General features: G+C 38.8%; 1 protein-coding gene across 1 annotated transcript; it reads right to left on the bottom strand.

The window, feature by feature from the left end:
- Positions 1–35,200: 35,200 nt before the first annotated feature.
- TDRD15 (tudor domain containing 15) lies at positions 35,201–140,813 on the bottom strand. Its single transcript, XM_043917184.1, has 5 exons — positions 140,728–140,813; positions 140,455–140,610; positions 133,359–133,462; positions 124,170–130,428; positions 35,201–35,283 (listed from the first exon to the last, which is right to left on the bottom strand). The coding sequence occupies exons 4-5, from the start codon at positions 130,423–130,425 to the stop codon at positions 35,201–35,203; spliced, it is 6,339 nt and encodes a 2,112-aa protein (XP_043773119.1). The 5' UTR covers positions 130,426–130,428; positions 133,359–133,462; positions 140,455–140,610; positions 140,728–140,813.
- Between the last annotated feature and the right edge of the window lie 3,366 nt (positions 140,814–144,179).

The raw sequence follows: 144,179 nt of genomic DNA, 5'->3' as shown, positions 1-144,179 counted from the left end.
AGTTTGGGGGACAGAAGAGAATGGAGGTGCGGTTGTAGAAATAAATGGGTAAACAGAAAGCATGAAGTAGGAGCTACAGGAAAGAGTGAAGAAGAATTGGTCTGTTAGGGACACTGCCACTCTGTTTTATTGCAAATATCCTTGAGAAAATGTGCTTTTAAATGTTATCAGTCATTTACTGTCATGAGGAAAACTTGCATATTGATTTTTGATAGCAAGTCTGGGAAGAATACTGATAAACAAGGGTAAGGGGTGGGCTCTGAAATTTGAGGTGCAAAGGGAGAGCTAGGGCAAGGAGGTTGACTAGAGAGAACCTGAAGTGATACCTTTCACCAGAGTACATAAGGAAGGGAGACAGGACTGAGCAGACAGGATATATTTGAAGGTCATGACCCAGGAGGGAACCAACAGGGAGACAGGCATCTTCCTTGAGTCTCTGTGTATTCTGTAACACTTATAGGGAAATGGGAGAATTGGTTTCCTGAACTTAGCATGTCACATAAGAGTCAATTGCTGGCCTACAGATGCTCCATAATGGAGGCAGAGCCTGAAACAAATGGCACAGCATGAAATGTAAAATGACTCACTTTGTTGAGCATCCAGACATGACCAGCAGCCAGGAACCACTGCTATATACGGACCAGTGACAGAGTGCTTCTCCATAACTATGTTACTCACCTCAAGGAAAAAACCAAAATGGCAGGCTGGTCATTGGGCACCACTCTCCTTCCAATAACTAAGTGAGATTTGAATTGTCACAGACTTTTTGAGCAGCCTGTGGTGCCTTTAGTGGACAATCCATCTTCCTCAGCCAGCATGCCTCACAGCCCACTGTCGGCTGCTGCTGCCCATGCCCAGACTGTCTGACAAGCTATCCAGTCCCAAACAATGACAATCCCTAATTCAGAGCCTCATTCTAATCTGTAGTCTATTGTTGCTCTCAGAGTTAATGCATGTCGGGACTTCCCCACCTAAAACATCCACTTCTGACTTGTTTTCCTCAAATACAAGTAGATTTTTTCCCAATCGTGATCCTTTCATACAAGTGACTGGCCTGAGATGACAGAACTCTCCAGTCATCTCCTCTGGCTTTATCAGTGCAGCCAGCAATAGAGAGAACTGGGGAGAGACTGGACCCTGTAGAAACCCCTAGCTTATCACCTGAGTTTGTATCTACTCTCACTGCTCAGTGAAAGTCTTTTGTTTATTTTTTGATCCATTTCAACTCAACTCTGGCTAATTTCTCCAAAGGAACTTCTCTGAGGCTTTACAAAGCAAAATGGCTGCTCAAGCCTACATGTTGGGAGACATTCTCAGTCGTGCCTTTATCAATTCAAAGGTATTTAGCAGCATGTTTCCGAAAAAACCATTTGCCTTTCTCCCATTCTGCCAGTTTTCCCTCTGCTTCTTCACTTTCTTTCCTATTAATATGGGTCCTATTATTGAGTCAAAACATGCCTCTTCCCCTGATAGGAGGGGAAGAGAGGAGAATGTAGCACACTGAAGTTTCTAAAGGATTTGAGTTCAGGGCATTACCTAATTTCTCCTTGAGGCTTCAATGTTTTCAAAGTAGACCCCTATTTAGCAACATAAAACACTGAATAATCAGGTATATTTGGATAAATAAATGGTGAACCTGTGGGTTCCCAGCAGGTAATGATGAAAAATACATAGCTTTCTCTGGTGGCAGGTATAAAAGTTTCATTGCTACCAGCACCTAAAATTGGACATGAATGCAAGTATTGAGTATTAAAGACAGCAAAGCTGAATGTTTTGAGTGACAAATAATAATAGGGACAAACTCTAATAATATTACTATATGCTTTACTTATATAATTCTTAAACAACAATTCCATAAGTAGATATGTTAATTTATTTCATTTTCCAGATGAGGAAACAGGCCCAAAGGACTATTTTTTTGCAACTTCGCACAGCAGCCTGGAAGTCCATTCCATGTTGGAACCCATAGCTCTGATGTCCAGAGCCAGCCCTGCTCCCATGACACCATCCTGTCTCTTATTTGGTGTTCCTTGACCAACGATCAAATCATCCGGCCAAATAGCCCCCAGAATGGCTCGGGTTCTTGGCAGCTGGTGTAGGCTGCTCTTTGGAAGATCAGAGTAGTTTTGAAGGCAAGTGTATGGCCATTCATAGGTTTTCATGTTTGAACAATCCTGACAGTATCACTGATTTGACTACAAATTTAACTTGTGTTCTACGTAGAGGCCAGAAACATACTCTCATGCCCGGGAGATGTTTAATGATGGAGTCAAATTCCTTGTTTCAATAACTTATAGGATATCTCTGAATGCAGGAGCAACCAAATGACCTCTTGGAGAAATGTCAGTCATCAGTGTTTGCCAACCTAACGAAGCTGGAGCTCAATGGAGGCGTCCATGGAACACAGCAGAGCTCGGGTGACTGAGCACCTGCTTTATAGTAAAGCAGGCCCACACCCAAAAATGAATCTCAGCTCCACCTCTGATAAGCTACACGGATCTAGTTATGTCACGTAAACTCCTCTGCACCTTAGTTTCCTTTTCTATAAAATGAAATGATAATAATACCTTCCTTTCAGGATGACCCTAAGGATTAAGTAAGATAACTTGTATAATATAGTGGGCACATATAAGACCTCAATAAATATTAATACCCTTTATTATTGCTCCCTTTTCAAAATAAACTAAAAGAAAATGACTGATTTTTATTACATTACTATAACAAAGTTCACTTCAAATAGCTTGTGTTTGATTCAATCTATTATGCTGAAGCAAAATGATCCATCAAATATTTTTAAATGGACTTCGTTTTTACAGTATCTGTCTGATGTCTCTCAAATGCATAGGAACTGATACATTAGGCTGTCCTCTTCCAGTCCTGCATACAGATCAACAATCTTGAGGATATGGTACCAAGGTACCCATTTTCTACCTTACATCTGGTTCTAGATCAGTATTAGAGAAGTTAAATTAATTTAGAGATTCATAATCAATTATCTGCCATGGAATGAAATGGAAAAGAATGAAAAATATCAGTTCATCACACATAGTGAAATGAAGTACTATTCTAAAAAATGTTTATTTCTATATTATGCATATATTATATATATGTATAGATGTACTAGTTGGCACCATCATATATAGTTTTTAGCATGGGTCCCAATCGAACAAGTTTGAATGCTATCACTTTGGACTGTATTCAGAGGTCCCAATAACTAGAAGGTTAGAGCTCTGAGGATGGTCTGAGATAGAGCATCCTGGCAGCACTTTGTGTAGATTTGTTTTAGGCACAAGAATTAGGTTCAGCTTGTTACCCATGATGGTATGATGTCATCTTTAACTCTGACCACACAGCTGGCCAACTCAGAGACAAAGATCAATGATTAAAGAATGCACAAATGAAGTGGTCAGAGCATCAAGTGTATAATTCTGTTTGCAAACAGCTGCAGTGTGGGTATAGCCTTTGTTACCTGTTCAAGCACTTCTGTTCATTCTATTTTGGGGGACTCTGTCACGAATTCAAACAAATACATGTCTCTCCCTGGATTCCCAGACACAGCTGGGGAAAGCCGGAGATGAGTAGGAGGTTTACTTTTTGGAGTAAATGTTGCTTCATTTGATCTCTTGGGATTTCTTGCTTCACTAAATCAAATAACGGTCTACTATCTTTCTTTTATTTCCTACTTGTGCCATAGAGAAAATAGGTCAAATTGCATTTTACTCTCAGATACTCATCAATGATCACATTTTCTTCTAACTGTTCTTGTTTCTTTTCAATTCCTGTTTGTCATCTTCTACTACTTCTCGCCTCAAAACTCTAGTGCTGAACCATGATATCTGCAATTTATCTTTAAATTTAGTTCCAGAAATAATATGTATGCCTACATGCTTCCCTACAGGATGTATTTATTTCTTGATCTCAATATAACTTGAATGGTTTTGGTTACAGTTGTAAGAAGAATATTTCTAAGAGAAGACAATCAGATCAGACAGAGAAGGTGTTAATATAATCAGGGCTTCTAAGAAAAAAGCAATTTTGACAGATTAGAAATTGTATCTTCATGTGGATACTGCCCAAGCTGTCAAGCCCTCTTCCCATGGTGACAGCAGCTCCCTCAAACTTCTGGGACACCCTGTCTTCTCATCACATTATGGAAAGCCAGCCCAGAGCTATATTTGGACCCTTCTGTCAAAGAAGACTATGAAACAGGAAGTAAAGCTCCCTACTGAAGTTTCCAATAACTGTTGCTGATGCTTTCTAGATGGTACCGTGTAAGTTTCATGTGGAAGCTGGGGTGTACAGAGGATAAGTAACTTAACCTACCCTTCTGAAGAAGGGGTCTCTCATCTTCCTATGAAATCTGGCAATGTCCCTGTGCACCAACTTTGTCTCAATTCGGAAAACCCACAAGCAACAAACAGAATGTTTATATTAGCTTGGAAGTTGCCAGTGAGTAAACCTATCAGAGCAGACCCGGAGCCTGGCTTACAGCTGAGGCAGATGTGGGAAGGCAGATACATTTAGCCTTTCCCTGTCTCTACACAGCCACTGGGGACTCTTGTGAGAAGCTAGCCACTAGCCCAGGGAGAAAGGGCAGAGCAGTGCTGAGTGAACAAAGCAGATATTTAGTGCTTATAGATAATATCCAACTCTGGCATCTGTGGAGAGCATGGTGAGTGAGGGCATCTCCTAGGAAACCAGCAGATAACATGAGAGAGACAGGCTTTAACATAAAAAGAGCTGCAGGGGAAACAATGCATGTGAGCTAGAAATGAGCCACATTTAATAATGCAGCAGCCTTTTCCTGTACAACAAATAGGCCTGCACTGCTCATGGGGATGCATCAGGGCTAGGTGCAGGGAATCCTGAGCTCTGACTCTCTGGAGGTCAGGATCTCACATGTGAGGTGGGAGAAGCAGAGTCTAACACATTAGAAGACTAACAACCCACCTTCCCCAGCAGCTCCAGGCACTGTGGGAATCCGCAGTGACCATGCAGACTGAAGAGAAGGCACGATGCTGGGGTGGAGACTCGCTAGGCTTTTGGCCTGCAGGGTGACCTGCCTGGAGGCAGAGGTGGTTGACAGGATGGTGACTGCCAAGAGAAGCCACAAGTCCTCAAACTTTTCTCTTTCTCCACTTCCCAAGACTTTATCTTTCTCATCCCTCGCTTCCTTCACACACACACAGACATGTTCCTTTCAAAAGTCTACTCCACTCTTTCCCTTTTAAAAGCCACTTCCAAAATTCACTGGAAGATTAGCATTAAAAAAAAAAAGTATGATGATTTTAGAATATCGTCATTCACCTGACTGTTTGGTCATGAAGGCATGTGTTTATGTGTCTACTATTTGCCAAGCAACTCTCTGGGACAAGGCAGAGGCCAACTGAGGATCTCCTGTCCAGTACTAAAGCCCACCCTGATGCCAGTCGAGCCAGACAGAGGACCTAAAATGTTGGGCCTCTCACTGATGACTGTTCAAACTCCTGGTTGCCAAGCAACAGGTGTTGCTAGCACAACAATAAACATACTTTATAATAATCTTCTGAGTCTTGGCATTTAGCCATTAAAGAAAAAATCCTCCTTGGAGAATTGCTAGAATTAAGAGGACATATTATTGTTTCCATGCTGCAGTTGTTTCCTGGCTGAAAGCATTGTTCCTGTCTGGTGAGGGACATGTTTCTATCCAAATGCTTCTCTTGCCCAAAAGCTGTCCACTGAGATTGTCAGGATACACACCAAAACTATTCCAGGTAGAACGCACTGGTTACCGAAGACATTAAGCTTTCATAGAACCAACCAACCAACACAGGTGCTTTGATTCAGAGTTTCAGCTCTGATCTGATGAAGAAACCTCCCTGAAACTTATTTGAGCCTCTTTCAGGACACACATGGTGTGCTAAATTAAGCAACAGTATAAACAAAATCGCCAGAGAATTAAAAGGACAAATCATGGTCATATCCTTTAAAAGAAGGTAAAAAATGGGACTTCTATGCAGGAAGAGGTTAGCACCATAGACCAGCATTCTGGTAGGAGGGGTTTCAAAGTATTCACATTCATTTATTACAGGAGTGGAAAAAGCATTTCATAATCAGACAAATCTAGCCCAATCCTAGACTAGTCACTTTAAAGTCTGCAAGTTGAGCCTCACCTTGATCCATTAATTTAAAAAAGAAAAGTCTCCTGAAAGCTATCACACCCAACTATTGTAAAATGAAATGAGCTAAGTAATGACGCGTGCAAATTCCAGTCCTGGCTCATAATAGGTGCTTAATAAGTACCCCCTCCACAGCCTTGCCTTCCACTGAACAGAAATGTCATTGGGCCCATTTCAGCTGCAGCAGCGCTGATGCTTAAGCCGCCTAGTGCCGCACTAAAAGAGAGCTCTAATTCAGTCTCCTCACAAATGCAAGCTGACCGTGCCCATTAGCACACATTAGTAACGCTCCTGGTCCTAATTGGGAAAGACTCACACACTACATTTTTACAAACTCCTTAAAAGCCTCTCTTCTCTCTCCATCTGTGCCAGCGACTCGCCTTGAGGGCCCTCCCCTCACTCACTCTTCTCTTTCTCACTGCCCCTGCTTGTCCACTGTCTCTTTTATCCTGTGTCCACCTTCAGCCCTCACCCTGGACATGCTGACCTCCCCTTACCCTCCTCCTGCTAAATTTAGAGGCTGAGCTGTCTCCCTGGTGTGAGAGGTTGGAGAGCCGTGGCAGCGGGCTACAGAGCCCATCTTGAGTTGGCTGTCGGCAGTGAGGGAAGGACAAATGTCAGGGAGCCCTACTCCCCGCTGCCCTCCCCTAGCCCCAGCATTCACTCCTCCTCAGCCTCTCTTGACAGGCAGGGTAAAAGGAGGAGGGCACCGAGGCCTTTGAAGTCTGGCTGCCTGTCACCAGAGCTCAAAGAGACCAAGGGCTTGTCAGAGCACAAGTCACTGGGGCTCTCTCCCTTTCCCAATTAATTCAGTTGGCTCTGGAAGGAAGGGGACTGAGATATGCCCAGAATGGAGTTGCAAGCACAGCTTACTGGCACAAAACTGCAGCATCAAAAAGCTTTCCTAAGCACCTGCTCTCGACCATGGTGTGTGTGTTAGTCACTAAATCATATCCAACTCTTTGCCACCCCATGGACTGTAGCCCACCAGGCTCCTCTGTCCATGGGACTCTCCAGGCAAGAATACTGGAGTGGGTTGCCATCCCATCTCCAGGGGATCTTCCCAACCCAGGGATCGAACCCAGGTTTCCTGCATTGCAGGCAGATTCTTTACCATCTGAGCCACCTGAAAAGCACCCCTGGACACTGGAGGAGAACTTCATTCCCTCTTCCAAGAGTAGCAGCCCCTACACAACCGATGCACAGGTGGGAATCCAAACACTCTTTCCCTCAGACTCCTGTTTGTCCCCACAAGCTGGTCAATGTTAAGAATCCTGCCACCAGAACTTTCTTTATTTCAGCTTTATTTCTTCCCACCCTCCAACTCTACCTGAAAATCAGCCCCAGTCACCGATAAGAATCAATGAATCTCTGTTCTTTTTTGAGAATACACTTGGAAAAGGAAAAGCACAAATCCTGTGAAAGTGAGACAGCAGCACTGGGGGTGTCGCCAGAAGAGAGAGACTGCTGCTGCTAAGTCTCTTCAGTCGTGTCTGACTCTGTGCGACTCCGTAGGCGGCAGCCCACCTGTCTCCCCGATCCCTGGGATTCTCCAGGCATGAACACTGGAGTGGGTAAGAGACAGACAAGAGACAAGAGACCCCAAAGACAAATGCCTTTGTAGCCACTGTTCACCTTATGGCATTGTTTCGATTCTAAAGTTTTCATTGAACTAATGTTATTTAGTCCTTGCTGTGTTCATTCATGTTCTGTCTTATAGATGCGTTCACTCGTGTTTTGTCTCATAATCCCCTCTCCAAAGAGAAGCCAGACAGGACACTCACTGCCTAGGCCTGGATGTGTACCAGCTCCTCTCCGAGGACGCAGGGGTGGGGTGAGAACCAAGGTCACTGTTGGACAGGGAAGTGCTGTGTCACCTGCAGTGCTGGAGTTTCAGTCAGGCAGCAGGTATCAACACTGACAACAGAAGAGGGCACAGAAGATGTGGGAGGACAAGTGATCCCTTAAGTTGTATGTCGAGACAGAAAGTGATGCTGAGGAGCTTTGATGGCTGTAATATGACTCTTCGCGTTTCACGGGAAATGCCTGCATGTGGGGTGACTTCATCCCTGACTCTCATTCTAGGTCATTTTGTTACAATGAAACCCCACAGCAGTGCTGTGATGAGAAGAATTTGTCTGTCCAGTGTCCAGATCTTACAAAGAAACAAAATGCCTGTGAAATGCTGGGATGGACAGGTGTTATATCATCATGTCTAATAATGATACATTTCAACATTCTATAGCCCCAAATCAGAGCCTCCTTTCTCATTCAACTACTTCTTCTAATTTGACTTCAGGTGACCTGTGCAAGGATATTATCCTAGTAAAATTAAATGTAGAGACATAAAAGGATTGAGTGTTTATTGTAGGATATGGTGGGTGCTGCCCCAGGTCCCAACTCCCTGACCACTCTACAACTGACACCCCTCACAGGGACAGTGATTGGGTACATACTGAAAATGATTCAACTTGACTGGCAATTTCAACAATGTGTCCAAGTACCAAGAAACTGAAGAATATAGGAATGCTCCCTAGGAGGAAAAAACTGAGTATGTCACTCTGCTATAAATTACAAGCAGTTTCAGCAGCAAAGTAATTCTCTTCAGTCAAAAGATTCACTGCCAGCTGAGGACCACACACTGAAGAGGATCTGTAAGTATGACTGAAGGTGGATCACCCACCTGCTCCTGGCCTGGCTGGTGCTGTGGGGAGACTGGGTGCCATGGGCCCTAATGACAGGCCTCACCTCCAGCAAGCAAGTTCAGCTCTGGACTGCAACGTGGGCAAGAAGTGGATGAGTAGCTTTGTCACGTCACTATTACTCGGTCTTTCCGTAGCATATTTTATTTACAGTACAGTGTTAACTCACTTGTGAAAGCCAGTCAGTGAAGAAGTAGCTCTTAGATGGCAGAACCCTTCATTAGTTTGGCAAATGGGTGTTGACCACCAGTAAGTTTCAGGAGCTGTGGCAGGCCCCCAGCTAAAGCGAGAGGTGAGGACAACCTCCCCTGTGTGTTACCCACAGACACACATGGGTAATGCAATAACCAGGTCTGACACCAGAAAAAGAGAGAGAGGGGAGGAAACAGGTGGGCAGAGGACATCGGGAACACTGACTGCGTCAGCTCTTCCAGCCTCCATCAGTCAGGAGGGAGGCGGCTCTCCTCTCCCAGGGAAGTCAGTCTCAGGACTGTAGAGATCGGCCCCCACCAGGACTCGTGGAGGCACAATCTGACTTTATATCCTCGTGGAGAGAGATGGAAATGAATATTTAAAGGTATGGGATCATAAAACTATGGGACGTGAGAAAACATCCGCCGTTGAGGCCTGCTGGTGACACACTGCTCCATAACATGCACAAGTTTATGGCTCCCCAACTGCTTCTTGCTCATTCGCAGAAATGTCGCACCTGAAGACTGGCATCCTGCCCTTCACCCTGGAAGTTTAAAAGTCACCAAGAGCAGTTCCTTTGACCGGAGAACCCAGGTGAGCAAAGGCACAGCTACCACGCCCTGAACCTGAGGGAGCCCCGCCCAGAGCCAGCCCTCTCTATTCTGTTGTATCCGTGGCTCCACCCACATGATTGATGGTGTGACAGAACAGGCAGGAAGCAGGTTTTTGCATCAAGTCAAAGCATTGGTCAAAGGAAAACTTATTTGATTTTACGACTTACTGTCCTGTTTAAATTACTTTGTCATTAGGTTAGTTAAGAAAATATTTTCAACTGTAGTTGTACAAGCCATAGCTCAGTGTTTTCTTCTAGATTTATATGTTAACACATTAATCCCCGAGCCACATTGTTTTGTATGTTTTAATACAGATGCATACATGCATGGTTCTTGTACACACATGCACATATATATGCACATTTCTTTCCAGAACACTGGCGCATGCCACATTCTTTTCATAGATATGTTAAAATAAAGCTTTAGTTTCATCCTAAATTCTCCATGTTGCCTGGATCATTGTACCCCTGACATTTCAATATGATAAAACTCTGCAGAGGAGAAGCTTCTGTCCACTTGAGGCTTGCCAGGGCCGTGGCTTCATCAGGAATACCAGTGATACCTGCTGTTCCAGCGGCAGCGACCACAAGACTTCCTCTGGGCACAGACACCACGGAGCTGAGTCAAAAGGACTCCAGCAGAGTCTGCATTTGGACCAAAGTATAAAAATTCCAGAAGGACAGGCTGGAGCTGAGAACTTCATTTCCAAGAGACATCATTTCCTCTCTGGAGCACTCAGGCTGAAAATAAAGCTCCTGCAGCAGGAAGACCATCCTCCTGAAGTGCAAAGGATTAATGCCAGAGCCCATGCAGAACACAGGACTCCCAGAAGAAAATGTAGGCACTGTTTGTGCCGAGGAGAGAGAATCAACCAGGTCCAAAGGCAGGGATAAAAAGGCATGGAGGGTATTACAGACTACATGCTTGTCTGCCTCCAAAATCCATATGTTGAAGCCCTAATCTTCAATGTGATGGTATGGTATTCCAAAGGTGGGGTTTGGGGAGATAATTAGGTCATGAGGGTAGAGATCGCTTGATGGGATTAGTGTCCTTAAAAGATACACAGAGAGCTCTCGGTCTTCCCACTATAGCAGGGCACAGCAAGAAGACTGCAGACTGCAGATCATGAAGAGTGTCCTCATCAGGAACTGAAATGGCTGGCACCTTGATCTTAAGACTTATGGAACTACAATAATAAATGTCTGTTGTTTAAGCCACACTGTCATGGTGTTTTGTTTGGCACCCTGGACTGACTAAGACAAAAAAGGAAGGCGAAAGCTGCTAGCCACAAAAATTCTACTCAGGTGCCCATGAACACCAGCGGCTGCTAATTTCAAGCTGCCTGGTGGAGAGAGAGGAAATCCCTCTGACCTAAGTTCTGTGTCTTTTGTTTAATTCAGCCAAGGTGGACTGGGACCTGCTGGGTACTCAAATTGCACTCTCTGCAGAAGGTTTCTGAACTCCACGACCCTGCATTCCAGCAGGCCAGGCACCAGCCTTCAAGATTAAAGGAGGACATGGAAACATGTTCAAGTTCTCAAATGAACAGTCTGGGTGGAGCCGTGACACCATATTCAAAACTGCCAATTCTACATGCACATTGCTCTAAGCTCTGTGGAGTGCTCAGAACAAAATTATTTCAGCAGAATAAAAGTGAGTGCACTTTCCCCCTGCTCTTGAGTGCTCTGTCCTTTCCCATTTGGATCACAGCCCAGAGCTGACTCTGTGGACAGGAGCACAAGACCACAGTGTCACCAGCAGCTAGGGGGAGTTCTAGGCAGCGCCAGTCTCCTCCTTAAGGAGAAGGTTGCAGATTTCCTAAATCATACAAGGCTACTGTAACAGTAGTCATAGCAATAATAATAATCATGAGCACTGGCCAGAGAATGATTCTTGAGGACAGACACTGAGTCTTTTGCTTCACCGTGTCCTTGACAGAGCCTGAACCCAAAATACTGTTCAACAAACGTCTAAATGCATAAAAGGCTGAATGGAGGAATACACAGGTAAATGCAAGAATCCATATTTTCCCATCATCCAGGGTCACCAATGCCTTTTCTGTTTAAATAAGAATAGTCCAATTCCTCTCCTGTGGCTGCAGAAAGACCATGTCTCTAAGCAGGTCCCCTGTCTTAGTAGTGCTGTGAAGCCCAGGAAGAGTGGGCAGCCGGCTGCCCCCAGGATGGGCGCTGCTCCTGACTGTTTGGTCCACAGATGCTCTGAGCTCTTCCCTGCTGACTTCTGTTCTCGGGGCCCGTCCCTCTGCTTCCTGATCTGCTTCCCCTACACATGGGCACCCTCTCTCCTGTCAGTCCCCAAACCATGGCTGACACTCAGCTGTGGAATTTCAGAACTCAGTGCAGTCTGAGAGTGTGCCGGTGCTGAGAAGAAAAGCCTCAAAGTTTAATATCAGAAGCCACAGCTTCTAGTGCTTGTCAACACAATGCAAGTCTCTTGTGGAAGGTGGATCCCTCTTTGGGCAACAAAGGCCCTCAGAGTCGTCATACATCCACCCACACACTCTACCGGCTGCTGGGGACACTCCCAGGTAGCAGTCCCCTGGGGTTCTCTTTTTCTCTCCAAATCAGGAGTCCTGCATCCCGCTTTCCTCAACTCCAAACAAAACAGTTCACCCAGAGCCCCTGCCCGGACCACAGCAAGGGCACAGACCTACACCATCAAGCAGAGCGGCTGCAGGGCCTCCTTTGTCTTTGTCCCTCTCTTCCTCTGAGGTGAGGCTCTGGACTAAGTTTTACATAACCAATGGGCTCACTAAAAAGTTCCCCAGGCCAGAGAACACCACTTCTTCAAAGACAGATTCTGCAGATTACAGATTAGTTGTGCCAAAGTGTACTTTTTAGCCACGTAAGTGTCTGGGATCTGTCCCACGAAGTGGGAGAAGATACCCTGAAGGGCCTCAGCATGGGTGGCCGGGGCCACCCACCGAGCATCTCAGGGCCTGGCCTGAGCAGCGTCACCCACCACTATTCAGTGTCCCTTGTCCTTTCTCTGGCCTGTTCTGTGGGAAGGAGTGAGGAGGAGGACTGTCAGAGTAGACAAGGCTGGGCGGCAGGAAGGCAGCAGCAAACTCTCTTCTACCACTGACATCTTAATAATCACCAAGTTTTCAAAGAAACTTCCAACCACAGGGAAACTTCCCAATGAAATTGACTTCCAGTGAAATGCATTTACCTCTCAGCTCTTCTCCACATGTACTTTATGACAGCATCACGAGTCTCCTGCTTCGGGATGAAATCTTGTCAGCCTGTAAGAGCAAGGCAGGATGGAAGTGAGTTAGTGTTGAGGGGAAAAAAAAAAAAAATGTCAGTCAGGCTCCTAATTGCCTCAGAAGCTGCTAAGGAGGTGTGGGGCCTCCAGCCCGCACCCACGGGGCCCACAGTGAGCCTACTGACCTGTAGGAATGGCCAAGGCAGCAGCCTGTCTGTGGCTGGAGGTGACAGGCTGCAACAGGGAAGTGGGCAGGTGGATGGCAGTGCTGACCCCCTGCACGGGGCCCGCCCAACTCTATGACTCCCCTCCCCAGGACCAGGAGTATTCTCTGCAGGGGACTCCCATCAGCTCCCTCTTTCAGGGAAAGGTCTGAAGTCATTTGCACTCTCCTGTCCTCTTCCCTAGGGGACCAGCCTTCTCAGCCTGAGTTCTCAATGGCAGCAGCAAGAAGATGGGAGAGGGATGTGAGAGAGAGAGAACCACTCTTCCCTGCCTCTGAAACTCTTCTTCATGGCAGCTTCCTTCTCCCAAGTATCCTAGGAGTCTGTCTTCTGCAAAAAATACTGTTTTTCAAAAATTCTACTCATTCCTTTCCTCACCCAGAAAATTATCCTTGATTGTTCCAGGCAACGAAAACTTCTCCCTTCCCCGAATTGAATTCTGTCACTCAGATTCAGTCTCAGATCTGGGCCTGGGAAGGCCTCTGGCTTCCCCTTCAGTATAACTGAGCAGAGGACTAACTGCTCACACACACCAGGCAGGGCATCTAATCCAGACCCACAAAGTACAGAAGATTCGGAATGTCATTCCTTTGTCTGTCTGAGAAAGACCTCCGCACATGGAGAAAAATGCCCTCCCACTGAGGTAAAAACCCAAGGCCTCACTCGCTCCAGCTACTGATGGGGGCTGGTGGCCTGTCAGTGCTGGTTTTGACAACCCTACTTTCTGACCTGCTCTTGTTCTTAAAGTTCAAGGCTTTTCTGGAAGCCACAGGGGACAGGACCATGGTATTTGTCAAGAAAATCACATTTGTACCAGAGGGCTGAAAGAAGGCTGAGCGAAATGTGCCACCATGTGGTACCAGAGGCTTCAGAATGACAACTGCCAACACTCATCCCTCCATCACTGAAGTGACCGAACACAGGAACTCAGAGGAGGGCCTGAGAGTCACTGTGGGGCCAGAGGTTGGGCTGGAGGTGGAGGAGCTGAGCAGATGAGATTTAGCTGAGCCTGGGCCTTGGTAAGTAATGGAAAACATGGAGTTACACAGGAAAAGGCCTGGTCCTGGGAATCATAAAACATGGCTTCCAGTCATAATTTGGACACAATACCTGTAGATCCTCCAGGAAGTCAGTGAACATATCAGAACCTTTGTTTTCTCAATTTCACTGTTAAATGAGGTAACAGCTAGACACTCATGAGCTTTAACATATAATGAGAAAACAGAGCAATGCCCAGACTAGGGGTTAGGAGTGGAGGTGCTCTGGTGAACCTGGAGACCATTAGCCAGACTCAGAAAGCATCACCGAAGAGAAAAGGTGAGGAAAGATCTTGCCTTAGGAGGTAGAAATGAAGGAGCAGACTGGCAGGACAGTCTGCAAATGAAGGGCAGGACAACTGCAAAGGCAGAAGCAGAGGAAGGTGTCTTCTGGGTTGGTTATGTGGGCCAGGATCTGGGGAGAGACATCCAGGCTGGAATATACATTGGGATTCTTTGCATGAACGTGGTAGTCTGGGAAGAGAGAGCAGTAACTGAGGTGGGGAGTGAGTGTACAGAAGCAGTTAGGACCCTGAGGATCACCACATGGTACTGAAGCTGGCTACAGCAACTATGTATATCTTTCCAACTCTTGCTCAGTGACTTCAGGTTGAAAAGTAGTTTAAAATTGGTGGTGAGGTGGGAGGCGGGGGTGGGACAGTATATACACCACAGAAAAGGAAACTAACTGGAGCTTGTTTTCTAAGAGCTGGTTGTTAAACATTTACCACTGACCAAGGGCATCTAATTTTAAGGGCGGAGATAAAAGGCCAGTAAAAGAAAGGACAAAACAGCTTCAAAGATGTAGGAACAGAACCAGAAGGGAATGGTGCTCTGAATCCAAGGCAGGAGAGACAGGCCAGAGGAAAGGGTCTTCATGAGATGAAGCCAGTCCGGCTGAGCCACCCACACTCTGGCTAGCATGTCCTGAGGCTTTGGTCACATGCCGCTGGTCCCATGCTGGAAGGGGAGGCGACCCTAGTGTGGGCTTCTGTGCCTATACCACCTGACCAGGCATCACCCATGGCCTCACCAGACTACAGACAGCTCGGACTTCTTTCTGACATTTCCTCTACACCCTTGGCACTTCACAAAATGAAGGCATCATCAGGAAGCTATTTCACAACATCTGAATCCTTCTCTGACAGACAACATTTAGCCAGAGATGATAGAAAAACTTCATCCTTCCCCAGACTGTAGACATGAGGGTAACATGGAGGAAGTAACAGCCTCATTTCACAGCTAGATTGCACTCAGACGCTGCCTATGTACCCACCAGCCCCAGACTCACGACTCTCCAGGTTCTGGGAGCTTCTTGATTGTTCCTTGACTGTGAGGCCCATTCTCTGCAGAATGCTGGCAGGCAGCAGTTATATTATGTATCTGCTCTGTGCTCAGGCAAGAAACCATTATGTTCACGGATCATTATTGACATCCTGACATTTGTCACCTTCTTTCATAGCAGTTAAATCTTGCTTTATCTGTAAATGTCACCATGTCATTTATTCATGAAAGGGGTCACATTCCTGAAATAGCATGCTTCAGTTTAAAAGGGGAGCTTGCCTTTCTTCGCAGTAGGTAATCCTCAAACAAACTTTACTGCTGATAAGTGCTTTTTTATTGGAGTTTCTTGGCCTTAAATGACATCCTCAAATGTAGAATGCAGTTCTGTGTTTGTGGAAATAAAATCTGAATGTTGAACAAGAGAAGATTGTTGAGATTAGAAAAAAAAAAATGAAGGTTTTTCTGTTGCTACCATATGTAGTAAGTTGGATGTAAACAGATTTGAATTTTTTTGAGAGTAAGCCATGATTTGAATAAGATTGTTATGCTTCTGGAAGCACGCCTGTGGCCTGTTTGAATCGTTTATGCCTCAGATGCCTCAGTGAGATCAGGGGCTTTCGAACGTTCCTGGGCTGATCCCTCAGCTGGGACGCTGGAGGAAAGAGCCTAGCACATGCGATGTGCTCATTCCTCCCACCCCCAGATCCCAAGAACACCGGCTCAGAGATGATTAGCTCTGGAACTTATGATGGCAGGAAGAAATTTCTTCTTGACAAAGTTCACTTTAAGGAAACTATATAATTTATCGCCCAAACCCAGACACTTTTTTGAGAGGGAGAAGAGGCAGTAAAAATAATTAACAGGTATTAATTGATCTACAACTACCGTGAAATCAGACAAAACAGGGCATATGGCCAGCCAAACTTTAAGGCTTTATCAACTGTCTCGTTTAAGAGGTTTACATCCACCAGCTGCTAATTAACCATTATCCAGGAGAAGCTGTTCTCCCTGCACGTGAGGTCCTGAAGCTATCTGCCTCCAACTCATTTTTCTAGCCCAATGGTTCTAAAAGTGTGGTCCACGAATGGAAATGGCCTGAAAAGGTTGTTCAAAAAATGGATGTCCAGCCTCTACTTCAGGGCTACTAAATCAGAATTTCCAAGAATGTGGATCATGCACCTGTATGTTAACAACACCTCCCCGGTCCTGGAGGTGAAATGCGCACTGAACTTGGAGAACCAATCGCTCTGATCCAAATCTTTTGTTCTCCCCACCCACTCTGTGTTCTGGTCACACTGTGGTAATAGGAAGTGGGTGGGTAAATTCTGCTCTTTTTGCCTAGAAAAGTAACTTTCAGATGGGGTGGGAGCCGAAAATAGATTCTCCATTGTGCACAAATACAGAGGCTGTGGCACTTCCCGCATAACACCATTAAACATCAATATACTCCCCCATGCAGAATCATGTGTGTAGCCATCTCACACCCACTAGGTGCAGACAACATGCACAAATACTGTCTCGTAGGAGCTGGGAGGTAAGAAAAGGATTAGATGACATCAGGATCATCAAAAAAAGGTGATCGAATGCAATTAAAATTGCTCACTGTTAGAAGAAGAAAGGGCGAGGGAGGAAGACTTTCCCAGGCGCTAAATGAGAGCCTTTCTGAGTGTGATAGAGACTGTGGCAACAAGTGTCACAGACCACAGCTGAACCTGAGTTCCCATCAGTAAGCCCAGGCCAGGGTCATGGTCAAACAGATATCATTGCCTCAGACAACGTCCTCATTAGTTCACTACAGTCATTACTGCCGTGGCAACAGCAGAACGTCTTCATCCTGCTGATGGCCCTGAGAGGGACCAGGTGGGTGGCTGGCAACTCAAAGCAGCAAGGCAGACAGAGAATTAGAGCACAGACTATTCGTGTGGTGCTTTCAGATACATTTTCTCACCTCCCTCAATTCAATCATAGATGGAGCTGAGCCCAAAGCCCAAACATGACCTACAGTCCCAGGTAAAGCTTCTCCCCCTGCTCCCCTCTGCCTCTGGGAGGAGTACTTGACACCAGCACTACAGAGAACATGTGTTAGGGCAGTATCTTCTGAAGTTCCCCAGGCCCTTATAAAGTTAAAACCTTCCCACCATGACTGAGCATGGGCATTGGCCATCCTGTTGAACTCCAGCCTAGGCCAGTAGTCACTGTGAGACCAATGGTGAGAGTCCAAGAAAGTAATTGTCATGGGACCCGGAGGTGGTGATTGAGTGTCTGCTTCAAGTCCATCTCAAAATCCAGACCTTTCCATTTATAATTTTGTACCCCATCAAAGGAGTCCCTTGTCTAACCTTCAAATGCCTCTGTTCTCAATGTTCCATTCTCATTTAACTAGACAAATTCACCCTCAAGTTCTCCCCATCTACCCCAAAACTGGCTTTTCACTGAACTTCATATTAAAGACAGAGTTCTAGTTAAAGCTCTAGACTACTTTCAAAGAATATTAGGCCAGGTCTACTCAGCACCCCAGAACTCTCCTTATGGGTTCCGACCAGCTCACCTCCCCTCAACCACCTCAAAAGCCCTGCCTGGAGCTGGATACTGAGTGGGCAGGGGGTTGGGACACAGTTCCTGGTCCAGTGGAAGTTTCAGACCAGCTGAGAAGGGGGCAAACCTATACCAGTCAGACCATCTGACACCAGTTCTTCTGCACTTCGGGCCTCTTAAGGACTAAGTGAATTATTTGGAGGAAGTTGCTTGTCTCCTTGAGCCTTAGTTTCCTAACAGACGGAGAGCATATCGATCTATGAGATTCACTGTAAAACTGACTGAGGAGATGTGTTTCTAGACCTTTACCCAGGGACACCCAGTAGGGATACACATTAATACCCTTCCTTCTGGCCTAGAAGTTAAATATAAATGTGGTCATCAGCTCTGAGTTGGGAGTAATATTTTACTAACTGCAAACAGGCTCATCCTCTGACTTGTTCAGTGCCTGTGAGAGAGTAGATTAACCTGCAAATGCCTCAGGTTCCTCATCTGTGGACTATAATTGCTGTCCCTCCAGCTACCTAGCTCCAGTTATCATGGAAAGAAAAGCACAAGGCACGTTTTAGAATGGCTGGGAGCTGGCTGGGAGATGGTTTTCAGAGAGGTGCAGGGTGGGGCTCTATTATGACCACTGGGATTGAAAAGACAGCTCTATTTTCTACTCTGTCTTTCTGTTAAATTGAACTTCAGCCCTGGAAATTAATATCCCCACTGCATTTTAGTGAGGTGGCTCTATTTTTACAAGCGCCGCAGAATCAAGCCCTGATCTGTTATGCTGTGACCTTTCTCCAGGCTCTGCATCAGGGAATCATAATTCAGGGCCGGCCTTGGCTTTGGAAACCTCCATAGGCCTTTTATGACATGAGTGCTATTGAATATTCTATAAAATCTCCTTGGAAAACTGGCCCACATTTCTTTATAATCTCCCCAGACTGTTTCTGAAGTCCCTCTATAGATTTTTTACTCTAAAAATCCATAGTGTTTCTTAATAAGGATCTCGGCCTCTCCTAAGGGATTGTGGAGAGGATAAGGCTGGATCGGGTCCCCGGGGGAGGCCAAGGCGGAGCAACAGAAGCAATTCTGATACTGTTAAGCCCCTGGATGAGGATTCTGAGCTTAAGAGCCTGTCAGCAGGATACAGCCACTTCCAGTACATGGACATGAAGGGAGGAATTGAGAAGTTGAGCCATATCCACCTCCCATCTCCACTGGATCCCATGTCCTCCTAACCTTGAGAAGGAGAGGTCCGTGTATAGGAATCAAAGCCCCTACACCTTTTCAGATGCCCTCAACTGTCTCTTTCTTTCTCTTAATCAAACTCCACCTGTGCCAAGCTATCCCCTTGCTTCTGCATTTGTATGAAATACAATGTCATGGGGCACGACATCTGGCTTTATGAGCATTTTCTAGGGAACAGATCATACAACCTGAAAGTGCAATTTTGTCAGCTCCCTCTGGATGTAACCTTGACTAAAGAGAAGTAAAAATGGAAGGAAACTGGGCAAACACATGCCCTTTTCCTCTTCAATGTTAATTGTTTTAAAAAAGTGGATTTTTTTTTTCTTTGCAAACCTTTGCAAGAAGTCCAGGATGCCAAGGAAACGTGCCTGTGAGGACCCATTGCATCTCTAACACACTCAGCGGAAGCCTCCACCAGCACAGGAACACACAGCATAGCACTGCTTTGCATCTTTCCTTGCCTCACTTCCCCCTTTCTGCCTGCATTCTCAATACCTCCATCTTGCAACTCCCAAACAAATGGTTAGTACCTTAATTCCTGCCACTGACACTGCTTTCACAAGGACCTGGGCTAAAGTACATGGTTTTACCAAGTATGAAGGTCAAGTAAGTTGTGATAGGTCCCATCAGAGCCAGAATGTGATCCTGGGGGACAGAACTTCTATATGACTTATCTCTATGCCACATTACACCACTTTTGCTTAGCACAGGATTTGGCACATGGTAGGTATTCCACAAGGACCTGAAATATATGGCATCAAATTGAGTGTATTAGAACCAGAAAAAAGGCTGAACACCACTGCCCCCCCCAAAAAAAAATGTTTTCTTCCAAGATGAATGAGTTATGAGACTCTGAGCTCCTGCCAGCAGCGCCTGATAGAATAGGGGCACTTCCAAGAAGTCTTGAAAAGGGTCAAGCATCATATACTACCCTGGATTAGTCAGGGCTTTCCAGAGAAACAGAACCAAAAGGAATTCAGAGTGAGAGAGGATAGAGAAAGAGAGAGAGAGAGAGACTGATTTACTATGAGGAATTGCCTCACATGAGGAGGCTAAGTCCCATAGTCTGCCATGTGCAAGCAGGAGACCCAGGAAAGTCAGCTGTGTAAGGCAGTCTGCATGTGAGGGTCTGAAAACCAGGGAAGCTGACAGCATAAACCCCAGTGTGAGGGGAGGGAAGGACTGATGCCCCAGTTCCTGCAGTCAGAGAGGAGGGGCTGAATCCTCCCTTCCTCCACAGTGTCTTTTGCTGACTCACTGAAATTCTAAAAACCACTCCACTTGGAGCACAGATGGAAACTCAGCAACATTAAAAAGGCCTCTGGATCTAAAAACAAGGAATTCAAAAGCCTGGACTCTAAAGAAGAGGTAGTACCACCTCACTAATTCCCTGTGGACTAACAATCAGGTTTAAAGATAATTATCTTTAAATTATGTCTCATGCAGTTTTCCTGGTCCCAGGGTTCAAGAGGGCAGTGACAGTGATTATCACCAAAAGGAACAGCACTTAGAAATTAGACCCAACAGAGACACTTTAGGACAGAAGCTGAAAATGGGTGCAGCTTCAGCCAGAATGTGTCACTATGTTACATCCCTAGATGAATATGGATATTACTAAAGACCAAGATAATTTAGAGGTAAGGAGGGACTAAGCCATGAAACAGCTTCATTTTACAGATAAGAAAACTGTGGCTCAGGGAGGCTGGAAAATTGGGAATCGAGCCAAAGTATTCTCATACAAAGCCCACCATGCCTACTTCTTCCTCCAGATTAGCCACCCAAGCGGAAATGCTGACTACAGCTTTAAGGAGGAAAAGCAGATGACAATTTATCTCTTCCAGAAAGTTTCAGAAAATATAGGCATCTAAGCAAGGAGACTTGAGAGATCTGGAGATCACTTTTGTAGGGCAGCTCCTTCCCCAAGGACACAAGCGAAGCAGGGGTCTTGATACCTGTGGGAGAGAGGGGCAGAGCTCCAGCTGTGCAAAAGCCAGAGAGCTGCCCCAGTGCTGCTAGTGAACTCAGCCGGCAGCAGCAGGTCTGTCTGCCTGAGATCTGGCCTCCCATCTCTGGAGACCAAAAGAACTAAAACTCGCGTATGGCCAGAGGCAGGGAAATCACCCAGCAAGCCTTGGGCACACTACTGGATTTGGGCAGCTCCTCTGCTGAATTTTAATGAAGTAATTAAGAGCTAGATAATAGAGCTGGGGCTCTGCAGAGCAACACTCATGGCCCTAACCTCTTTGATATGTTCCTGCATCAGGAAGCAACTCTATCACTAAACGGCTTCATTAATATTCCAGCCAGCTCTCTGGCTCTTAAAGTGATCTACGCCAAAGTTTGTTAGTCTTTTAAATTACCTGGTGAAGTCCCTTGGAAAAAAAAAAAAAGAATGAATACTTTCTGGGGAAAGAACATCATCACAGGGGGTGCTAGGAGAAGCAGACCAGTTAGACTTGTTCATATTTTCTCTAGTCTGGGTTATGAAGAGAAATAATGATGGGACCACTTCATCCATACTGATGGGGGGCATGGCTTAGGGCATGGCAGCCAGGGGAGCTGGAAGCCTGTCTTTGCCTGGGATGCATCTGCCACTTGGCAGATACCTGGACTCCTGGACAACACAGCTGTTAACTCCTTGACCCAAAATAAAGAAGCTGAATGCTTGGGCTCCACATGGCCAGAGGGCTTTCTTCAGAGAAACCTGCTCCTCTGCCCCAGAGGTTTATCCTGGTCACCCACGGCGTGGGAACAGAGAAAAGCTGGGTCTCGCCTGTGCGCTCTCCTTTCTGCCTTCTTGGTCCTCAAGGCCCATCTGACCCCTCACGTCCCTGAGTCCTTTCCTGTATAACCCTAGAGGCTCAGAGTTGGGACCTCAGAGTTCAATTCACACCAGTCCCTCTCTTGTATTACCACTTTAAAGAATCCCTGATAAAGAAGATCCAGATTCTGTTGGAATGATTCCAAGGACAAGGAGCTTGCTATTTCACAAGTTCAGTGTCAAGCATTTCTTGTCGTAAAAATATACTTCCACTGAGAAGAAATCTGTTTCCTGATGACTTCAATGACTTAGAAATGGGTGTTTGCTGTGGCCAAAAGGGGCTTCCCTGATGGCTCAGTTGGTAAAGAATCGCCTGCAATGCAGGAGGCCCCGGTTCAATTCCTGGGTTGGGAAGATCCGCTGGAGAAGGGCTAGGCTACCGACTCCAGTATTCTTGGGCTTCCCTTGTGGCATAGCTGGTAAAGAATCCACCTGCAATGTGGTCAAAAGGAGGTAGCAAAAGGGGACTTATGGTGACTGTACAGTTCTGTACCGGTGGTAGTTACATGAAACTATGCATGGACCTACACACACACACAAGTGAATGTAAAACTGCTAAAATCTGGAGACTTACCTGACAGTCCAGTGGTTAGGACTCCATGCTTTAACTGCCAAGGGTGTGGGTTCAGAACTTGACCAGGTTGGCACCCTGATCTCAGACTTTCCAGGCTTTAGAACTGTGAGAAATAAATACCTATTGCTTATGCTACCCAGTTTATGATATTCTACTATAGCAGCTAGGACTAAGACAGAAAACAATACATTTCTAAGTGTATTCTTTAGCAAGTTTCAGGGAACAAAAGCTACCAACCAACAGTCTTCACAGCCTCAGGGCATTCCTAAATTTTCTCCTGGAGTTGGCCTTGCCCTGGGTGGGCTAGGTCTGCCCTTCTCATGGCCTTTTCTCTGATTTGCATCTTGGATGCTCTTTCAGAAAGCCTTGTTTTCAGAAATAAGCCCTCTCTAGCCTGGCTATGCTTCAATTTATTCCAATAAGATCTAACACATCAACCCTTTACTCTGAAGAGGGCACAAAGTTAAGTATTAGGAGCAGAATATGGACAAACCATGCCCATCATGTGCTCTCTTCAGTCTCCTCCAGGAGAAAAGATAATCGATCATTCTAGTTCAGAAAATTTCAAGTCTTTCTCCAAAGAGCTTACATTAACCAGTCTGTAGCCATTAGATTCTCCTGCTGATCCTTCTTTACTAGAGACTCCATGTGTCAGTGCATTAATTAACTATTGTTTCAAGACAATGATGCATAACAAACAATCCCAAATCTCATTGGCTTATAACAACAAACATTAACTTGTCTCCTTCATTGGTTTACCAGTAGGCTGGGATTCAACTGATCTTAACTAGGTTGTGTTAGGCTTGGATTTGGACTAAGGATAGAGTTCAGGTATGTTCTAAGTATCACATCATTCTCTGTGGACCAGACCTATCCAGAGCATTTATTCCATGGCAGAAATACAAGAAGCTAAGCCAAACAACCCAAGCATATTCATAGCCTCTGCTTATGTCATATACACTAATTCTATTGGTTAAAGCCATGCTTAATATCAATGGGGCTTATATTCTTGCTCTAATGGAAAGTGCACCAAAGTTAGAGGCAAAACTCATGAAGATATCTCTATTACAGGGGAGGAAAAAAAGAGTAAAGATCAATAATCCATCTACCATTCAGTAATAACTAATTTACTGTTTGAGACAACTTCCCCAAACCTCAGATGCCCCTGCAGAGCAGGGTCTCTGGAGCCCAAGACATGAGACAGAATCAATTGGCCAATCAGTTACACTTCCCTTCCACTGCGGCTTAGCACAACAATGGCCCATTGTAACCAGTAAGCAGCTGTAGACACAAAGGGAAACATCCTTCATTGTGTCTCCCTGGCTTTGTTCCAGGCCCCAGGAGAACACAAACCAGAATCCCAAGCAGCCTTGGCACTGGACAAAGGTGAATCATCTCTGCAGCAAGCCTGCCAATCTCAGAGAATAAAGTATTAGAGTCAAATATCCTGAGACCAGACCTCCCTGTCCATGTCCACCACTATCCTCACAGCTTGTGGTATCCTGGTCCTCAGGAACAACTGTAATCACCCAGTCATGATGATCAAAGTTTTATTAATCGCCTTTTTCAGAGGGGCTTACTACATGCCATATACTGTGCAAAATGTTCTATTTTGATAAACTCTTCCAAAGACCCTGTGTGATGGGCATTAATCACCCCTCTTTATAGATGAGGTTCAAAACGGTATGATAATTTTCTCAAGGCTATATAACACAAGGTCTGGCAGCTGGTGGAAGTATAAATATAAATGAGACAGAGGCCATATGATAGACCCTAGCTCTTCTGCTAAACAACATCCAAATGGTTAATTCCAATTCTAGAGTCTCAGTTCTACCATTCATAAGTTAATACCATGAAACAATGAGAAGGCTGCAGTGAATTAGCATTTGTTGTTTTAGTAGCTAGGTTGTGTCTGACTCCTTTGCAAACCTATGGACTATAGCCCGCCAGGCTCCTCTGTCCACAGTATTTCCCAGGCAAGAACACTGGAATGGGTTACCATTTCCTTCAGGGAATCTTTCCAACCCAGGGATCAAACTCACATCTCTTGCATTGCAGCGGATTGCCTACCACTGCACCACCTGGGAAGCCAGTGAATTGGGGAAAAGCTTTGTGCAGAACTCTGTGTCCCTAGGAGAACAGACCCAGGAATCTTTGGCCTGTGACTTCAAATCCTACCTTATTTCTTATGGTCTATCTTCAGAACAGCATCTCTGAGCTACAACAAAGCTCAATGACAAGTCTAGGGAGGAAAGCCTGGAGCAGAAGGGGAGAAAAGTTCCCTAGTGTCAGACTATAAGTTTCCTTATCCTTAGCAGCTCAGTACAGCTTCCCTAGACTCCATCCCACCAGGCTATTCTATGGCAGACTCAGAGAAAGAAGACTGCCTGCCCTATGCTAACTGATCTATAACTGCCTCTGGCCCACATGACTACTGCAGCAGGAGCTGCCTCAGTCACACTGCCACTGAGGGAGAAATATGCGGCCATTTCCCCAGTTATACCTAACAGCTCCCCAGCCAAGCTGTCTCTGTCCCTCAGAGCTTGGGGAGTCAACTCCAATAAGAAAAGGGGGCTTAGAAGAGAGAGGGGGTTGACTGGCTAGAATGGCTAGAGCCCTGATCCTCTCTGAGGGTCTCCCTTCCAGTCCTGTTGGATTACTCAGATGGAGGTCCCACATCCATCATGTTCGGAATCCCTGTGTTCCTCTAGTAGTCAACCTCCAGGGGTACCTGGAGCAATGAAGCTATCATGAAGCCACTCTCTCTGTCCTCTGATGTTAGTCCTATGACACCACGTTTTAAGCCAATGCTGGGGAAGGAGGCTGGTTGTTGATGAAGGTGAGATAACAAACCTTCCTGAGAAGGAGGACCCAGAAGGTCCTCAGCAGACAAGGAAAACAAAAAGGCGAGTCAGATCCCAGACCATGTCAGGCCTGCATCCAGACAATGGCTCTCTCGTCTAAGCTCATTCCATATTCTGTTACCATCTAGGAAGACAGACATGTGTAAGAGGAAGAAAGGGAACTGTGAGCCCAGCCAGGAGGGGTTCTCCTGGACAAAAGGCTGCAACCACAACTGCCCAGGACCCATGTAACTGAGGAAGATGTTGGGGGAAACCGAGGCTCCTGTGTAACTCCTCCTTTGGTGTGTTTTCTGTGAAAAAATGTGATTTAGGCCAGAAAAAGCCCCTGAAGATTCCTTCTTCACAAAGTCATCATAATAGGTTATCTGACTTTGGAAAACAAACACAAAATAAAAAGAGACAAGAACACTTGACCCAAACTTTCTGGACCAGTGAACAGTTCTTTCTATCGGCATTCTGGCTGATATTCTTCTTAATAAATTTGAAAAAGAAAGGCATTTTGGCGGTCTTTTTCATGCCATCTGCTTCTTCAGCTCCAGAAAACCTTGGCTGGTGAAGTACCCCTGCCCGGGGCTCCCACAGCTCAGGCTCTCCACAGCACAGCTCACGTCGTGCCATGCTGTTATTGCCCTTTGCTCCCTGCCCCTCAAGGAAAGAACATTTTCAACTTTGTACACTCTGACTGATGGGAGTTCATTAGGTTTATTGAATAATAAATACATAGAGTTCCACTTTCTCTGATGTTCCTACATGTCTCCCTACCCTGCTACTTGCGCTCAGAGATTTCCTCTTCTTTCAATTTTGGGACTCAGAAGCTATGTAGCCTGGCACTGGGCTCAGATCTAGTCCTCCCAGATGGAGGGTTCAGCAACTCAAATCAGGGGCTAGACTGAAAATGTCTCTGTGCCCCAAACCCTAGCACCTCCAACAGAGGAGGACTCACGGGTGTGTAGCTGGTGGTGGTGGTGTAGTTTCACGCCCACCAGCTCTCCAGCTCACCTGAGAATGCTGAGCACCAAGGTCAAGATCACAAATATTGTCTCCTGCTCTGAGTCAAAAGGACACAAGGTCCCTACCAATGCTCTAATTCTACCCTTTCCATCTCTCTGCTGGTGACTCCTGGGGAAGGCCACAATGTCCATGGTGTATGGAGGGCAGGGAGAAGGAATGGTGAGTATTAGTGATAGAGTCAATCCCTGCTCTCCAGGAAAGGAAGCTGCAGTGCCTGGGAGACCAGTGAGCTGGCATGAACCATAAGGTACAGTGGCGCCCACTATCCCCCACCTCTACCTCCCGGATCACAGGGTACCTCAAGCTGCTGTGCACAAGCTTCTGAGTCAGATAAGCTCACTGACTTCTCCCCGGAAGGCACAAAGCCCTAGAGGGAACTGGAGGGAAAGTAATGCCTCATAATATTATCTAACATTCTAAGGGTCCAAATGTCAGGAACCCAGAAAAGTACCTACCCTTGCATACTCATACAAAGCTTCCTCTTTTTGGAATCGGTTCATCAGCAGGTGTTCTCTGTCAACTAAATAAAGCAGATGGAGCCCTTGAGCAACAGTCCCAGCCTTCACAGAGTACCCTATTTGGATGGGGTGGCAGGACTCACACAGAAGCAGCTGAGGACACCATACTGTGGACAAATAGACTCCACAGGTAACACAGGCCTTCAGAGCAGCAGGAGTTCATATGAAGGAGGGAGGTGACTGTGACTACAAGTTCCTAAAAGTGATGAAGCCTGAGCTGGCTCCCAAATGAGAGAGACATCAATTTAAGCAGAGAGAAGGCTCAGAGAATTTTAAGTTGAAACACCACATAAAAGCATGGATTCTGTGGTAAGATATGCAAACTATACAATTTCAGCAATGGCACAATGGGCCATTCAATCCCATTGTATAAAATGATGCTGTCTTCTTAGGCTTGATATTAGTTTAAAATAAAATAAAACCATTTCCCGCTTGATTACAGTTAGAATCAGAGAAGGATTTTCAGTCTGACCCTCAGTAGTGTTTAAAATAGTGGAAAAGAGCAGATAAGGCGTTGAATAAAATAAATGTTTCTGATCTCAATCCAGTTACTGCTGAATGCAGCAGCGGATTGGAAAGGTAGGTCGCCTCTGGCATTCTCAGCCATAAGAAATTTAACGATGGATGAAAATGGATAAAATCAAGATGCTCTGATAGAATGGGAGGCTTCAATATCTCAGAAAATTAGGATCCTTGTAACCAATTTTACAATGGCTGGATTATAGCTAAATAGGATTTTAAGTCTATTGTAAATGAAAGGAAATCTAATTTAACTGGGCCACATCATTTTTACCGAAATGCGATAAATGCTAATTTCCTTGCCGGGCACCAGTGACTTCGCTTGTGATAGAGGTTTGTAAGGTGCTCAAGTCTGACCAATCTCAAATTGGCCTTTTCTAGTTCTGAGGTTGAGCTTCAAATTCACACGTTTGGCGGTGGGGGAGGGGGGGTTTGGAGGGGGAGGGATAGTTAAGGGAAGTAATCAAAGTTTTACCTGCTTGGCTCCACAGCCTCTTCACCCTGTGTCCAAGGTTACTTTTGAGAACCACCCTCTTTACCAACATGAGCCTGACCAGAGCTACAAGACAGTATCCCAAACACCCAATTTTAACAATTCTCCCTCTTTGTTTTTTAATTACCCCTGTCTATGTTCTAAGCAAAGTACAAACTATCCTTCAAAATATGCAAAGGCATTACTTTCACAAACACAAAAGCCAAGAGACAGAATGGCAGACAGTGAGCAGTGAGCATGGCTGGTGCATAAGATACCAGCTAAAAAGCAATGGTATGTGTGTATGTTACTGAAATGCCCCCAAGCATTCCAAATCTGGAGTCATTCTTTCCTTCAGAATTCAAATAAAATCATTGGAGTCCCTGTTTAGTTTCTCTACCACACAATTCTCTGGGAATGTAAACACATGGTTACTGCTTGTCCCCAAGGCAACCGCAAACCATGACTGACACTAGACTGTAGTACTTAACCAACTTTCCCAAACACTTGAGGATGTCATAATAAATTACAATACTGAAGAAGAAAACTTAAAATTTAAGTTCTCCTAAAATCTACAAGCCATAACACATTGCACACCTTTACTGACTCTGTCCCTCCTTAGCCCTGGCCGTGTTAGTGGGGTCTATCCCAGGTTATAGCAGTTCCTTCTACTGACTTGTCTTGCCAATCTCCCCAGTGCCCATCCCCAAAACCATCTAATAATGCTATTTATGTTCATAAGTATAGCGAATATTTACCTAGCATTTACATATGACATTGTTTAGGCCCTTTATCTTCATTAATTCATTCAGTTCTTCTAATAGCCTTAGAAGATGGGTTATATTATATTCATATTTTATACATAGGTAAGTTAAAGCACAAATAGATTGATTACCCAAAGTTTAGAGAACTGGTATGTGGTGGAGGTTATGATTCAAACCCAGAAGGCTAACTCTAGAGATATTGATCTGAATTTTCATACACTGCATATCCAAAGAACAATCTCTAAACTCAAGGAAGACCTGGATCATCCTAGTATATAAGGCAGTTTAGTGAGCACCCTGCAATGGTTAACCTTATGTGTCAACTCAGCTAGGCTATGGGGCCCAGTTGTTTGGTTAAACCAAAGTCCAGATGTCTCTATAAAGACATTTTTTTAAAAATAGAGACTATAAGAAAATCATTAAATAAGTGAATGAGTAAATCATAACTAAATGACTAAATAATAATGAATGATTAAATTGATAAAACTAATAATGAAGTAAATAAGTCTTTGTACTCTTTACAGTGTGGATGGGCCTCATCTAAGCACAGAAGGCCTTAAGAACACAAACTGAGTTCCCATGGAATAGAAGGAATTCTACCCAGGATCGCAACAGAGACTGAGTTAAAATTACTTAAAATGTACTGAGAAAGTAGATCTTAATATTCTCATCACAGGAAAAGAAAAAAAAAGGTATCCATTTGGGTGATGGACGTGTTGATTGTGGTATTTCACAATATATACATATGTCAAATCATCAGATTGTACATTTTAAATATACACAATTTGTCAATTATACCTCAGTGAGCTGTAAAAATAAATACAGATGTGAGAGAAAGGGAGTTGGGGGAGAATTTTTTTAAAAAGAGGACTGCAACACAGAAACCCTGCCTGAGCTTCCAGCCTGCTGCCCTGTGGAACTAGGACTCAAGATCTGCAACATAAATTTTTATCTGAATCTGCAGCCCACCAACCTGCCCCACAAATTTCAGCCTTGCTAGACCCTACAATCAAATAAGCCAATTTTTAGAAGGCTACACATAGATCTATAGCTCTTGCCAGGCTTAAGTCTTTCAAGACTTTTAAAATCTTGTTTCTACAGGATGCCAAGCCAAGCTTAATTTTTATGCATGATTGTACTGAAAGAAACTTCCCAGACAGGATAGAGGCAGAAATAAAAGGGGTGAGGGAGAACCTTCCACAAGCTTCCCCAGTGGAACTTTTACCAGCGTGCAGATGACCCATACTCCTTCCATACAGGGAGAATTCTGGACTGTAACACTGTGGTCCACAAATGAGGCAACCTCTGCTGCATCCACAGGGGTTTTCTCAAGATATATCCAGCTCACACACTGCCCTCTGTGAAGGCATGTCAGTTCCTTCTCTATTCTGGACGCTGTGTGCTAAGTCACTTCAGTCGTGTCCAACTCCTTGTGACCCTATAGACTATAGCCCTGCAGGCTCCTCTGTCCATGGGATCCTCCATGCAATACTGGAGTGGGTTATTCTGCCCTCCTCCAGGGAATCTTCCTGACCCAGGGATCGAACCCACATCTCTGGACACTGCCATGACCTGAATGTTTAGGTCTCCCCAAATTCATATGTAGAAACCCTAATCCCTTAAGGAGATGAAAACAGTAGGCGAGACCTTTAGGAGGTGATTAGCTCAGGAGAGTAGAGCCCTCATGAATGAAATTAACATTATGAGAGACACCATAGGGCCCCCTAGTCCCCTTCACCCCATGTGAGGATACAATGAGAAGCCTGTGGCCCCAAAAGGGCTCTTATAAAACTCTGCTAGCACCCTTTTCTCGGATTTCTAGCTTCCAGAATTGTGAGAAATTTTTGTTGATTATAAGTCACATAGTCTGTGGCATTTTGTCATAACAATCCAGAGAGTCACCAAGATCTCTTTATACTTCATGGCACCCACCACATCCTGCCCAATGCCATTAGCCACATCACTTGGCTTAAACTCTGAGGCATGGGAATTGAAATCTGCTGACCAGAGTCCAGTCATGTTCCCAAAATTGCATAAATATGCCACTCACATTTGGAAAAACCTTATGTCTTCACTCCCAGATTTTGTTAGTCCCTCACCTTTTCCCAGCTCACTCTCAGTTCTCACTCTAAAGATCAAAGACATACACCCTCCCCACTCTCCTAAAGCACACCCACTCACTCATTCCACTCTATCCCACTGGCCTTCGTGTTGCTCTTCAAGGAGTCAAGAAAGCTCTCTCCTGCCTGAGGACCTTTATGGTCACTAGTTTCCTCCTCCCAGAATGATTTTCTCAGAATGTTCTATGCCCCCCTTCTTCCTTTCGTTAAAACTTCAGTCCAGTTGTCACCTTCTCAGGCCTTCCCTATCTAAAAGAACATCTCCCCCTATTCTCTTAGCCTGCTTCCATTTTCTTTATAGCCCTTTGCCTAGGGAAAACTGAAATAGAATATATATTTGTAAGTAAATAAATATATATGTATGTGTGCATGTTAATTGTCCATAGAACCCCATCGGGATGAAAGTTTCATAAGAGCAGCAGCTCACTTTCTCTTTGCTCTCTCCTTTCTCCTCAAGATCTAAAGAAGTGCTTGGCATATAGTAGCATATTCAGTTAAATAAACTTAATAGTAATCTTATATGATTTAAAGGGTTCATCTTTTTTTCCCTCCAAATAAGTGAACCAGTATTCCTGTTATTCACTACAAAATAAACCATTACTCACCCACTGGTTTTGTACTGCTGACTTTATCATTTGCCAAGTTCTCATATTTTAGGTACTAGAAAAGTAGGTTGAAATTACCATTGGAAATGTAAATAATATGAATAAAAATTGTTATATCTAGTACCTTACATAGGACTTTCTGCAGTGTGCATATTCTTTAAAAGCTCCCTGTGTGATTCCTGTGTGTCCTCCTACCTTTACCCCTCATGAAGAACAACTGCTATAGCTATTTAGCACCTCATGTGGGCTCAGCAATGGAAGATAAAGAAATGGTATAAGGCATAGATTTTGCCCTTGAATCACTTACTGTCTCAGTAAGGGAGACAAAACAGGTACTGGAAACCATCAGAATATTAAGTACTAAATTTTCCAGGGAATTATACACATGGAAGAGCATTAAGACAAACGCCATAGGAGTCAATCAGAAACAAAGAAAAGCTTGGTTGCCTGCGAAGGATTCATTATGACTATTAGACCTGATTTTTATAAAGAAGAATACATAAAATAGAAATCTGCTCTGTCCTTTTCGGAAGAAAGTTTAAACTGGCAGTTTTCTCCACTTAACATCCAATTGCTATTGCTGTTGTTTTTTCCAGTTAGGTATCTGCACATGAAAAATGAACCACATTGATGGGACAAGCAGAAATTATGTAAGAGCTGCTAATTACTCATTTACTTACAATTAAGTGGCTATAACACAACTGCCTGAATTGAAGCACATGGTGGATCTGTTACTCAGTCCATTCCATATGGGTATGCTTGTGTGTGTGTGTGTGTGTGTGTGTGTGTGTATGTGTGTGTGCAGCAGCCTCTAGGTATTTATCTTCTTAAACTATACTACAATGAAGTACCAGACCCCCCATCCACAGGCTGGCCATGGAAACTCTGTCCCAAACAGAAGCTCTCATTAGTGTAGTGTTTCTCTTCCAGGTGCTTTAGGGGATTTCTATTTCAAAAACACGCAGCATTTCTAGCAGTAGAGACTTTCAAAAAACTTTTCAGTATATTTCTACACTCCCCAACTCCTTGGCAAATGTATGAGATCGTTGAATTTGCATTTTGATATTAGACTCATTTCTGGCTCCATGTTTTTCTTCTTTTTTCTCCTCCTTTAAAAATACGTTACCTGCTTTAAGTCCATATTGAAACAAGGCATGAGCAAATAAACATCTATTAATTTCTAGCATCTCCCAAGTGGTTCTCAGTGTATGGGCTTGGGAACAGCAGCAGCAGCAGCACCTGAGGACTTGTTAAAATTGCAAAACTCAAGCTCCACCTCAGACCTACTAAACTAGCAACTTTGGAAACAGGGCTCAATAATCTATATTTTAATCAGGATTTTCACTGATTCTGATGCAGGCTAAATGTGAGAATCACTGTCCAAAAAGATGACAAACTTACCAGTGCTGTTGGAATCATCAGAGAGGCCCTGAAAATGAGGGTACCCAGGGCTTAACGGCTGGGTTAATCTTGGATGAGAATATTTGGTCATCTTAACACTTCCTGAGAATTTCACCCTATCCTGTAACTTTCAATGATTATATTGCAAACAACTCCCCAGATATCCCTCAGTTCAGTTCAGTCACTCAGTCATGTCCAACTCCTTGCCACCCCAGGGGCTGCAGGATGCCAGGCTTCCCTGTCCATCACCAACTCCCAGGGCTTACTCAAACTCATGTCCATTGACTCAAAGATGCCATCCAACCATCTCATCCTCTGTTGTCCCCTTTTCCTCCTGCCTTCAATCTTTCCCAGCATCAGGGTCTTTTCAAATGAGTCAGTTCTTCGCATCAGGTGGCCAAAGTATTGGAGTTTCAGCTTCACTCTCAGTCCTTCTAATGAATATTCAGGACTGACTTCCTTTAGGATTAACTGGTTTGATCTCTTTGTAATACAGGGGGCTCTCAAGAGTCTTCTCCAACACCACGGTTCAAAAGCATCAATTCTTTGGTGCTCAGCTTTCTTTATAATCCTTTTGAAGTCCTTTGCACAGGAATTGTGAAGAAGGTTGCCATTATCTTCATTACCTCCACCATAGTTTGGTCTCAGGTCAACAACAAGGAGGGAACGCAGCCCTGCCCATCAACAGAAAATTGGATTAAAGATTTTCTGAGCTATTTATTTATAAATGGAAGGCTTTCTTATCTCTCCTTGCTATTCTTTGGAACTCTGCACTCAAATGAGTATATCTTTCCTTTTCTCTGCCTTTCGCTTCTCTTCTTTTCACAGATATTTTTAAGCCCTCCTCAGACAGCCATTTTGCTTTTTTGCATTTCTTTTTCTTGGGGATGGTCTTGATCCCTGTCTCCTGAACAACGTCATGAACCTCCGTCCATAGTTCATCAGGCACTCTGTCTATCAGATCTAGTCCCTTAAATCTACTTCTCACTTCCACTGTATAATCATAAGGGATTTGATTTAGGTCATACCTGAATGGTCTAGTGGTTTTCCCCACTTTCTTCAATTTAAATCTGAATTTGGCAATAAGGAGTTCATGATCTGAGCCACAGTCAGCTCCTGGTCTTGTTTTTGCTGACTGTATAGAGCTTCTCCATCTTTAGCTGCAAATAATATAATCAATCTGATTTTGGTGTTGATCATCTGGTGATGTCCATGTGTAGAGTCTTCTCTTGTGTTGTTGGAAGAGGGTGTTTGCTATGGCCAGTGTGTTCTCTTGGCAAAACTCTATTAGCCTTTGCCCTGATTCATACTGTACTCCAGGGCCAAATGTGCCTGTTACTCCAGGTGTTTCTTGACTTCCTACTTTTGCATTCCAGTCCCCTATAATGAAAAACACATCTTTTTTTGGTGTTAGTTCTAAAAGGTCTTGTAGGTCTTCATAGAACCGTTCAGCTTCTTCAGCATTACTGGTCAGGGCAAAGACTTGGATTACCTTGATATTGAATTGTTTCCCTTGGAAACGAACAGAGATCATTCTGTCATTTTTGAGATTGCATCCAAGTACTGTATTTCAGACTTTTTTGTTGACTATGATGGCTACTCCATTTCTTCTAAGGGATTCCTGCCCACAGTAGTTGATATAATGGTCAACTGAGTTAAATTCCCCATTCCAGTCCACCTTACTTCGCTGATTCCTACAATGTTGACATTCATGCTTGTCATCTCCTGTTCAACCACTTCCAAATTGCCTTGATTCATGGACTTAACATTCCAGGTTCCTATGCAATACTGCTCTTTACAGCATCGGACCTTGCTTCTATCACCAGTCCCATCCACAACTGGGCATTGTTTTTGCTTTGGCTCCATCCTTTCATTCTTTCTGGAGTTATTTCTCCACTGATCTCCAGTAGTATATTGGGCACCTACCAACCTGGGGAGTTCATCTTTCAGTGTCCTATCTTTTTGCCTTTTCATACTCTTCATGGGGTTCTCAAGGCAAGAATACTGAAGTGGTTTGCCATTCTCTTCTCCAGTGGACCACATTCTGTCAGACCACTCCACCATGACCCATCTGTCTTGGGTGTCCCTACACAGCATGGCTTAGTTTCATTGAGTTAGATAAGGCTGTGGTCCATGTGATCAGATTGGCTAGTTGTCTGTGATTGTGGTTTCAGTCTGTCTGCCCTCTGATGCCCTCTCTCAGTGCCTACCATCTTACTTGGGTTTCTCTTACCTTGGACGTGGGGTATCTCTTCATGGCTGCTCCAGCAAAGCACAGCCACTGCTCCTTCTTGCCTTGAACGTAGGGTATCTCCTCATGGACCCCGCTTCTGACCTTGGACGTGGGGTAGCTCCTGCGCCACACAGACATCACCACTGTGCCTCGAAGCCACTGCTCCTGAGGCAAGAGGAGAAAAGGAAAGATATACCCATTTGAATGCAGAGTTACAAAGAATAGCAAGGAAAGATAAGAAAGCCTTCCTCAGTGATCAATGCAAAGAAACAGAGGAAAACAATAGAATGGGAAAGACTAGAGATCTCTTCAAGAAAATTAGAGGAGGGGAGGAGCCAAGATGGCAGAGGAATAGGACAGGGAGACCACTTTCTCCCCTACAAATTCATCAAAAGAACAATTGAACGCAGAGCAAACTTCACAAAACAACTTCTGATCACTAGCTGAGGTCATCAGGCGCCCAGAAAAGCAGCCCATTGTCTTCGAAAGGAGGTAGGACAAAATATAAAAGACAAAAAGAGAGACAAAAGAGCTAAGGACGGAGATCCGTCCAGGGAAGGGAGTCTTAATAGCGGAAGTTTCCAAACACCAGGAAACTCTCGCACTGGCGGGTCTGGGGGAAGTTTTTGAATCTCCGAGGGCAGCCTGACTAGGAGGGGAAGAATAAATAAAACCCACAGATTACATGCCTAAAAGCAACTCCCAGCAGAAAAGTACCCCAGATGCCCGCATCCGCCACCAGCAAGTGAGGGTGGAATGGAGAAGAGCGGGTGGCATTGCTTAGGGTAAGGACTGGGCCTGAGTGCCCTGAGGACAATCGGAGTGAGCTTTTGTGAGTTACCAACTTAAACTGTGGGACGGCAAGAGAGAGAGAGAAAATTAACCGGCCCGAACACACTGCCCGCCGTTCGCAGAACAAAGGGTCTGAGCACGTCCAGAGAAGAGCTCACAGGCTGCGGACCGGCCCAGCCCCGCCGGAGGCAGGAGGCAGGGGGGAGGGGAAAGGGGCAGGCTCAGCCCCAAGGACCGCATCCCCTACCGCACTGCAAACAGGTCTCCAGTTTCTAACCAAAGACCTCCTGAGATTCTGGATGGTCGACATCAGCCGGGAGGATCGAGGTGAGACACAGGGCGCAGGCACCCGACCAGCACGGGTGGGGACTGGGGCTGGGGACGCGGAGGGGAGAAGGCGCCCTGCACCCAGGGAGAGTGCGCCTGTCAAGCTCCTGGCTGCCTGAGCCGCTCGGACGGGGAAGGCACAAAACGCAGGCGCAGCCGAGTCCGCGCTTTTGTGGAACACCTGAGGGCTGGAACGGAGCGCAGCGCAGGGCAAGCTCCATATAGAACAGCCGGGAGCCTGAGCAGCGTAGACGGGGAAATCAGCGCCAGTCCCTCCCCGCAGCGCGACGGAACTAGCAACCTGAATAAGAGACCACCTCCGCCCGCCTGTGTCAGGGCGGAAATTAGGCACTGAAGAGACCGGCAAACAGAAGCCAAATAAACAAAGGGAACCGCTTCAGGAGGGACCAGTGCAACAAATTAAAATCCCTGTAGATAACACCGACTACACCGGAAGGGGCCTGTAGATATCGGGAAGTGTAAGCTGGAATGAGGAGCTATGTGAAACTGAACCAAACCCACACTGACCGCAACAGCTCCAGAGAAAGTCCTAGATATATTTTTACTTTTTTTTAATTTTTTTAATTAAAAATTTTTTTCTTTTTTATTTTTTCCATTTTCTTTTAAAATTCCCTATTACTCCCCCATTACTCCTTAACTTTCATTTTCATAGATTTTTACAATTTTTTTAATTAGGAAAAATTTTTTTTTCTTGTTTTTTTTTCCTTTTTCTCTTCTTTTTTCTATTTTCCTTTTTCTCTTATTTCCTTTTAAAGTCCTCTATTACTCCTCTACTACTCCTTAATTTTCATTTTCATTACACTATAACCTTGCAAAAAAAAAAGAGAAACCCTATTTTTAAACCAAACTTCATATATATTTCTAAAATATTTTTGTGTTTTGGGTTTTGTTTTTAATATTGTATTTTTAAGAGTCTAACCTCTACTCTAGATTTTTGATATTTGTTTTTCAGTATATGATATAAATTGTGGACATTTAAGAATCCAATATTCAGTTCCCATTTTTATTCAGGGGTGTGTTGATTACTCTCTCCCAGTCTTGACTCTCCATTTTCTACCTCAGAACACCTCTATTTCCTCCTTTCCCCTTCTCTTCCCAATCCAATTCTGTGAATCCTTGTAGGTGTCTGGGCTACGGAGAACACTCTGGGAACAGACAACTGCGTAGATCTGTCTCTCTTCTCTTGAGTCCCCCTTTTTCTCCTCCTGCTCATCTCTATCTCCCTCCTCCCTCTCCTCTTCTTCATGTAACTCTGTGAAACTCTCTGGGTGTCCCTCATGGGGGAGAATCTTTTCACCATTAACCTAGAAGTTTTATTATCAGTGCTGTATAGTTGGAGAAGTCTTGAGACTACTCCAACTGGAAGTTGGAAGAATAAAACTGAAATCCAGAGGCAGGAGACTTAAGCCCAAAACCTAAGAACACCAGAAAACTCCTGACTACATGGAACATTAAGTAATAAGAGACTGTCCAAAAGCCTCCATACCTACACTGAAACCAACCACCACCCAAGAGCCAATAAGTTTTAGAGCAAGACATACCACGCAAATTCTCCAGCAATGCAGGAACATAGCCCTGAACGTCAACATACAGGCTGCCCAAGGTCACACCTAACACATAGACCCATCTCAAAACTCATTACTGGGCACTCCATTGCACTCCAGAGAGAAGAAATCTAGTTCCATGCACCAGAACACCGACGCAAGCTTCCCTAACCAGGAAACCTTGGCAAGCCAATCGTCCAACCCCACCCACTGGGTAAAACCTCCACAATAAAAAGGAACCACAGACCTCCAGAATACAGAAAGTCTACTCAAGACACAGCAATCTAAACAAGATGAAAAGGCAGAGAAACACCCAACAGGTAAAGGAACACAAAAAATGCCCACCAAGTCAACAAAAGAAGAGGAGATAGGGAATCTACCTGAAAAAGAATTTAGAATAATGATAATAAAAATGATCCAAAATCTTGAAAACAAAATGGAGTTACAGATAAATAGCCTGGAGACAAAGATTGAGAAGGTGCAAGAAATGTTTAATAAAGACCTAGAAGAAATAAAAAAGAGTCAATTAAAAATGAATAATGCAATAAGTGAGATCAAAAACACTCTGGAGGGAACCAAGAGTAGAATAACGGAGACAGAAGATAGGATAAGTGAGGTAGAAGATAAAATGGTGGAAATAAATGAAGCAGAGAGGAAGAAAGAAAAAAGAATCAAAAGAAATGAGGACAACCTCAGGGACCTCTGGGACAATGTGAAATGCCCCAACATTCGAATCATAGGAGTTCCAGAAGAAGAAGACAAAAAGAAAGGCCATGAGAAAATACTCGAGGAGATAATAGCTGAAAACTTCCCTAAAATGGGGAAGGAAATAGCCACCCAAGTCCAAGAAACCCAGAGAGTCCCAAACAGGATAAACCCAAGGCAAAACACCCCAAGACACATATTAATCAAATTAACAAAGATCAAACACAAAGAACAAATACTAAAAGCAGCAAGGGAGAAACAACAAATAACACACAAGGGGATTCCCATAAGGATAACAGCTGATCTATCAATAGAAACCCTCCAGGCCAGAAGGGAATGGCAGGACATACTTAAAGTAATGAAAGAGAATAACCTACAACCTAGATTACTGTACCCAGCAAGGATCTCATTCAGATATGAAAGAGAATTCAAAAGATTTACAGACAAGCAAAAGCTGAGAGAATTCAGCACCACCAAACCAGCTCTTCGACAAATGCTAAAGGATCTTCTCTAGACAGGAAATGCAGAAAGGTTGTATAAACGTGAACCCAAAACAACAAAGTAAATGGAAACGGGACCACACCTATCAATAATTACCCTAAATGTAAATGGGTTGAATGCCCCAACCAAAAGACAAAGATTGGCTGAATGGATACAAAAACAAGACCCCTATATATGCTGTCTACAAGAGACCCACCTCAAAACAAGAGACACATACAGACTAAAAGCGAAGGGCTGGAAAAAAATATTTCACGCAAACGGAGACCAAAAGAAAGCAGGAGTTGCACTACTCATGTCAGATAAAATAGACTTTCAAATAAAGGATGTGAAAAGAGACAAAGAAGGACACTACATAATGATCAAAGGATCAATCCAAGAAGAAGATATAACAATTATAAGTATATATGCACCCAACATAGGAGCACCGCAATATGTACGGCAAACGCTAATGAGTATGAAAGAGGAAATTAATAGTAACACAATAATAGTGGGAGACTTTACACTCACAACTATGGATAGATCAACTAAGCAGAAAATTAACAAGGAAACACAAACCTTAAATGACACAATGGACCAGCTAGACCTAATTGATATCTATAGGACATTTCACCCCAAAACAATCAACTTCACCTATTTTTTTAAGTGCACACGGAACCTTCTCCAGAATAGATCACATCCTGGGCCATAAATCTAGCCTTGGAAAATTCAAAAAAATTGAAATCATTCCAGTCATCTTTTCTGACCACTGTGCAGTAAGATTAGATCTCAATTACAGGAAAAAAAATTGTTAAAAATTCAAACATATGGAGGCTAAATAACACGCTTCTGAATAACCAACAAGTCATAGAAGAAATCAAAAAAGAAATCAAAATATACATAGAAATGAATGAAAATGAAAACACAACAACCCAAAACCTATGGGACACTGTAAAAGCAGTGCTAAGGGGAAGGTTCACAGCATTACAGGCTTACCTCAAGAAACAAGAAAAAAGTCAAATAAATAACCTAACTCTACACCTAAAGCAATTAGAGAAGGAAGAAATGAAGAACCCCAGGGTTAGCAGAAGGAAAGAAATCTTTAAAATTAGGGCAGAAATAAATGCAAAAGAAATTAAAGAGACCATAGCAAAAATCAACAAAGCTAAAAGCTGGTTTTTTGAAAAAATAAACAAAATTGACAAACCATTAGCAAGACTCATTAAGAAACAAAGAGAGAAGAACCAAATTAACAAAATTAGAAATGAAAATGGAGAGATCACAACAGACAACACTGAAATACAAAGGATCATAAGAGACTACTACCAGCAGCTCTATGCCAATAAAATGGACAACTTGGAAGAAATGGTCAAATTCTTAGAAAAGTATAACTTTCCAAAACTGAACCAGGAAGAAATAGAAGATCTTAACAGACCCGTCACAAGCAAGGAAATCGAAACTGTAATCAGAAATCTTCCAGCAAACAAAAGCCCAGGACCAGATGGCTTCACAGCTGAATTCTACCAAAAATTTAGAGAAGAGCTAACACCTATCTTACTCAAACTCTTCCAGAAAATTGCAGAAGAAGGTAAACTTCCAAACTCATTCTATGAGGCCACCATCACCCTAATTCCAAAACCAGACAAAGATGCCACAAAAAAAGAAAACTACAGGCCAATATCACTGATGAACATAGATGCAAAAATCCTTAACAAAATTCTAGCAAACAGAATCCAACAACATATTAAAAAAAATCATACACCATGACCAAGTGGGCTTTATCCCAGGAATGCAAGGATTCTTTAATATCTGCAAATCAATCAATGTAATACACCACATTAACAAATTGAAAGATAAAAACCATATGATTATCTCAATAGAAGCAGAGAAAGCCTTTGACAAAATTCAACATCCATTTATGACTAAAACTCTCCAGAAAGCAGGAATAGAAGGAACATACCTCAACATAATAAAAGCTATATATGACAAACCCAAGCAAGCATTACCCTCAATGGTGAAAAATTGAAAGCATTTCCCCTGAAATCAGGAACAAGACAAGGGTGCCCACTCTCACCACTACTATTCAACATAGTTTTGGAAGTTTTGGCCACAGCAGTCAGAGCAGAAAAAGAAGTAAAAGGAATCCAGATAGGAAAAGAAGTGAAACTCTCGCTGTTTGCAGATGACATGATCCTCTACATAGAAAACCCTAAAGACTACCAGAAAATTACTAGAGCTAATCAACGAATATAGTAAAGTTGCAGGATATAAAATTAACACACAGAAATCCCTTGCATTCCTATACACTAACAATGAGAAAACAGAAGGAGAAATTAAGGAAACAATGTCATTCACCATTGCAACAAAAAGAATAAAATACTTAGGAGTATATCTACCTAAAGAAACAAAAGACCTATACATAGAAAACTATAAAACACTGATGAAAGAAATCAAAGAGGACACAAACAGATGGAGAAACACACCGTGTTCATGGATTGGAAGAATCAATATTGTCAAAATGGCTATTCTACCCAAAGCAATCTATAGATTCAATGCAATCCCTATCAAGCTACCAACGGTATTTTTCACAGAACTAGACCAAAGAATTTCACAATTTGTATGGAAATACAAAAAACCTCGAATAGCCAAAGTAATCTTGAGAAAGAAGAATGGAACTGGAGGAATCAACCTGCCTGACTTCAGACTCTACTACAAAGCCACAGTCATCAAGACAGTATGGTACTGGCACAAAGACAGAAATATAGATCAATGGAACAGAATAGAAAGCCCAGAGATAAATCCACGAACCTATAGACACCTTATCTTTGACAAAGGAGGCAAGAGAATACAATGGAAAAAAGACAACCTCTTTAGCAAGTGGTGCTGGGAAAACTGGTCAATCACTTGTAAAAGAATGAAACTAGAACACTTTCTAACACCATACACAAAAATAAACTCAAAATGGACTAAAGATCTAAATGTAAGACCAGAAACTATAAAACTCCTAGAGGAGAACATAGGCAAAACACTCTCTGACATGAATCACAGCAGGATCCTCTATGACCCACCTACCAGGATATTGGAAATAAAAGCAAAAGTAAACAAATAGGACCTGATGAAACTTAAAAGCTTTTGCACAACAAAGGAAACTATAAGCAAGGTGAAAAGACAGCCCTCAGATTGGGAGAAAATAATAGCAAATGAAGAAACAGACAAAGGATTAATCTCAAAAATATACAAGCAACTCCTGAAGCTCAATTCCAGAAAAATAAATGACCCAATCAAAAAAATGGGCCAAAGAACTAAACAGACATTTCTCCAAAGAAGACATACAGATGGCTAACAAACACATGAAAAGATGCTCAACATCACTCATTATCAGAGAAATGCAAATCAAAACCACAATGAGGTACCATCACACGCCAGTCAGGATGGCTGCTATCCAAAAGTCTACAAGCAATAAATGCTGGAGAGGGTGTGGAGAAAAGGGAACCCTCTTACACTGTTGGTGGGAATGCAAACTAGTACAGCCACTATGGAGAACAGTGTGGAGATTTCTTAAAAAACTGGAAATAGAACTGCCATATGACCCAGCAATCCCTCTGATGGGCATACACACTGAGGAAACCAGATCTGAAAGAGACACGTGTACCGCAATGTTCATCGCAGCACTGTTTATAATAGCCAAGACATGGAAGCAACCTAGATGCCCATCAGCAGATGAATGGATAAGGAAGCGGTGGCACATATACACCATGGAATATTACTCAGCCGTTAAAAAGAATTCATTTGAATCAGTTCTAATGAGATGGATGAAACTGGAGCCCATTATACAGAGTGAAGTAAGCCAGAAAGATAAAGAACATTACAGCATACTAACACATGTATATGGAATTTAGAAAGATGGTAACGATAACCCTATATGCAAAACAGAAAAAGAGACACAGACGTACAGAACAGACTTTTGGACTCTGTGGGAGAAGGCGAGGGTGGGATATTTCGAGAGAACAGCATGTATATTATCTATAGTGAAACAGATCACCAGCCCAGGTGGGATGCATGAGACAAGTGCTCAGGCCTGGTGCACTGGGAAGACCCAGAGGAATCAGGTGGAGAGGGAGGTGGGAGGGGGGATCGGGATGGGGAATACGTGTAACTCCATGGCTGATTCGTGTCAATGTATGACAAAACCCACTGCAATGTTGTGAAGTAATTAGCCTCTAACTAATAAAAATAAATGAAAAAGAAAAGAAAAGAAAAGAAAATTAGAGGATATCAAGGGAACATTTCATGCAAAGGTGGGCTCAATAAAGGACAGAAATGGTATGGACCTAATAGAAGCAGAAGATATTAAGAAGAGGTGGCAAGAATACACAGAAAAACTATACCAAAAAGATTTTCACAACCCAGGTAACCATGATGGTGTGATCACTCACCTAGAATCAGACATCCTGGAATGCGAAGTCACATGGGCCTTAGGAAGCATCACTATGAACAAAGCGACTGGAGGTGATGGAATTCCAGTTCAGTTATTTCAAATCCTAAAAGATGATGCTGTGAAAGTGCTGCACTCAATATGCCAGCAAATTTGGAAAATTCAGCAGTGGCCACAGGACTGGAAAAGGGCAGTTTTCATTCCAATCCCAAAGAAAGGCAATGCCAAAGAATGTTCAAAGATATCCCTCAAGCTCTGTTGAAATGTCAGTTTTTTAACTGAGGCCATTGGCGTAAGTTTATTTTCATTGAGAACAACTTAGACAACATTTCTGGAACTGCAACAAAGCACCCAAGTTTTCCATGGTTAATAGATATAAAAACTGACAACCTAGATGAGTTTTCAAACTTATCAGAACTAATGCCCCTTTCACTATCTTGAAATGAAATTCAAAGACAATATAGCTTTCCTATGCACAACTGTAAAGTAATAAAGTGTCTTATTGGTAATATAAAAGAGAAACAAGCAGAAAGCAATCTATAATAAAATGACATATATTTTCATAAGTGAATGCTTGGGCATGCCCACCCCAAAACACATAAAACAGATGGCTGCATGAATGAAACCTCTACAAATACACATCTATGCAAAAGTACTATGTTGGCAATTCAGTCATGATAAGCAGCATTTCAGTCAGTGATGGGATTTTCCAAAATGGTGAACCAACACTTGGTAAAATTTCAAACAAAAAAGAATACAATTTTTCTCAATTTACATAGTGGCTACATCCCTGGAGAATTCAGTAAAGAGAAAAATGATACAAAAATAAACTTTGTTTTTATATATAAAAAAATGGAGCTTGCTTCTAGGCCCAAATGATTATGAACATGCTTTCCACCTACCTGAACATCTGGTGGGTCATTCAAAATTCATGAGACAGAGGATTACTCACTGTGAAAAAATTGTACTACAGATTGAAGGATAGCCCCTAAATTTTATGTGCATGCTCAGTCACTCAATCATGTCCAACTCTTTGTGACCCCATGGACTGGCGCTCACCAGGCTCCTCTCTCCATGGGATTTTCCAGGCAGGAATACTGGAGTGGGTTGCCATTTCCTTCTCCAGTGAATCTTCCTGACCCTGGGATCTAACCCATGTCTCTCGCATCTCCTGCATTGGCAGAAGTGTTTACCACTGTGCCACCTGGGAAGCCCTAGTATAACTAGTTCATGTCTAGTAAGTGTCAGTGATTCTGCCCAATCATTATGATAACCACAAGTGTCTCCTATAAATTTCCAAAACACCCCTTAGGAGGTAGTAATGCAACCATGGAACTAGACAAAAAAAAAAAATCTGTCTGAATATTCATTCATCCATCACTTACTCAAAAATACATAGTTCATATGTTTCCAGTACAGTGCTTGCTAAATGATGGGACCACATAGCTTGCATTCTCTTAGAGAACATGGAGTATATACAGTCATCATGAGACCACAAGGCAGTGCATAATCAATGTTATACTTAAAGAGGTATAAAAAGGTACAGGAGCTTATGGAATGAGCACATCACTTCTATGAGGAGTCAATAAAGACATCACAAAAAATACACTTTGATTGGACATTGGAGAATGTGCAGATATAAGCAAACAGAGACAGTGAAGGGCAATCTAGGGAGAGGTTATAGTTTGAGAAAATATATCTGAAGCATATGTGGGAAAGGTTCGATCAGAATCTCAGATTTCTCAAGCAAGGACTCTAGGAAATCAGTGTGTTTAGGGAAATGCCCCCTGACTCTGGTTTGCTCTGTGAAAGGAGCGCCTGCATCTAAACCAGGGTGGCCAAAGACAGGCAGTAGGCTAAACCCGTGAGTCACCTCTGTAAACCTTGTAATTATGAATCTTTAGGATGTCCTCAAATACACTGAAGCACTCCATAGGTGCTATTGCTGGGGAACTGACCAGAGCTGAAAGCTCATCTTACTAAATCAAACAGATCACATTATAGAACTTCATGTTCTTTAGGGTAAGGCATCACAAACTAGTTATCATTGTGACTCTCCATATCTGGCCCTAAAGAAATGTTCACCAAAATGACTGCTAAGGACCAACAAAACAAAGTTCTCAAAGCGACAAAAAGATGCTTTCTGAGTTTAAGACTCTATAAATCCTCACAGTAAATATATACAGAATAGGGCTTTAACCTTAAAATATTTTTTATGGCCTCATGTTTTAATTTGTTCAAGTGAGAATATCCCTCCTTTTCCAATGAAAGCAATGGGTTTTTTATTTCAATAAATCCAAAACATACTGATATATTTAGAGAAGGGAATACAAATCCCCAGAAATCCCATACCTCACATACAATGATCATTAACACTTTTATGCTACTTCAAGCATAATTATGTATCTATATATTTTTCTAATACCTACACATACATACTTTATGAAGGAAGACATTCTCTACATACTACAAAACTGACTTTCTTAATATAATGATATATTATGGGCATGTTTACATGTAAACAAGGTTTTCCTTGTGGCTCAGTTGGTAAAGAATCTGCCTGCAATGCGGGAGACCTGGGTTCAATCCCTGGGTTGTGAAGATCCCCTGGAGAAGGGAATGGGTACACACTCCAGTATTCTGGCCTGGAGAATTCCATGGACTGTATAGTCCATGGGGTCGCAAAGAGTCAGACATGACTGAGTGACTTTCACTTTCATTTACATGTAGTTGTACAAATAATTGGGGCTTCCTTAGTGGTTCAGTGGTAATGAACCCATCTGCCAATGCAGAAGATATGGGGTCGGGATAATCCCCTAGAGAAGGAAATGGCAACCCATTCCAATATTCTTGCCTGGGAAATCTGATGGACAAAGAAGCCCGGCAGTCTATGAAGCTACAGTCCATGAAGCCACAAAGAGTCAGACATTACTTAGTGACTAGGTCCATCTAGTCAAGGCCATGGTTTTTCCAGTAGTCATGGATGGATGTGAGAGTTGAACTATAAAGAACGCTAAGCACTGAAGAATTGATGCTTTTGAACTGTGGTGTTGGAGAAGACTCTTGACAGTCCCTTGGACAGCAAAGAGATCCAACCAGTCCATCCTAAAGGAGATCAGTCCTGAGAGTTCATTGGAAGGACCGATGTTGAAGCTGAAACTCCAACACTCTGGCCACCTGATGTGAAGAACTGACTCATTGGAAAAGACTCTGATGCTGGGAAAAATTGAAGGCAGGAGGAGAAGGGGACGACAGAGGATGAGATGGTTGGATGGCATCACCGACTTGATGGACATGAGTTTGAGTAAACTCCGGGAGTTGGTGATGGACAGGGAGGCCTGGCATCCTGCAGTCCATGGGGTCGCAAAGAGTCAGACATGACTGAGCAACTAAACTGAACTAAAACAACAACAACAACAACACAAATAATTAACTTATTTTGGGGACAGTTTCACAGAATATCATTGTATGGATATAACACAATTCATTAACCAATCCCTGTGGATAGATGCTTAGGTAATTTTCACTTTTAGTTACTATAAGCATTGCTGCAAGGGAAAGTCTTTTGCATAAGTCTCAGCACACTTAGGCAGATATTTCTTTAGGATTCATTTCTAGAAATAGATTTGCTGGGTATAAAGTTATGCACATTTTAAACATTATTACACACTGCCAAATTGCCCTCCAAAAGCTGTGTAATTTATATTTTCACAAGAGAAGTCAAGATATTTACTTGCTTGTACCCTTACCAATAGTGGATACTATCACGCCTTTAAATCTTTATTAATATGATAAATAAAAAATTATATCTCCTTTTTTTAAAGTACATCTCTGATTAGGAAGCTTTTCATTTTTTCATTGGTCTATTGGTTTTTTACACTGTAATAAATTACATTTATTTGTATTTTTTCCATTTTTTTCTCAAGTTGTTCATCTTCTATTGATTTGTAAGAATTCTTTATACATTTAAGATATTAACTCACTGTATACCACAGTAACTCTATGGTGTTCCCAGTTGTACCTTGCATATAGTAGCTACAGGGCAAGTATTAGTTGATTGAAAGAATGAATATTACAATATATCATACGGAAATTCTAAACTTCATGAAGTCAAATTTGTGTTCTTTTCCTCAGTAGTTTGCTGTGGCACCTTTTCCACTGACTTGAAGGAAATTTTCTCTTAATAACATATTATATTAAAAATATGTATTTAATCTTTAATTCTGCTGGATCTTCTTATGTGTAAAATGTGAACAGAGACCCGATTTAAATTTCTTGCTAACACAAACCAATTGCTGTAAGATTTTTGACTGAATTGTCAAGATTTTCTCCATTGATTAGAAGTGCTGACTCCATCATATATAAAATTCTAATATAAACTAGACTCTACTTATGAATGTTCTCTTCTCTTTCATTTATCTATCTATTTCTTTTCCAGTACCACATTATTCCTATTACATTTACTTGAGAGTATACTTTGATAACTGGTAGGGCAAGTTTCCCCAGGCCTTTCCTCCCAGTTTCCTGACCATCAATAATTTTTTCTCTTCCAGATGAAAGCATGAATCCATTTGTCAATATTTTTAAATTTGCAATTTAGAATGAATTAGCATTAAATTTACAGACTATTTTGGCCAAACCTGACATCTTTACAGTAGTCTTCTACTATAGAGAATGTAAAAATCAACTCCCAAAATTACTTTCTACAGCTCTGGGTGTATTCTTCATTTTAAAGTTAATTACAATAGAGTCTAATTACTATTATCATTAAATTATTATATTCATTTGACACCAAAGATTGAATATTAATTATAAAACAAATTAATTCTACATTGACATTTGTTTCGAGTTACTGGATGACAGCTTTGTTAAAATATGACACCTGGTTGAAGACAAGTCCTCTAACAATTCAAACATTTGTGATCCCATAGTGCATAGGCTTCCTCATCAGAGTGCGGTCATGATGGGAACTACACTTTCAAGTACAGGTGATCACAATAACAGCGATGACAGTTAATACTGCAGAGTTCTTGTAGACTTACAGGAGGTAAAAGCTAGACCAGGATCTAATTAGCTGTCTCAGTCTTGCTAGAAAAATGAGGCTTATAGAAAATGTCGCCAAAATCTAGGGAACAACGTTGGGGTTTTTGGCATTTCTGTTTGCTTCAAAGTGAGACCCACCCTGCAATCCTTTTATTCCTCTCCCGTCTAAAAAGCACTCAAAACTGAGAAAAACAAGAGAAAGTCTCTAAAACACAAGTTGAATGCAAGCAACTTCTAGTCTAGGAAAATCTACCACATAAAAATGTGTACCCTATGTGGTTAAAAATCCTATTGGAGAGATAAGTCCTGGGCACTAGAATTGAGAGACTTGTGACATTTCCCATTTTAACATTTTCCTGAAGTATCCAATCATCTCTCCACTCTCTACTTTTATCTGCAACAAATAGAGAATATGATCAAGTGACAAGTTTTATGGCACAGCCTTCAAGCTCTGCATATTGAGTTTTAGGAATTGACAAGTAGGGACACAGACATGCAAAGTTTCTGCATCAAAAAAGAAAAAAAGAGTCAAATATGTGAGAAGTGGCTTTTGGTTGGGGAATAATGAAAGATAAAAATTAACATACAGGATGATGCCAGATCATGAATCTCAGTCAAAAAAATAAATAAATAAAGGAGGATACAGTCTTTCAAGCAAAGAAATAAAGTATCCACAAAGAGCTTCTGGATATGAGACAAGAGTCAAATGGAATTAAAATATAAATGTTAAGAAACACTACTAAATATATATTCAATCATTCATTCATTTACTCAAAAAGTAGTTACTGCAAGAGAATTCAGCGATGATGAAAACTGACACAGAACTTCTATGAAGTAGGAGGAGGATCAGGGTAATGGGTAGTATAAGGTAGTATACAGGCAAATATACAGCATTATATCAGGTTTTATATCATTTTTACATCAAAATTGACAAGCAAAATTGAAACTGATCCCAAAATTTGGGAACACAACAACTCGCTTGAGTTTTCACTTTCTCTCATGAAGGAGGATTCATGTACCAGCATGGATCTCAGAGCACACGGTACATCACTAAAACATAGGGACACAGACCCCAAAGCTTAGGCATGCACCCATGAGGAATGGCTGTCAGGGGAAGATATAGAAGTCAAGCTCCTAATCATGAGTTTTTTCTCAGTAGAATTTCTGGTTGCGACAGATAATCTTTGCTGTGTTAAATATTTATATGGTATGTAGACATGGCTGTTTTACATGTCCACACATAAGCAATGGGTATTTCTCCAAGGGGAATAAATCCCTTGGGGCATTGAACTGTAAGATTCTCCAGTCAAGAAGATTCTTGAGAAGTGAGGAAGTAGAGGGCTCCCCTGACACATGGCTCGTCCCTCAGAAAACTCTGTGGCATGCACAAGGCCTGACTCTTTGAGGAGTCAGGGGAAAAACTGAGGTTTCCCACCAGCTTCTCAGCTCCTCCCTCTCTTGAATGTCTCCTACCACTAGTAACACACTTCATGTGATTAATTAAATAAAGGATAATCCATGCGTCTTAAGTATCCCCACAGTTAACCTTTAGTTAGCCATGTCATAGCACTCATTTCATGCTTCTGTTTGTGTCACAGTCTCTCTAAACCATGAATTCCAAGTACCAGGGCCTCTCACAGAGTTGACAAGGATGCATGAAAAGAAGGTGTGATTAGTTATAAGGAAATGCTTAGTAAAACACAGATTGCCAAGAAGCTCTATTTTCAGTCATTCTAACCGTAGTGTTCTATACTGAAAAACTGTCCTTCCTGCGAAGTTTCCATGATGTTTTCTTATTTTTCTTCCTCATAAAAGCTTATATTTCCCCCTCTCTCAGAAGGAAATGGCAACCCACTCCAGTATTCCTGCCTAGCGAATCTCCTGGACAGAGGAGCCTGATGGGCTACAGTCCATAGAGTCACACAGAGTCAGAAACGACTGAAGAGACTTAGCCACACACTCTCAGATTTACACCACACTTAATAGTAAGTCAAAGGGAAAATCTACTGAGCTGCAAATAACTAAAAAATGAGAATTTTTTACCCTTTTGTATCAGTTACAGTTCTGAAGTCTTAAATCTGACGAACAGGGAGGGTAGAAACTCAAATAGGATTTCTATATTACAGTCTTGAGGCAGAATTTCTTTGGGAAATTTTGGGTTTTGTTTTTCAGGCCTTCAGTTAATTGAATAGAGCTCACCCACATTATGAGGGCAAACTCCTTTACTTGAGGTCAACTGATTGTAGATATTGGTCAAATCTACCTAGTACCTGCAGAGCAACATCTGAACTTGTTACACCAAACAACTGGGCACCTTACCTAGCAAAGTCGACATATAAAATTTAACCATCATGCCTTCATTCTGGGGATAGCACAGAACTTTTGCTCTCAGTATAATCAAATACAAGACAAATTATATGACAAAGCTGGTTTTATATTTTGAATGGGAACAGAAATTCTTAAGTTCTTAAATTAAGCTGATTCTTAAATTCACATCAAAATGCAAAGAACAAAGAATAACCAGAATAATTTTTCAAAAGAAGAACAAAGTTGGAAAACTACACAACCATGCATTAAGACCTCACAAAATTACAAGATCAAGACAGTGTTGAAGTGGCATAAAGAGGGACATATAAATCTACAAAATAGAAAACAGAATCCAGACATAGAGTCATATATATATGCTCAACTGCATTTTGTTAAAGTTACCACAGTAATTCAATCTGAAAGGACAATCATTTCATCAAATGGTGCTGGAAAAATTGCATTTTCAGTTGGGAAAAATATGAGCCTTGATTCTTCCCTCAACACCTACACAATAAATAACTTGAAATGGAAAACTTACAGAAGAAAACATAGCAAAAAAAATATTCATAGTATCAGGGTAGTCAGTGATTCCTTACAGACAGTGGTACTACTCTGTACCTAACAGCAGTAGGTACAGAGCATCTATTAATATGCACACAAAGTAGAATGACAGGGACATGCCATTGCCCATAGGGGACATGTCACCCACACCCATAGAATGTACAACACCAAGGGTGAACCCTAACATTCGACTATGGGTAATTTGATAGTAAACTATGGACTTTGAGTTATTTTGATGTGTCACAGCAGGTTCATCAATTTTAACACATGCAGCACTCTGGTAGGAGATCTTGATAATGGAGGAATTTATACACGTGTGGGGCAAGGGATATAGGAAGAGTCTTTGTACCTTTCTCTCAATTTCACTGTGAACTTAAATCTGCTCTTAAAGAAATAAAGTCTATAAAAAATATCCCCTAGATAGCATGCCAAAGTCTCAGACATAAAAAAGTGATAAAATGGATTTCATAAACTAAGATCTGATCTTTGAAAGACACCATCAAAAAGCACAAATCACCGCAATAAATGATATACAGAATATATTTTTAAAGATCCTATAATTTAAGAACAAAAACACAAACTACCCAAAGATTAAAAATGGGTAAACAGTGGGAAAGAAACTTAACAAAATAAGAAATATGAATGGTGAATAAGCACATGAAAAGGTACTCAATGTGACTAGCAATAAGAAAAATATAAATGACTAGATACTACCACACACTCACTGGAATGAGGAAAATTAATATAAATATTGGTGAGGATGTGGAGCAAATGAAACTCTCATGCATTACTAGTGAGAGTTTAAACAGTAAAACCATCTTGGAAAACTGTTTGGCAGTTTCTTAAAAAGTTCAATAAACATCTACCCTGCAACCTAGAAATTTCACTCCATGTACTAACTCATGAGAAATGAAAACATATATCCACATACAGACTTATACAAGAATATTCCTAGTAACTTAATTTTTAATAGAAAAAACCTGGAAACAATCCAAACATCCATCAACAGAAAAATGAGTAAATTGTGGTATATTTTTATCATGAAGTACTTCTCAGTAATTAAATGGAAAAACCCATGGCTATCTGCAACAACACAGATGAATCTCATGGAAGCTATAATGATGAAAGGAAACCAGATTTTTTTAAACCATACAGAATTATTTCTTAAAATAAGAAAAGTACATTACACTCTTCTATGGTGACAGGTGAACAATGACTGCCTTTGAATGGGAAGGAATTATTTAGAAAGAGACGTGAGGGAGCTCACTGAGTTGTGAGGCATACTCCAACTGACATATGTGTTATAGGCATATATACATTTTTCAGAACTCAACAAACTACACCATTAAAATAGGTTTATTTTATTGCATGTAAAGTATACCTAAATAAAAAGAAAAATGTACTCCTTTATACCAGCAACAATTAGAATGTATAATTTTTACATATGTGTGAATATGTCTGGACTAGATATTCTATAGATCTATATGTCCATCCTTTTGCCATTTACAATTTAAAAACTGTAATAAGCATAGCAATACACAACTCTCTTCAAATTAATCTATAAATAATATCAACAAAGTATCCTATAGAACTTGACAAACTAAATATTAAAATGTATACTGAAGAACAAAAGGCCAAAAATTGTCATGACAATTGTGAGTAAAAAGACCAAATAGGGAAATCTGTTCTGACAGATGTGAAGACTGACTCTGAAGCTACAGTAAATGAGACAATGTGATAATGGTATGGGAATAAGCAAACAAACTGAGAGAAAATATAAAACACTTGGAAACAGACTCACAAGTATATGTAAATGTACACAGAGCAGAGAGGTAGCATTAAATCCTATAGACAGACTCGCCAATAATATTGTGTTAGAAAAATTATTTATCTATATGGGAAAAAAATTAGAGTGCCACTTCTCTCCACATGGGGTTTCCCTGATAGCTCAGTTGGTAAAGAATCTGCCTGCAATGTAGGAGACCTCAGTTCACTTCCTGGGTCAGGAAGATATGCTAGAGAAGAGATAGGTTATCCATGCCAGTATTCTTGGGCTTCCCTTGTGACTCAGCTGGTAAGAATCCACCTGCAATGTGGGAGACCTAGGTTTGATCCCTGGGTTAGGAAGATCCCCTGAAGAAGGGAAAGGCTATTCACTTCAGTATTCTGGCCTGGAGAATTCCATGGACTGTATACTCCATGGAGTCACAAAGAGTCGGACACGACTGAGCGACTTTCACTTTCACTCCACATACATACACACACATGCATGCACACACACACACTCCCTCCTTCTTCCCACTCTCATCTCTCTCTCTCTCTCTCTATATATATATATATATATATACACACACATATACACACATATATATTAATATATATACACACATATATTTGTAAGTATATATTAATATATATATACACACAAAAGATGATAACAGCAGAACTTTAAACAGAATTTTAAAACTTCAAGGAGAACAGATATATCCATATCTTGATAGTCTTGATATAGGAAAGAATTTCTTTAAGTTACAACCCCACTACCAAGGCCTGGATTCTACCTTCTACTCTGCTTTTATGACTTTGCCTTTTTTTTTTTTACTTTTTTAGATTCAAATAATATGAGTGAGATCATGAGGTATATGTCTTTTTGTGTCTGGCTTATTTCATGTAAGGTCCTTCATTATATTATTATACACTGGTTATATTCAGGTCCATCCACATTACTGCAAATGACAAGATTTCCTTCCTTGGGATTCTGATGTGAGAAATTAGTTAATTAATTTCACAGTGTACACATATATCAAACACCAGGTTGTACACCACACACAATTTTTATTTATCAAGTATACAGCCTAAATCAAATCCCTTATGACAATACAGTGGAAGTGAGAAATAGATTTAAGAGACTAGGTCTGATAGAGTGCCTGATGAACTATGGATGGAGGTTTGTGACATTGTACAGGAGACAGGAATCAAGACAATCCCCCAAAAAAAAGAAATGCAAAAAAGCAAAATGGTTGTCTAAGGAGGCCTTACAAATAGCTGTGAAAAGAAGGGAAGCAAAAAGCAAAGGAGAAAAGTAAAGATATACCATTTGAATGCAGAGTTCCAAAGAATAGCAAGGAGAGATAAGAAAGCCTTCCTCAGTGATCAATGCAAAGAAACAGAGGAAAACAATAGAATGGGAAAGACTAGCGATCTCTTCAAGAAAATCAGAGATACCAAGGGAACATTTCATGCAAAGATGGGCACAATAAAGGACAGAAATGGTATGGACCTAACAGAAGCAGAAGATATTAAGAAGAGGTGGCAAGAATACACAGAAGAACTGTACAAAAAAGATCTCATGACCAGATCATCACGATGGTGTGATCACTCACCAGAGCCAGACATCCTGGAATGTGAAGTCATTTGGGCCTTAGGAAGCATCACTACGAACAAAGCTAGTGGAGGTGATGGAATACCAGTTGAGCTATTTCAAATCCTGAAAGATGATGCTGTGAAAGTGCTGCACTCAATATGCCAGCAAATTTGGAAAATTCAGCAGTGGCCACAGGACTGGAAAAGATCATTTTTCATTCCAATCGCAAAGAAAGGCAATGCCAAAGAATGCTCAAACGACAGCACAATTGCACTCATCTCACACGCTAGTAAAGTAATGCTTAAAATTCTCCAAGCCAGGCTTCAGCAATATGTGAACCGTGAACTTTCCGATGTTCAAGCTGGTTTTAGAAAAGGCAGAGGAACCAGAGATCAAATTGCCAACATCCGCTGGATCATCAAAAAAGCAAGAGAGTTCCAGAAAAACATCTATTTTTGCTTTATTGACTACGCCACAGCCTTTGACTATGTGGATCACAATAAACTGTGGAAAATCCTTCAAGAGATGGTAGTACCAGACCACCTGACCTGTCTCTTGAGAAATCTGTATGCAGGTCAGGAAGCAACAGTTAGAACTGGACATGGAACAACAGACTGGTTCCAAATAGGAAAAGGAGTACATCAAGGCTGTATATTGTCACCCTGCGTATTTAACTTATATGCAGAGTACATCATGAGAAACGCTGGGCTGGAGGAAGCACAAGCTAGAATCAAGATTGTCGGGAGAAATATCAATAATCTCAGATATGCAGATGACACCACCCTTATGGCAGAAAGTGAAGAAGAACTAAAGAGCCTCTTGATGAAAGTGAAAGAGGAGAGTGAAAAAGTTGGCTTAAAGCTCAACATTCAGAAAACTAAGATCATGGCATCCAGTCCCATCACTTCATGGGAAATAGATGAGGAAACAGTGGAAACAGTGTCAGACTTTATTTTTTTGGGCTCCCAAATCACTGCAGATGGTGACTGCAGCCATGAAATTAAAAGATGCTTACTCCTTGGAAGGAAAGTTATGACCAACCTAGACAGCATATTAAAAAGCAGAGACATGACTTTGTCAACAAAGATCCATCTAGTCAAGGTTATGGTTTCTCCAGCAGTCATGTATGGATGTGAGAGTTGGACTACAAAGAAAGCTGAGTGCCAAAGAATCGATGTTTTTGAACTGTGTTGTTGGAGAAGACGCTTGAGAGTCCCTTGGACTGCAAGGAGATCCAACCAGTCCATCCTAAAGGAAATCATTCCTGAGTGTTCATTGGAAGGATGGATGTTGAAGCTGAAACTCCAATATTTTGGACACCTGATGCAAAGAGCTGACTCATTTGAAAAGACCCTGATGTTGGGAAAGATTGACGGCAGGAGAAGGGGACGACAGAGGATGAGATGCTTAGATGGCATCACCGACTCAATGGACATGAGTTTGATTAAACTCCGGGAGTTGGTGATAGACAGGGAGACCTGGTGTGCTGTGGTTCATGGGGTTACAAAGAGTCAGGCACAAGTGAGCGACTGAACTGACTGACTGACTGCCTTCACTCCTAGGCAAGAAGGTGGATTATAAATTCAGGTATAACACTGCCTAAGAACCCAGTATTAAATAATCATTCTTTCAACTTCAGCATTATCTTCTCCACTGAACTCTACTGGAAGAGAAAAATACCCACAGGAGATATGAAGCCCTCAATCCTCCAAGTCAAGTCCGGATTGGTCCAGAACTGGTGATTTATAGGGGGAAAGTATGTGGGACACGGAATCTCAACAAAGTCATCTGGCATTGTGCAACAGTCCATTCATTTCACCTACCTAGGGACCTCCCTCCAAACCTAGAGAAAATGGTCAACCATCCTACCTACATACAGTCTAGGAGATTGATCAGAAAGTAGACAGGAACTACTTTATATTTCCTGAAAATATTTAAAATTTTGAAGTCTTACAAATAAAGTAGTCTAATACTCATTAACTTTAATGTACTCTCCACAATGGCTTCTATGAAATGTTACTGTTTCCTTCTAATTTTTTTAGCTTAATGAACCTTTTATTCTTATTGTGAGCAACACCACTTATAATGAAAAATAGTCTCCTTGTATAGAACAAAATCTCTCACAATATCTGAAGATAAAGGCAAACAAATTCTTTAGATCATCCTCCCCAGTTTTCTGATCAAAAGATGTCTAAAACCCTGTCCTGGATCCTGGGTGTTTGAAGGACAGTACATGAGTGCTAAGTCGCTTCAGTTGTGTCTGACTCTTTGTGACACCATGGACTGTATACTCCCAGGATCCTCTGTCCATGGGATTCTCCAGGCAAGAATACTGGAGTGTGTTGCCTTGCTTTCCTGTGGGGGATCTTCTAGATCCAAGGATCTAACCCCAGTCTCCTGCACTGGCAGGTGGGTTCTTTACTAGTGCCACCTGGGAAGGCCATACCATCCCTACAAACACCTACTGTATATAAACAGTCACATAGTCTACAAGGATGTTGCTTCACAAAATGGGAGGGTAGGAGACTGGCTGAAATTCCCACTCTGAGACAAATCACTAAGTGAACTTTGTCAAGTCAGCATAGCCTCCCTGAGCCATTCTCTTCATTTGTCACACTGGCATTACAATACTGACATATTCTACAAAGGCTTTCAAAGTTTACGTATAAGAAAGGGTTTTGAAATACAGCTGTCTCTGCAAGTGCCTGGGAGATAGCAAAGATTCTACATTAGTTTGTGTACACTCCACATACAACCAGTTGAGTGAAGAAGGAAATTCAGAAAGGAAGATGAAGGGTAAAAACAGAACACAGAAGCTACTCAGATTTTTCCTTAGGGCTCAAGTTACCTTCTCATACTCCATCTCATTTCCTACTCTGTTCTCCATTCATCAGCTTATTCTGCCCCATCCTTTATACCTGGATCAAGACAGGGCACTAGTTACAATACAAGCAAGCATTTCCACTGTCTGTGGCCCAATTTTCCCACCCCCTTTATTTACCTTTCATGCTACTTCATTTTCCTAAAAGCTCTAGGATTTAATTGTTGCCTCACACAACACTTTCCCCCACCTTTTTATTCTAAGTGTACATGATTGTAACCAAAGGCAGACTCTTCACATTTAGGTGGAAACTGAACTCAAATATATTTATTTTTACTTTAAAAACATTATAAAGATGTTTCAGCAGATCTTACAACTACTTCCCAACCCAACTATGTTCAAAACTGGATTATATTTTCCTGAGTTTTCTTAATTTGCATTCCAGATTAAGTAATATTCTGTGCCTTCTTCCCAGTTGTCCTTCCACTGCCTGCAATAAACCTGAGAAAAAAGTTTCTTTAAATTAGGCACCATTCACTTAGGAGGTTTTTCCCTGGGGACATGAAATGATTGACCTTTGCACTACCTTCTCCACTATCCAGAAACAGACCCTGACATTACCTGTACATGGACGGAGGCTCTCATCCCATCTCCTGTCCCACAGCAGCAGTATGTATTTTCCTACTTACAAAGGTGATCTGAATTTCTGGTGTGAGTCTCATGAACACTCTGCAAACTCTTCCCATGATATTTGACCATTATATTGAGAAGTCATGCTCTGGGCATAGTTCAATAAGTTAAGTTAAATTTACAGGTGATCTGATGCTTTACTACTTGTTAAATTTATAACATCATTTCTTTGAAAATCAGTCTTCAGTTTAAATAAGTCACCTCTTCTTGATCTTTTGAATTCTCTTTAATACAAAATTCAGACTGATCTGCAAGAAATCTCAGGACTGAAGTACGGCAAAAGTGAGACAGATGTTGCACTTTATGTGATATAATTATTATTTTTATCATACCACCTTTGCTTCACTAAAGGAATATAAGAAATAGGAGACAATTACTCTTAAGTAGAGAGTTTTTTCTTATTTCCTATATGACTGAATGTTCTTCTCATTACAGCTTCCAAATAGAAGCAAATGACTATATGCCTGAATTTACAAGGTGTTAGGCTCAAGGCTACCTAAAGGATCTGCAGTAAATGTCTGTTGACCAGACAGTGTGCCAGTCACTGTGCTTGGCTGGCAGTAAGACGGTGAAGAAGATACTGTTTTTGAGCTTGAGCATCTTAAAGTCTGATGGGGGAATGCAGTCATGTGAACAATCACAATTCTGTGTAATAAATGCTATTAAAAAGGAAACTAGGACATGGAGAAGGGACTGTAACCCAGACTGGTCTTGAGGTCATAAAATACTAGTACCTGATTTGGAGGAAGAGGGAAGAGATACAAGTAACAGGGTGAGACGGAGGCCAGACACTGACGGCCTTATAGATTATATTAAGAAGCTGGGACTTCAGCTTGAAAACAATGCAAAGTTATTAAAAAAATTTTAAAACACAGAGGATGGATATAATCAGATTTTTAAAAGCATGTACTATTTTACAGCATGGAGATGGATTGAAAGAAGAAAGTTTGGAGACATGGCAATATAAAACAGATATTCACAGAGGCAGGGAAACTGCTCAGATATGAATGGACAGCCAACCAGGCAGCTGGGAAAAAAACCTGAGAAGACTCTTCTGACAGTGGTTGTACATCACAGGTAATCAAGTTTCAGAAGAGCAAAATTCCCAAATATCAAAAATAATGCACCAACAATTAATAAGTATTCCTGTGCATCTAACAATTCACCCACAGCTCTGTGAAAGGATATATACTTGGGACCAGGGAGATCTGAGTTAAAATCCCACACCTGTCAGTGTGACAAGGGATATAATCTTGGGACATTCAACTGAACTCAGACTTTCCTCATTTGCAAAATAAAAATGATGTCTCCACCTCACAGGATTGTTGCAAGGATTACAGATATAAAGAGCTTAGCACTGTGTTTGGTACACAGTTATTCTTATTAGCACATGCCTGTTGAATCTGAATGAGTTATTCAGACAGGAGTCCCTACCCTTCGGGGACTTACAATTCTTACACAGGTAGAGATCACTAAACTACCTAATGGCAGACTTGGCTTCTCTCCAATTTAATCTCTGGTTCCATTCAAAAATGGTCACCATCTATAAAACCAGGAAAAACAGGAGGCTGAGAGTAAGGAAACAAGTCTTGTTAAAATATGTTCCAGCATTAGACCACCTACTGTCTTGGTTCTAAGCAGGTAAGCCCAAAGGTAATCCACAGCAATGCTCGCCATGTGTAGGGCCAGCTGCTAGACCCAGGACTGGGAGAAAGGCAAAGGAAGGCAAGAGAAAAACTGACACAGCTCTATTAACTTTGTGTCTGGTTGCAAAGGGATAACTACCAAGAAAAGTGCCTTCACATCACCAAGTATCACATGCGAATTACTAAAAATAGAGTAGTTGCCTTTTCTGGAAATGTAGCAACAAAAGAGATGTTTATCTATTTTCATTCAGTCTCTTCTCCCCAGACTCATTAAGAATCAGGTAGCCCAGAGTTACAATCTGAGTTCAGCTACTCTCCAGCCATGATTTTGGGCATATTAATATTTCTAAGCCTGGGTATCATCAACTATAAAATGAAAATAAAAATGAATTATATAGCATACATAAAATAATATACACTAAATGCTAAGCATAATACTTGGACATATTTAGTACTAAAATAATTTATTAGTATGTGTGAAAGTCATTTAGTCGTGTCTGACTCTTTGCGACCACATGGACTGTAGTCTGCCAGGCTCCTCTATCCATGGAATTCTCCAGGCCAGAATACTGAAGTGGGTAGCCATTCCCTTCTCCAGGGGATCTTCCCAAGGGATCGAACCCAGATCTCTTACATTACAGGCGATTCTTTACCATCTGAGCCACCAGGGGAGCCCCGGCCGCCAGGGAAGCCCCACATTTATTACTAGTTCATTAATTATGGCAGCTACATGAATATAGCAGTTGTGCCCCTTTGACCATGTCCATCTTCCCCTCTGCACCATAAAAAACCATTTCCCCTATTCTCTACCTCAAATAGCTCTTCTTGTCCCAGCAAAGCTCACATAGCTGCTATCAGGCCACCTGGCTATGTCCTGTTCTACAGGCAGAGTCCTTTTCTGCTCGGAGAGTCAAAAAGGCCAAAGGTCACTCTGGTTTATTAGAAACAGCATCAGCTTGGGTGACAGTACAGTTCTGTCACTTAGGAATTCTGTAGCCTCACATAGAGTCACTTAACTCCTGTGAGTTTGTTTCCACATGTGTACAGCAGGAAATATACACATACTTCCACAGAAGTGTTAAGAGAATTACATCACAATATTTATGTCAAGGTGTTTTGGAAGTTGTAATACATTCTCTGAATGAGTAAATCACCACTAGTATCACACAGGTGCAGAGTAGTTGCTCTTTTTTGTTTTCATCACACTATCTCAGAACACACTATTAGAAAACCCAACAGGTCACACTAGCACTTAATGCATAAAATTTGTTTTCTTTGAACACTTAGTGATCAGAGTTACTTAGGAAAAGGTTTACTGAATTTTCCTATGGAGTACTTCTGGATTACAGTGATTTTGTCTTCTGCTTATTTTTTTTTAACTTTTATAATTATAGACTCACAAGAAGTTGCAAAATTCATACAGAGAGGAGGTTCTCTCTACCCACCACCTTGCTCCTCCCAGTGGTGACATCTTATATAAATACATTATCAAAACCAGGAAAATGGAGATTAAAGCTCAAACAAAAGCTGATTCTGTAAAACAGTAAAAAGAAAACACTTCAGAGTAGATAAAACCAAAACCCTGGCAATCATAAAAGAAAAAGATCAAAGAATTTAACTACATACAAATATTTTAAAATTCAACATTTTTTGAGGAACCTCTGTATTATTCTCCAAAGTGGCTCAATTTATATTCCCATCAACAATATAGGAGGTTTCGCTTTTACCACATCTCCTCCAGCATTTATTGTTTATAGATTTTTTTGATGATGACCATTCTGAGCAGGGTGAGTTGATACCCCCTTACAGCTGTGATTTGCATTTCTCTAATAATTAGTGATGTTGAACATCCTTTCATGGGCTTTTGGGACATCTCTATGTCTTCTTTTGAGAAATGTCTATTGAGACCTTTCGCTCACTTTTTGATTGGGTTGTTTTATTGCTACTGAGGTTCCTGAACCGTCTGTATATTTTGGAGATTAATCCTTTGCTGGTTGCTTCATTTGTAAATATTTTCTTCCATTTTGAGGGCTGTCTTTCATTTTGTTTATGGTTTCCTTTGCTGTGTAAAAACTTAAATTTAGTCAAGTCTCATTTATTTTTATTCCTATTATTCTAGGAGGTGGATCAAAAAAGATCTTGCTGCAAGATTTAAGAGCATTTATTAAGAGCATTCTGACTATGTTTTCCTGTAAGAGTTTTATAGTACCTGGCCTTACATTTAGGTCTTTAATCCATTTTGAGTTTATTTTTGTGTACTGTGTTAGGGAGTGTTCTGATTTCATTCTTGTACATGGAGCTGTGCAGTTTTCCTAGCACCACTTATTGAAGAGCCCGTCTTTTCTCCACTGTATCTTCTTGCCTCCTCTGCCATAGACCAGGAGGCCACAGGTGCACAGGTTTATCTCTGGGATTTCTATCCTGTTCCATTGATCTGTATTTCTGTTTTTGTGCCAGGACCAGAATGGTTTCTTTTTGTTTTGACCACACGCATGGCTTGTGGGATCTTTGTTCCCTGATCAGGGGTTGAACCTGGGCCTTCAGCAGTGACGGTGTGGGATCCTGACCATTAGACTGCCAACGAATTCCCGGTACCATACTGTTTTGATTGCTGTACCTTTGTGTACAGTCTTTAGTCACGGAGCCTGATTCTTCCAGCTCTGTTTTTCTTTCTCAAGATTGTTTTGGGTATTTGAGGTCTTTTTAAAAAGTGGATATATGTATAAGTATAACTGATTCACTTCGCTGTAGACCTTAAACTAACACAACATTGTAAATCACCTATATGCCAATAAAAATTTAATAAAAATACAACATGGAAAATATAAACAAAATGATAAGAACACAGCAAACTAAAAATAAATATTTGCAATGTATACAAGAGACATAATTTTCCTGAAACAGAAAATAAATAATATTTCCTTCAAAAGCTACTTATAAAAAGGCCAAAATTTAAATAGAGAAATGGGCAACTGTATAGACAGATTTCATAGAAAAAAATGGGTAATGGATGCTTAAAAAGACATTCAACTTTAGCTATAATTAAATAAATGATAATTAAATTAGAATTTTATATAAATAATTTTGGGAAAGATCAAAATGCCTGATGTGAAAAGTGTAAGGGAAACATGCTCTCATACACTGGTAGTAGCGGGAAAAATGGTACCACCTCTTTGGAGGGCAACCTGCAGCTGAGTCCATAGATTTTTCTCTCCATCTATGTATTCAAGCTTTCCACAGTTCCCAGAAAAGTTCTTACTTGAGATTTAATAAATAAATATATACACACATATGTACATGGTAGTTAAGTAGTTTAAACCATCTCCCAATCTGCCACCCCAAAATACAGCAAGACAAAAGAATGTGAAGACTGTTAGACGTATGTTTTCATTTTCTGCTCAAACCACATGTATTGTCTAAGTAATTTAGTCTAACGGTACAGGTATCTGTTTTGCTAAATTAGTTAACACATTCTGTGAAGAATAAAATATGATAACCAAACAGCCTTTAGTTAAATATGACAGTGTAAATATATTTGTTGTTATTACAGCATTCATTATCCTAAATACAAGATAGCAAAAATATTCTTGGAGTAAACCTAAATAATAATGAATTGGAGGTGGCTCACAGCCAACAACTTCATAGGTATATCAATTAGAATTCTAATACATTTATTAAATCAACCATACTTCACTGTTATTTTATAATTAAAACTTACATCCAGTACTCTCTCTTCTAGAAATATATCTGAAATAAATTAATCTCAAATAGAAAAGAAAACCATTTGTTCAGAGCTATTTAAAAGTACTGCTATCGGCAACTGACAAAAATTAGAAATCATGTGTAGCAGGATGAGCTACCCATTCACTAAAAATGAGTGCTTCCTCTCCTCAGAGAAGTGTTGCAGCTGAGAACTGGCTGTTCATGCAGGATCTATCTATCTTTCTCCACTCTTTATCTGTCTACTGACTGAATGCAGGAGACTCTTGAGACCTTAGGGAATAATAGTAGAGTCTCAGATGGAAAGAGCCTGAGTCTCTGAATCATCATCTGGAAGAAAGGTACCTGGAAGCCACGAACACTCACACTGGACCTTCACATGAAACAAAAAAATTAAACTTCATTGTAATTGGCCATTGAAATTTTATTTATTACAACTAGTGTTATGCTAAACAGTACACCAACCAAATAAACAACGGTACAGAATGATTAAAGAAGCTTATATATATCAGACGGAGAGAGAGAGAGATTAGCATCTCTGGGGCAGGCTCTGTGTTGACCAGCCCCATCCCAAACACACTGTGGGACACATGGAAATTACTGTCTACTCAACAAATGCAAACACCCATTTATACAAAGACATTTGCTCCATTTGAATTTAACTACACTTTCTGTCTAAAGGTAGTCTATTTTTCTATCCCACATAAAGCTGCAATTTCTTAGAGCAATCTCTTTAAGCTGCTCAGCCCTCTGCTTTAAATCAACAGTATACAGAAAACCATGTAAGAAGCAATAGAGAATTAACTTGAGATTATCAGCCTAATGATACAACTATCACAGTGTGGAATGCTTTGTGAAAAGAATATTACTAGCAGAGAATAAAATGAGAACACATTTTCTAGGATTTCACCAGGTATCTACATCTGTATGCATGTGTCAGGTTTTTGTTTGGTGTTTGCTTGAGCTGCTTAAGGCTTTTGTCCAGCGAAGACACAATCCTGCCTAATTACTATATTCCATTTGTCCTATACCTAAGAATACATAGCTTCCTTCTTTATTAGCTTCTCCCAGCAAAACAGAACCATGACACAGAATCTGAACTCAACCCAATTAGGAACTTGCAAGTCAGGATAAAAGGAAGAAGCTCCACGCATACTGCATACACCCTGTATTCCAGAAATAGATCTGAAACTTCCAGGTGGGCCAGAGCCAGCAAGTTCACTCTCCTGTCACCAAGTTACCACTAATAGGAGAGAGGATGCCTCTGCATCACCTAGGAATATTTCCTTATCTGCCAAAAGGAAATTGCATTTCCCTCGAGGAAGCCAACCCTTCCAATCTCAGAGGTTTAATGGGTATTCACTACTAATCTTCTCCCTTGCACAGCACATAGAAGGAAGCAAGTGAGCAACCCACTCAGTTCTATTGAATGGGTTATTGGTCTCTGTGTTTCCTCCCTAGCCCCCTTACATTCTATTCTCAGTACAGAAGCCACAGTAAACCCTTAACAATATGTCAGATAACATCAGTCCTCTCTCAAAGCCCTGTCTTGGCTTCCTGTTTCACTCCAAGCAAAAACGGCTTACAAGGCCTATGTGATCTGGCCCCCCATGATCTCTGTCATCTTCTGCTCTCCCTTCACTAACTCTTCCAAGAACACTGGCCTCCTTACTTTTCTTCAAATAGAAAAGGCTACTCAAAAGCCCACACTTGCTGGTGCCCGCATAGAGACTATTCCTGCCCTAGATACCCACCATGACTAACTCACAGATCTCTTTCAGGTGTTTGCTTAAATATGACCTTCTCAATGAGCATCTCTCTCCCCCAGCACACAAACCCTGACACTTTTCTTGCTTTATTTCCCCCATATAAGCTATTATCTTCCAACACAGTAAATATTTTCTTAATTTGCTTACTGCCTTCTCTTGCTATAACATAAGCTCCATCAGGGCAGGGATTTTTGTCTGTCTATATATTGTTACATCTGTAACCTTTACTTATAATAGGTATCAATGAATATTGATTAAAAGTAAAAATTATGTTTATTGGGCATAAAAAATTAGTGTATGCAATAGTGTTACCATTGTATAGACTATGTGATTTTAGCATTAAAGCAGCAGTTCACAGTCTTTGGAAGTAACAAAGGTACCATAAAATTATGGGACTCCTCTGAAAAATAGAGAATCTTCATTTATTACCTCACAAGAATTCAAACTACTATTGTCTTGATTCATTCTACTTACACACTCTACCCCAGACTTCAGGCACTGTCATCTAGATTTTGTTGTTGTTCTGTTTTTTAAAAAGACCATTTAAAACTAGTTCTCCTATATCTTGATTTCAGACTATCTCCACCATCCTCTATTAATTCCTTAACACAAATGACCTAATCTGGGTCCGCTGACTTTCCATATGTTAAAGAAAAATGTAGTCATTGGACCCAAAAAGAAAATCAAGCCCATTTCTCATTCTTATACTATTTGAGTAAACCTGATACTGTATGAGACTAATTCTCTAGTCTAAAACAACTTGTTCTCAGTTTCTATCCTATGTTTATACAAAGCTATTAGTTAGGAATCTTTTTTCTAGTTTTTCCTTTAGGATTTCTTTATCATTGGACTTCCCTGGTGTCTCAGACAGTAAAGCATCTGCCTACAACGTGGGAGACCCGGGTTCAATCCCTTGGTCGGGAAGATCTCCTTCAGAAGGTAATGGCAACCCACTCCAGTATTCTTGCCTGGAAAATCCCATGGATGGAGGAACCTGGTAGGCTACATACAGTCCATGGGGTTGCAAAGAGTCAGACACGACTGAGCGACTTCACTTTCACAGCCTTTATCATTAAGACAAGTAATAGAAAATTTAAAAATCAAAAATAACTCTACCTCATATTCCTCTCAAAAATCCTGCAACAAATCTTTTTCCAGACCTTCCCTAATATTTTTTTCTTGATAAGTATACCATAGATACAAGAGAAAATACTGCCGAGATACATTTCAGTCCAACCCCTAATGATAACATAAGCAGGCATTGTACAGAAATGCATTACTATTATAATAATATAATTATTATTGTTACAATCCTACAATATAAGTAAGAACATTTTACAGAAGGAAAGCTGAGCTTTCAGAGGGTACCATTCCTCACAGTTCCTACTAAGATTCAAATATAGACCTGCACACATGCCTACATTCTTCCCATCTCACTGTGTTGCCTCTGCACCAGGGCCAAGTTCAGTCCTGACAGAATCTTCTTAACTGAAACTTATGGCCTCATACTCCCTCATGCTATTAAGAAACTGAATCATTAGAACTTGGCAACATTTACCAACTCCTAGTGAAGAGATTACACAACACTCTTTGCATGTAATCATTTACTGAGCAGGTAAATTGCTATTTTAATCTAATGTAAAAACAGCTCTGAAGTTGTGTTAATGAGAAATCATCATATCCACATTAATGACTTGCACCCCTAAATAAATGACACTTCATTCATACTGTAGCTTATAAGATAATGTTTACTGGAACTTAGCTTAATTTTATTACATGACTTTGAAGGCACAGATACTTAAGGAATTTAAATCAAATATTCTAAATTAGAGTAAAGAAAACCATATTTTGCAGTATCAGAATCCAACTGATAGCAGATCTACTCCAAATTTCTCTACTCTAGCCTAGGTTAAGTTCCACATGAGATGAGTTATTATGATTCAAAAGTAACAATTGTATAGTTCTAAATTTAAGTGAAACAGTATTAGAATACAGGAAAAAAGTATAAAAATATACTTTTAAATGAAGACCAAAAAGTTAAAATATTAGTCAGATAACAGCACTTAATTCATCTATTTTTCATCTACCAAAATGCACTAGGAATACCAGAATAAGAAAGAAAGTTGCAAAAGCACTAGAAATTGGTAATGTTGATAAGTGATCTGTCAGTTTAAAAAATTATCTTTAATTCCAGAAAGTGAGAACTAACAGCTAAGACAAAGTGATGGTAGATTTACACCCAAGCCATTGCCTATCTCAATCTCAATGTCAGGGGTGGGAGGAACAGAAAAAAAAAAAAAATGTGAAGAAATAACAGACAGAGACTTTCCAAATAATGAAAACAATATACCTACACATCTAACTACTCTAACTCCATACATGCATGCACACACACACACAAAAATGAGAGTTGGGCCATAAAGAAGCCTGTGTGTTGAAGAACAGATGCTTTCAAACTGTGGTGCTGGAGAAGACTCTTTTCCTCGGACTGCAAGGAGATCAAACCAGCCAATCCTAAAGGAAATCCTGAATATTCACTGAAAGGACTGATGCTGAAGCTGAAGCTCCAATATTTTGGCCACCTGATGTGAACAGCTGACTCACTCAGCATCAGGTGCTGAGAAAGACTGAAGGCAAAAGGAGAAGGGCTTGGCAGAGGATAAGATGGTTAGATAGCACTACCAACTCAACAGACATGAATCTGAGCAAACTCCATGAGAGAGTGGAGGACAGAGGAGCTTGGTGTGCTGCAGTCCATGGGGTCACAAAGAGTCAGACATAACTTAGTGACTGAACAACAGCAAACACAAAAAGAGAATAAAACTATACCTTAACATACTATTATCAAATTGCTCTAAATCAGTGTTTAAGAGGAAATCTTAAATAATAGCCAAGAATGTGAGGGGAAAATATAGTAAGTAGAGAGAAACAAATATGATGATGGCAAATTTCTCACTGGAAACATTACAAATGTGAAAGCAGAGGAGCAACAAGTTTAAGTACTTGAAAGAAGAAAAAAAAACTGTCAACCTAAAACTCAATACCCAGCAAAAGTATCTTCGAAATATGAAGACAAAAAGAGTAATTTTTCAGTAATAAAAAAGGTGAAAGAATTCATCACCAGCAGATTCACACAATAAGAAATGTTAAAGGAAGAAGGCAGAAGAATAAGGCATTTTTTTCAAGCAGGAGAAAAATTATAATAGACAAAAACATGGATTTACACTGGAAATTATAACTACATGGGTAAATATACAAGATTTCTCTTGTGATTTGCACCTTCTTAAAATATAGTTACTTAAATAAAAATAACAGTGCAAATGTGGCACTATAATATATATATAAGTAAAATGTTGAAAACAATATTAAAGATATGGAAGTATACAACTGCAACATTCTTACACTTTATGTGAAGTTATCACATCTCACTTGAAAGTAAACTGGTAAGTTTAATTATATAATTATAACCTTAAATAAATCACCAAATTAACAAAACTAAGAGTTATACCTAGTAAGTCAACAAGGGAATTAAAATGGAATTAATCCTAAAACAAAGCAGAAAGACAGAAAAAAGGGGACAAAGGATATATGGGACAAATAGAAAATAAAAAGATGACAGGCTTAAATCTAACCATACCAACAACCACATTAAAAGTAAATGTAAATGGTTTGATAATCTCAATTAGAAAACAGACATGGTCAGATCATGAAGCAACACAACTACATGTTGCCTACAACAATGCATTTTAAACATAAAAACACAAATAAACTAACCTAACATTAAAAGGCTGGAAAAGTATATACCATGATAACACTAATCAAAAGAAATAAAAAGTATACTTCAGAGAAAAAAAATTTTAATAAATTTTTATTGGAGTACAATTGATTTACAATGTTGTCTTCATTTCTGCTGCACATCAAAGTGAATCAGTGACACATATATCCACTCTTTTTTAGATTCTTTTCCCATACAGGTCACTGTAATATATTGAATAGAGTTTCCTGTGATATACAGTAGGTTCTTATTAGTTACCTATTTTATATATAGTCGTGTGTGTATGTCAATCTCAAGAGAAAAGAGAAAAAGTTATTAACAAGGATTAAAAAAAATTTTTAATTATAAAGGGGTCAATCCATCAAAACGACATAACAGTCCTAGTTTCTTCACCTAATAACATGTCTCTTCACCTAATAACAGACCATCAAAATAAATGAAACAAAAACTAATAGAATTACAAGGAGAAAAAGACAAATCTATAATTATAACTACAGATTTCCACGTGCTCTCTCAAAAGTTGAAAGAACTAGTAACAGAAAAATATAAAGGATATAAAAGACTTAAACAACATAATCAACCATCTTGACCTTAGTGACATTTTGTAGAACATTCCACCCAACATTAGCAGAATACATAGTCTTTTCAAGTGCATCCAGAATATTTACCCATATTCTGGGCCACCAAATCAGTCTCAATAACTATAAAATGGTTCAAGTCATAACTGCACACTTTCATCAATGATCTTTAAGGTTTTCTGAATAGTTCATTCCATAATATTGGTGGAGACAATTCATTAAATCACTCCCCACAACAACATACAGATCATACTCATTTTTGCTTCCACAATTATTTGCATACTGAGTGATTCTTTCCTTACCTCAACAGCATCTTTGTTCAAGTGGTTCCTGGAGATTTTTTTTTTCAGCAATTGGAAGGTATGTCACAAACAATATGAAAGTGATTTTCTATTACATTAGAAAAATCTTGAAGATAAAGCTTTATGTTCAACAATTTTTTGAACACATATTTGTTTTTCATCTACTATAGAAGAGAATGGGTTAATCATTGCAAGGGACAATTAAAAAAAAACCTTAGAATGATATGGGTGATTAACTCCTCCCAGTTTACCTAAGTCTTTCCCATTTAGCACTGAAAGCTTCACATACTGGGAATCCCCACTGTCCTGAGAAAACTGGATGATTGGCCACAGGGGCACTTTATTGGTTGCAGTTGCGACAATGATAACAATAACTATGGGCCAAACTGAAAGTTATGAACCTTTTAGACTTAGTGGCAGGACTACAATCAGAATATATTTGCATGATCTGGAATAGCACATTATTGTACACAAAGTGTAGAGTCAGACACTGAACTATGCCTAAGCGTCCACACAGTCTCAGACAAAAGTCTTAGAATTTCAAATTCTCTGCATGCAATGCCAAGTAAGTTTGACTCTGTTTTTGTTTTAAAGGAAAAGTTAAAGTAAGCTTAATTTTCCTTGATAGTTAATACTTTAATCCCATTTAAAATATAAAAACTTAAGACTGATGAATTACAATATTATGACTATAAATAAGTATTCAATGGATTCTTTCCTTAGAGAATCTCTTGGCACTATTTAAAGGAACGTTATCTACTGAAAAAGGTTAATCAACTCAAACTCAACAAAAGGTCTGACTTTCATTGAAAGTCCAAATGTCAAAATCTGAGACAGGCTTTAAATAGAGCAAAACAAATTTAATATGTGTGATGCTGCATCCCTTGATTAAATTTGCATCCCTCAAATCCTTACCAGGATGACAGTACGTATTTTGGGAGAATGACAGGGGACATTTTGATGATAATTTCTAACATGTACATGAGGAATACTTGTCTCTAGTTTTATTATCTTGTTGTGTCTTTGTCTGGTTTTAACATCAGAGTAATGTCAGCCTCTAAAAAATGAGTAGAGAAGTTGAGAACCATGTCTATTTTCTGTAAAGAAATTTAGTAGAATTAGTGTATTTCTACTAAATTTTCTAAGTATTGATAGAATTTACCAGTGAAATTGTCTGTATGGGAGGTTTTCATTATTCGAATGTTTTTAACTATGAATGCACTTTCTTTGATGGATAAACTTTACAAATTATTCCTTTCTTCCTGAAGGTATTTCTATATTTGTGCCTTTGGGGAAATTTTGCAAGTTTTTCAAAATTGTCAAATTTATAGGCATAAAGTTGTTCACAATATTTCCTTATTGTCTTTTCAATACTTGAAAGATTTATACTGGTATTCTTTTAAAGTTCATGATGGAGGTAAAAGCATCTTCTCTATCTTCTTTCTTAATTACTTCTTTTATTGATTTTTCCAAAGACAAAGTTTTATTTTTATTGACTTTTCTCTATTGTTTTTGTAATTACAACTTCATCTGCTTCTGACTTTATTTTCTTCTACTTGTTTTGCGTCATATCTATTCCTTTTTTTTTTAAGGTATATCTCAAGTCATCAATTTGAGACCCTTACTCTTTCTTAATATAAATATTTAATGCTGTAGATTTTCCTCTAAGGATTGCTTTAGTTGCATCCTATAGATATGCAGTGCTTTTGCTTTCATTTTACCGAAAATATTTTTTAATATACCATGTAATTTCCTTTTTGACCTCTGGATTTGTATTATTTAACTTTGTAAGTTTGGGGGATTTTTATAGATATTTTTCTATAATTAATTGCTAATTTTACTGCAGTCAGAGAACAAACTTAGTACAATTTTAATTCTTCTAAATATCAAGTTTGTTCTATGGCCCAGTGTATAGTCTGTCTTGATGAATAGCTCATGTGCACTAGAGAAAAATGCAGTCTGCTGTTGTTGGATAAGGTATACTATAAATTTCAAGTATGTCAGGTTGGTTGATTGTACTTTCAAGTCTTCTATAACCTTACTAATATTAGGGTACTGAAATATCCTGTTATAATTATAAAGTTATTTCTTTTTTGTAGTTCTGTGGAATTGTCTTGCTTCATCTATTATCAAGTCCTCTTGTTAAGGACATAAACATTTAGAATTGTAGAAAGAAAATCAGTAGCATTTGGAAGACTTGAACAACAGAGTCAAGCAACTCGACTTGGTTGATACTTACAGAATGACATCATCCACAATTTACACTTCTAGTCAACAAAGCAATAATAAGCAAAAGGAGACATATACAAAAATATTCATTACAGAACTGATTATGATAGCAAAAATATGTAAGAACTGCCCAGAAGTATAGATTCAGATATATAAACTGTTATTTATAGGTATGATGAATATTATGAAGTAGCTGAAATGCATAAATCATATCTTCATGTATCAAATTGGTTAAAACTCAAAAACAAAATGTTGAATATAAGAAGCAAGCTGTAAGATGATACATACAGTATGATGGAGTTCAGCTTTACAAAATCTAGCTAAATGAAATACAACCACAATGTAACAATGTGTGAGACACAGACAATGCAGGGCTTAGAGGATAACATATACTTATGTAAAAAAGAAAAGATTTCAAATCAGCTACCTGAATCTTTACACTAAAAATCAGAAAAATAAAAGAAAAAGCAAGTAGAAGGAAAGAAGTAATAAAGAGCATAAATCAAATTGAAAATCAAAAGGAATAGAAAAAAATAAGTCAAAGAAACCAAAAGGTGATTGTTTTAAAAGATCAACAAAACTGATAAGCCTCTAGCCAGACAAATACGGAAAAACAGAAAAAAATTATCAGCATTGGGAAACAAATTAAGTACAGCTCCATCATAAAAATGGATGAACTTCTGTAATATGTTATTCAATTAAAATTTTATTTATATAAAAACTGAGAAGTACAAAATTAATAGCATATTTTGAATCAGATACAAATGTGGTAAAACCATACAGAATAGTATTGGAGTAATCATCACTGAAATCAGGAGTTTGGTTATATTAATATGAAAATGGAGGATGAAGTAATTAGGGTGGGACACAGAATCTTTCAGAGATAAAGGTGACATTTTGTTTCTCAAGTTGAGGGTATGGAGTATTTTTTTATTGTCTTTAGTTAAACCATAGGGGGAAAATCAATCTGTTTTCCAATTATTTAGATTGCCTAATCCTGAAATTCCTTTACAGGAACTAGCAACTTCAGGAAAACTGTCAAAATGAATCTAAAATTAAGCAATGATAAGGCTAGCAGCATTCCTTTTCCTTCTCTAGATATATCACAAACTTCTACTACTAATAGTCTGACAAAACAACACTGACTTTACAAGACACTTTCTTTTCTTGCAGAGAACCACCACATATTAACTAAACAATGTGTAACACTGAAATAAAGCCTGAATGTTGAAACCGCTAACCTGGATAAGAGTCAGCACTGGCAACATTCTTTACTCAGAATCTCTCCTTATATGAGTAATGTTTTTATTTTCCTCCGATGTAACCCATCCACTCAATCAGGAAAAAAAAAAAAACAAGAGAGATAACAGAAATCAAATGTTTGAATTGGTGGATACGGAACTTTAACTTTTATATTATCCATAGAATCTATAAATCATAACAGAAACATTGAAATGTTCAACATGGTTTGCTTTTTGGAGCTATTTGTTTCTCAAAAGGATCTGAGGAGTGAGCTCAGATGTTCTTTTCCCCACAACTTTTGCGTCACCGACTACACTAAAGCCTTTGACTGTGTGGATCACAACAAACTGTGGAAAATTCTTAAAGAGACGGGAATACTAGACCACCTTACCTGCCTCCTGAGAGACCTGTATGCAAGTCAAGAAGCAACAGAACTAGACATGGAACAACAGACTGGATCAAAATTGGGAAAGGTATATGACAAAGCTGTATGCTGACAGCCTGCTTATTTATCTTACATGCAGATTACATCATGCAAAATGTCCAGCCAGATGACTCACAAAGTGGAATCAAAATTACTAGGAGAAATATCAACAACCTCAGATATGCAGATGATATCACTTTAATGGCAGGAAGCAAAGAGGAACTAAAGAGCCTCTTGATGAGGGTAAAAGAGGAGAGAGAAAAAGCTGGCTTAAAACTCAACATTCAAAAAATGAAGGTTATCATATCTATTCCCATCATTTCATGGCAAATAAATGGGGAAAAACTGGAAATAGTGACAGATTTTATTTTCTTGGGCTCCAAAATGACTGCAGATGGTGACAGCAGCCACGAAATTAAAAGATGCGTGTTCCTCAAAAGAAAAACTATGACGAAACTAGACAACATGTTAAAAAGTAGAGATATCACTTGGCTGACAAAGATCCATATAGTTGAAGCTATGGTTTTTCCAGTAGTCATGTACAGATGTGAGAGCTGGACCATAAAGAAGACTGAGCACCGAAGAATTGATGTTTTCAAACTGTGGTATTGGAGAAGACTCTTGAGAGTCCTTTGGACAGCAAGGAGACCAAACCAGTTAATCCTAAAGGAAATCAACCCTGAATATTCACTGAAAGGACTGATGCTGAAGCTGAAGCTCCAATACTTTGGCCCCCTGATGTGAAAAACCAACACTTTGGAAAAGACACTGATGCTTGGAAAGACTGAAGGAAGGAGAAGGGGATGACAGAGGATGAGATGGTTGGATGGCATCACCAACTTAATGGACATGAATTTGAGCAAACTCCAGGAGAGAAAGAAGGACAGGGAAGCCTGGTGTGCTACAGTTAATGGGGTTGCAAATTGTCCGACACAACTTAGTAACTGAACAACAATAATGAATGTGTAATCCTCCTAAACAGGCTGACCACTAAACTTGACGAAGGAAAAATTCTAGATAAATCTGTTCATCAAAAGATACTTCTTCAGCAAATATGACAGAGAAGTTACACAGAACTGATCTTACTCAATCTTCTGAGAATAGTGATAGGTCAGCAACTAGAAAAAGATTAAGGCAAAAAAAAAAAAAAACTGATAAGAAAAACTAAATATTTTTTACCAAATGTGCTAGAAGTTGAAAGCAGTAATATGACAATATGAACATAACAGTAAAGGTAATCCGAATCACGTCAATTTGTTGAGGTCAGATATTTTCTTTTTCTCTATCCGTACTAAAGCTGGCAGAGATAAATGTTCCACAGTATGACAATAAGGATATGTAAATATGTAAATAAGGATAAACAGTGATAATAACATCACTGGACACAGGATTCCTCAAAACACTGAGACTAATTCAATCTCATCAAGGATATGAAATCCTCCAAATCACATAGGCACTGTAGCAGCCTAGAGGATACGCCAAAATTCTGGCTACCCTGGCAGTTTAAAGAATAGTTTCCTGAACCACACATGCCATACAGAATTAAATGGGCAGAAAAGAAATGAAAAGGATTATATCAATGATTGATGTATACGTCAACTGCAAATACTTCTACTCATCTTGTAAATCTTCATTACCACACTTAATTGAGCAGGCTATACTCTCATCAAAATTCAAATCAATTTACTTTATTATAAAATTTTGAAATGTCTGATTAATTAAGCCAGTAGCTTTCACATCTATTACAACTTTTTTTATATATAATTTATGTCAGGGAAAATATTTGCAGACTTTGTGTCCTGTTGTTTCCCTTCAACAGCATCATGATAATTTATGGAGATAAGTTCCAACCTTTACTAGGAAACCCAGGAAACCACTATAGGGCTATGCCTGGTGAGACAGTGAAAATGATCAGCAGGACAAAGGGTAACTACTGAGGAGGGAATGGCAACCCACTCTAGTTTTCTTGCCTGGAGAATTCCATGGACAGAGGAGCCTGGTGGGCTACAACCCATGGGGTCACAAAGAGTCGGACATGACTGAGCGGACACTGATGTCTCACTCATTGGTTGGGATACCTCTGCTGAAAGTCCAGAAAGCAGCACACACTGCAGGAACCAGCAGTGTTGATAGTCACAAAGCATCACTTACAAGAAACAAGCTCAAAAATGACCTTACAAAAAGCCCCAAAGACTACATTACATCAACCAAAGGAGAGAACAAATAACAGAAACTAAAAAGAGTAAAAACTCGATGCTACTATAGAACAAATCAAGCATATTCATACTAATTTCAAAAACCGTAATTTCGTTCTTGGTGAAAATAGAAATCCATATGGTATTGTGGGTCTGCTAGACTACTATAAGGATGATATGATCTCATGTATGGAATTTATTTAAAGTGAACTTTAAAGGGGGATGTTAATCAATTTAGTCATTTGTCACTTGCAACTGGCTACTGCCTTATTTCATCACCACAATATCAGGACTTTGATAAACTAGACTGATGTTTTCTAGAGTTCTGATTTATTCATTTCTTGATTTATTTGGTTGAGGGTCATTGTTTTTAAAGAATGTAGGCTGTCTTAAATTAAGAACATTTGAAATAAGATAAGCTCATTTATAATCTAGGAAAAGTTAAGTGGCTCAGCACTTTACCTAAGCACCTAACCATGACTGGGAGCCTCTAGCAACAAGGCAGAACTATAAATAAAAATGAAGTTACCACAGAAGTTTCAGAAAGGTTATGCTTCTCTTTTACCGCATATTAACTGACTAGTCAGTTCTGTGCCCTCATATGAAACAAGAGGATTCATAATAGTAATGTTAATAACATTTTGAAATCCTTTATGAGGAGCACCTAAACCCCAGCTCTGGCATTCATAACCTAATACATTCAAGAAAAATCAGCATTCAAATTGTGGCCCCTGCATAGCTCTTTCTCAGCAGTGTCCTGTTTGCAAACATGAAGTTTGCCTGCAGGCAGGCTAAGTCACTTTAGTCATGTCCTACTCTTTGTCATTCCATGGACTGCAGCCTTCCAGGTTCCTCTGTCCATGGGATTTTCCAGGCAAGAATACTGGAATGGGTTGCCATGCCCTCCTCCAGGGGATCTTCCCAATACAGGACTGATCGAGGAATCAAATCCGCATCTCTTAAGTCTCTTGCATTGACAGGTTTACCACTAGCACCACCTGGGAAGCCCAGAAGTGAAGTTTCCATATCCCCAATCATAAAAACTCTACAGAATATGATTCTCTAGTTAAAGTCTGCAGATTAATTACTGTGAAAGCAGCTAGACCTCCCCCCTTCCCCATGAAAAAGTAAGCCATAGGGAGGGCAACTCTTCACATGTCCTTGTAGCTGCCAAATATTAGGAGACGAACGTGATACAATTTCAAATGTGCTTTGAAAGACCACTTTAATTATAAGTATGTGTGTATTATTTCTCATCACGCATACTCTCAGACACTACAATGGAAAAAACAAACTAAACTCAATCATGACTATGCCATGAAAAAAAAAGGAAGTTTGCTCTGCAGACACATGCACAAATTTCTACAGATTCTGGGCACACATGGTGCACAGCTGTTGACTGAATCTGGCCCTTGGGGGGCAGGATGAAAGAAAACACAATTAGAGGTGAAATAAGCAGGTGTTTTCCTTTGTTTGTTTGCTTTCATTATTTGAGTGGGAAGAGCAAGATAACTTCTTACATGGCAAAGCACACAGAAAAATTTCAAACTCTCCATTTAATTGCTTTGTCTCTTAATGGAAAAGAGACAGTGTTCTCTCTAGAAATGAATTCACCTCCATGCTCATGGAGTGCAAGAATGGGAAAAAAAAAAAGTCCTGTTGGTTAGAGCTAAAATTAAAATACATTTATGACACTAAATCTTACTCTGCCCTAACTCCTTAAATATTAAATGGATATTAATGCAGAATTTACTCTAGCTCACCTTTTATTACAGATAATTCTAATTTTCTCATTTCTCCTATCAGAAATAAACTTCTTGAGGTCAGGAATGATATTATTCATTTGCGTCCCAAACACAGACCTTGCATAAATATTTATGGAATGATTTGCATCCAGTAGACACACCAAAATATCTGTAGAATGAATCAATTCTGAGTCCCGGAGGGAAATGCTACGAGAACAAGATCTTTTTCGGAATCATGATATTTGAGACAAGTGTAGTCTATTTATCCAGGTAACAAATTTCACTTGCTGGAAGTAATTTAATGCAAGGAAACAAGGTTGACACTTCAAGTAAAATCCTCATGTTTCCAAAGCAGAGAGGTAACAGAATGAGGATTTTTCTTCCTCTCCCTCCAACCTATTCCTATTTTATCAATTACATAGTTTTAAAACACTGAAAATTCTAAAAAGCTCATAAAATGAAACTGTACTACTACGTGTATGAATATATATACACATATATCTATACACATATACACATTTCGTGTGTGTGTGTGTGTGTGCACAACATGCACAGTGGGCTGATTTTAGCTTAAAGGGTATCAATATGATATTGGCCATAAATTCTGAGAAAACTTTAGGCAGAAGGAGTTATATTAAAAAAAAGAAAAATTTTATGCCTGAGTTCTAATGAGGCAGTCAGTATTGGATTAAATGCATGCAAGGGCATCAAAAATATTTTCAAATGAATCTTTTAAATGAATAAACATATGTATGTATGTGTGAATGGAGAGCGTTGCAGTAGTCATCATAAACAGAATAAAAACAGACACCTTTACTATTCTCACTCTTCGGTATTTTTTAATAATGATATAAAACCATCCATGTACTACTACTCCTTTTAGCATTTATGGCCTCTAAAGTCTTAACGCAGCCCTAGGGACAGACCATTTTTAACCTGCATGGTGAAAGTACACAAGTGAGAGAATCCCAAGGGAAAAAATATTTTAGGGACAATATCCCCAGCAGACCTCCATACCCAACAGCATTCAAGTTTGTTTTTTAATTCGGATACCTGTTTTTTTAAGAATGGTGTCTCTATCTTTAAAAAGCTTTATTATGTAAAAATAATGAAAAACATTTGGATTTTACATATTTTAAGAGAAATTTGTTTAAAAAATATGAAGTAGTTTATAGGACTTTATATATTCACATAGGAAAAATAATTTGGTAAATCATGTTCTAACACAGAATATATGTGTTCACAAATTCACAAAAACTTTATTTTTTTTCCACAAAAACTTTAAACCTAAAAAAGTTTTTAAAATTAAAACTTCATATATTTATATTTTATCCAAAATTGGCTTTTAAAAATCCATTTCTTCCCTCAAAAGGTGCCTGCCATTCTACACCCGATTCTAAAAATCCTGTCACAGTATCCTTTGAACCACAAAGCTCAGAATCAAACACCTAACATTTGTACTAACAGCACCTTAACCTTTCAGTGTGATTTTCAACAGCCTTGTATTGTCCCTGAATATAGGAAAAGTATTCTGTTTATTGGAGAGTGGATGGAATTCCCCTAAGAGCCAACCACATATGTTTAACTCTAAAGAGCATCTCTTTCCTAACACACCATTTAGTAAGAAAAGGCTGGGTGGGGAGAAGGACATCTAACTGCTTAGATTTGAGTCCCAGCCATGACTTATCTCCTCATAGCTCAGTTGGTAAGAATCTGCCTGCAATGCAGGAGACCCTGATTTGATCGCTGGCTCGGGAAGATCCGCTGGAGAAGGGATAGGCTACCCACTCCAGTATTCTTGGGCTTCCCTTGTGGCTCAGCTGGTAAAGAATCCGCCTGCCATGTGGTAGTCCTGGGTTCGATCCCTGGGTTGGAAAGATATCCCGGAAAAAGGAAAGTCTACCTACTCCAGTATTCTGGCCTAGAGAATTCCATGGACTGTTTAGTCCATGGGTCACAAAGAGTCAGAGTCGGACACAACTGAGCCACTTTCACACATGATTATGCCAGAAAGATTAATTTACTAATTTTCAAATTAAAAGATAACTGCCGTAAAGTTTGGCCAAGTTTAGAATTATTTTATTAAGTAGCTTCCCCAGGTTGGTGACCTGGATAAATTAAGGTGATGTAGATCTCCCTTTTGTTGCACCTAATCTGTCTTCCCCCATCGGGTAATTGCAGGTTTGCTATTAGAGGTGCAAAGCTCTTAATCTTCCTCAGTATGGTAACTACAGTCACACTGTCCTGAGGACAACTGTGGAAACACTCAAGGCAAAAAGTAGAAGCACATGATGAATGAACATCGGGTGCTGATAGCGCTGTGACATGGGGCATTGTTCTGATTTACTTCAGCAAGGCTTTAGAGCTTTAAGTGATTTCAACAGAGACTTTAATCTCTTGCTGCAATTAGTGCTCTCCACAGACTTGACATATTATCTAACCATTACATCTCTGGCCTTAACAAATCTCACTGCCCTTTTACTAATTTGATAAAAGGCCTCCTTGTTTCCAGAGTTGGTGATTTCCACTCCTAATATATATTCTGGCAACATTAAAACACACATAAAATGCCCACTTAAAGCTTACAATATGTGCGATATAGATCCTTTGTTCTCAGAATTCTTTATTCTCAGCAGTTCTTAAATATACTCAATGTTAAGAGAAGTGCACACAAACAAGGGTGGGAAGTGAAAAAGAGATTTTCTTCTATATTATGTTCTGTTGTTCACACTAGCTAAAAAACACCATAATTATTTCTTTAAAAACTATTCCTTCATTTCCACATAAGATCTTGCAGACACTTCCAAAGTTCATTCTTATTTTTCTATGGCTATTGCCTTTTACCAAAATAATTTCTTACAAGACTAATGAATTTAAATTCAATAGAAGAAAACAAGACACATATCAAACCTATTTTATTTTTCACATATGACATCAGAAAGGAGAGAGGTGAAAATATGTGAACATAATATACAAATAACATAACTAGATTTTCTTATCAACAGCTATTGGGGTCTAAAAAGGGATATAGTTAAAGTACTCACTAGGATACAGCATAGACTTATCAGTGAATTACTGTAAGCGCAGATAAACAGGTCAGCATTGAATTCCATTTTTTTTCTATTCTATGTCTTTATTTATGCTGTTCTCTCTTCTTTGAATGCTTTCTTCCTAACTCTGTAAAAACTACTAAGCCTTCAAGGTCATTTCAAATGTGACTCATTGGTGAAACTATACCCACAAATACCAATGCCAAGTATCAATCAGTTACTCTCTCCCTGGTATTCCAAAAGAACTTTTTATATATTTCATTACAATGTATCATCCAAACCCCAACTTACACATCTATCACCATCACTAGCATTATTAAACAGGGTTGCATACAGTAGGTGCACATCTACAGCAAACTACATTGTCAGTAAGCCTATAATATCTCTTATGCACAAACAATAAGAAGTCAAATGGCTGAGAAAGAATTTACTATATCCTTTTTATTTAAAATATTTATTTATTTGGCTGTGAAAGGTCTTAGCTGGGGCACCCAAGAGCTTCGATCTTCTGGCATGTGTGATATTTAGTTGCAGCATACAAACTCTTGGTTGGGGCATGTGGGATCTAGTTTTCTGACCAGGGATGGAACCTGAGCCCCTGCATTGGGAGTACCTAGTCAGCCACTGGACCACCAGGGAAGTCCCTATATCCTTTTAATGGAGTGTTATGCAGTCATTAAAAACATGTTCACCAAAACTCAGGGAAATATTCTGATATAATGTCAGGTACAAATGTCAAATCTGGTGGCTCAGATGGTAAAGAATCTGCCTGCAATGAGGAAACACGGTTTCAATCCCTGAGTCAGAAAGATCCTCTGGAAAAGGGAATGGCTACCCACTCCAGTATTCCTCCCTGGAGAATTTCACGGACAGAGGAGCCTGGCAAGCTCCAGTCCATGGGGTCACAAAGAGTCAGACACAACAGAGTGACTAACCACTTTCAATTAAAAAAAAAAAGGGCAGAAAACTGTACAGAATTTTTATTTCAGCTATGTATAAAATATATACTTGAAAAAAATCTAGAAGAAAATACACTAAAGTATTAACCTTCAAGATCACAAAATAATCCAATATATTTACCTCCGCGTTGAAATTGAAATGACTAAGCATGAACAGAGATTCCCCCATTTCAAAGGGAGGGGAATATACACACATATCAGGAACTCCTGTAAAATATGCCCTAAGAGAAAGAAAAATAAGGAAAAAGCAAATTCTAAATTATTACAAGTGAAGAAAATCCATAACTTGGAAGTGAAATTTCCCAGAAGAAACCTCCACTAACACAACCTGGGCCTCAGCAACTAGATGGGAATGGACTGTGAAGTAACATGTGGGGAGCAAATTCTGCCAGCAGCACCTGTTTGCACACACTTGGAAGGGTGACCCTTGATACACCCAGCCTACCCTTAAAAGAGCCAAGAGTGAAACAAGAGAAGCTCCCAGGGAACAAAACTGAAAGAGGCACCCATTCTCAGGGTCCTAGGAGCCTGCTAGGCTACTCACTTGCCTCACACCAACCAGCTAGGGTCTAACTAGTAGGGCTGCATTAAAAATAAAATAAAAACACTCTGAAAACATGTGCATCAACATAATGGGTGAGATTACTGTTACGAGGCCATGCCTACTGTTTCCCTATGTCTTAGACCTCTCTAACTTAGATAAATAAAAATTATGTAAATCTAGTCTTTTCATTCTCACTTAAAGAAATTATGTAACTTCCAATATTAGAAAAATATACACTTCCCCCACCCCAAATCCATCCATTAATAACATGATGAGAAAAAAAAAACAGTAATTTTTTTAAATGGACTTATATGAGATAATTTTGTAGTCTGAAAGAAAATGACCAATTTAAAGGACTTCAAACAAATACAATTTTAACTATCACGCTTGCAGCAAAAATCAAGGCACTAAATCGTAACAGGAGTCTCATGCAAATTTGAAGATACTGTATCTACGAAGAAGAAAATAAAAGAGATAGATGTTAAAACATACTATAAATTTACCACAGTTAAGAAGTAAGATACTGGCACCAGAATAAACAGATAATGGAAATAAGCACAATGAAAATCTCAGAAATAACCCCAAATACACTAAGAAATTACTGACTTCACTGGTAGTTCAGTCAGTAAAGAATCTGCTTGCAATGCAGGAGACACGGTTCGATACCTGGGTCAGGGAAGATCCCCTGGAGAAGGAAATGGCAACCAATTCCAGTATTCTTGCCTGGGAAATCCCACTGACAGAGAAGCCTGGCAGGCTACAGTCAGTGGGGTCACAAGAGTCGGACACGACTTAGCGACTAAAATCACCACACTAATACTAAGCATTTGTGTACAACAACTTTAAAACCTCACCGTAAACAAAGTTAAAAGATAACCAAATGTAAACAAAGCTAAACAGGAAGAAACAAACTAGGAAAGTAAATTTTCAACAAGAGAAAGTAAATATTCTTAAAACATGGTGGGTGGTGGTTTAGTCGCTAAGCTGCGTCCAACCCTTGCAACCCCACAGGCTGTAGCCCACCAGGCTCCTTTGTTCATGAATATTTGCCTTCTTTTTTTAAAAAAAGCTTTGTATGTTATAAGAAATAAAAAGAAGGCAAATTTTCCAATAAGAGTATAAATTCAACTCAACAAATATATATTGAACACTGTATTAGTTTGTGAGGGCTACTAACAAAGTAACACAGACTGGGTGGCATTAACAGAAATCTATTTACTCACAATTATAGAAGCCAGAAGTCCAAAATCAAGGTTTAAGCAGAGTTGGTTTCTTCTGAGGACTCTATCCTTGACTTGTAGATATGTAACTGTCTTTACCCTGTGTCTTCACACAGACTTCCCTCTGTGTATATCTATATCCAAATTCCCTCTTCTTATAAGGACACTGGTTGTCCTCGATTACGACCCACTCTAATGACCTCATTTTAACCTAATTTCCTTTTTAAAGACCTTCTTTGCAAATACAGTCATGTTTTAATGTACTGGTGATTTCAGCACATGAAGCTGGAGCAGGGGAGAGGGAAGGAAAGGAGGAAGTCTATAACAAGTACAGGTATTCCCCACCTTTTGAAAGTTTGCTTTATGCCACTTTGCTTTAACAAAAGTCCTACATTAGTGCCTGTTTTTGCTAAACAAAAGAAATTCCAAGAGGATTTTCGATTTTATGAAGAAAAAAAAAGGGGTGAAAAGAGCCTTCACCATGTTTTGCAAACAGCCTTTACAGAGGCAGTGTACACCCTGAGTAACAAGAGTAGCACCACCAAGCTGCTTCCACAGACGTGGATGTATACTCAGCATCTGAGCATCAAGACACCACAGCTTTGAATTCTGTCTGTGAGCAGCTGTGCTTTTGTGTGAAGTCGCTTCTTTTCGAGCCTATGGACCACAACCCACCAGGGCTCCTCTGTCCATGGGACCCTCCAGGCAAGAATACTGGAGTATGTTGCCATTTCCTTCTCCAGGGAATCTTCCCAACCCAGGGATTAAGCCCACATCTCTTAAGTCTCCTGCATTGGCAGGTGGGTTTTTTTTACCACTAGCGCCACCTGGGATCTGCGCCTTTCCTCAATTCATTTTCTGCATCCATTAGCAAGGTAAGTACTAAGGTAACTGCTTCTTCACTTGATGCAATTTCAGCTTACAAAAGATTTCAAAGGAATGCTCTACACTTGGATATCAGGGAATACCTGCATATACTATTTGGCAGGCATTATTCTAGATACATAAATGTACCAAACAGACAACTATCCTTCCTTATAGACCTGACATTCCATAGAGATATCCATGAGAAATGGACAATAAACAGTAAACCTGATAAACAAAATTATACTAGAAGGTGATGAGCATTACGGAAAAAACTAAAAACAGAGTAGTTTAAGGAGAATCAAGATTGCATGGTGGGGGGTGCAAGTTTAAAATAGAAGTCATTGAGTAGATGACATTTTAATAATGAGCAAAAGAAATTAATGGTAAATCACACCTACTTTAAAGAATTAGAAATGCTCAATAGACAAAGAAAAACTGTTCAACTGCAACAAAACATTTATCATCTAATGAACAAAAAGTGTTAATACCACCAATGTAGGCCATGGTGCAGGTAAGGGTTAATGGGAGTATAAATTAGTATAACCACAAAATAGTAAAGAAATTAAAGGAGAAAACATATAAAGTCCCTACAGTGCATCGTAATCAAAGATCCAAATGTGAAGGGCAAAAATAAAAATGTAAACACAAAAATTACAATAGAAGAAAATCTTAGTATCTATGAACTTATGAAATACTCTGGGTACCCTCTATTTATAGATGATTTACATCTAATTGTACTGGCAGAGCCCCTTCTAAACTTCAAAAACCAAAACAAACAAAAAACTGTTCACAATGGGACTATCTTAAATGAAGCTGAAATGTCAGAAAATTCTTAGTATAATATATCAAGGAAAGGATACAAAAACTTGGGGCAATAGGAATGCTGTTCATTATGAATGGTCTACTCTCCCACTACCCTATGCCCCTCAAGAAAACTTAGAAGATACTAACTTAATCAAGGAATTCAGAAATATAAATGTTGAGGGAAATGTGAGCATCTTTGAAAAGTGTTATGGTGTGCATTCTTTGTAGGGCAAGGATGCTGGTGATGATGCCTGTAAGTGACATAGGTACCAGGATTCCTATGTAATGATCAGTTCTCTGGACGATATATGCCTAGAAGTCACACCTAACCACCCAAAGGAAAGAATGTAGCTATAGTCAGGATGTTCTGAGTACTAATGACCTTTGATACTAGAAAACTGATGAGAGGACTGAGATGAATGGGTAGCTTTCTAAGATTCTACATGATTTGTATAACTCAAAAACCTCTCGAGTCTGATGAACATACATGACATAAGCCACCAAAATAGAGTCATAGTTCTTCACATAATACTTAATTCTGAGTTAGTTTAGCGACACTGAGCCCCTTAAGTGAAGGGATGGTTAGGTATTTAAGTACATTCCATAAATCCTGATTTTTCCCAAGGGGATGAAATGTGAGGCTTTGGGGGCACAGAAATATCTAGGTGTTCGGAAGGTTGTTGAACATAGCTTTGAGTTAATGTTAAACCCTCTGAGTCCAGAAAGCCACTGTGGTCACCTATTCAAAGATGACCATCTATTGGTCATGCCAAAGATGGTCATCTATTCAAAAGAGTTCAGTCTTAAATTAGTTTTTTAGGTACTCAGTGTGACAACAGTCTCACCCTATGGCCCTTTCCCCAGATCTTTCATATATAGTTGAAACAGATATGGTAGAAAAAATAGGAATCCTCACTTTAACTCTTAAAAATGTCTGGATATTTAATTATCCATTTATTTCTTTGGTTTCACCGGGCCGCAGCTGTAACCTTCAGGATCCTCGGTCCTCGCTGTGGCACTTGAGATCCTTTAGCTGCAGGATGTGGGATCTTCAGTTGCAGAGTGTGAACTCCCAGCTGTGGCATCCAATTCCCCAACCAAGGACTGAACCCAGGCTCCCTGCACTGCCCAGGCACTGGACCGCCAGGACTGTCCCCTGGCACATGAACTCTTAAAAAAATAAAGTCTTTTACAGTGGGAAGGGCCAAGTGGAAGTCTGTGGAGTGACATCTACCTACCTAAAGAATACATTTATAAGAATACCAGATATCTCTGGAGAATTATAGAGATTAGGATACCACCAAATTTTTGAAAGCTGCTGAGGTAAGGATTCCTAATACAGCCCTGTTTAACTCCAAGATATATCTTAAAGAAGGACAGCCTAATCAAGCAATTATGCCAATTGAAGCTGCTGGTCCAGATGTGGCCACTCCACTAAAGTAAATCAACACAACGCCTAGCACCTGGCAGGCAGCTACTGCTCTGGTGAATTCTTTTTCTACCATCCGACAGAATACTCAAAGCAGCCTGTTCTCACTTAGCAGTGACAGAAGTAACTTCTCACTGTTTCTCCTCAAAGTAGGTCAACTCTCAGGCTCTATAAAGCAAATTAATCTATAGAGAGCTTGATTGTTTTCCTATTCCACAGAGCATGATGCTGGTGCATTACACTAATAGAACCACATTGACGGAATAGAGTAGGAAACATCAGGTAAGCCAGATACCTTGATAAGACACTTGTGTGGCAAAAAATAAATCTGAGATAAACTCCACGAAAATACCAAAGCCTAAAATCTCAGTGAAGAGTCAGAACTCCAGTGATCTGAGGCACATTACGATATTCCCTACAAAAGGCAAGTTGCCATGTCTTGACATTCACCCCTATTCTGTAATCAAATCTATCACCACTGCTCACGTAATTTTTTAAATGAGGGGAAAAAGTAAAAATGTTCTTTGACCTTCTATTCTATCAACTATTGCCCTGATTGTCCTAAGTAATCACCATAATCCAGAATGTTTGCTCATTGCTTACTTCTGTTTATCATCCTCATAAGATGGTAAGTTCCATGAGTATTAAGACTTAACATTTTTATTTATAAATATTTTCCAGGACCTAGGATGGTATCTGACAAAGAGCAAGTGTTAAAATTTTTTTTCATTAAGGAATAAATTAAATCCAAAGCACTTTTTGATATTTGAAATTTTCTACTAAGATTTTCACTATACTTGTTACTGTTGTATACATTGTTTTGCATGTGTTTAGTGTAGGTATTGTTTTATTATTATTTTTTTAATATTTGGCAGCAGAAGGTCTTAGTTGCAGCACTCAGGATCTCCACTGCATCAAGCAGAATCTTTCATTGTGGTGCACAGGCTCTTTGGTTGTGGCCCATGGGCTCTAGAGCATGTGGGCTCAGTAGTTGGGGTACGTGGGATCTTCAGTTATTCAACCAGGGATCAAACCCATGTCCCCCGCATTGCAAGGCAGATTCTTAACCAGGGAAGCCCCTGGTGTAGGTATTTTTGACAGAAAGTAGAAGGAAGAACTAATTCTTCCTTTTGGTAAATCCTACACGGTTATGAATTGACTTTATTGGTTTCTGATTTGCATATAATGTTAAAAAGAGAAATAAGTTCTATTAAATATTATGCATAATGTAATATAAATGTGACAAACTATTTACATTTTAAAAGGCTAAAATGATAATACCCTCTATGGTTTTTCATTTTGCCCAACAGGCTATTTTAGTTTCTAGCATGAATTTTAAAAACCAAACTTATCTAAAATCTTCAGCAGGGCATGGCAGGAAATAGATGATTTTTACACGTTCCTACAAAAATAAAACTGAAAGGCTGAACAACGTTTTACTAATTGTGTTTATTTCAGTGCTGAAGGCCTTAGGAAATAAGAGAGGATTCCAGAAGACAAGCATCAAAAATCTATAGAAGGTCAAAAATCAATATAGTTAGGTACAATGCATCAGGTATACACCAACAGTACAAACAAAAACATAAATACAGAAGAGGGGACTTATGTGGCTTTTGTTCAGAAGCATTAAGGGAGGCTCCAGAAGTTACACATGAGATGAGCCATCAGTCCAAACTGTAGGCAGGATCAGGTGGGTAGACCTCATCATGCCTAACAGTTTGGATTTACCCTGCACTGAATGCAGTCTTTGACTGATTACGGGCAGACTCCGTCATCGCTGTTTTAGATACATTAGCCTGACAGGAATACAAAAGGCCAAAGCAACAGAAGAGAGAGCAGAGACAGAGAGCTGAGTTAAAAGGTGACTTGCCATTTGCAGTGAGTAAAAGAAAACTAGAGCAAAGTTCACCAACCTCTCCGTGAGGTGACAGTGAAACAAAAGGCAAACTTTTCCTCCAATGTTGGGGTCAAACAGCATATAAGCCATGAAAGATTTTTCTTTTTGCATTGTCACAAAATGTCACTAACTTTTTGTGTAGTTGACCATCTCTAGAAGCAAGGCAAATGGAACCTAGCAAGCAAATATGGAAAAGTTATTTTACATTTCCCTTCTGGGGTCTTTTGTCTTTCAGTTATGAGGAAATCATATTCACCAAGAACCCCAAGGGAAACATTTATTGCTTTAGATATCTCATAAGAGGTACATGTAGTACTATGAAAAGATACCAAAAACAAAGAGGTAAACTGATAAATAGGCCAACTTCTCCACTCAGTTAGGAAGGAACAATCACAATACAATTTGCCTGGCCTGTTAGAAAATTTCTCAGAATATCCTGCCGCTGACAAATCTCTGGAAGCCTCTCTGTGGACTTCACTGCTGTTCTACTCCACTGTGTCAAGAAAGCACACTTAGTCACAGCTACTTTCATCATGAGTTATTTTCCCTTTTATATTCTTACCTGACTACCATTTTTCCCACTAATACAAATCCCTTTACTCCTAAAATCTAATCAACTGAACATTACTTTTTAACTTCTTTTCAACAGCCCTGTGCTCCTCCAATCTTACTGAACAGAATTAGACAAGTACCCTGATCTTTGTGTGGATCACTTTTCACTTCGTGATCTTTGAATGAATCAGATTTTAATGCTTCCTTTTTACTACAACTTGCTACCCACACCAAACCTTCCTGAATATAGGTAAGACTGACTCTAAAGAGTAAAATTTGTTAGAATTATAAAAAAATCAGGAGGGGAAAAAGGCGTTTGTTTAAGCATTTTATATTTTTACCATTACTTCTTAGATAGTCAGCCTATTATAAATGTCAGTACTGGGTCTCCATCTGGTGGCCAAAATTTCTACTTGTAAATTCTAAAGGACCTCAGAACTTTTTGGTTCATCTCCCAAAGAGTGAATCACAAAAGATAAAAGATGTAATGTGTTATCCTAAAAAGAATGTATAAACTTATTTAATTCAGAAAATTCTGACTTTCATAATGCATAAATTAAAGGCCTATTTACAAAATAAAGTCCAGCAATGTTTAGATTTAATCTTATACAAGAAAAACAAAAAAGCAAATGTTTTGAACTGAGCACAGGGAGAAATTTTGTGACTGTCAGAAATTTCATTTATGTATTCATTATTCAACAAATATTTATTGAGTACATATTGTATGTGAACAAATGCCCTCACTGCAGGGCCTATGGAGAAAAATGCAAACAAATTTCTTTCCTTCAGAGAGCTTACATTCTAGCAGGGAGAGACAAAAATAAATACACACCATAACATCAGTTGTCATCAACATAAGAACATAAAATAAAGGAGAATAATAGGATAAGGAGTTATATAGGTGGAAATATACTTACTTTATAAAGAATTGTCAATATTAGCCTCTATAAGGCAATATTTAAATAACATATCTGAATAAATTGAAAAATTTATGGTTTTAGAAAAGGTAGAGGAACCAGAGATCATATTGCCAACATCCACTGGATCATCGAGAAAGCAAGAGGGTTCCAGAAAAATATCTATTTCTGCTTTATTGACTATGCCAAAGCCTTTGACTGTGTGGATCACAATAAACTGTGGAAAATTCTTCAAGAGATGGGAATACCAGACCACCTGACCTGCCTCTTGAGAAATCTGTATGCAGGTCAGGAAGCAACAGTTAGAACTGGACATGGAACAACAGACTGGTTCCAAATAGTAAAAGAAGTATGTCAAGGCTGTATATTGTCATCCTGCTTATTTAACTTATAGGCAGAGTACATCATGAGAAACGCTGGGCTGGAAGAAGCACAAGCTGGAATCAAGATTGCCGGGAGAAATATCAAGAACCTCAGATATGCAGATGACACCACCCGTATGGCAGAAAGTGAAGAGGAACTAGAAAACCTCTTGATGAAAGTGAAAGAAGAGAGTGAAAAAGTTGGTTTAAAGCTCAATATTCAGAAAACTAAGATCATGGCATCTGGTCCCATCACTTCATGGGAAATAGATGGGCAGACAGTGGAAACAGTGTCAGACTTTATTTTTTTGGGCTCCAAAATCACTGCAGATGGTGATTGCAGCCATGAAATTAAAAAATGCTTACTCCTTGGAAGGAAAGTTATGACCAACCTAGAGAGCATACTAAAAAGCAGAGACATTACTTTGTCAACAAAGGTCCATCTAGTCAAGGCTATGGTTTTTCCAATAGTCATGCATGGATGTGAGAGTTGGACTATAAACAAAGTTGAGCACCGAAGAATTGATGCTTTTGAACTGTGGTGTTGGAGAAGACTCTTGAGAGTCCCTTAGACTACAAGGAGATCTAACCTGTCTGTTTTAAAGGAAATCAGTCCTGAATATTCATTGGAAGGACTGATGTTGAAGCTGAAACTCCAGTACTTTGGCCACCTGATGCGAAGAACTGACTCATTTGAAAAGACCTTGATGCTGGGAAAGATCGAGGGTGGGAGGAGAAGGAGACGACAGAGGATGAGATGGTTGGATGCCATCACCGACTCAATGGACATGAGTTTGAGTAAACTCCAGGAGTTGGTGATAGACAGGGAGGCCTGACATGCTGCAGTCCATTGGGCGTGACTGAACTGAACTGATGCACTCCTAAGAAAAAACGTTTTAGGCTAAGAAACAGTACATGTAAAGAGTCTAACGTAGAAACATGTACAGACAAGTAAGTGGAACAATGTGGCTAGAGAATAGTGAGTGAAAGAAAAGTGAAAGACTGGCTAAAAGAGGTAACAATGGGTCAGAGTATGCAGGGCCTTGTGGCCACTCAAGAACTATGAATTGTATTCTAAACATGGGAGAAAGCCACTGGAGATTTTGGAGAGAATCAGATTTGGGCTTTAATAGGTTCACTCAACAGACAACTATGTGAGGAACAGACTGGGTGTGTGTTTGTGGGAGGGAAAAGGGGGCAGCGGGGAATTTACTAGTCTGCTGCAGCCATCCAGGGAGGAAATAGTAGTGGCTTACACTCTGATGGTAGCAATGCAAGGGGTAAAACATTATAGTTTTTTTTTTTAGTATTTATTTGGTTGTTCTGGGTCTCAATTGCCACATGCAAGATCTTCAATCTTTCTTGTAGCATGCAAGATCTAGATTGCTGATCAGGGACGGAACCCGGTCCTCTGCACTGGGAGCACAGTCTTAGCCACTAGGGAAGTTCCCAGAGAGAGGTTTATTTATTTACTTTTGGTTGAGCTGGGTCTTTGTTGCTGAGCACTGGCTTTCTCTAGTTGTGGTGAGCAGAGGCTACTCTTCATTGCGGTACAAGAACTTCTTATTGCAGTGGCTCCTCTTATAGAGCATACTCTAGGCACACAGACTCAGTAGTTGTGACTTGCAGGCCCAAGAGTACATGGGCTCCAGTAGTTGCAACTCGGGCTTTAGTTGCTACATAGCATGTAGAATCTTCCCAGACCAGGGACGAAACCCACATCCCCTGCATTGGCAAGCAGACTCTTATCCACTGTACCATGAGTAAAGTCCCAGATATGTTTTAAAGATGGTGTGACAGGAATGCTTATGAAGTATGAGAGAAAAAGAGGAATCAGGATAACATCAAGGGTTTTGTTATAAACCAGAATATATGTCGGTAGAAAATACGTAGACTAAAGCTTGAAAGGTGAAAAGGATGAAAAATAAATCATCATCAGAATATGTGACCAAGTATAAACCTCTAACATAAATGTGCCTGGAATCCAAGAAGAGAAGAGACAAAATGGGTGAAAGAAATGTCTAAAGATATTGTGACTGGGGATTTATTAAAACTGTTCCCCAAAATTCTATTAATAGCTAAAGATTTTTTTTAAAGTGACACAAATCCCAAACAGGGAAATTACAGTTCAGTTCAGTCACTTAGTCATGTCTGACTCTTTGTGACCCCACGTACTGCAGCACTCCAGGTTTCCCTGTCCATTACCAACTCCTGGAGCTTACTCAAACTCATGTCCCTAGAGTCGGTGATGCCATCCAACCATCTCATCCTCTGTCATCCCCTTCTCCTCCTGCCTTCAATCTTTCCCAGCATCAGGGTCTTTTCAAATGAGTCAGTTCTTTGCATCAGGTGGCCAAAGTATTGGAATTTCAGCTTCAGCATCAGTCCTTCCAATGAATATTCAGGACTGATTTCCTTTAGGATGGACTGGTTAGATCTCCTTGCAGTCCAAGGGACTCTCAATAGTCTTCTTCAACACCACAGTTTAAAAGCATCAATTCATAAACAAAAATGTTTCAGACACAGCACAGGAGAACTTCTAAAATTTAGGGAAAAGAAAAAAACTTAAAGCAGCCAAGGAAAACTAATAATATTTTGAGCTGACTTAAAAAGGTGAAAGTCTCAAGATATATAAAGATATCTTTAAAACTCTGAAGAAAAACTATTCTAGAATTCTAAAACTTTATTAAAATTCTAGTTAGAAAATAACTATTCCAAAATTCTATATTCAATAAAAATTACTTTAAAACTGAAGACAAAATGTATTTCAGGCAAAAATAAGGGAATTCCTCATCATAAAGCATGTGTTAAATGAAACATTAACAGGTTCTTCAGAAAGTAAAAAGATCCCAGAAGGAAACACAAGAAAACAGAAAGAAATGGGGTCTTTCTAGATAAGTAGATAAGTCTAATTTCTTAATACTATTCAAAATATTTTATGAGATTAAAAATTAGGACAGCAATAATACAAAGTGCAATAAAGTGGTAAATGGCATTAAACTGTATTCTAAGACACCATCGTTGTCTAGTAAATAGAAAAAATAATGTAAACTCTACTAAATCAAGGATGCATGTGTTAATCTCTACGTAACCATTAAAATGAATTCTGAAATGATGTATAACTGGGGCTAGTAGAAAAATAAAAAGATTTTATATTCAAAAGAAAACAAGAAAAAAAATGGACCAAACAGAAAACAAATGGTAAAACAGTATATACAAACCAAATACATACTTCGCTACATAAATGTCAATGAAATAAATACTCCTTTTAAAAGAAAAATACAATCAGATGAGGAAAATAGCTTTAAATTGTGTATGACATACACACCTTAAATAGAAGCACAAAGTATGTTTGAAAGTAAAAGAAGTCTGGAGAATATGGAAAATCATCCATGTGCTAATGCAATGAAAGCCAAAAGTGTGGCTTGAAAGACTAAATTGAATGTCTGTTCTCTGCACTACAAAATTAAGCTGGAAAGAAATTTTTAACTTGAAAATACCCGAAGTTTTGGAAATTAATAAACTTCTAAATATTTCATTATTCAAAAAAAGGAAATTAGAAAACATTTTAAGCTGTATATTGAAAATTGAACATATCTCAAGAAGTTAGAAAAAGATAGATAAAACCCAAAGAAAATTAAAGAATAAAGAACAGAATTTAATTGAAATAAATGTGCTCATCCAGTACCCAAATCTTGGTGTCTAATACAACATTCTTAAATGTTGTATTAAAAAAATTTTCCTACAAAGAAATCTCCAGGCTTATATGACTTGGTGAGTCCTTCAAAACATGGAAAAAAAGTGTAATAAAATCTTATAAAAAGTCTTTTAGATAACATAAATAAGGCATTCTTTATTTAAGAGAACAATTTAACCTTTACATCAAATCCTCTAGTTATAAGAAAAAGAAAAGGTAGAGGCAAATCTTTCCAGTGATTATAGAGGCAGATATCCAAAACCTAGAAAATTAAATGCAAAGAATTACAAAAATAACCTGTCATCAATGAACAAAATTCAGTCCATGAATTAAAGGTTAACTTACTATTTTAAAGTGAAACAATAAAATGAACCACAAAAATAGAAAAAATCACATGATCATATCAGCAGAAGCAATTTGATAAGATTCTACACCTATTCATACTAAAAATAGTAGCAAAATAGAAATTTTTAAAAAAACTTCATTAATCTATTAAAGACTCTATTGCCACTTTTGTATTCATCATACTTAATGGTGAAATATTAAAAGCTTTTTCCAAGACTGGGAATGACACAAGGTTGCTCACAATTACTTCCATTACACAGTACAAAAATTGTGTTAAATCAAAAATAATTTTAAGAATGAAAAGAAACTCATTTTTCAGAAGCAGTTTTATTAGAAATAAACTTATTAGCAAGATCACTAGTTACAATATCAGTAACAAAAGTTAAATGAACTAAATATTTAAAGTATACCAACAATAACATCTAAAACATCAAATACATAGGACTATAATTAAAGATGTACAAGATAGCTATACTGAAAATTATAAAGTATTTTTTAAAGAATTTTAATAGAACCAAGGTAAATGTATTCATGGACTGGAAGACTTAAATTTTAAAGCTGTAAACCTTCTCTAAATGATCTACAAATTCAATGAAATCCCAATGAAAGATGCAACAACGTATTTTCATAGAAAATTAAAAACCTAACTTTAAAATGTTCATGGACATGCAAAAGTAGAGAAAAGCTAACATGATCTTAAAGAATAAAGAGGATAGTGAGTTTATACTTGGCAGATCATGACACTGTAAAATTAAGTATGGTATTGACTTGTTGTATGGTACTGCAGTTCAATGAAAGAAACAAAGCCCAGAATACCCAAGCATAAACACTTTTATATCCAAGGGGATATGTCAGTGCAGTGGGGCAAGCAAGGCTTTTTTCAAAAACTGCTACTGGGCCAACTAGATATCTGTATGTAAAGAAATGAATATTCACTTATTTCTTATACCTTACATAAAATTTAATTTTTAGGTGCATTACAGATTGAACTTGAAACCAAATAAAATTATTCTAGGAAACTTTTTCATGAGCTTGGGACACATAAAGATTTCTTCAGCACAATACAAAACTGTACTAAACAAAAAAGAAAATAAATGTATAAATTGAACTAACTAGAATTTCTGTTAATCAAAAAAATAAACTATCATAAAAAGAATAAAAAGTAAGCCACGAAGTGAAAAAGACATTTGCAGCAAAAAGCCTGTATTCATAAATTATATATATACACACATATATATATACATACACACACACACACACACAAACCCACATACATCCCATCAATTTTTCTCTGAAATATGTATCTACACACACATACATGCCATCAAATTTTTCTCTGAAATATATATCCAATATATCCAACTGAACTATATGCACAAAAGCATCTGAATAATGTATTAAGAAGGACCATAGCAGCATTATTTCATATAGCCATAACTGAAAACAATCTAAATATCCATCAAGAAAACAGGTAAGTCACAGCCATACAATGGAATACTATATAGCAAGAATAATTAACGAACTGCTACACATAACATGGATAAAACTCAAATAGCATGTTAATAAGCAAAAGATAACATATAAAAATACACATGAACATAATAATTAAGGTCAAGGATCGACTAATCAAACGATAATGTTTAGGGACTCAGCTTGTGTGTGTGTGTGTGTCTTGTGTGTGTGTGTGTGTGTCACTCGGTCGTGGCTGACTCTTTGTGATCCCGGGGACTGTAGTTCACCAGGCTCCTCTGTCCATGGAATTCTCCAGGCAAGAATATTGGAGATGGTTGCCAGTCCCTTCTCCAGAGGATCTTCCCAAACCAGGAATCAAACCAGGGTCTCCTGCATTACAGGCAGATTCTTTACTCTCTGAGCCACCAGAGAAGTTGTTTTTTTTAAGGACCCAGTTTAGGAGGTTAAAAATACAAAAAGCAGCAAGAAGGTGATTATCACATATCAGGAGAGTGCTATGATACTGAAGGCTTAGTAATAAAGAAGGCATAAGAATTATTCTGACTGGCTGATAAATACATGGTTCTGTTCATTTTGTGATAATACTGTACTTAACTGTGCCTGTTATCTTTAAGTTCTGAAAAGTTTATGTACACCCATGGCAGATTCAAGTCAATATATGGCAAAACCAATACAATAGTGTAAAGTAAAATAAATAAATAAAATTTTTAAAAAGTTTATGAAAGTCTATTAAAACAATTAAATCCCACAGGGATTAAGGCTTAAAGGTAACACTCAGAAAATAAAAATGTTGCAAAATAAAAAAGGCAGGAATGAACCTAGAATACAATCCAAATGTAAAAGAGACTTTCTTAACTATATCTGGGAAATTCAGTCTCAAAAACAAAAGATAAACATGGTTAATTGTATGGAGTTAAAACTGTGTTATATCTTTTTCCATACAAAATGTAAATTGGATGATAAAGTGTTAACATAATATACAAACTGCAAAAGTTAAAATTAGAAACTTCATAGAAGAATAAATTCAAATACAAAGTTGTTAAAATTCTCTAATAAGGAAACTCAAATTAAAATAATAAATCATTTTACACCCTCATACAGACAAAAACATATAAAATGTTAAAAATCTACTAAAGACAACATAGGGAAAAAGTATTATCATATATCATTCATTGATATTTCAGTTGTTTTTGAAAACAATAATGGTAACAGCTACTGAAATTAAAAATATTTTCTTTTATTTAACAATCTCCACTCATCTCACACACTAATAAAGTAATGCTCAAAATTCTCCAAGCCAGGCTTCAGCAATACGTGAACTGTGAACTTCCAGATATTCAAGCTGGTTTTAGAAGACAGAGGAACCAGAGATCAAACTGCCAACATCCGCTGGATCATCAAAAAAGCAAGAGAGTTCCAGAAAAATATCTATTTCTGCTTTATTAACTATGCCAAAGCCTTTGACTGTGTGGACACAATAAACTGTGGAAAATTCTTCAAGAGATGGGAATACCAGACCACCTGACCTGCCTCTTGAGAAATCTGTATGCAGGTCAGGAAGCAACAGTTAGAACTGGACATGGAACAACAGACTGGTTCCAAATAGTAAAAGAAGTATGACAAGGCTGTATATTGTCATCCTGCTTATTTAACTTATATGCAGAGTACATCATGAGAAACACTGGGCTGGAGGAAGCACAAGCTGGAATCAAGATTGCCAGGAGAAATATCAAGAACCTCAGATATGCAGATGACACCACCCGTATGGCAGAAAGTGAAGAGGAACTAAAAAGCCTCTTGATGAAAGTGAGAGAGGAGAGTGGAAAAGTTGGCTTAAAGCTCAACATTCAGAAAACTAAGATCGTGGCATCCGGTCCCATCACTTCATGGGAAATAGTTGGGGAAACAGTGGAAACAGTGTCAGACTTTATTTTTTTGGGCTCCCAAATCACTGCAGATGGTGACTGCAGCCATGAAATTAAAAGATGCTTACTCCTTGGAAGGAAAGTTATGACCAACCTAGAGAGCATACTAAAAAGCAGAGACATTACTTTGTCAACAAAGGTCCATCTAGCCAAGGCTATTGTTTTTCCAGTGGTCATGTATGGATGTGAGAGTTGGACTATGAAGAAAGCTGAGCACCAAAGAAGTGATGCTTTTGAACTGTGGTGTTGGAGTGTTGGGGTCCTTTAACAGACCAAAACCTGGTGGTACAGAGTCGACGATAAGAAAGTAAAAGAGAGAAAGAGGCTGATATTCCCTAGTTTACGCAGAGGACCAATAAAGCCCTTGACACAGGACTTGCATCGCTCACGAAGGAGGCACCAGGCGCCCTCTTGAGGGGGTCTTAGAAGCCAGGGCAGGAAAGTGAGCACGACGGGTCTCCATGCTCCAGAGAATCAGCCAGAAAAAGAGAGAGAGAGAGAGAGAAACAAAAAAGACACGGAGACCTAAGCTCTGATGGAGCAAAGGTGCTTTAACGATTTTTCTATGAGTATATATAGGCTGTGGTACAAGAAACTTCTTTCGGGAATGATAGAGATGAGAAAACCAAACGTACAGCAACCATTACCAAGGGAACAAGAAGTAATGTTAGTCACAAGGTCAGGAGACAATCCATATCTCAAGAAAGGGGAGCAAGACTAAGCAGTTTTGTCCTAAAGAGAATGTTTACTAAAGGAGACCCAAGCCTGCCTCACACAATGACCTCAGTCCCTGGGAGCAGCATGCTGTTCTGCTTGAAGAGGAAGAAAGGACTCATGAGAGACAGCATGTAGGAATCCTCCCGTCAAACATTCTCTGACTTTGGAGAAGACTCTTGAGAGTCCCTTGGACTGCAAGGAGATCCAACCCAGTCCATCCTAAACGAGATCAGTCCTGGGTGTTCATTGGAAGGATTGATGTTGAAGCTGAAACTCCAATACTTTGGCCACCTCATGTGAAGAGTTGACCCTGGAAAAGACCCTGATTCTAGGAGGGATTGGGGGCAGGAGGAGAAGGGGACGACCGAGGATGAGATGGCTGGATGGCATCACCGACTCGATGGACTTGAGTTTGAGTAAACTCCAGGAGTTGGTGATGGACAGGGAGGCCTGGCGTGCTGCGATTCATGGGGTTGCAAAGAGTTGGACATAATTGAGTGACTGAACTGAACTACTAAAAAACTATCTTGGAGCAACATATTTAATAGATTATCACTGTGTAAGGGGTGTACACTCACAGATATGTACTGCAACTACATTCAAGGTGGCAAAAACTGCAAAAATAAATCAATAAAGAAGTTGCTGAAACAGAATTTAAAATATATCTGTATTTTTTAAATTATGAATAATTTGAAAAAGTAAAAGTAGCACATTATTACAGAGAAGGCAATGACAACCCACTCCAGTACTCTTGCCTGGAAAATCCCATGGGCGGAGGAGCTGGTAGGCTGCAGTCCATGGGGTCACTAAGTATCGGACATAACTGAGCGACTTCACTTTCACTTTTCACTTTCATGCTTTGGAGAAGGAAATGACAACCCACTCCAGTGTTCCTGCCTGGAGAATCCCAGGGACGGGGGAGCCTCGTGGGCTGCCGTCTATGGGGTTGCACAGAGTTGGACATGACTGAAGCGACTTAGCAGCAGCAGCAGCACATTACTAATCTTAGATTTCTAAGAGGAGTGCGAAGTGAGAAAAATAAAATGCAGAAACTTGTATGATCCTATTTTTCTAAAACATAACAAAGATGTGTACATTGTATTTCTATGCTAACATCATTAAATTCACTCAAGCACTTATTATATGCACATGGAGAAAATCTAGGCTTTTATGACCTAACTCAGCAGAGATGGAAGAGTTATATAAACAGAAATTATATAAATCATAAGAATAGAACAGAGAAAAGAGGAAGGAGAATCTAAGCAAATGAGAGGGGAAAAAAGTGCAGGAAATTACTATACCTAAAAGTGAATGATATCTTGATTCACTTATGTTAAATTATATATGTATCATATATATATATGGTATATGTATAATATCAAGTAGCTTCAAAAAAACCCTACCATTACTTTAGGCACCTGAAATATTTTTCCTTAAAAAAGAAAAAAACAAGCTTAAAAACTAAGAGAAGATAATTATGGGAAAACGGGATAATTAATGGGAAAATGAGTAGAAATAAAGAAAACTAAAAGGAATTTAAGTCATATAGGACTAAGTGCCACTAGATGGCAGTAAAACCCTCCAAAAATTATAGAAACATTTTTCTTAACTGCTAAGCATCTTTCTTTACCTCATTAAAAACATTCAAATTAGATGATTACCAAGAATGAAGTTCCTTAAAAGACAGACTATAACCTTTATTAATAAAGCAGTTAATGTGTGTGTTAGTCACTCAGTCATGTCCAACTCTTTGTGACCCCACGGACTGTAACCTGCCAGACTTCTCTGTCCATGGAATTCTCCAGGCAAGAATACTGGAGTGGATTGCCCTTCACTTCTCCAGAGGAACTTCCCAACCCAGGGACTGAACCCTGGTCTCCTGTATCACAGGCAGATTCTTTACTGTTTTGAGCTACAGGGAAGTCCTAAAGGAGTTAATAGTCATATATAACTCTCCATTTCCTAAGTCATCTGAAACATTCACATTTTTTAAAACTTATGAATTATGTCCTCTGAAAAGATGACACACAGTATTTAATCAATATGCATTTATCTCAAATCTATTATGTATAAAATAAGGAGACAAATTGAAAGAATCATTTATTGAATTTTTAATCAAGCAGAACAAAATGAAAACTGAATAGAATGTTTACAAATAAACCAGTACACACTAATGTACAACAGTACAAGAATCATCTAGAACTCAGACACAGTCACATGGCGTAGTATCCCAAAACCAAATAACTGAATAAATAAGCCATTAGGCAGCTATATGTGTGTCATAAACATTTTCACGGAAACTCATACATTACTAAGCATCTTTACCACATCTATACACCAAAAGGTCTTAATGATTCTTATAACATATTAAAGTTATCCAGTTGTTCTAGTTACTACTTCAGAGTTTAATACATAAAACTACTGTTTTATCAAGTTCGTGCATCCTGCAACTTAGAAATCTGGGCATGATGGAGTTGACTTGTCTCTGCACAATGCCCATGGCCTCAGCAGGAACAACTCAAATGTCTGGGGTCTGGAACTACTGACAGGAATCTTTGTGTAGGTTGGGTTTCCTCCCAGCCTAGATGCTAAAATATAGATTTCTTTCATGATGGTCCAGGGCACCAGGTACAAATGTTTCAAAAAATAAGGTGAAAATTGCATCGCTGTTTACAACCCAGTCTTCTAGGGTCACATTGCATCACTGCTACCCTATGCTTCAATCAAAGCATTCACAAGCCTGTTCAGATACAAGTGGTAAAGAATGACAAGGGGCATGCTGGATAAAAGCAGGTAAGAATGGAAATACTACATGTGACAATATTAAATATTAAATGGGAAATATTACATGTGACAATCTTTGGATAATACAATGTAACACAGTCTTCACTCTGGCCACAATTCACATCATTCCCACATGCAGACTACACTGTACCCTCCCCAAGACCTGCAAAGTCTCAATCCACTATGGCATCAGGACAATCTTGAACCTCATTATCTAAATCAGGTCCAAGGGTAGATTAAGCTCCCAAGAAGTGGTTCCTCAAGTACAGCTCCTCTCGACCTGAAGATCTACAAAACAAAGCGGCAAGTTACCCCACACACATTTAACATACAACTATGGAACAAGCACAGGTTAACTTCTGTATGCACTCTCACTCAAAGGGAGGAGAGCCAGCAGGAATACAGTGATTGCTTAGAAATCTCTTTAATCTTGCTAGCCGGATTCCTCAAGTTTGTTAGCTACATTTTCAGTTTTCCATATTGTAACAGTAACCATTTTGCTAAATTTTCTTGACTATATCTAACAAAGATTTCCAGTCTCCTTTCTTTCAGCTTCCAACATTTTCCTCAACTTCCTCAAAGCCCTCATGACAGCCTCCTTGAAGCCTGGTCGTGTTTCCTCTCTTTAAGACCCTTCCGGCTTCTGTCCACTGCTCAATCCAAAAGTTAGGTCAGCCTCTCACTTCTGGTATCAAAATCTGTTCCAGTTATCATTTCAACTTACCCAAAAGCCTAGTGATAAAAATAATGGTATTATCATGCTCACAGATTCTGTGATGCAGAAATTCAGACAGGGTGGAGCACTGCTTCATAATGTCTGAGCCTTATACAGTGATATTAAAATAATCAAAAGCGGAAACTATCAAAAAAGTACCTAAACATTTCTTCTCCTTGTAGCATGGGTTTCCTCAGAGTGGCTAGCTCAAGGTAACTGGCCCTTACATGGCAGCTCGGCATTAAGCACAAGTATTCCAGTGAACAAGTTAGAGAAACACAGCTTTCATGACCAAGCCTTGGAAGTCACACAGCATCATTTTCTACACTCTTTGAAGAAGAGAATAAGGACAGGAAACCGCACTGTGGCCATTTTTGGAAAATCCCCTATACCAACTTATCAAGAAATAAATGGTGAAGAAGACCAAAGTACTATTGTCAGCCATGCATAATGACAGAAGGAAGAACTAATGGCTGCAACACATTATCTGTGCTGCCTCTTAAAGCCCTATTAGAATAACATAAAAAATAAAAAAGATAAATCCAAAGGACAAAAATAAAAACAGCAATGGAAAGAGAAAATTAGTTGATACCTATTCGAATAGTCGAATAGTCTTACCTAGACAGATTTTACTAAGAGACGGCTGTGGAGATAAAGACACACTGTCTCATTCTAGCTAATAGTTTGTCTGCCATCTTGATCCAAATTTCCCTTCCTCTTCAATCCCAAGACAATAACTTTGGCCCAACTGCTCTGAAAACAGAATCATGGTAGAGGATGAGAACAATCACTTAATATCTGAAACAGCATTTCCAAGGACATACCTTACAGTAGAACTTTATTTTTATGAAGGAGGAGGTAAGCAGATAAAGCTCAAAAACAACAACAAAAAAAAGGATTTACTGAGATTCTGTATAGAAGAATTAAACCAATGACCTCAGCCCAACCCCAAATCAACCCCTAGGTGATTACCTCTCCACTACTCAGTAAAAGGTATATTTATTTATTCTCTAAAGCAGCAGTTCTCAAACTGTGGTCTGGGTGCTACTACTGGGGCCCTGAAACCCTTTCTTACCTTACAGTCGATAAAGATAAGAACTATTTTCGTTATTATACTAAGATGTGCTTTGCCTTTTTCATTCTCATTCTCTCATGAGTACAGAATGGAATTTTCCAAGAACTACATGACACATGATATAGAAACAGACTAAATACAAAAGCAAGTATGAAAACCCAGCCATCCTCCATGAAGGCAGGCATTAAATTTATGAAAATTTAAAACAATGACACTGTTCTCACTGATTTTTTTTATTTCAGAAATATCTTCAAAGAATTAGGCTAATCTTAAAATCACAATATAAAATTAAAATATAATTAGATTGCTATTTTTCAATGAATTATTTTTAATCTTGAATTTTTAACATAGTGAATTTTGATAGATATAATCCACATAAAAGCTCTTTGGGATCTGCGCTAGGTTTTAAGATTATAAGGAGAACTTGAGAATAAAAGTTTGCAATCCACTGCTCTAGAGAATTTATACTGGAAATAAGAGAGGCTCCTAATTTGGTGATGCCAAGCACAACAGAAGGCATGGGTAACATACTGCGCTCAAAATTTAGAGACAAAATGAAATACTATACGTAGAATTCACCAACCTGTTTCCTAATATAGTTTCCAGATTGACAACCTGGCATATATCCACCAAGTAGTAGATAAGAGGATTGTTAGCAGGGAAAATGGATGAAAGAGAAGCTAACATAACAAAACGCTTTGCTCCTGTCAGATCATACCTCAGCATATGAACAGAGAAGTTCCAATCATTGTTTCAAGTCTCTTCACTAACCAACATGAGTGGACCAAAAAAAAAAAAAAATATTTGAGGAAAATCTAGGAGAACAAAACCAACAGTGCAAAGAGCAAAATAAAACTTAAAAACATTTTTGCATCACTAAAACAGAACACAGATCTATAAAAAATAACCCCAGGGATATGAAAGATTCTCTCTCAGATGAGTATGTGGCTCTCCTAAGTCAAAGGGATCTCACATGTTTTCTGATGGGTCACAATTTAAGTATGAAGTATGTCCTGGGTGACAGAGAAAAGTTTTCATATGCTAGCCTTTGCTTACTTTCTCCTGTCACACTGTATCTCCAACCTTCATTAAAGTATTTTATGAGTATTCAAGAGTCTTGTGAACACTTTCAATTATCTTATCCTGTGTCACTGTTGCAATGTGCTAAGTAGCTGAGAGTGGTTCCAACAGCTTGCTCAACTGGCTGAGTAAAATGTGGACTCAATGGTGTTACACATGAAAATCAAGATGTCCAGAATTCTATCCGAAAGTGAAAGTTCCTGTCTGACTCTTCGCAACCCTGCTGATTGTAGCCCTCCAGGGTCCTGTGTCCATGGAACTCCCTAGGCACGAATACTGGAGTGGGCTGCCATTTCATTCTCCAGAGGATATTCCTGACCCAGGCTTCTCCAGGGTTCTATTTGTATAATGTAAAACAATTCTCAAATGATGGCCCCCCCAGACCAGCAACACCACCATTACCTAGGTATTGTTTAAACTGAAAATTCTCAGGCCTCCTTCAGAGCTACTAAATCAGAAATTTTGACACCGGGACCCAGAAATCCCTGTTTTAACAAATCCTCCAGGAGATAGGATATATGCACTTTGAAAACCTTTGATATAGAAGAAATTCATAGGGATATAACAACGCAAGTGTATTTATTATGTGACTTGTTCACTAATTCCCTAGTTCCCAAGGAACATTCAAAGAATGTTTTCTTCACAACTGATTTAACAAATACATTGGGATAACTAAGGGAACTCACACCAGGGCTCTGTAACAACCTAGAAGGGTGGGAGGGCTTAGTGGGTGGGAGGGAGGGGACATATGTGTACCTATCACTGATTTATGCTGAGGTATGGCAGAAACCAACACAATACCGTAAAGCAATCATCCTTCAATTAAAAGGAAAAAAAAAAATACACTGGGGCAAAGGCTCTGTAGTGACTATTATCAGCATGCCAGGAATTAAAGTGAAATATGGGACTTCCTTGGTGGCTCAGACGGTAAAGAATCTGCCTGCAATGTGGGAGACCTGATTCAATCCCTAGTTTGGGAAGATCCCCTGGAAAAGGGAACAGCTACCGCCAGTATTCTGGCTCAGAGAATTCCATGGACAGAGGAGACTGGCAGACTACAGTCCATGGAGTCGCAAAGAGTTGGACATGACTGAGCGACTTTCACTTTCAATTTTCATGCTACCTTTACTATGGGTTCACTATAATCAGTAAGAATGATGGGCATTTTTTGAGGACAGGTAGCTAAGATGGCAGGGCAGGAAGACAGTGAATACCCTCCTTCCACACACACACCACAATTACAACTACTTACAGGAGCAACCATCTATGTTATCTATGATAATATATGATAGGATATCAACTTAAAGACTAGTAGAAAATATTTTCAACAACTAAAGACATATAGGCAGAAACACAATAATACAGGGCAGGAGGAGTGGAGAAACAGTATAGTCAGGACCCATATCCCCATTTCAGCAACAAACAGAGGAATATTGCAATATTTCGCATTTGGGGCCAAACTAGAGCATTAAGGACCCCAAAAAACAACCTTGGCATTCAGTTCAGACCCAAGAAAACTTATGCCATAGAAGTGGGGGCCATGAACAAAGTGGAGAAACAAAACTGAAATAGATCTTTCCTTAAAATAAATCTTGATAGGATTCACGTGATGCATTTGCAATTTATCTACCTATCAGAAAAAAAACTTTAAAACCTTAAGAAGAAAATAACATAACCCTAAAGCTACTACAATATATATTCACACCATCCATTATGTAATTTTTTTAAAAAGGCAGGAAACACTGATCAATAACCAAGAGAAAGTAATCAGTTAAATCTGGCATCTGTTCATGATGAAATTCTCAATAAACTCAGAATAGAAAGGACTTGCACAACATGATTAGAAGTTAAGATACCTACCACAAATATCATACCTAATGGTGAGAAGACAGAGGTCTTTCCTCTATGATAGACTACAAAGCCTGGATGTGTACTCTCACAACTTTTCAACATTATATTGAAAGTTCTACCTCATGTAATCTGATAAGTAAGGCGTCTAAACTCAAAAGGGAATATTATTTAGTTGTAAATGACACTATCTTCTATACAGAAAATCCAAAGGCACACACATGCACATATAAGCACATGTATGAATTAGAACCAATGAAAAAGACAGAAAGGTGACCAGACACAAGATCAAAATTCAAAATCAACTGTATTTCTATAGATCAACAATGAATAACTGGAAAAAATGAACTTAAAAATTAGTATCAAAATATTTAGAAACAAAAGAAGTTCAAGACTTGTGCACTAAAAATTGCTGCTAAGGGAAATTAAGTAACAAATGGAGAGAGACTCCCTGTTCACAAGTTGGAAGTGATAATAGTGCTAAGAAAGCAATTCTCTCCAAATTAATCTACAGATTCAACCAAATGCTTATAAAAATTCTGGCTGGCTTTTTGTGGAAATTTACAAGATGATCCTCAAATTCAAATAAAAATGCAATATAGCAAATGGAGCCAAAAAATTGGAAAAACAAAAAAACTATGGAGACTTACCTTTCTAACATTAAAAATACTCCAAAGCTGTAATAATCAAAGCAGTGAGGTACCAGCATGAGACTAGTCATATAGATCAGTGGAATAGAATTAAGAGTCCCCAAATAAATCCTTACATTTTTGGTCAACTGATTCTGACAAAGTTTCCACAACAACACAAAGAACAGTCTTTTTTCAATAAATAGTGCTATAAAAACTGGAAATCCATCTGCAAAAAAAAATGCAGACCCCACTTTACACCATAATAAAATTAACTTAAAATAGATCAAAGATCTAAACATAAGAGCTAAAATTCTAACTCTTAGGAAAAACGTGTAAATCTTCATGATCCTGGATTAGACAATGATTTGTTATATATGACACTGAAAGCAAAAGTGACAACAGAAAAAACAGGTACACTGAACTCCAAAATTAAAAACTCTTATGCTTCAAAAGAACATCAATCAAGAAGTAAGAAGATAACCTACAGAACAGGGAAAAATATTTGTAAACCATATACAGGATAAGAGGCTTGTATCCAGAATATATTAAGAACTTTAATTATTTAACAGTAAAAAGACAAAAATATTTTTATGGTGAAAAAGTTTGGACATATTTATACAAAAAAGATATACAAATGACTAATAACCATATAAAAAATGCCCAATATCATTACTCATTAGTGAAATGCAAATTAAAACCAGAAAACACCATTTCACATAATGTGGCAAGAATAAAAATGGCAGGTAACAAATATTGACAAACATACAGAGCATCAGGTACATACATATGACAAATAGAAATTTAAGAATGGTGCAACCACTTAGGAAAACAGTTCAGTGATTCTTTAAATGTTAAACATAAATTTACCATATGATCCAGTAATTCTACTCAGATATATAGCCAAGAGAAAGGAACACATATATTCACATAAATGTTTATAAACATATCTTTTTAGCAGCACTAATCATAATAGCGGAAACTTAGGAACAGCTAAAACTTACTGTAGTCACACAATGAAATGCGGGGATTAATGTGTAGCAGAAATGATAGTGGATGAGAAAAATGTTATAAAAATTATTTCTGATGACAGTTCACAATTTTTTTAATTACCAATAAAACACTGAATTCTACACTTGAAAAGGGTACATGATATGAAAACATGCCTCTAATTAGTTTTTAAAGTAGCAAAATAAAAAGTCACAGAAAGACAAAAACTGAAAAAATTCATTGTTATTAAGAGCCAAATTAATATAAGTTAAAATATATTAAAATATAACTTCAAAAATTAAAACACTTCAAAATTTACAAGATGCAGCTGAAGAATACTTAAAACAAGTCTTTCACCATTGCAACAAAAAGAATAAAATACTTAGGAGTATATCTACCTAAAGAAACAAAAGACCTATACATAGAAAACTATAAAACACTGATGAAAGAAATCAAAGAGGACACAAACAGATGGAGAAACACACCGTGTTCATGGATTGGAAGAATCAATATTGTCAAAATGGCTATTCTACCCAAAGCAATCTATAGATTCAATGCAATCCCTATCAAGCTACCAACGGTATTTTTCACAGAACTAGACCAAAGAATTTCACAATTTGTATGGAAATACAAAAAACCTCGAATAGCCAAAGTAATCTTGAGAAAGAAGAATGGAACTGGAGGAATCAACCTGCCTGACTTCAGACTCTACTACAAAGCCACAGTCATCAAGACAGTATGGTACTGGCACAAAGACAGAAATATAGATCAATGGAACAGAATAGAAAGCCCAGAGATAAATCCACGTACCTATGGACACCTTATCTTTGACAAAGGAGGCAAGGATATACAATGGAAAAAAGACAACCTCTTTAGCAAGTGGTGCTGGGAAAACTGGTCAACCACTTGTAAAAGAATGAAACTAGAACACTTTCTAACACCATACACAAAAATAAACTCAAAATGGATTAAAGATCTAAATGTAAGACCAGAAACTATAAAACTCCTAGAGGAGAACATAGGCAAAACACTCTCTGACATAAATCACAGCAGGATCCTCTATGACCCACCTCCCAGAATATTGGAAATAAAAGCAAAACTAAACAAATGGGACCTAATGAAACTTAAAAGCTTTTGCACTACAAAGGAAACTATAAGTAAGGTGAAAAGACAGCCCTCAGATTGGGAGAAAATAATAGCAAATGAAGAAACAGACAAAGGATTAATCTCAAAAATATACAAGCAACTCCTGAAGCTCAATTCCAGAAAAATAAATGACCCAATCAAAAAATGGGCCAAAGAACTAAACAGACATTTCTCCAAAGAAGACATACAGATGGCTAACAAACACATGAAAAGATGCTCAACATCACTCATTATCAGAGAAATGCAAATCAAAACCACAATGAGGTACCATCACACGCCAGTCAGGATGGCTGCTATCCAAAAGTCTACAAGCAATAAATGCTGGAGAGGGTGTGGAGAAAAGGGAACCCTCTTACACTGTTGGTGGGAATGCAAACTAGTACAGCCACTATGGAGAACAGTGTGGAGATTTCTTAAAAAACTGGAAATAGAACTGCCATATGACCCAGCAATCCCTCTGATGGGCATACACACTGAGGAAACCAGATCTGAAAGAGACACGTGCACCCCAATGTTCATCGCAGCACTGTTTATAATAGCCAGGACATGGAAGCAACCTAGATGCCCATCAGCAGATGAATGGATAAGGAAACTGTGGTACATATACACCATGGAATATTACTCAGCCATTAAAAAGAATTCATTTGAACCAGTCCTAATGAGATGGATGAAACTGGAGCCCCTTATACAGAGTGAAGTAAGCCAGAAAGATAAAGAACATTACAGCATACTAACACATATATATGGAATTTAGAAAGATGGTAACGATAACCCTATATGCAAAACAGAAAAAAAGACACAGAAATACAGAACAGACTTTTAAACTCTGTGGGAGAATGTGAGGGTGGCATATTTCAAAAGAACAGCATGTATACTATCTATGGTGAAACAGATCACCAGCCCAGGTGGGATGCATGAGACAAGTGCTCAGGCCTGGTGCACTGGGAAGACCCAGAGGAATCGGGTGGAGAGGGAGGTGGGAGGGGGGATCGGGATGGGGAATACGTGTAAATCCATGGCTGATTCATATCAATGTATGACAAAACCCACTGAAATGAATGTTGTGAAGTAATTAGCCTCCAACTAATAAAAAAAATAAAAAAAAAAACAAGTCTACAGTATTAAATACTTCTATTACAGAAAGATTTAAAATAATCTAAGTTGCTTACAATTGCCAAGCGAAAAGTTTGAATAGGGGGTGAACTGCAGTTAACAGCAGTCAATGTCAGCTCTAGCACAGAAGTCCTACCAACTCTCCACAGGCCCTGGAGGGAGCCCTACAATATTTCCCAGAGCAAATTTATGTAAACAAACTAGATAATGTGGGTGAAATGAACAAATTCCTAGAATGACACAAATAATCAAAACTGACTCAGAAAGAAAAATATATATATATATATCTGAACACACCTATAACAAGCAAAGAAACTGAAGTAGGAATTAGCACTTCTTATAAAGAAAAGTCAGGTTCAAAGAGCTTTACTGGTAAATTCCATCAAATTTTAAAGGAAGACATAATACCAATCCTACATAAAATTCTTCATACAATAGAGGAGGAAATATTTCCCAAGTCATTCTTTTACCCTGATGCCATATCCAAACTAAACATCACAAGGAAGGGGAAAAAAAAAAAAAAACCTACAAACCGAAACTCCCTATTAACAAAATTAATCAAAAAACAGCATGGTACAAAAACCGTGGTACATGGACTTCCCTGGTAGCTCAGCTGGTAAAGAAGGAGACCTCAGTTCAAGTCCTGGGTCAGGAAGATCCACTGGAGAAGGGTTAGGCTACCCACTCCAGTATTCTTGAGTTTTCCTGATAGCTCAACTGGCAAAGAATCTACCTCCAATGTGGGACACCTGGGTTTGATCCCTGGGTTGGGAAGATCGCCTGGAGAAAGGAATGGCTACCCACTCCAGTATTCTGGTCTGGAGAATTCCACAGACTGTATAGTCAGGTGGTCTTAGAGAGTCAGACAGGACTGAGCAATTTTCACTTTCTTTTGTATGGTACTGGCACAAAAAGACACACAGATCAATGGAATAGAAAGGAGCTCAAAAATAAACGAAAGCACTGATGGTCAATTCATCTATGACAAAGAAGGCAAGAAGATACAATGAAGACAGGCTCTCTTGAACAAGCAGGAAAACTGGGCAGCTACATGTAAAGAAGGAAATTTGAACATTGTATCACACCATATACAAAAATAAACCCAAACTGATTAAAGACCCAAATATAAGAGGACACCGTGACATAAATTGTAACACTATTTTTAAAAATCTGTCTCCCAAAACAAAGAAGGGCTTCCCCAGTAGCTCAGCTGGTAAAGAATCCACCAGCAATGCAGGAGACCCCAATTTAATTCCTGGGTCAGGAAGATCCCCTGGAGAAGGGATAGGTTACCCACTCCAGTATTCTTGGGTTTCCCCGGGGCTCAGACAGTAAAGAATCCACCTGCCATGAAGTAGACCTGGGTTCGATCCCTGGGTTGGGAAGATCCCCTGGAAGAGGGCACGACAACCCACTCCAGTATTCTTGCCTGAAGAATGGACAGAGGAGCCTGGCAGCTTACAGTCCATGGGGTGGCAAAGAGTTGGACATGACTGAGCGACAAAGCACAGCACAGCAAGACAAAGAAAACAAAAGCAAAAATAAACAAATGGGACCTGACTAAATGTAAAAGCTTCTTCACATAAAGGAAGTTATTAGCAAAAAGACAACCTATGGAATAGGAGAAATATTTGCAAATGATATGACTGATAAAGGGTTAATATCCAAAATAAACAGCCCACTCTACTCAACATGAGGAAAGCAAACATGATTAAAAATGTGCAGACGACCTGAACAGCCACTTTTTCCAAAAATATACAGATGGCCAACAAGTACATGAAAAAATGCTCAACACTGCTAATCAGAGAAATGCAAATCAAAATGACAATGAGATCACACTACAACTGTCAAAATGGCTATCATCACAAATACAAACAACAAACATCAGTGAGGATGTAGAGAAAAAGGAACCCTTGTGCACTACTGCTGGGAAGGTAAACTGGCAGAATTTCTATGGAGGGTCCTCAAAAAACTAAAAATAGAACTACCACATGATCCAGGAATTCCACTGCTAGGTATATATCTGAAAAAATAAATATAGTTCAAAAAGATATATGTACTCCAATGTCCACAGCGGCATTATTTACAATATCCAAGATAAGGAAGCAACCCAAGTGTCCACCAACAGAGTAACAAATAAAGAAACAGTGGTATGTACACACATACACACACACACAAAAACCACAATATGGAATATTACTCATTCATTAAAAGGAATTAAATTCTGTCATTTGCAAAAACATGGATGAACCTAGAGAGTATTATGCTTAGTGAAATAAGTCAGAGAAAGACAAATACTTTATTTGTTCCACGTGGAATCTAAAAATTAACACAAATGAATGTGATGACAAAACAGAAACAGACTCACAGATACAGAGAACTAGTGGTTACAATGGTGGGGGGAAAGATAGGGGTTGGGGATTAAGAGGTACAAATTACAATGTATAAAATAAAAGTATGCAAATATAGCCATTATTCTGTAATAACTTTAAATATAATCTATAAAAATACTGAATCACTATGTTGCACAACTGAAACTTAATATTGTAAATTAACTACAATAAAAATTGTTCTGAAAACAAATTTGAAAAAGAAAATGAATGAATCATAGCTATACACGAAATGGATGAATCTTAACATCTAAAAAACTGCAAAAGCAAACTACAGATAAAAAAACAGACCATGATTTCCACACATAACCATTAAAAGAAAAAAAGCAACATTACTTCTTTATTGCTGGCAATATTAGGTGGTAAAACTTTTTAAAACATAAAAAGTAAGAAGGGGAATACACAATAGTCAAGATAGCAGTTCAGTTGGAAAAGGATATCAAAAAGGAGAGGGAAAGAACTTCTGAAGTTTTGGCAATGTTCTATTCTTAAATGTGTAGTAGTTACATCAGAGTTCAGTCAGAAGTAATCCCTCCAACTGCATAATTCTGTTTGGTGCAGTTTCCTTTATGCTACATTTTAAAATAACAAAGGTTTAAAAATGCATTATATGCCAATAACTAATGATGACATGCAAAGAATACTCTTGGTTCAGGATGCTGTGTTCCCTCTCCTGGGTCTTAAAAAAAAAAAATACCTTGAGGTTTGATATTTCATTTAATTTTGAAATCCTTGCAACAGATATCAGAACTATTCATTACACTTCTTTCTTCAACAGTTTCAAAGGATAACTTACTTAATTCATAAGCTATACATATGCATTATACATGTAATTTAAGCAGTTTACCTAAGATTTCACTTGTCATAAAATTTACCTTTTTTAAAGTGTAAAACTCAATGAATTTCAGTATATTCAGAGTAGTGCAACTGCTATCACCAATGAACTTCAGAACATTTTTCATCATCCCAAAGAGAAACCCCATACCCATCAGCTACCTCCCCTCAGGCCTTGGGAATCAAAACAAAAGTAGTGTGTTTGTAGTGAGTCAGCGTTACTTGGCTGTACTATGCTTTCTAAAACTTCCTTCCCTGTACTCCTGCCTAAGTTCCCTAGCAAACTATACCACACCTTTTAAGAATCAGGCTCACACATTATACTTCTGTAAGTCTTTTAACTGGTTCCTCAACCCTAGGCAGCTAGATACACCATCCTCTGTGGATGTAAAACACATCTTATATACCTTTATTGAATTCTACATATCAATCTTTATAATAAATGTTTATAAATTCGTTTCCACCACTGTAATAGACATATCTTTAAGAACTAGAATTTGACTTATTTTTCTATCTCCTATATCTAATACAGTGACTTTCAAAACTTTTGATGAATGAAGGCACCATAAGAAGAATATAATGAGTTTAAAAAGGATGATGATTTAGTAATGAGAAGATATTCAAAGATCATTATGTTCAAGGACATAAAGACATAAATACGCTGTGCTACACAAAAGCATTATGACAAAAGTAGCTTTAGTCAGCAACTGATCACTTTATGATTACTAAAAAATTATGACAAAACTAAGGAAATATATTAAAACTATTACTTAGGGTTCACACGAATATGTTAATGCATCACAGTCAAAGGGGAATGACTATTAGAATCTTAAACATATCTAGGTTATATTATGATATCCATACAAATAAAAATTATTCTAAAAGTCAAATAGAGATAAAAATACAATGCTGGAGACTTCTGAAAATGGATGAGAATTATATTCAGAGTAGAGACCAAAAAATGTTTTAAAAGAGAGCTTCAATTTTAAAAAGCCAGCATTCCCCTTAAAAGTGAAAAGGATGAAGAATATTTTTAAAAGTCTGTTTTCTGAGAAGACAAAACTATTTTTAAACACATGAAACTACAATGTGTTTGAGTAAGAGCTATCTTTGTAAATAAAATTAAATGAATTAAATTTTTCATCACAATATGCATATGGCATGATTTTGTTAAAACATATACACACACATATACTGTTTAGGAAGTACCACAACTATTTTACAGTGAAAAAATTTAACTCAAAACATTCCATACACAAAACAAAAATAATTTTCTTTGGGTGTACACAAATAATATTCATTAATAATGTAAGAAAATTTTATCATTTAAAATATTAGAGCTCAATATTTTTATTAAAATCAGAAAAAGTTATGAAGTTAATACATAGACAACTTAGCACTATTTATCTTAAAAAAAAAAAAGGAAACGATTTTAATCATATCTTCAGTTACTTTCTGTATTGGGAAGTAAAAATGAAAGTTGCTCAGTCATGTCCAACTCTTTAGGACTATGTGTATATACGTAGTCCATGGAATTCTCCAGGCCAGAATATTGGAGTGGGTAGCCGTTTCCTTCTCCAGGGGATCTTCCCAGCCCAGAGATCGAGCCCAGGTCTCCCGCATTGCAGGTCGATTCTTTACCAGCTGAGCCACAAGGGAAGCCCAAGAATGCTGGAGTGGGTAGCCTATCCCTTCTCAGTGGATCTTCCCAACCCAGGAATCGAACCAGTGTCTCTTGCATTGCAGGCAGACTCTTTACCACCTAAGCTATCAGGGACTTCTGTCCAAATAGAAAAGGAATCAATTAGGAATTAACTGAAATGCAGACTTGAAAAAATATTTTCTACAGGATTTATTAATTTAAATTCTGTGAATAAGTCTGTTCATTTCTGATCATTTCCAAACATAAAATATTATACAGTAAGACATAAATGAAGTTAAAAGAATTCTAAAAATCTAAAGGAGTATGCAGCCCTTCGTGATTAAATTAGTACCCCAAAATTCATTATTACTACTTTATCTTACTTTAGCATTCAAATTCTTTAAAACTAATCAAATCATTAAAAAAAAATACACACAAGAACAAAAGCAACCCAGAGATACAACAGTCATAGAAGTTATGTAGAGTGAATTACTTTTCCAATAGAAGCACTCTTCTAAACTGTAGTAAATAATCTTTAAGATCTGATGAGGTTTGAGGGCAAGTAACACAAAATTATTCAAAAAAATTAGGTATGAATGAGTAAATGTTAAAACTCTAAAATAATCACAACTAGATATTATTAACTCATAATGTAAAAATGTATACATAATGTCTGCCTGCCTTGAATAAACTAACTTTCAGGATACCAAATTTAAATGCCAATATATTCATAAATAGTATTCCTGGAAATTATTTCCTAGGCTCAAAAAATAATATCAACACATATTCAACACTCAATATATATGTACAAATGACAAAGTTTATTGTCCTTAGCCAGTTTTGAAAATTTAAATTTTTCACAAAATTCTTTGTATCCCTAGATCTCTAGTTTTTCAAAACTATTTGATTTTGATTTACACTGACTCTTGAGCACACTTGTATAATTTTAAGGTTCTATCTTTGCACCAAAACACTGAATTTGCCTAATAAATATCTGAACTGAACATAGTCATTCAGCTGTGTCTGATTCTGCGATCCCATGGACTGTAGCCCGCTAGGCTCCTCTGTCCATGGAATTCTCCAGACAAGAGAAATGGAGTGGGTTGCCATTTCCTTCTCCAGGGGATCTTCCCAACCAAGGGATTGAACCCAGGTCTCCAGCACTGCAGGCGGATTCTTTACCAACCGAGCAACAATATTTACTTGCAAAATAAATTCCAATTCACAGGTAAATGCTCTGACAATATCTATACTACTACCACTAGAGAAGGATGTTCTTTAATGCCACAAATACCCACACAGCACAAATATCCACAAGCAATAAACCAAACCCAAACTAAAAATAGATATAATGATAAAATGAAAGGAAGAAAAACACCATAATAAGAGCTAAAAAGATGGGAGGATAGGATTAACTCTGACTTCCTTATAAATGTCAGTCCTATAAGCACCTCTACTTCCCACGGAATAGTTACACAGCATTAACTCTGCATATAACCCAGGACTGCAATTAGGACCCTACAAAGTAGCAGCTGAAACACAGACAGCAGTCAGCAAAGACAGCTGAAAAATAATGAAGTGATATTATCTAAAGACTGTAAAAGCATGTGTAAAAATTACTTCTCGAAAAAGATTTTTTCAAGATACTTTAGAGGTGAACCACATTTCCTAAGTAACACTTTTTACATAAAATAACAATTCTTGCTGTCAAAAAATTTCTCTAACATTCTAGTAACTGTCTCCTGAGAAAATAATCTGAACAATCTAGATTATTTTAACAGTTTTAATATTAGAAATTGTTCTACACTTACAACTTTTAAAATATATCTGGAACATCTAAGTATAGCAATTACTGTGTATCTTATGTATCATCTGTTGCCAAACTGATGCATAAACCATCTGAACTTTCTTCTCCCTCTACTGAAAAAGCAAACAAAAAATGAACATGATGAATACAATTTTCAAAGCATAATGGGTTCTGTTAATAGTTACTCAAGATTTGACATAAATAGAATTTCTACATAATTCCTAAAAGTCCCAATATAAAAAGGAAAGATATGAAATACAGCATAAACAAATTATGCATACACCAAAAGGTAAACAAATAACCATACATATATAAACTTAAAATAGCTTTCTTAAACAATTATAATCACTGTGAAAAGGTCAGTTTTCATTTCAATCCCAAAGAAAGGCAATGCCAAAGAATGCTCAAACGACCGCACAATTGCACTCATCTCACACACTAGTAAAGTAATGCTCAAAATTCTCCAAGCCAGGCTTCAACAGTACATGAACCATGAACTTCCAGATGTTCAAGCTGGGTTTAGAAAAGGCAGAGGAACCAGAGTTCAAATTGCCAACATCCACTGGATCATCGAAAAAGCAAGAGAGTTCCAGAAAAACATCTATTTTTGCTTTATTGACTACGCCACAGCCTTTGACTGTGTGGATCACAACAAACCGTGGAAAATTCTGAAAGACATGTAAATACCTGACCTGCCTCTTGAGAAACCTGTATGCAGGTCAGGAAGCAACCATTATAACTGGACATGCAACAACAGACTGGTTCCAAATAGGAAAAGGAGTACGTTAAGGCTGTATATTGTCACCCCATTTAATTTGTATGCAGAGTACATCATGAGAAATGCTGGGCTGGATGAAGCACAAGCTGGAATCAAGATTGCCAGGAGAAATATCAATAACCTCAGATACACAGTTGACACCACTCTTATGGCAGAAAGTGAAGAAGAACTAAAGAGCCTCTTGATGAAAGTGTGAGAGTGGAAAAGTTGCCTTAAAGCTCAACATTCAGAAAACTAAGATCATGGCATCTGGTCCCATCACTCCATGGCAAATAGATGGAGAAACAGTACAAACAGTGGCTGACTTTATTTTGGGAGGCTCCAAAATCACTGTAGATGGTGATTGCAGCCATGAAACTAAAAGATGCTTGCTCCTTGGAAGGAAAGTTATGACCAGCCTAGACAGCATACTAAAAAGCAGAAACATTACTTTGCCAACAAAGGTCCATCTAGCCAAGGTTATTGTTTCTCCAATAGTCATGTATGGATGTGAGAGTTGGACTATAATGAAAACTGAGCACCAAAGAATTGATGCTTTTGAACTGTGGTGTTGGAGAAGACTCTTGAGAGTCCCTTGAACTGCAAGGAGATCCCACCAGTCCATCCTAAAGAAGATCAGTCCTGAGTGTTCATTGGAAGGACTGATTCTGAAGGTGAAACTCCAATTATCTGGCCAGCTGATGCAAACAGCTGACTCATTTGAAAAGACCCTGATGCTGGGAAAGACTGAGGGCAGGAGGAGAAGGGGACGACAGAGGATGAGATGGTTGGATAGCATCACCGACTCAATGGACGTGAGTTTGGGTCAACTCCAGGATTTGGTGATGGACAGGGAGGATTGCATGCTGTAGTCCATGGGGTCACAAAGAGTCGGACATGATTGAACAACTGATCTGAACTGAGGTGCTAATGAAAACACTTTGTGTTTTATTTAACCCTCCACCAGGCAATGGAGTAATTATCATGATCTCCATTTTACAGATGAAGAAGCTGAGGAACAGATCAGTTAAAAGCTTACCTACATTTTCAATTAAAAAAGGATGGAAAAGGATATCAAACTCAGGGAATTTGGCCTCAATACCCATATTTTTCACTACCATGCTAGATTTAATGCAAGTGATTTATGAATATATATCACTTATTAGTGTTATGTTTTCAAAATTCCATCTGACATTTTGCATTGCCTGTCAGTCACTCCCCTTTGGACGTCCAGATACAATCTCAAATGTAAAATGTCAGACAATATTCTTCTCTAAAGCTGGGTTGCCATTCCATATTTCTTGCAAAGATGTCTTCCAGGTAAATAAATAACCTGTACAAGACATACTCATTGGCAAACAGCTGAAAGCATTTCCTATAAGATCAGAAGCAAGAAATGAATGTTCACTCTTGACACTTTTATTCAACACAGTTTTAGAAATCCTAGCCATGGCAATCAGAGAAGAAAAAGATAAGTAAAAGAAATTCAAATTGGAAAAGAAGAAGCAAAACTGTCACTGCTTGCAGATGACATGATACAATATACAGAAAGTCCTAAAGATGGTACCAGAAAGCTATTAGAGTTCATCAATGAATTCAGTAAAGTTGCAGGATACAAAATTAATAGACAGAAATATGTTGCATTTCTATACACTGACAACAAAAGATTAGAAAAAATTAAAGAAACAACCCCATTTACCATCACATCAAAAAGAATAAATTACCTAGGAATAAACCTACCTAAGAAAACAAAAGACATGTACTCTGAAAACTACAAGATGCTGATGAAAGAAATCAAAGATTACATAAACAGATGGAAATATACACTATGTTCTTGGACTGGAACAATCAGTATTTTCAAAATGACTATACTACCAAAGCAAACTACAGATTCAATGCAATCCCTATCAAATAACAAAAGGCATTTTTTCACAGAATTAAAACAAGGAAACCTTAAAATCTGTATGGACACACAAAAGATATGCAATAACCATAGCAATTTTAAGAGAAACTGAGCTAAAGGAACCAGGGGCCCTGACTTAAGACTACACTACAAAGCTACAGTCATCAAAACAACAGGTACTGGTACAAAACTGGAAATAAATTGTAACAAATATCACTGTTTTTCTTAGAGTAAAACATAGGCAGAACACTCCCTGACAGAAATCACAGCAATATCTTCTTCAAGTCATCTGCTAGAGAAATGGAAATAAAAACAAAAAAACTAATGGGACCTATTTAAACTCAAAAGCTTTTGCACCACAAAGGAAACCACACACCTGAAAAGATCCTCAACATCACTAATTATTAGAGAAATGCAAACCAAAATCCCATGAGATATCACCTCACACTTATAACGGCTATCATCAAAAAAAAAAAAAAAAAGCCCTACAAACAGTAAACGCTAGAAAGGATACAGAGAAAAGAGAAACTTCCTACACTGTTGGTAAGAATGCAAACTGACACAGTTACAGATGAATGGATAAAGATGTAGTAATATATACAATGGGCTATTCCTTCAGTCATTAAAAAGAATGAAATAATGCCATTTACAGCAACAGGAATGAACTAAAGTTTACCATAAGTAAGTGAAGTAAGTCAGAGAAAGACAAGTATCATAAGGTAAAGCTTACATGCAGGACCACAGGTGGCGCTAGTGGTAAAGAATCTTCCTGCCAAAGCAGGAGACACCAGAGATGCAGGTTCGCTCCCTGGGTCTGGAATATCCCCTGGAGAAGGAAATGGCAACCATTACAGTATTCTTTTCTAGAAAATTCAACAGGCAGAGGAGTCTAGTGGGTTACAGTCCATGGTGGTGGTGGTTGGGGGAAGGAGGGGTGGTATCACAAAGAGTCAGACAAGATTGAGCACTTTTTACTTCAGAATCTACTATATAGCATAGGGAACTCTACTCAATATTCTGTAATAACCTAAATGAGAAAAGAATCTGGCTCAGCAGTAAAGAATCTGCCTACAATGCAGGAGCCACAGGAGATGTGGATTCGATCCCAGGATCAGGAGATTCCCCTGGAGGAGGGCAAGGCAACCCATTCCAGTATTCCTGCCTAGAGAATCCCATGGACACAAAGAGTTGGACATGACTGAAGCAATTTAGCACGCAGGCATGCACAGTTTTCATGAAGATTCTTTTTGAAATAACTGTTACAGGACTCCCAGAGAAAAATAAACAAGCAAGTAACCAACCAACCAACCACAGCAATAAAACAAAAACAAAAGAACTCTGTAAAAACATCCTGGAGAAGGACTAGTAATTTTTATTTTGGAGAAAACAGTCTGTAAATAAAAACAATTGCCTTGAGTATTTAAATATTCATATGTTACAGTGGCTAAATCTATGACTAAGTTAAGACAATTATCTAAATATAAAGGCAGCAACTTCTATAAGCTAATGGCGGAAAGCAAAGAAGAACTAAAGAGCCTCTTGATGAAGAGGAGAGTGAAAAAGCTGGCTTAAAACTCAACATTCAAAAAACTAAGAGCATGGCATCTGGTCCCATGACTTCACAGCAAATATATGGCGAAAAAGTGGGAAAAGTAAGATTTCATTTTCTTGGGCTCCAAAATCACTGCAGATGGTGACTGTAGCCATGAAATTAAGAGATTTGCTCCTTGAAAGAAAACCTATGACAAACCTAGATAGTGCATTAAAAAGCAGAGACATCACTTTGCCAACAAAGGTCTGTATTGTCAAAGCTATGGTTTTTCTAGTGCTCATGTATGGATGTGAGAGTTGGACTACAAAGAAGGCTGAGTGTTGAAGAATTGATGCTTTCGATTGATGCTGGAGAAGACTCTTGAGCGTCCCCTGGACTGCAAGATCACACCACTCAATCCTAAAGAAAAGCAACCCTGAATATTCACCAGAAGAACTAATGCTGAAGCTGATGCTCCAATATTTTGGCCACCTGATGCAAACAGCTGACTCATTGGAAAAGACCTTGATGCTGAGAAAGATTAAGGGAAGGAGGAGAAGGGGCTGACAAAGGATGAGATGGTTGGATGGTATCACCAACTCAATGAACATGAGTTTGAGCAAATCCAGGAGATGGTGAAGAACAGGGAAGCCTGGTGTGCTGCAGTTCACAAAGAGTTTTTTTTGCAGATCGCAAAGAGTTGAACATGACTTAGCAACTGAACAACAACAAACTTCTATTAACTAAAACAATACCTGAGTGAGATGAAATAAATGGTTTATATACTTCTAGGCCATTTCTAATACAATGTCCATTACCTTAAATTAAGTTTAGCAGAGGACTACTGTGACTTATTATGTATAGTCTGGACTCCAAATACAAAAACAAGTCTAAACATTTTCCCCACATAAAAATACAAAATTACTATTTTCTCCCACAATATAATTCAAGAAGCTATCCATAGTAATTTCTAGAATAGTGATTCTGTACCTTGGGTATACATCAGAATCATTTGGGGAGCTTTAAAATCCTAATGGCAAGGCCACAGTTTGACCAATTAAAACAATCTACAATCTGTAAAACTGACACGCAGGCATCAGAATTAAAAAAAAAAAAAATCCTTTCTTAACACCAATGCAAAGCCTACTTGAAAAGCATGGATGTTAAGAGTCCCTCTGCTAACATTTTTAATAGTCAAGAAAGTTTCTCAAGTATTGATTATCTTAAAATAAGAACTACTAAAACTATTTTGCTCTAGACTCAGACAAGCTACAGCCAATAACAGCAGCAAACAGCAGTGGTTACTATTGCCCTTGGACAGGTAATACAGGTAGAAGGAACCCAGATGGCACTCAAGGCAATGAAATCAGTTTATGTTGTTTTCTCATTTTTGTTTTAAAACTATGATGATAGCAAATTTATCACCCTATTCTTTGTCCATAAAACCATATATTTTTGTCCCACTGAAGTTATGATCTTTCCTTAAAAAGGGCTTCAAATTTTTTAGAAGTATAATTTAATGTTTGATTCTCTGACTCCTTTTATAACTGTTACTTTCAACACTTTTAAGTTTTTTACTCACTGTGTGCTAAGGATACAGGAGGTGGGATAGACATAGTGACCAAAAGTGGGATCTTAAAGAATCTGATGAGCAAAACAAAGAAGGCAAAAATGTGCACAGGTAAAGGAACAATAAAAGATATGTAAATGCCAAAATGAATGATGGTCAGGAGTTTTATAGAAAAACTCTTTCTAAACTAAACTATTTTTAAAGTATAAATAATGGACAAAAGTAGACTCTAGTTGGAGAAATCTTAATTTAAAAGTTCAGTTCCTCACTTACCAGCTCTATGTCCATGGGCAAGTTACTTAATTTCCCTGAGCCTGAGTGTAAAATATTTATAATAACTTTGGGGGAGAAGGACACTTCTCATTCCTGATCTTCCTCCATGTGGAAGTATTCATGACCGAGGCACACCCCTAGATTAACAACCCTCTGGTCTCATTCCACTCTTACTCATACACGAGAAGTTGAGGCAACCTGTTTCATTTACAGTGAGAAAGATCTATGTTTTATTAGTCTCTTCCTCCTCCCTCTCTCCCTTTATAGATATGGCTACCTCAAGCTGTAAATTTTACATGGGTAAGCCCCCATGGAGAAACTCTCCTCTGTGACTATGTGGGTTAAGCCTAGATTACAGGTTCGGTATTGGTAAACCCATATACCCATGTAGGTAAGCCACATTCATCAAATATTGCTTTGTTTTTAATAAATGTAGTATGTTGCTCAATTGTCTTCTGCTTGTCTCTATAAGGTGGTTTTGAATTCAGGCAAGGAAGTAGGATACTAGTTATTAGTTTACATTTTAATAGAGTTGTGGAAAGCTTTAAATAAGTTAATACATATAAAACTCCACCTAGTACTTGGGAACATAATAAGCATTCTACCATTACTGCCACTATGATAAAAGAGTGATTCAAAAGTTAGGGGAAAAGGCCCATATTAAAGCTTTTATCAGTTCACTATAAAACATCTAATATTAATTCAAATGAAATATTCTTTCTAAAATATATCAATTAAAAACAAGATACCTCCATTAATTGAAACAATGTAACCTGTTATACTAGTTAGAATATGGAATAATGTACAAGTTGGAGCATTCATTAAGCATAGAACATTCTTTATAACCTATAAATCCTCACTAGTTCATACATAAAATGAAATATAACACACATAAGCAAAAAAAGACAATACTCCACGCAGAGAATATTAAAATTTTAACTCCAGCACATAGGCTATTAAAATTTAATGTTTATAAACAGCTTGAAGTCTAAAAGTTTTCAGATGAATATGCTAGAGTCAGTTTATTCTACTAGTTTAATTACATTGTCAATATGCTAAAAATCACACTCAAAAAAAACCTCAAGATTATATTTAATCTGATAAGAATCAAAATATAATAGAAAATTGATTCTTCAAAGTGCACCCAGGAAGCTCTCTAATAGTAGCAAGATCAATCTGAAATCTATGGACCTTCAGGAGTTTTGTGAAACCCCTGAAGTTTGCAAAATGTCATGCACGTGTTCATGCATATGTGGTTCAAATCCTCTACTTTCATTACATTCACAAAGCATTCATAAAAGGTAAAAATAGCAAAGCATCATTTTATAATTCATGTGATCTCTTCTAGTTATCCATTTATTCAAATTTTTAGTAAAATCTTGCAGGGTATTTTCAACTTGAGTAATTTTAGTAAATAACAAACCTTTAAATAATCAAAAATAGAATCTACAAAATCTACAAAAAAGAATTATTTCTTTAAAAATGTCCACTTACCTTTCAAATGTTTTGATACCATTACTTCATTAACATGAAATGCTTTTCCTGTTGTTCTTAAGTCCACTGTATTATTTTCCTGCAATCCTTCACTTAGCTTTGCAAAAATGTTTTCAATGCAATTGGTGTTATTCTTCAAACCATTAGGTAGTTCCCAAAATGAAGCTGTTGCACATGTATCAAATGTAATGGTACTTCGGGGATTATGTTTTCCAGTATCAACCTTCTTCCTCCTCAGTACTGACTTTCCAGACTGTAATCTTCTACTAATATGGCTTTTCTTTAAGAGGTGTTTATAGACATCTTTCCTCTTTATAGTTTTCTGATTTTTTAGCACTTGCTTCTCAGTGCATGTACAATTTATATTTTCTATTTTGTAATTATTTTGATCTAACAATTGGCAAATAGGCTTACTCTCTGACTTATATTGGACTTCAATAGATCCAGTAGTAGTAACTTCGTCGAGATGAACTGAATCTTTAGAATAAATTGCAAGACCAGAGGCAACTAACATGTCTGCCAAATTGTTTTTCTCATGAATGATGTCTACCTTCAGTTTTGTTTCAAAACTGTATCCCCTAAACTGAAAAACTAAGCCCGGTTTACTCAGGAAATCTTGAAAAAATCTTTTGGCTTCCTCTGTCCAATGTCTGCCTTCAGCAGGTAAGACACCATGTAAGATGCAAGAATAACTTAGCCTCGGCAAATTCAGAAGTTCTTCAGGAACAACTTTAAGAATTTTTATATCTGAATAAGGTATGTAAACAGAAAATCCATAGTCAATCAATGTAAGAAGTAAATTCTGATCAGAGACTTTGGAAATTTCTACTCTATTCCACTGATCTTCCGATTCATATTTGAACAAACAACTAGAACCGGGAATTATATGGTCCTGAGGCACTGTTTGTAAGTCTTCTGGTAGGTCAGAAAGTAACATAAAGAGAGATTTCATTGTGTCAAAGAAATCTTCTAACTGAACACAGAAGTCTGATGGATCAGAAACAGCAGTGGCAATACCAGAATATTGCTTACCATTTTGAAGCTGTGTCCAAGTAAATGATCTTATGGTACATGGTGATACAGGAGTCTTAGTTTCAACACTACAAATAATTCCTGAAGATCTAAATTTGTTTTCTTCAATATGAACTGTATTTAAATTTAAATATTCCAAAAGTAACAGACCATCTATCAAAATGTCTACTTTCCAAGCAGAGTCTAAATATTTCAGGAAAAGGATGTTTATTTCCAAACGAGCAAACAAATCCGCAATGGACTCAAACGGCATCTTCCTAAAATTTTCAAACCAAATCCATTTACAAGGCACAGCTTGTCTTGGAATATTTCTGATTTCATTACTAAGCACCTTAGTATTACATAAAGGCACTATTTCATACCTGCCACAATCTACTAAAAAAACAAGCACTTTCTCATCAACATACTTAGCTACTTTTGATCGATACCACTCAAAAGTGTTTTTAGATTTTGCCAAGCATTCCAAGCCTTTCTCAATATTTTCCACTGATAAAAAAGCAGGGTTTCTTACTTCTTTAGTAATTAATACCGTTAAATCTGATAAAATCTTTTTGTTTTTAGATAACTTCACATAAAATGTTCCACTTTTGGAAACATGAAGTATTTCAGCCTTTTCAAGTTGTCCAGGTTTTAACTCTTCAAAAGGGATACTAACCAGTTGTTGGTAGGATGGCTGAAGGATCACAGAACCTTCGTATCCATTTGATCCTCCTTTCTTCATTTCACTATCAACAGGGCCCACCTTTTGAGAGACAACCTGAGGCATTTGTAATACTGTTCTCTGTAGTTTCAAGCACGCTGTCCATTTCACTAGTTCATTAATGACACATTTTTCATCACAAATTACATTTACTTCCCATTTCTGTTTATGCCGTTTCAAAAACTCACAGGAAACTGCTTTGTTACTTACTCTTGAAGCAAAATAATCCACAGTTTTTCTGTCCCATATTTCATTAGGTTCATTCCACTTGACTCCACTAAGGAAAGAATGAACTCCTAGCTGAGGAATGGTTAAGAACTCCTTCTTAATTTCAAACATTTTAGATGTGCTTACTACTGCAGTATTACCATAGTCAATAAATTCCACTTCATAAGAATTTCTTGACAAAATTTTCTTAATAACTGCTCTGTAAATGGCATTGTCACCAGAGTATTCTGCAACTACAAGATCTCCCACCATGGGTTTAACTGATTTTCTCTTTCTCACCATACTGGCTCTTCTTGCATTTAGAGCAGCCGCTAGTCTGATGATTACATTTTCATGCTCAGCAAGCTGAATATGGAAACTCGCTGGATTACTTATATTAGAAACATATCCTCTAACTTTGGCATTCAAGTAAATCTTGGGTTGAGGAAGGTCTTTAATTTGTGGTCTGGCATGACTATGTATGTTTTTTGAGGTTGCTTGATTTAATTCTCTAATAGAAGACTGTGATACAACCCTTACTGATTTTTGGCCCGCATCATGTTCATCAAGAATATGTGCAAGTCCAGGGACAATTTTTACACCTTTATTTTTAAGTTCATCTTGCAAAGACTTCTTCACCTTGTTTTTTGAAACAGGTTCCACTTTACAGCAAACTGATGGTTTCAAAAGCCTGGCATATATACTTCTGGGATTCATTAGCTGATCTGTTTTGCTTTCAGAATGTGTTATTAGACTAGTTTTACTTACGTTATGGTGATAGTTGTTTTCTATTTTGCCTTTCAAGGAAACAGCCTTTTTTTTATTCTCATTTGTTTTATGATCCTTTTTCACACACTGTGCTTGGTCACAATGCTTTTTCCCATAAGCATGAAGTAGCATTTTAATTTTCTGATTTATATGTTGATATCCATCATATAAGTCCACACCAAACTGGCCATCTGGCTCCCTGGACAGTATTTTTGCCCTTAATGGTTTTCCAAAAAATTTACCTGCAAACCAGTTATTGATTTCTGCTGGAATATCTACATCGCTAAGATCTGACAAAAAACATTTAATAGCTTGCATAGGTGTAAACAGCAACTCTGGAAACTCATCTGAAACAGCCCTCAACATACTTTCTTCTACTAATTGCTTATTTCCAAAGTCCACAAAATACACCAGGAAGTCAGATAATGAATCTGTCGGCATTGATAAAGCTCTATAAGAGAGACCATCCTCTACATACTTAGATATACATAATCTCATTTTACTAAAATTATATTTGGGGCAATCACTGGGGTAACTAATTTCCCTGATTTTTGTTTCTATCATCTCTAGGTCTTTACTATTTCTACTAAGTTGGCAATAAAACTCTTGAGGACTATATATGTGAGATATATATATTTCTTCCTCACTTCCAATTTTTATATTGAAGGAAGAATAACAGTAACTGTAAAGACTAACTGAAGATGGAAATGGCTTTGATACTGTACAATATTGTGCAGAGCCATGACGAATAAGAAATTCTTTTGCACTAGTAAATGGAGACTGTAAATCCACTAAATTACTTAAACAGTTTGGATATATAAGAACTATGGCACAGATGACACAAGTCAATAACCCTCTAGATGAAGAAATAAAATTCTCAAAGTCTCTGCATGCTTCTCTCGACCAACTGAATATTCTACAACTAATGGGTTCAACTAAATGGTTAAGACTACATCTGAAGGCCTGGGCTTCTAAAGAAAGAAAATGTGGCTTAATAGCACAAAGATCTCTAATTAAAACTCTTTCCTGGTAACCATAATCAACCAGTATTACATCAAATTCTTTTTCTGATATTTGAGTCAAAATAGCAGCTCTATACCACTTTCCATCTTTAGAGGATTTAGCAACACAAGCCATCTGCCCAACCTGATAAGGATCAGAATGAACACTATAATAATGCTGAAGTTGTTCCATTAGTAATTTTAAGTCTTCTAACTTACATTGCAGCTGGCATAAGAAGTCACCTGGGCCACAAGAATAAGAACACTTAACTTCAAGGACTGTTCCTGGTTTAAACACATATTCTTTATAACGCCATGGTGACTCAGGTCCCACAGACAAGATGAAAGGGTTTTCAAATTCAGAGAAATTAACAGGTGGGGACTTTAACAAAGACAAGTTACTTTCTTTTAGCTTATTTGAATGGTACCTTTTAGATTGAGGTCCTTCAAGAAGGGCAGATATTACTTTCTTAACATTAACTTTACTTTTAGATTTTAAATTTAACACTGAATACTCACTTACAAATTTTGGACAACATTTTGGTTCTACTTCCCAATATTCTGCATATCCAGCTTGTAACATGAGAGAGACAACATCATTATCTTCTGAGGCTTCAATACTCTGAATATTTACAGTATACTTGTCATCTTTTTTTGCTATAACCTGAAGCAAAACTGCTTTGTTCAGGACAATTTTTTTAAAATAATCAACAGCAGTCTTCACCCATAAATCTTCAACAGGAAATACATGTGCAAGTGAACAGCACATGGCTAAAGCAGGCAACTCACAAAACTCTGGAAGCAAAATTTTTACATCAAAAAATGGTATGGAATCAGTATTTCCATAATCTAAAAAATAAACATTAATTTTATAACCATTAATTTCAGTGATGACAGCTCTATAAAAATGTCTATCCTTGCTATATCTAGCACAACAAAATGATCCAGGTTCTGGATTTCTTAGAATCAATTCCTCATTTTCACACAGATCATAATATTTGTTTATATTTTTAGTTATATCTTGAAATTCATTCTGATGTTCATTAGTACGTACCCAGAAATTTGATGGGTTTAATACATACACTACGAAACCTATGTAGGCAGCTTCTATCTTCATTTCTACAGTTTTAACAGGAAAATCTATTTTTAAAGTATCTTTTTTACTTAGAGAGTCTATCGGCTGCTCAGTGTTTGCAATAAAACTCCCAACTGCAAAGCTGTTTACCTCAGAAGCACTAGTTGCCCTCAGCCTATTATAAATTTTTGAATCAGACACTGGACATAGTACTTGTGTGCCTACAGTCTTCAGCAGACACTTAGAAGTAACTGTAGACTCTTGAGTTTCTAAGGTTACATAATACAAATGCTCATCCTTATTGAACCGATCAAGGTGTGCATATACTACCTGTCCTAACAAGGCTTGTTTAAATATACTCAGTTGAAATTTTCTTATATCTCTGTCTGGACTGTGTAAACATGTTAGAGAACATGGAAATGAAAATAATGGTACTAAGACAAAATCTTGTTTAAGTTTCTTTACATGAACTGAAGGTACAGTCTCACTACTGCCATAATCCATAAACCAAATTCTCACTTGATTATTGGGCAAAAGCTGCTGAAGAATTCCTCTATGCCACTGTCCATTTATCCTTCTGGCAACACAAAGTAGTCCAAAATTATCACATGTGGGACTACTTCCTTGGCTGATAATATCATAATGCAAAGTCATACATGTTGTAAAGTTTTCCAACTCTGGAATCCATTTAATTAATTGGCAATAAAATTTACTTGGGCTCAAGGCAGATGATACTTTTACACTTTCAGTACTGCCCACTGACAAAGATGGTTGCAAATTATCCAGAACATGCTGAATATCAAGTAAAGTATCGTTATTACTTAAAGATGATTCAGGTCTTTTATAGTGTAATGAATCTGGCATTTGTTTGGGGAATTCTTTTACCATTTCCACAATAAGACGAAATGAATCTCCATCAATGAGTCTCCCTAATTGTAATTCAAGAACCTGGGATATAATGTTTGGCACTTCAAGAACAATCATCTGAAGAGGCAAAACAGCTTGCACACAACCTTTCACTTGTAGTCCTACTAATGACTTGAAATAATTCAAAGCCTTGGGAGACCATTTTTCCCCAGCTGGTAGTATGTTGGCCAAAATGCCAAATGTTACCCGTGGTGGTAGCTCAAATAAGTTGCCACACGCTGAAGCAACCTGCGTACTGTCAACTCTCAGTTCCTCTCCGCGGTCTATGAGGAGCACAGTATAGAGTTCATTTTTCTTTTCCACAACTCTTCCTCTCTGCCATTCTCCTGATACTCTTTCTTCTACCAAACAAAAGTCATCGATGTCTACATTACTGTTTCCTTTTTGAACATACTGTATTTCCCTCTGCAATATGTGGTAGTCAAACTCACATTCAATATTATTTCTGCCTTGAAATTTCACCAGAATGTCCTTGGGAAGACATTCTATATGTGATATTGTCAGATCCACATTTAAAAGGGTTGGTAACAGAGATGTAGAATCCATTTTCTAAAAAGCAAATGATAAGAACCTATTAGTTTCTGGACAGACAGTTGTCAAAATTAAATGAAATTAGTCTTATATGTATGTAAACATAAACCAAACTAGCCTTAAAAGTATGTAAATATATATTAAATATCAAAATAATTCCATGTCTGTATTTATCAAACTGAACATGTTGGTAAAAATTATATATATTGGACAAGATGAAGAAATAAATAAAATGCATCTGACCATTCACTGCCTTTCACACTTTCAAAAAATTCTACTGAAATAACCAAGAGAGCATTTAAAAATAGGGAGAATGAATATAATCACTGGAAAACAGAAAAAAAAGGCAGTATTTTTTAAGAGACTAACAAATTTCTCGTAGATATTGGACTGATAGTGTGTAATGGAAGAAAGCCAAATAAAGCCTACTGGAGAACTACACTCCTTCATGCAGACTTCTTCCAGTACCCATAATTCCAAGGGGTGAGTGCTAGAAGCAAGGGTGGATGGTTCCCAACAGGGGACACACTGTTTATAGTCCCTACTCTGTGTCAATTAGCAGTATGTGGCCCCTATCAGCATCATTATACAACTCCAGGTTCCTCCTCTGAGGGCAACAAGTTGAGACAATAGGTTGGGACAACAGAAAGGAGAGCCAGGCATGGAAAGACCCTTAGACAGGTTAAGTACCTCCACGCTTGTCGCTAGCATGTGTGTGTGTCAAATCGCTCAGTCATGTCTGACTCTCTGCAACCCCATGGACTGTAGCCTGCCAGGCTCCTCTACCCATAGGGATTCTCTAGGCAAGAATACTGGAGTGGGTCACCACACCTCCTTCAAGGGATCTTGACAACCCAGGGATCAAACCTGCATCTCTTGTTTCCTGCATTGGCAGGCGGGTTCTTTACCACTAGTGCCACCTGGGAAGCCTCTGTCACTGGCATGGGTACCCACAAAAAGTGTGGAGGGAGGGAGAGAGGAAAATAAATCTTTAGCAGAGAGGCAAAGCTCTCTACTCTAACTATGGCTCCACCTAAGTTTCTCTGGATTGTTAGAATTCTAAAAACTGTAAGTCAAATAGTCAAGAAGCATAAAACAGCCCCCAAATTCAGGTAAGAACCAACATCTATTGTAGTAGGATACAGCCTAACTCCAGCTTGATTCTAATAGTTGACAATTTTTTTTTCTATGAGAATGAGAAAGAGACAGAGAGAGAGAGAGAGAAACACTGGAGCTAAAAAAAAATGAGGGAACCACTTAAAATAAAAAGGAAACCCTCACATCAGGAATAAACATTGTATTGAAGGAAACAGCAAAATATTGTTTTTCAACAGTTCGATTCCTCTTTTTAAAAAGTCCAAAAGAGGATAATGCATTTTTATATGACTAAGTAGTCATTAATATGCAACAACTGAAATCAGGAATAACTACCCACACATAAGAGTCAATGGGAATGTCCCTACTGCAATGAGGAAAGCCAATGCAAAATATAGATGGAAGACAAGAAAATTTTGAGAAAATACCCCCAAAACTCAGAAGGATAAAAAGATGCAAAAGAAGCATGAAGGACAGGAGTATAAAATCTTACCAAAGTATAAATGTTGTTATCTCAGAGATAAAATAAGAGAAGAGAAGCCCTTTCTTAGACTTAAGACCCAAGTCCACACAGTGAAACAGGCCACTGGAAAGCTTGAGGAATGATTTAGGGTCATCTGGGTGCTGATTTCAGTTCTTATTTCCTCCCAGATAATTAACTTAGTGTGATAATCAGCATGGCTTGATCTACAGAGATTCTAGGCAATGCTCACTTGACCCTGATGTCCTTAAGAATAAAAATCAATGAGCAATACATTAAAGACTCTCATTAGACTAAGCTGCCTTTAATTAAAGTCACAGGCCTCTAGTCAATTACCAGACTTTAGTCAGTTTATAAATCTATAATACCTTACATGAAGAGAAGACCAAGTATTATTAAGAAAGGACCCTGTGTTTGATTATACCAAAGGGTCACCTGAGTAGATAGGAAAAGGAAAAAATTACTTAAGTCTTCCAGGAATCACACACACTTTAGATATAAAAAGCAGATGCAGCCAGAAGGATTCCTTGATGAAGTGAATGTAGTGTATACAAAATAGACCAAAGAAAAGCCCAAAGGAAGTTATGCGATGAGGTTACCCGAAATACCAGAAGCCTGCTCCTCCACACTGCTGTCCCTCCTTCAAACAAAACAAATGGCCTCATGGAGAATTTCACAGAGAAAGGGGGGAAAATTTCTGAGCTTGATCTGCACATGTTCTCTCACCTAATGCCAGTAACTTCCAGAAAAGGACTGCAAAAGCACTGCATCCCAACTCAGGACAATCCTTGCCAAAGAAACAAAAGGAGGTATTCAAGTTGACAGGACTTTGCCTGAAGAAGAAACTGTTTCAGTTAAGAACCTATGCATATTAGTAGGCCACAGCTAATAGTTTCTGCAGGATGATTAGCAATTCTGAAGGAACAAGACTGGAGGATTTGTTACAAAATAAATCTGAAGAAGAGGCATATGGATGAGCCTCTCAGACTTGGCACATGAAGAAAACTTGTAGGTCGCATGTGATGTGCATTGAAGGGCTCACTATGGAAAAGATTCTTAATCAGGTAGACAGAATTACTTATTCAATGACTATGAATCAGCCTCCTTCACCTGCCTCTCCAATGCTTGCTCAACAGGATCATGAAGAAGGTTCACTGGGTTATGGATAAAGCTCCTACCCTTGTCTATCTGAAGATCATCAAACAATTCAGAGAAAATTAGGGAAAAAACATCAACAGGAAATTTAAAACTAAACCAATTATTTTATACAAGGGACAATTATTTAAGGATATAACTTAAAGATGTTCTAGATCCAAACTCTATTCAGTATTATATTCCTTAGAATATTACTACACTGACAGAAAGTACTTACACTTTGTACACAAGTTTAGGACATCAGGAAACTTTAGTTTTACTGGAGACTCAATTAACAGTATGAAGTTTGGGGAACTGTTTTCTCAGAATCAGATTCCAAATCTGTAAAATGAGAGGGCTGAATTAAATTTGGGTTTTTCAAACACGGTTTTTATTTTGTTTTTTGTTTTTTTTTTTTTTGCAATAGCAGAAATCCTTCTTAATCTAAGGTGCAAAAAGTAAATAGAAAACTTCAAATATCTATCAGTTAGATTCATAAATGGTAGTCTAATAATTTCATGTGCTGTGCTGAGTTGCTCAGTCATGTCCAATTCTTTGCCACCTCATGGAGCCCACCAGGCTCCTCTGTCCATGGGGATTCTCCAGGCAAAAATACTGGAGTGGGCTGCCATGCCCTCCCCTCCAGTGGATCTTCCAACCCAGGAATCAAACCCAGGTTTCCTGCATTGCAGGCGGATTCTTTACCTTCTGAGCCACCAGGGAAGCCCCAATAATTTCATATATTTATACAATTATAAAGCCAGTAAATGAGAATACTAAAATCATTCTGATGAACACAGTCTTATAGCAGCTCCATCATATAATTTGCCTTAATATTGTATTTGATAACAGTACTGGGGAAAAAATGAGGCTCAAACATTTGTAACAGTTTCACAATTGTACATGATCAGATACAGGTAAGTTCAAACAAAAATAGAGCAGATAGTTACCAAAGGGGAAGGCAGGGGTGGGATAAATTAGGAGTATGAGATTAACAGATACAAACTCCTATACTTAAAATAGATCAAGCAACACATGTTTGCTGTGTATGACAAGGAACTATATTCGATATCTTATAACAACCTAAAATGGAAAATAATCTGAATATAAACAAACAACTCAATGATTTTGCTGTATACCTGAAACACAGTAAGTCAATTATACGTCAATTAAAAAACACACATCCATCTTATTTTGGATTCAAGGATGACACTAGGAATTATTTAAATATAAAGATCACTTAACCCATATTGTGTTTTTTTGGGTCATGCTATCTGGCTCTTAATGCGACTTTTAGGAAGTTATCCAAGCATTTGTTGTCACCTCCCCATTTCTTGCTGTTTTCAATTTATCAGCTCAATAAATCTTTTCTCTTAATCTTAAAAAAAAAAGATGCAGTAGAGCCTCAATTTAAACAAATTAATTGTATGGCACCAATCAGTGCTCATTACTGCTTTTAAGTTTAATATATCATATTGAAATATTTTATTTCTTCTTTAAAAAGTAGACTATTTTTAAAAATTAAATTCAAAGTTCACAAACTCATGAATTAAATGTAAGTCAAAAATTCAAAGCTTCACTGCTCCCCTAAGGTTTGTGAAAATACAATCTATAACACTATTAAAATTGATATGGAAACCCCTTCCTACACTAAAATCCCCTGATTCTACAGAATACATATTAGAGATGATGCCACTCTTAATGAGTCATGTAAGTAACTTAAATTTTTGTAAATTTTCTAACAGAAATTTGAATTTCTTTCCTTATATTAAGAGCTTCTTATAATGCTTTACATTTTTTAAAAAAGTTTTCTGCACATTAGTTTAACTGATCTTTGCAATAAGATTTCCATTTTTCAAATGAAAAATACTTAAGATAAAGGAAATACAGGAGTGAGCTTGAATTTACATTTTCTGATTCAGTCCAGTTCTCCAAGTTCTCCTCCCACATTACTCCCACTGTTTCACACTGCTCTTTCAACTAACCCATGTAATCATGGACAAGAAATAAAAAGTGAAAGATACAAATCGAAAACCAAAAATCTAAACAAACAAACAAAAAAAAAATAGGGAAAGCACCCTTATGGGATAGAATCAGCTTATTCTTCCTTTTTCCAAATTTAAAATAATTCTGGTTAAACTCTGACTAGCATTCTGGCAAGGTTACCATGTGCCAGAAGACTGGATCAAGTTAGGCATCTGTGCTTTGGTTTTCCTCCTCCTATATTCTCCATATATTCAAAATGGTTTCTAGGTTTAGGTCTTTAAGGATACTGATAAGAGTAGAAATCAAACAGCATAGAGTACTTTTAAAATTGCATATTTCAAAATCAGTGCTTCAATTTTGCTAACATTCTTTACCAAAGTAGTTCCTTAATCAAGGACAATGTTGTCCCACAGGGGACATTTGCTACCTCTGGAGATATATTTGCTTATCATAACTGGGCCAGGGTCAAGGTTCCCACTGGCATATACAAGCCATATGCCAGTTCTTTGTTAGTCGCTAAGTTGTGGCCGACTCTTTTGCAACCCAATGGACTGTAGCCCACTAGGCTCCTCTGTCCATGGAATTTCCCAGGCAAGAATACTGGAGTGGTTGCCATTTCCTCCTCCAGGGGAATCTTCCTGAACCAAGGACTGGATTTGCCTCTCTTGCATTAGCAGGCAGATTCTTTACCTGAACCACCTGGGAAGCCCAGTCTATGCCAGAGATGCTGCTAAATATCCTATAATGGACAGAATAACCTCCCACAAAAAAAAAAAAAAAGCAATTATCCAATTATCCATACCAAAATGCTGGCTGAGAAAATGCTTTACTGAAAGTAAAAACAAACCCCAGGGAGATAAAAGAATTCTTTAAAACCATCTAAAGAATTAGTCAGAGAAGGCAATGGCACCCCACTCCAGTACTCTTGCCTGGAAAATCCCATGGGCAGAGGAGCCTGGTAGGCTGCAGTCCATGGGGTCACGAAGAGTCGGACACGACTGAGTGACTTCACTTTCACTTTCATGCATTGGAGAAGGAAATGGCAACCCACTCCAGTGTTCTTGCCTGGAGAATCCCAGCGACAGGGGAGCCTGGTGGGCTGTACAGGGGTTGCAGCAGAGCAACAACTAACGTCTATGGGGTTGCACAGAGTCAGCCACAACTGAAGCGACTTAGCAGTAGCAGCAAAAAATTAGTAGAAAACAATCTAATCTTAAAGCTTTCCTCATGAGACAAAAGAGGCTACCAGTTTTTTAAAAATTTAAAATATTACAAAAAATAAAGCTGTAACAAAATTGAAATCAATTAAAAAATATATAAAAATAAATATAATTTATCACATTTTAAAAAAATGATTTCCTCAGTCCAAATATCTTCTGTCACCTTTGACTCCACTTTTTTCCAACTGGAAGCCATCTAGTTTCCCTGATGGCTCAGCTGGTAAAGAATCCGCCTGCAATGGGTAAGACCAGGGTTCAATCTCTGGGTTGGGAAGATCCCCTGGAGAAGGAAAAGCTCCTCACTCCAGTATTCTGGCCTGGAGATCCCATGGACTGTATAGTCCATGGGGTTACAAAGAGACGGACACAACTGAGCGACTGCGACTTTCACGTTCACACACAATCTATCAAGGAATCTTACTAGATTCATCTCCAGAGTACAAAAAAACTCTGACATTGCTTCCATCTCTGCTGCTACAACCTTGGCCCAAACTCCATTCATCTGTAATACTAAGTCCCTAACTTATCTTCCTGCTCTATCTTTAACCCTACCCTACTCTCAGTCCCAAAGAATGCTCAAACTACCGCACAATTGCACTCATCTCACTCGCTAGTAAAGTAATGCTCAAAATTCTCCAAGCCAGGCTTCAGCAATACGTGAACTGTGAACTTCCAGATGTTCAAGCTGGTTTTAGAAAAGGCAGAGGAACCAGAGATCAAACTGCCAACATCCGCTGGATCATCGAAAAACAAGAGAGTTCCAGAAAAACATCTATTTCTGCTTTATTGCTTATGCCAAAGCCTTTGACTCTGTGGATCACAATAAACTGTGGAAAATTCTGAAAGAGATGGGAATACCAGACCACCTGACCTGCCTCTTGAGAAACCTGTATGCAGGTCAGAAAGCAACAGTTAGAACTGGACATGGAACAAGAGACTGGTTCCAAATAGGAAAAGGAGAACATCAAGGCTGCATATTGTCACCCTGTTTATTTAACTTATATGCAGAGTACATCATTAGAAACACTGGGCTGGAAGAAGCACAAGCTGGAATCCAGATTGCCGGGAAAAATATCAATAACCTCAGATATGCAGATGACACCACCCGTATGGCAGAAAGTGAAGAGGAACTAAAAAGCCTGTTGATGAAAGTGAAAGAGGAGAGTGAAAAAGTTGGCTTAAAGCTCAACATTCAGAAAACTAAGATCATGGCATCTGGTCCCATCACTTCATGGGAAATAGATGGGGAAACAGTGGAAACAGTGGCTGACTTTATTTTTTCGGGCTCCCAAATCACTGCAGATGGTGATTGCAGCCATGAAATTAAAAGATGCTTACTCTTTGGAAGGAAAGTTATGACCAACCTAGATAGCATATTAAAAAGCAGAGACATGACTTTGCCAACAAAGGTCCGTCTGGCCAAGGCTATAGTTTTTCCAGTGGTCATGTATGTATATGAGTTGGACTGTGAAGAAAGCTGAGCACCAAAGAATTGATGCTTTTGAACTGTGGTGCTGGAGAAGACTCTTGAGAGTCCCTTGAACTGCAAAGAGATCCAACCAGTCCATCCTAAAGGAGTTCAGTCCTGGGTGTTCACTGGAAGGACTGATGCTGAAGCTGAAACTCCAATACTTTGGCCACATCATGCAAAGAGTTGACTCATTGGAAAAGACCCTGATGCTGGGAGGGATTGGGGGTAGGGGGAGAAGGGGACGACAGAAGATGAGATGGCTGGATGGTATCACCGACTCGATGGACATGAGTTTGAGTAAACTCTGGGAGTTGTTGATGGACAGGGAGGCCTGGCGTGCTGCGATTCATGGGGTGGCAGAGTCAGTCACGACTGAGTGACTGAACTGAACTGAACTCAATCATGATGATTCTCAGCACTGTAACCAGAATGACCTTTTTTTAAAATATAATACACAACGTGCATTACTGGTTCTCGAATATTTGGCCTCAGGACTCTTTTATACATCTATAAGTTAATGAAGACTGAGGTGTGTCCTCTCCGCCTAAATTCATATGTTGAAACTGTATCTCCCAATGATGGGATAAGACTATCTCATAAGAATTGAGCTCTCATAAATGTGATCAGTGAAACAATGAAAACACAGCAATTATCCATACCAAAATACTGGTCGAGAAAATGCTTTACTGAAAACAAAGACAAATCTCAGGGAGATAAAAGAATTCTTTAAAACCGTCTAAAGAATTAGTAGAAAACAATCTAATCTTAAAGCTTTCTTCATGAGACAAAAGAGGCAAAACATAAACATCAATGAAAAAGTGTAAACCAGGAAGCAGGCTCTCACCAGATATTAAATCAGTAAAAACCTTGATCTTGGACTTCTCAGCCTGCAGAACTATGAGAAATAGATTTCTATTGTTTATAAGCCATTCAGTTTAAGGTATTTTGTTATAGCAGTCCAAGCTAAGACAGACCCCAAAGAACATATACATGGCTTCTGTCACCATTTACCATATTATAAATAATAGCAAATTTTAAAGTACTCAGTAATTCACTTTCAAATAACAATAAACCCATTAAATGTTGATATTTTCATGAAGATTATTTCTCAGAACCAAAAAATTACAATTTTTGAAAACCTCAATGTCTGCTTAATGAACATAGCTGTATTCTCACAGCTGCTTCTGCTGTGAGAATTCAGTATGCAATAGGTTGTTCTGGGTAAAGTATGTGAATAAAAACTGACCACATACAGATAATGTAGTTAGAGAAGGGAGAAGCACTTTAATAGCTTTTTGATATAACTGAAGAATTTTTAATTTTCACAAAAGCTCTATGAGACGTCATTTCTTAGAAATTATTTACAGAATGGAATATTAAACCATATTAATAAATTTTTGTACTCTGTTACCTTAAACTCCCTTGGTCTATCATACACCTTGAATGAGATTATCAAACATAATGATTTTAAAGATACATTGATTTGAAAATATTGATTCAGTTATACAAAACTTCCATACATAACACATTAACCAACATCAAGTTAAATTAATATCACAATCAACTTTATTAGAAAATCCAAATACTGGTAAGGCATCAAGCTTGCATTGACAGTCCACATATTTTCCAACTTTTCAATTTTGGCTTTAAAGCTTAAATTTTATCACTGACAAATACCATCAGGTGTTTTCCTTAACGTGTCAAGCTCACTTTACTCATTCTCAGGAGAATGTCTGCAAAATACCCAAACCTGAAGGACCATAGTTTGTTCTTAAAGTAAAAATGGAATCATACAATGACTGTATGCCACACAATGAAAACTAAACAGCAATATAAAGGAGCAAAGTATTGGTACACACCACAACATAGACAGATCTCAAAAATAATTACCCTGAGTGAAAGAAAGCTGAGACAATACATACTGTATTTCATTGTTTACATAAAACTTCTAGAAAATGTAAACTATAGTGACAGAAAGTTGATCAGTGTTGGGGGGGGGGCAGAAGAAACTTCTGGGGGTGTCCGATGTATTTATTATCTTGATTATAATCATTTCATGGTAACACACATTCTGTCAGGTGTCAAACTACACACTTTACATGCAAGTTTGTAGTACCTGAATTATACTTCAGCAAAGCTGTCAAACACACACACCCTACAAACACACAGCCTAAAGTTTATTAATGGTGGAAGAGTAAAATTATGGCGTCTCTATTATTTTAGTTACTACTAAAAAGCAATAAGTTCAATCTATTTTTATTGACTGGAACAGGTCTTAGGAATACTGTTAAGTTGGGGTGGGGGGAGGGGCTCAGAGTAACTTATAAAAAACAAAAATAATATCCTATATATGTACAGGAATGTGTCTCTCTGCAAACAGTTAAAGAGAAGAAGGATAAATTAGGAGATGGGACTGGCAAAATGGGGTGGGGGTGGACGGGGGGATGAACTTCTATTTAGCTGCTTTACTGCAAAAGGCTTGCACTTCTTTTTCTGAATTCCAAAAGGTAACACGTTATTTTTGAATGTGTATTAAACTGTTACAACAATGAGATGGCTCAGCAAAGCTCAATCTCTTCAAAAGAGCAACATCACACTCAGACTTGGTATCTTTTGACCTCCGCAGAAAAAAAACGCCTCAGCAATACTGAACCAACCTGGAGGGTACACCTTCTCTGAAAACGGCATTTTTCAGGTCAAGGACCCGGGCGCCCACGAAGTGGCCGAGTAGCGAACACCTTTAGGAAGCCGGGAGGTCACAGAGCTGAGGGGATCCCGACGCGGATCGAAGGCCGTGGGCCGGCGCCCGGCTCCTATGGAGCCAAAACCACAACGGTCAAGGAACAAAGCGAGAAGGGGGCTGCAAAGGCATCACCTTCAAAAACAATACCGCCTACCGCGAGCTGACCATTTTATAGATAGCGACTTACGGAGCCCTCAGAGGAGGTCCGTTTCTTCCTGACGCCAAGTCAGTTTATTCCCGACGCTCTAGCCACAGCCCAAGATGGCGGCAAACTTGAAGCCGGTTCTCGCCCCTCGTGTGCCACGGGGCGCAGGCGCAGGGCGTGGAGGCCGGGGCATCACGGGAGGCTCACGGCTGTAAGCTGTTCCTCCAGCTTGAGAACGCCAGCCACCGGGGTCTTGGGAAGCGCGCTGCTCAATCTGAGGTACCCACTCCAGGCGGGCCCCCTCCCAGCCTGGTCTTTTAGGGCCTGGCTAACGCCTGGGTTAGAGCCTTGTGGGAGGCCTCTGGGGAAGAGGGCAGGGCTAGGGTGCTGTAAAGGATGTTGCTTGCCTGGTGGATGTGGCACATGGGGTGCAGTCACCCCTCGTATCTGGTTGTGCGAAGCCTTCAGAGCACGCAGAGGATCCCCGTTGTGGCTGCCCAGGAAAGAAACCCGGGTGCCCCCAGACCAGTGAAAATAACAGCCACTTATTGAGCCCTAATGAATCAGGTCTTTCTGTACCTTATTGCGTTTTCTTCTGTTTCTCTGTGTTGCAGAAACTTGAATCGGATCCCTGCAACAGATAGTGGTCATTTCTAAAATATTATTAAAGATCTCATTGCTACCAGGGTCTTTATGTTAAAAAGCCATTGACCTGTACGCTTGAGTACACTTTACCTTATACCTCAATGAAAAAAAGAAAAACACAAACTTTGAAAAAGGAATGTAGGAATTAACAGTATTTTTCTTGAGTTTTTCTGTTAAGTGAGTCACATCTAAGAAAAAGAATAACACATGTAATTTGGCAATTTTTGATAAGGCCTTTTTATGAAACTTCCCAGACACTAAGAAAGATGATTCAAGTGGTCTCTAATTTTAGCACTTGAGAGAGAGAGAGAAATGAAGATTGAAGAATTTAGTCAATTCCTCAATCATTCAGTCATTAGAGATACAGGTGCGTTAACAGCATGATAGCAAGAAGGTTTAGGAACCACTGAACTATTTTATTTTCTCATAGCAAGCTGGACTTTCCCCTTAATAATTATAGTGTGTAAATACGTGGTTCAGTTCAGTCACTCAGTCGTGCCTGACTCTTTGCAACCCCATGAAACACAGCACGCCAGGCCTCCCTGTCCATCACCAACTCCCAGAGCCCACCCAAACCCGTGTTCATTGAGTCAGTGATGCCATCCAACCATCTCATCCTCTGTCATCCTCTTTTCCTCCTGCCCTCAATCTTTCCCAGCATCAGGGTCTTTTCAAATGAGTCAGCTCTTCAAATCAGGTGGCCAAAGTATTGGAGTTTCAGCTTCAGCATCAGTCCTTCCAGTGAACACCCAGGCCTCATCTCCTTTAGGATGGACTGGTTGGATCTCCTTGCAGTCCAAGGAACTCTCAAGAGTCTTCTCCAACACCACAGTTCAAAAGCATCAATTCTTTGGCACTCAGCTTTCTTCACAGTCCAACTCTCACATCCATACATGACTACTGGAAAAACCATAGCCTTGACTAGATGGACCTTTGTTGACCAAGTAATGTCACTGCTTTTTAATATGCTGTCTGGGTTGGTCATAACTTTCCTTCCAAGGAGCAAGCGTCTTTTAATTTCATGGCTGCAATCACCATCTGCAGTGATTTTAGAGCCCCAAAAACTAAAGTCAGCCCCTGTTCCCACTGTTTCCCCATCTATTTGCCATGAAGTGATGGGACCAGATGCCATGATCTTAGTTTTCTGAATTTTGAGCTTTAAGCCAACTTTTTCACTCTCCTCTTTCACTTTCAGCAAGAGGCTCTTTAGTTCTTCTTAACTTTCTGCTGTAAGGATGGTGTCATCTGCATAATTATATGATTATTAGTGTCTGTTTCTCCTGCAACATCAAGTCTCATAGAAGTAACACTGAGCATATTATTTTTCCTCAGTGAATCTTTAAGTGAAGAGTTGAATGAACAAATACATTACTGTCCAGGTGGTAGCCGCAGTCTGGGAGTTAGATGAGATTACCTGGAACATGTGAGCAAAGCAGAGGATGGAACCCTTGAAAAGAGCAGTGTATTAACAATTCCGGTTAGGACCACAACTGTGTCATTTGTTTTTGCACCTCTTTTCCTTTCCTCTTTTGTCCTGAGTAAGGAGCACAGTGTCTTGCACACAGGGAACATACAAGAGTAAAAATAACCATGCTACACCAAACCACTCTGATCCAGAATACTCAACTGCTATGCTTGTGTGCTAAGTTGTGTCCAACTCTGTCCAACCCCATGAATTGCAGCCTGCCAGACTCCTCTGTCCATGGGATTCTCTGAGCAAGAATACTTGAGCGGGTTGCTGTGCCCTCCTCCAGGGGATCTTCCTGACCCAGGGATCGAACCCGTGTCTGTTACATCTCCTGCATTGGCAGGCAGGTTCGTTGCCACTAATGTCACCTGGGAAGCCAGGGTGTTCTTTTCAGTGAAACACTTAACTCTAGGAGACTGTAAACTGGGCAATTCTCTTAAATTTTTGTGCCTCATGGCCTTTACCATCTTGTAGGAAAGCAGATATAAAATATAGTCATTTCCATCAACCCTTTTCATGGAAGCTGCACATGATCCATCCTCAGAACATGCCATTTAAACATTCTTTTATTCAGTTTAATCATTTCTGAGTATAGCATGCCATGTGTGATACTTCTGGGTAAGAATATTTTTCCTCTAGTTCCCATATCCTCCAATATCCTAAAGTTAGCTCCATTTTTTTTTTCTATACTTCTACTGCCCGTTTTCTAGAACTTTAGCATGAAATAAATTAAGCTTGATGACTTGGGATAATCTCCTTTCTGGTTAACTGGATTTTCTGTCATGTTGGTTTCTTAGGTGCCACCAGGAGGCAGCACAAATTTGGTTTGTGATCTCACTCTATCTCACCCTTGATGCCTATACATCTGCAGTCATTCTGTCACTTCCTTAAGGTGAGAAGTCTTTTCTACTTAAGATGCAATTAAAACTGACCACTTTTTTCCCCAAAATATACAGTGTTAATGAGGATGTGGTGTAACAAGTACCATCATATACTTGTAGTAGAAGTGTTAATTGAAGCAATTTGAAAACTATCCATCCAAAGCCTTCAAAGGGTGTATACCATTTACCCTGGCACTCCTTCCCACAACCACTCTCCCACCCCTAGTCATTTCTCTTAAAGAAATTATTGTGACTCTGAGCAAAAATACAGCTACAGAGGCAATCCATACGACTTTGCTTATAATAATGTGAACTAGAAGCAAAGTAAGGATTCAGCAATAAGAAATTCAGAAATTTGTAGCTGTTAAAAAACAATAGTGTTGAAATGTTTTCCCAAAATGGTATATGTATCGCAAGCTATATTACACTAGACAATTTTAATTACTACATAGACGAGCACCATTTGCTTCCATTTCCCTAAATCTGCTCCCAGGTCCCAG

The sequence above is a fragment of the Cervus elaphus genome, chromosome 11, assembly GCF_910594005.1.
Source record: "Cervus elaphus chromosome 11, mCerEla1.1, whole genome shotgun sequence".
NCBI classification, from domain to species: Eukaryota; Metazoa; Chordata; class Mammalia; order Artiodactyla; family Cervidae; genus Cervus; species Cervus elaphus.
Note: the sequence above shows the minus strand (reverse complement) of the source record. Positions and strands in the feature narration are given on the sequence as shown.

What these genes read in the sequence shown, in the direction of transcription:
- TDRD15 (XM_043917184.1), bottom strand. Translation starts at nt 130,425, where the DNA reads ATGGATTCTACATCTCTGTTACCAACCCTTTTAAATGTGGATCTGACA. An exon ending in GGTATCAAAACATTTGAAAG is followed by an intron (nt 35,284 to 124,169) that starts GTAAGTGGACAT and finishes CTCTTGCCTCAG; the next exon opens with GAGCAGTGGCTTCGAGGCAC.